The sequence below is a fragment of the Saccostrea echinata genome, unplaced genomic scaffold (assembly GCF_033153115.1).
Source record: "Saccostrea echinata isolate AGI-Se365-2 ecotype Australia unplaced genomic scaffold, CSIRO_AGI_Sech_v1 ptg000015l, whole genome shotgun sequence".
Taxonomy (NCBI): domain Eukaryota; kingdom Metazoa; phylum Mollusca; class Bivalvia; order Ostreida; family Ostreidae; genus Saccostrea; species Saccostrea echinata.
Window position 1 is genome coordinate 10,916,213 of NW_026889764.1, and position 121,284 is coordinate 11,037,496.

Sequence of the window (121,284 nt, forward strand, 5' to 3'; positions counted from 1 at the left end):
TTAAAGATGATTTGGCTACTGCGTAACTGTAAGAGGATAAATCAGGGAACATGCAGTTTATCTAAAAAAAAAAATAAATAAATCGTTATTTGACACCCACTTAATTGGCCCTCACAGTGAAAATGAAAATTCTGAAGTCGTATTGCACATCTACAGGGCACTGCCCATCATATTCGAGATGATGAATTTGGTTGACAGTTTAAAATGTAAAAATGTAAGAGGATCGAGTTTTTTTTTGTTGCAAAAATCCATAACCCCCCCCCCCCCACCCGCCCTTTCCACTGGTTTAACTTATGCAATCTCTCAATTTAACCTGCACTTAATATTCTGTATCATTGTTATACACCCCCCCCCCCCCGCCCCGCCCGCTTGAAAAGCGGGGAGGGGGTTTATAGTGATGGGAATGTCCGTCCGTCTGTCTAGCTATGCGTCCGTCCTTCCGTACCTTACGCTTTAGGGTACCCATCTCTTATCCGCAACACCTTCACAACTCCTCTTATACCAATCCATAAAAGAACTACGCACGGTAACTCCCGATTCCCGCCTACATTTTACAACCATTTAATTTAATATTGACGACAATTTGGCCATAAAATCTTTGTTTAATACAAAGAACAGTTCAACGGTAATTGATTAATTATTTTAATTCCAGTGCTAAATAGTAAAATATCCCTAATTCCAGCTCTTGAAATAAGGGGGGTAGACGATATTTTCCACTGAAATCGGGCTGTAAAACATCACCATATTCTGAAATAGTCTTAGATATGAATAAATGTTTCTTAAATCTTTTCTTATGTTTTATGCATATAAAATTAAGCATATATATTAGTAAAATATAATGTTTCAGTTGTAAAGCACTTGGAAATTACTGAAAAAATAAGCATTTTTGTCGTTTTTTGTATATAAACATATGTCCCCCCCCCCCCCCCCGTGAAACACAAAAAGCTTTGGTATGAATTTGTGAAATGACAGTCCATATTACCCGTAAAAAGGAATTTTTGTTTCACGGGGGGGGGGGGAGATGTTTTAAAAATATTTTCCGTTTTCCGTTGATTTCTAAAGTGAAAAACACGAGTTTTACCAAAATTTTAGAGTTATCTCTCGTTGTTTTCCCAAAGAAGTAATGTTTTAAGAAAATCCATATAAATATCAATATAAATATTAAAAATCATTCGAATATCTTAACTTTTGAAAATTGACTTGGAGGTAGGCGGGAGAACAATACTATCGTTCGCAGTTCTTTAGTTACATAGTGCCATTGTGCACCTCCTATTTTAACTTTTGCTTGGACATATATTTCGGGTTTCCCATAGCAAAACATAGACACTGCCATTCTTTCTATAAAACTGGAGGTACCCATATCTTATTCGCAACTCCTCCTTTGCCACTCAATATGAATATAATGATACTTTCATAGAATTTTTATTACATAGTGCCATTGTCCACCTCCTATATTACTTTATTTCGGGTTTCAGATTGCAAAACATGGACACTGCCATTCTTTTTTAAAATCGGGGGTACCCATCCCTTATCCGCAACTCCTCCTATACCACTGAATAAAATTTAATGAGACTTTCACAGAATTTTTATTACACAGTGCCATTGTGACCTCCTATTTTAATTTTGATTGGACATGTATTTCAGATTTCCCATAGGAAAACATGGGTACTGCCATTCTTTCTATAATGTCAGGGGTACCCATTTTTTATCCGCAACTCCTCCTTTACCTCTCAATAAAATTCAATAATACTTTCATAGAATCTTTATAACATAGTGCCATTGTCAGGGTTCGAAATTCACTATATACAACTCGCAAAACGCGAGTTAGAATTCCCAAATTGCGAGTTAAAAATTAGGTAACTCGCAAAAACTTGCGAGTTGATATTTTTTGCATTGAAACTGTAGCAAAATTATATAATATGACAGAGCACAATGCTTTTGATTTAAATCAGTAATTTAAATAAAAGTCACCCTTTAGTTTTATTTTGTGTATTGTACAGTAGTTACTTTTTCCTTAAGTTACATGTATTTAATTTATATAAATTTAACTTTGTATGAAAATTGCGAGTAGTCTTATAAAATTGCGAGTTCACTTTCTTGGTACTCGCAATTATTTGCGAGTTGTAATTTTAGGGAGTTTCTAACCCTGAAATTGTGCATTTCCTACTTTATGGTTTGTTCGGACCGATATTTGGGCTTTTCCAATGCAAAAAAATGGACTTTGCCATTATAACATCATGGGAGCGAGGGGGGGGGGGTGTTCATTTGTGAGCTCAGTGCTCACAGAACCTCTAGTTCTTTTTTTTTTGGTCAAAAAAAAAAAATCCTTAAACTGCCCCCCCCCCCCCCCTCTTTCTGAAATTTCTGAATCCGTCACTTTTGAGGATGAGGGTTGGGTAGAAAAACGTAATTTTGGTTCCCAGGGTTAAAATAAAAATCCTTTAAAACAAAAAACAAAAAACAAAAAACCTCATTGCACATCTACAGGATACCAACTATCACTATCATATCAGAAAGATAAATTAACTAATGCTTAAAATACAAAAGGAGTTTGAGGAAGGAATGTTTTTGACAGATAGACGAACGGACCAGCAATACAACAGTATTCCCGAATTTTAATTAGAAAGTGCTTGTATAGAATTACACACAAAAGCATCATGTTAAGTACTATAAAAGTGCAAGTTACACTATAATGTAATAAAGTTTGAAAAAGTGCGTTTGAGTTACAGAGGTAGGAAGTTGCTTACCAGTTTTTTTTTTGGGGGGGGGGGGGGTGGTATTGATGTGTCGATAAGACACCAACTCTTTCTCACATTTCAAATCTTCAGACTATATATATTATTATTACTACATATATATATATATATATAATAAGCACCTATTAGCAGAAGGTAAAATGCCCTTTTTATTACTATACAAATAATAATAATTATATAGCCCTTTTATGAGGTCTATTAGGTATATCAACTTTACAGAAAAGCATATCAACTCACTAAGCACGAAGTGCGAAGACGATATGCTTTTCTGTGCAGTCGATATATCTATGGATTGACCGAATCAAGGAGCTATTATAATATATATGTTAAATTTTTTGGAACAAGTAAGACACAAACTTTTGAAGTTTTAAAGAACTCCATTCTTTGAATTTTCCTTACGTTATTTTAAGTAACTCAATATAATTTTGCATGTGACAGCCAGTAAGCAAACAAATCAGATTTATTGAATTACACATTAAGATAGTAATCACTGGCGGATTTAAGGGGGGGGGGCGTGGGGGGCGCACGCCCCCCCCCCCCTAAAATTTTCAAAGTATGATATGACTAATATCAATAATGCCATACTTTGGTAATATATTATAACAAACCAATACCGCTATTTTTGTGCCTGGTTTTACTCTTAAACTACACGAAAACCCAGGAGCTTCCGAGGGCTTCGCCCCCTGGGCCCCCTCTATTCAAAGTATGATATGACTAGTATTAATAATGCCAAACTTTGGTACATATAAACTAACCAATACCCCTATTATTGTGCCTGGTTTTACTCTTAAAATACACGAAAACCCAGGAGCTTCCGAGGGCTTCGCCCCCTGGGCCCCCTCTATTCAAAGTATGATATGACTAGTATTAATAATGCCAAACTTTGGTACATATAAACTAACCAATACCCCTATTATTGTGCCTGGTTTTACTCTTAAAATACACGAAAACCCAGGAGCTTCCGGGGGCTTCGCCCCCTGGGCCCCCACCGGGGCTTCGCCCTAGACTCACTGGGGGCCTTAAGGCGGCCCCCAGACCTCCTGCCTGAACAAAGTTATCCACCCCCCCCCCCCCTAATCACAAATCCTGTATCCGCCCATGGTAATAGTTTACTATAAACCAAAGTAAAATCATTTCTTTACGAATTAAATCGTTAACGATCTCTCTCTCTCTATCTCTCCGTTTTTCCCGCTATTTCCATGCTCCATTGACCAAAATGTTGATCTATTGATCACGTGACGAAGGCCTGAATTAAATTTCGTCACACTGAGATTTGAGAGTTTACTGTCAAGTTCAGTGATTGCATTTGCCTCTGCAAAAGCACTTATTCTACGCAAATCAAAGCTTTCTATTACCAGATTGTATACAGAAGAAGAGATCTTTGGACTAAGGTATATTCATTGAGGTTTTAATATGCTCAATTTGCTACTCTACAACGTTTTTGTCAAAACGTGATACAATGAGTGAGTACTCGAACGTTCCCGCCGCCATTTCGGGTCATTGAACACTAACAGAATCGATTGGTTTATCAGATATTTGTTTGCATATATGCACGTATATGTATTATCATGAAAGTTAAACGTTTATTTATAAGTTTTGTGCAGTTTTGAATAAAGGAGGTGCATTTTAGTGGGTAACGACTTGCGCATGCTCATTGCTCATGAGGATAGCTAATGAACCATTCAACATAAGTTTTATAATATAAACAGGTTCAGTATAAGGGTGGAGCCAAAGGGGGGCATGTGCCCCCCCCCCCCCACCTATGCAGACAAAAGTTCATACATGAGAGACCAATAAAAAAAGTTAATAAAAGGGAAATCAGTCAGGGTACATCATCAAATGGCATGTCTTTTCAAGTATGGCACGTCAAATATCAAAATTGTAAAATAAAAGGTTGGAAAACATAAGATATTTCGAAACTACAGCCAGGGTATGTTCCTGTTTGCACACATTTAAAGAAAAAGTGTGTGAAACACTGGAATTTGTCCATGCAGGTAAAATTCACCAATTCTGAACAGGAGAATCTTCTTGTAAAAATTGTGTTGAATATGAATGAGATCCAGCAGAGACATGACTGAGGGAAAATACAGCATTAATATCATGTTGGTTTACCTCTCTTTCTCATTGTCCCTATTGATGTTGATTGTCTGAATATATACAAAGTGTCACACAGTTATTCAAATCTCTATTATTTTAATGGACTGTGTGAAAAATTGATAATTTTTATGCCCCGCCATGAATATGGCTGGGGCATATAGTGTTTGTCATGTCCGTCTTCCATCCTTCCATCTTCCATTGTGCTTTGAGTTTAGCTCTGTTCAAAGCTCAGTTTCAAAGAAACTATCTAAGATATTTTTATCAAACTTCATATGCTGATAAATATTGATGAGAGCTATGCAACTGCATAAACATATTTTGACTTGGCCTTTCCTTTGACCTTGACCACACTTTTCTTAAATTAGTGTTTAGCTCAGTTTTAAAGATACCATTCAAGATAGTGTAATCAAACTTCATATGTTGAAACATACTGATGTAAGCTATTCAATTGCATCAACATTTTTTTTACCTTTCACCTTGACCTCACTTTTCTTAAATTAGTGTTAAGCTCAGTTTTAAAGAAACCATTCAATAGAGTGTTATCAAACTTTATATGCTGATACATACTGATGAGAGCTATTCAACTACACCAACATTTTTTACCTTGACCTTTCCTTTGACCTTTGTCCTCACTTTTCTTAAATTAGTGTCAAACTACATATGTTGATACATACTGATGTAAACTATTCACTGATACGTATTTGTGAGAACTATTCAACTGCATCAGATATGTTTGACCTTGAACTTTCCTGTGACCTTGACCTCACTTTTCTTGAATTTTGCTTAATTTCAAAGAAACCATTTAAGATATATTTATGTAAGCTTATGCACTTAAACATAATTTGATGAGAATTTATCATCTATATCCAACTTTTTAAGATTTCAAATTCAATTTTAAAGAAACTATATTCATGATATTCTCATCAAATTTCATACACTAATACAAATTTTCATGTTGCATTAATATACCCTCGGTGGGGCATTCATGTCCTATGGACATATTTCTAGTTTAAAAATATTTGATATTTTTGTAATTAATATTATTGACTTGTGTAATTTACAGAAAAGACCTATCTTTATAAAAAGTAAAGATCTTTTGATTTTGGTTCTGAAAAATATGCCATGTATACTAGGGATGTGCTATTTTACTGGTATACCGGTATATCATGATTTTTAATCGCGTGATACGTATCGTGATACGGACACTGGGGTTGAAATTTTTCTGGAAAACCCACTAGCCCAAGGGCACCTAATCAGTAAAAATTTACTAGGCCAAATCTCATACTAACTAGCCCTACAATTTTCATGCAAAATGAAAACATAACAAATTAAAGTGTCAAACACTTTAGTGACAGGAACATATTAACTTAGTTCTCAGTCAAAAGAAACCAGTCTACATACTATCATTCCAATAACAGCGTGTCACTTCGCTTGATCGACTGTAGTAAAATTTCACAAATTGATTACCATATTACTCATTGATTGGATGTTTGATTTGAATGAAATCAATACTACTTTGCATATGAAACAAACCCAGCAATACCCTTGGCAATACTGACCAATCATATTGAATGATTGTTCACGAGTATGCAGTAAACAACAATTACATGTGGACAGGCAAAGCAAGTTTTACTTCCTATAATGATGACATTGATAGCTATATAGTATAATAGTAGCTATAGCAGAGTAGCCTTACTAATTCCATGCTTTAAATTTTCTTTTTCGTATTAACCCCATCCGGTCAAATAACAACAATTATGACGAATCATTTTCGGAGGACAGAAAACGCTTTGACTGACCACGTGTTGCTGCTGACTACAAATGCCGTACTGGCAAACGATCATTCGATGTGATTGGCCAGTATTATCAGAGTATTGTTGGATTCTGTGTTTCATATGCAAAGTAGTATTGCTTTCATTGAAATCAAACATCCAATTGATGAGTATAATATGGTAATCAATTTTTGAAATTTTACTACGGTCAATCAAGCAAAGTGACACGCTGTTATTGGAATGCTAGTAGAAAAGCTATGGTAAACTGATGATCGAGATTTTTTTTTTTTGGTTCTGCTAGTCTGATGGACTGTTGTTACATTTAAATTAGCTAGCTCCAGTCTTAAAATGACAAGCCCCGGGCATCGGGCTACTGTATATTTCAACCCCTGATGGAGACTAAAATACCAGTATTTAGGTACATAGTTATAAGTTCCAGAAATTATTCATTTATTTGTTCAATCTTTCAAATTACATTAATACAGGAAGTGTAAAAAATGTTGAATTGGTTAAAGAATGGCATCCTAGCATCTAAATTGCTTGATATTATGTAAATTAAAAAGTGAGAAAAAGTTATATTTTTCCAGCATATTTTTTGGAAAAATTATGAATATTCTTTTAAAATCACTGTAAAAATTGCTTGTAAAAATATCATGATTTTAATTACTGTGATATTTTGGGGAGAAAATTGTGAGGTCAAGATGAATAAATAGTGTGTTTCCTATTCCAACCCAAGAAAAAATAGGGTAGGTAGGGAAAACATTTCAATTTATTTTAACATTTTATTAGTTAAAATTCAACTTTGACAATACACAAAATGAGAAAAACAAAGAGTTCATTTCTTTTTCCCAAAAGGGCGGCTTACTAATGGCATTTCTGTTTAATGTGTATAGGATATGCATTTTCTCAAACACTGAAGTGATCGAGATTAGGATTCCTAATAGTGAAAATGGAATTGTTTACTTCCGGAAAGATATCGGCAGATAAATTTTTCAGGATCAACCCTAATATATACCTTTACTGTAAGGAAAAATATAGATTGAAACAAAGAAAAAAAAACAAGGGCACCTTAAAGCGCAGCATCCCTTGCAAAAGAGCATAATTATCAATCCTGATATAAATTATTATTTGCATAACTTTTGTTACATACCCGCTCACCCTCCTTTTTAGTGTCAAGATTGGGAATGGTACCATTTATCGGTACCAGTAAAGAAAAAAAAAAAATTGCTGCCAATGTAACAAGGAGGGAGAGCATATGCCATAGACCAGTAGCTCGAGCTGAAACGAATACCAGAAATGTATTCGAATATTCAGGGCTACTATTCTATTGGTATTTGAATATTCGTCGATGTTATACTTAATAAAGTATATCTTTCTAAAATGTTATGATACTTAACCATTTGCAGACCAAAGGAAATTTGTATACGTATATAATGATAAAATTGATAAACTAAAATAATAAACTATCTATAGGCCACACCAATTTGTAAAACTTTGTAAAATAGTTCTTTGGATTTTCAAAAATAAAAAGTGAGGCGAGAGGGCGAAATAATTTTACAAATATTTTTCATTTTGGGGTAAAAAATTATGAGGCGAGCGAATACAAGTAATATAAATTTTTTTAATGAATAAAGCGTGATATCAAAGAGCGAGCGCTTAAAAAATGAAGACTTAAAATTATTAGATATCATTTGTATATCACATGAACTTATGATTTATAACTTTTTTTTTATACTGTTTTCAATAAATAAAAATTTAGTTTCAGATTTAAAAAATAATTCATAACAAGTAATGTTTTGCTAGTCATTAAGGTCAGACGATACGTTTCTCAAATATCTGTTTGTATATATTCATATTGTGTAGAAAATATTCAAAATTTTAATTACCTTCTGATTTCTAAACTGGTTTCTGTCTTTAAAAAATTGAAACACTAAAAAATGTGTTATTGGCAAATTAAGTTTTTTCCAAAAGGATTATATAGGAAACATCTATATAATAACATCTGGTATCTTCCACAAATGCCTGGTAAGGTACCTCAATTTTTTATCGTCTGTCCTTAAATAAGGTCTTTTTGAAGAAGTTCCTCTCAAATTTGTTGTCCAATCCATCAAATCATTAAATAAATTCTGTGGTCTCGTTTGCCTGTAATTTTTCCAGGGAGAGAATATTTTTTTTGAAGCATTCATAAAACGTAAAAACGCGTCTACTTTCTGTTTATCATGTTTTGAATGAGGTACATGTTACGTGCATTGCAGTTTTAAGTTTCATTTCTACAAACGTTCTGTTCAGTTCTGTGCAAATTCCTAGGGACATGTCCAGTCTTGAAATCTCAAGTACATCACTCTTAGAATTTTTAGCTCACCTCGACGAAGTCGAGATGAGCTTATGCTATACCCCCGGCGTCGGCGTCGGTGTCGGCGTCGGCATTAGCGTCGGCGTCCCAGGTTAAAGTTTTAGGAGCAAGTCCCATTCCCATGTAACTATAAGCCCTACCTGGACCAAACTTGCATGGATGATGCATCTGGGGATGGACACTACCACACTTGCTTCGGATGCTGGATCTGACCTAGATTTTCCGGATGAGTGACCAGGTTAAAGTTTTAGGAGCAGGTCCATTCCCAAGTAACTATAAGCCCTACCTTGACCAAACTTGCATGGATGATGCATCTAGGGATGGACACAACCATACTTGCTTCGGATGCTGGATCTGACCTAGATTTTCCAGATGAGTGACCAGGTTAAAGTTTTAGGAGCAGGTCCATTCCAAAGTAACTCTAAGCCCTACCTTGACCAAACTTGCATGGATGATGCATCCAGGGATGGACACTACCACACTTGCTTCGGATGCTGGATCTGACCTAGATTTTCCACATGTGAGACCAAGTTTAGATTTAGGAGTAGTCTCGTTCCCAAGTAACTATAAGCCCTACCTGGACCAAACTTCCATGGATGATGCATCTAGGGATGTACACTAACCAACCTGCTTCGAATGCTGGAACTGACCTAGATTTTCCACATGAGTGAATTTTAGCCATATTTTAACCAAATTAGCATGGATGATGTATCTAGGGATGGATACATCCAGACTTGCCTTGGATTCTGAATCTGACGTACATTTTCCAGATGAGTGACCAGCTTAATTTTTTGGAGTAGCTATATAATATTATGGCCTGTTATGATAAAACTTGCATAGATGGTGCATCTAAGGATGAAAACTTCCAGACTTGCTTTGGATGTTGGAACTGACCAAAATTTTCTTGATTACTAAACAGGTCAAAAGTTTTTTGAGCAGATCTATAATTAAACCAAACTTGCATGGATATTGATCTTGGGATGTACCCTAACTAGAAAAAAAATTTAATGTGAAATTTGCCTTACATGTAGATAACATTCGTCGAGGTGAGCTTCGTAATCTTTGATTACCTATGTTTTTTATTTTGATAGAGCAAACATCATCAATATTCACCAAGCCTTTCGTGAACTTTTTGATGTTCTTTTTATAGTAACATCGAACACTGCGCTTCAAAAGTTTCCGCGGATTCTAGTTCGATTGCAGTATAAGGAAAAAATTCACATCCACTGTTTTTAACTATTGATGTATGTATATAAATAGTAGACAGGCATCGTGAAAAACTTTACACAATGACACATTGTTACACAGTATGAGTTACGAAGTATAATCCTGCGCTTCTGTCATTCCTCAACACGTGTTCCCAAGCGTTCTGTGCGTTTGGTGTAAAAAGTCGAGTAAAAAAAGTACTTGGATATTTTTGGATGTGCAGGTGGACATATTTTTTGATAATATTATAATTTGGAATTGTTACAAATAGAAGTGGCAAATCTGACATTACATTACATTACATTACATTACATTACAAATTGGTATGGCCTTACATGCTAAAATTTATAAAGTATACAAAAAAGTTACAGTTTGATAGTAAAGGCCCTGTCACACCAAGCTGCGTCCCCATGGAGTTATTACGGCGTTGTAAAATTTCTAAACTTGCCTGTGGCGTGCTACTGCGTTCCCATGGAAATCTTTTGGCGATTGACTGTGCTTCTGCAGAGTTTTTACTGCGTGCTAGAACTTGTCACCTCGCGTTCACAGTGTTCTCAATGCACTAGCTGCGTTCATAATACGTTCACAATGCGTTCTTCACCCATGGATATATATAAATAGAAGGAGTGTAACACATTTTTAAAAAATCTTTGATTTTATTATGAATGTAAAAAATAAACACACTGAAAAGTTGCTATAAAATTTAAGTAATTCCACCTCAACTTCACTGAAACAACAGAACAAGTTATGCTATAATTTTCACTTCACAATTCTACTTTAAAGACTTGCATGCCCTTGGTCAGGAGTGCAACAAATACGTTAGAACTATTGCTGATCAAATATGTGGCTTATTTTTATTTTGTGAGCTGACTGACAACACTCCAACAACACTTTGAAAGCACATTGTGATCACCAATGGATGCAGAAGAAATGCCAAGGGAGCACAATGAACAACTCCTTGTTGTCGCTGTGTAATCGCAGTCAAAAAAATAACAAGACAATCTAATTAGAAGCTTTGAAAACGCAGTCTACTATCACTGCGTTTATGCTGCGATCATGTGCGTCTTCATGGCTTGTCTAGGGAGCTCCCACTGCTTTGTTGGAGATCTCACTGCCCTGCAATGACGATCATACTACGTTTCTGCGCCTCGGTTGACAATGGTTTTCTTGGGGTGAAAATTTTCAGTGTTACACTCAACTACATGCAATATTTATAAAATATTGCCTCAATTGACCACTGCAATAATTAAACTCAAATATCAACTGCAATGAAGAAGACAAAAACACCTTTAACATAAATTATATATACAAATTTATTTTTCATGCTCATTACTTTGGCTTAATGAATGGCTGCTTAATTGGTCCTTTTGAAGAGTGATCTTTGTTGATATAGCCTGGAAGCAATAACTCTGTATGTTCATTCAGTTGTCAAATACAGCAATATTAACATTATTTAGCCTAATTCAGTTCTAAAACTAGTTCTATCTTTCATTAAAAAAATTTGGATTTCCCGCGGTCACCGAAAATGAAGGTAGAGACGCAAAAAAGTATTATAAATAAATGCTGATTCCCTTTTTAGCTCACCTCAACAAAGTTGGGGGAGCTTATGTGATTCCCTCGGCTTCAGTGCCCATGTTAAAGATTTTGGAGCAGTTTTCTTTTTAAGTACTTCTATGCACTACATTAATCATAGATGCATAGAAGATGCTTCTAGTGTGACCATTGTACATGTACCAGTCAAGGTTTCAGGTGCTGCAATTTCAGCTAAGGAATGACCAGGTCAATGTTTTAAAACAGGTTAGGGTTTTTGGAGCAGGTCTCATTTCCAATTAACTATAAGCCCTATGTTGACCAAACTTGCATGGATGATACATCTAAGGATGCACACTACCAGGCTTGCTTCAGATGCTGGATCTGACCTTCATTTTCCGAATGAGTGATCAAGTTAAAGTTTTTGGAGCAGGTTCATTCTAAAATAACTGTAAGCCCTATGTTGACCAAACTTGCATGGATGATACATCTAAGGATGCACACTACCAGGCTTGCTTTGGATGCTGGATCTGACCTTCATTTTCCGAATGAGTGACCAGGTTTAAGTTTTTGGAGCAGGTTCATTCTAATGTAACTGTAAGCCTTATGTTGACCAAACTTGCATGGATGATACACCTAAGGATGCACACTACCAGGCTTGCTTCAGATGCTGGTTCCAGATGAGTGACCAGTTTAAAGTTTTTTGAGCAGGTTTATTCTAATGTAAGTATGAGCCTTAATATGTTGACCATTATAACTTTCATGAATGATACACTTAAGACTGCACACTACCAGACTTGCTTGGAATGCTTGTTCCGACCTACATTTTCTGGATGAGTGACCAGGTTTAAGTTTTTGGAGCAGGTTCATTCTAAAATAACTGTAAGCCCTATATTGACCAAACTTGCATGGATGATGCATCTAAGGCTGTACACTACCAGACTTGCTTTGGATGCTGGATCTGACCAACATTTACCAGATGAGTGACCAGGTTAAAGTTTTTGAAGCAGGTTCATTCTAAAGTAACTATAAGCCCTATGTTGACCAAACTTGCATGGATGATGCATCTAAGGATGCACACTTCTGGACTTGCTTTGGATGCTGGATCCAACCTACATTTTCCAGATGAAGGACCAGGTTAAATTTTTTGAGCAGGTTCATTCTAAAGGAACTAATTTCTGTACCTTTCCCAAACTTGCATGGATGATACATCTAAGGATGCACACTACTTGACCTGTGCTTCGAATGCTGGATTATGTCAAGAATATAATTCACAAGCAGCAATGATTTGGTACTTGTACTTCTTGAGCACATATTTGCCTTTTAACCTCCAACATCTAAAAAGAGGGTTATGACCCTCTTTGGAAAGAGAAAGATCTGCTCATAACGCGTAATGAGATTCACGACATAAAATTTCCATGATTATATTATTTTTCATATTGCAAATGTACAATAAGCACCTGTATATTCGAATTATTTTATTGAAAAGAAGCAAGTACAAATTTGAATATTTTATGAATTACATTTATTGTCAGAGTTATTGACCTCAAGTTGAGCAGTTCACTATATATTTGTCAAGTTGCAAGTTAACATGTGTCCTGTGGGTACAACACAAAGTTTCTGTTTTATATGAATTCACTTTTATTTTCTGCACTGAAAATAGAAATCTCTCTGCATTAAATTCAAATATTGCAGACATGTTGGTAGAAAACTAAGGTTAATTAACAATTGTTTGAAGTCTGTAGGTCTGGTGTCATAATTTTCTGAACCTGACTCTCCTATGACCTTGACCATTTTCTTCCTCATTTTGCATTTATCTTCATTTCAAAGAAACTATTTAAGGTATTTTCACCAAACTTCATACAATTATAAAAATTGATGAAAGCTATTCAACTGTGTAAAAATTCTGAACTTGACCTTCTCTGTGACCTTATTGTCACTTCAAGATATTTTGACCCAACTTTTTACTAAGTTGTACATTTAAAACTGCCATAGCGACCCACTGTATTAAGCGATTCATTGTCATATGTGACTGTAAAAATCCCTCCCAAGGCTTTTCCCTTTGTAGTATACCTGTATTAAATGATCACCTTACCTATCTGACGCGACCAGCGATCATATTTTTTGATATCATCTTTGGTGATTTCAGGCAATTTTACCTTCTAAGTTGACTTAACGACTATAATTTCTGATTTCTACTTTCGATTTCTGTCAAACATGCAAAGTCTTTTGATTTAAACATATACAAACACGTGTTTATATCATTTAATAATTATTTAATGTGAGTTTTACAAGTAAACAGCAATTAAAAAAAGTACTTTGACTTACAGTAATGAACATTAAAATTGTATACATTAACATTCACGTTTTTTTTCTCTCCCATATCCGAGTGCCATTTTGAAAATAGACGTTCGAAGTTGATCCTGATGGGTACCGGTATCATTTCATGTTATAAGGACCCAATGGACATTCAGCTATAAAATTTGTATGTTTCCTGTTAAACTTATAATGTACAGTATAACTAATTAAATCCTAGATGTTTAATTAAGTGGATTGTTTCACGTCCGGTTATGTAAACACATGCTAGCTAGCACCCATAGGAGGAGTAAATTGAAGTGTTTGAAGTAACTGATATCACACAGGCACTTAGAGTAATAACTCGTCATGAAAAAAATTAGAAAGATTAAATAAGTTCTTAGTTGTAAATATAATTTTATTTTTTACCAGATGCAAGCAAAAATCATAATGGTTTTAATTCTTAGTAATGTGCAGAACATGCAAAGTTATATAGGTTATCATTTTAGGTTAAAAAATAATGATTAAAAAAAATCTTTTTAACTTTTTTATTATGTATAAAAAAACTTTAATACTTCAGATGATCAATATTTTCAAAAAATCAGAATAATACCTGTGCGGATCAAACAAATTTTATTACCGAACATGACAATCGACTGTACCCCAAAATATAAAAGCATTTACAGTTGGGCAATACTTAAAATATTGAAAAGAAGAAATATACAGTACATGGTATAAATAAATTCCACATTACATGTATAATATTTTCAGCATTGTATATTTAAACACTGCGGAAAATAAGCAACCTGCATTAAGAGACTTCTTGTTCCTTTCTCCATTGGAAGGTCTCTTAATACAGGTTTGACTGTATATTAGTTTGAGCAAAATACCTGTTAAAATTTTTTGACCCTGACCTTTGATCTTTATGACTTACCTTCCTATGACTTTGGACATCACATTTGAACATTTTAGCTTACCTAAGCCGAAGATTAAGGTGAGCTTTTCAGATTGAAATTTGTCTTTTGTCATTGCATGTCATTAACTTTTTGCAATTTCATCTTTTCTCCAGAACCACTGGCCAATTTCAAAAAACATGGCACAGCGTATCCTTGGGTAAAGATAATTTAAGTTTATTCAAATAATGGGCCACACCCTCTTCCAAGAGGAGATAATTAAGAAATAGTAAAAATTGGGTGGGGTCATTAGCTCACCTGAGGTGACCTAGCTATTGATATCTGTTTTCATTCATTGTTGTGTGAATTGCGTCATGCATTAACATTTAAACAATTTCAGCTTCTTTTCTGGAACCACTGAACCATATTTCAATAGCATATAGCATCTATGGGTGAAGGGAAACAAAAATTGTGCAATTCATGGCCACTGCCCCCCTTGGGCCTGAGGGGTGGGGCTTAAACCATCAAAGTTAATGCAATCTTTAAGATCTTTTTTACTCCCGGACATCAAGCAGTCAAACTGTTGGCATAATTGTAATAAGCATTAAGCCCGGCCTCTACCAAAATTGTGAAATTCAGGGCCCCAGGGTCTGTTACTAGGGTGGGACTTTGTTGAATATATATTGAAAATGCATTATTCTTTAAAAAATCTTGTCCTCTGCTCTTGGGAATTATACAGACAAACTAAATGCATATTTATGATGAGGAAGGATGCCTCTTCCAAAATTGTGAATTTCATGGCCCCTGGGTCAGGGGTTCTGGTGTTCGGGCAGGGCTTTAATGATTATATAGTGAAAATGCATTAATTTTTAAAAAATCTTCTCTGATGTCCTGTTTGACTACTGATGAGTTATTGTCAGGTAAATTCTTGAAGATCAGAGGTTAGTTGGCAAGAGATTGCAAAAAGTTATTTTATACTTTATCGAAGTGAACAAGTGACCAGAGAGCCAGGCCAAGGGTGACTAGGGGACACTGACAAGTGGCAAATAATCATGTTGTATAGCCAAGTGGTTAGTGCTGGTAACAAATATTAACCAAGTTTTTCGTATCAATCTATAGCCAAGAGGCAAGTGTTGGTACCAAGTGTTACCAAGTGGCAAGCAGCTAAGTTGTTTGTATAGCCAAGAGGCATCACCTCAGGTAAATGATTTCTCTTTGTGTACTTAATTGTAGCACTAGGCAAGTAACAAAAACACATCTGTATACAGTTGAACTTCGGTATCGAGAGCACCGATATCTTGAATACATTGGATATGTTGAAGTGATTGGAAAGTCCCAAGCCCTTTTTCTCTAAGTATTTTACCCTCAATATCTCAATCCATCGGATATCTCGAAGTTTTTTCTGGGTCTCATCAAGTTCGAGATAAGGAGGTTTGACTGTATATTGAGTACCTTACACACTAGGCAAGTGTCCATTGTATTTGTATATTTTGCATTCATTATTATCCCTGTAAGACTTGGGAAAACTAAGTACAATCCCAAGGAGATCACTCAGGTCTGGCAAGTTACATAAGCAGTGGTATTTTTATAAGATTTTAGGAATTTTTGGGCAACATAGCTTCATCTTTCAGTTAATTTTTATGCTTCTGTGGATCCTTTACAGTGCTGTATTAAACTCAGGTGACCATTTAGGCCCTTGTGCCTCTTGTTTAAAAATCTTCTCAAAAACCACTGGGATGGAAAAGATGGAACTTGTATGAAAGCTTACTGACATAGTGACGATAAAAGTTTGTTAAATCATGACTCATGAATCAAGAGGGTGGTGCATTTACAGGCAAATAAAGTTTTGCTTGGATATATATAAGAAAAAATCCAATCTAATTAAAGTTAGATGTTCAGAATCCACTACCGCTTCTCAAACATTAACAACATCCCATTTGGGGTCACGTCAGAGAGACTTTTCGATTATGAATAAACTTAAAAATTTTGGCCAATCGGATTCAAGCTTCTGTATACGATTCTAAAATTAGTTCCACGGCTACGTGATGATCAGTAGACTGTCTTAGGTTGAATAAAAGTAATTTTGGTATCAATTGAATGTATAGTCTGCCAATCTGGCATTCTTACCTGAATAACGCAAACGAAAATGCACAAACTATACGTCTATATATCCCACACGTCACATTCATATAGGTCTTTACCATGCGTATTTTGTTTACTATGAAACCCCTCGGGCATTTAGGTTTGGCAGTAAAAAAAAGAAACGCATCCGAACTATAAGCCAAGATTTCGGAGACGGCAATTTCATTGGGTAATCGAAAGGTCGCTCTGACGTGACCCCGAATGGGATGTTGTTAGATGTTTGAGAAGCCTCAGGTAGAGTAGATTCAAGTTTGCTAAATCATGACCCCAGAGATAGGATGGGGCCACAATGGGTGATCTAAGTTTTAAATAAGAATATAGAGAAAAAATTATTAAAATGTTCTTCTCAAGAACAGCAAGGCCATGTTTAGTCATATTTATATAGAAGCATCCTCAGGTAGTGTAGATACAATTTTGTTCAAATCATGACCCCAGGGTGTAGGATGGGGCCACAGTTGGCAATTAAAAGTTAACAAATGATTGTATGGCAGAAAACAGCAGGGCCATAGAGACTCAGGTGAGCATTGTAACACATGGGCCTTTTGTTTCATTGACTGGCTCATTTTTTTTTCTGAAAGTGTTAATATGCTGCTTTTAAAGTTTAAGCATTATACTCTGTTGCAGTATATACTTTGAAATTCAAGGAAAATAACTCTGTTGTGTAATAAAGTTTTTTGTTATTGTAGAATGGAGCTCAGACGATCCGAGAGGGTCAGACGTCGCCCCCAGTGGTTCAAGGATTATGTGGTGGACTTTCCGGTGAGGAAGTCGAGGGAGAAGCAGGCGGTGAGGGCTGGAGATTCACTTCAGCAACCTGAGGAGGTGGCACTGCCGCTTCCTGAGCCTGTACAGGCTCTACCTCAGGAAAAGCTTGAGCAAACTGTAGAGGTGGCTGAGCCATCTCCCCAGTCTGTGATAGCAGCTCCTGAGCTAGAGCTTGTTCAGCCTGAGGAAGTGAGTCTGCCGTCTTCTCAGCCTGTCATAGCCCTTCCTTGGCTGGAACATGAGCAGACCGTGGAGCTGGCATTGCCATCTCCTCAGCCTGCTCAGGTTCCAGTTGAGGAAGAGGCTGGACAGACTGAGGAGACAGAACTGTTGTCTCCTCAGATTGTTGAGGATCATCCTCAGCTCTCGACCAGCAGCGGGCCAACAATTCCTGCAGATCAGTCACCACCTGTGCGGGAACCAGAGAGGCGAGGCTTCACAGCACGAGGGTTGGTTGAGCAGTTGTTTAGGGTTGTAGATGTCACTTTGATTACTGGGGTCTTTTTCCCTATTTTCCCCACTTTCTAAGGGTTGGTTTAATTTCTTTTCCTTATCTTTCTTGTTTCTTTCATTTCATTTTGTTAAGATTTAAACTAGAGTTAGATTTTGATAAATTTAAATTTTCCTTTTTTTCATTAAAGGTAATTAAAAACTAGAGATTAAAGGTTAAAATCAGCATAACTTTTCCTCTTATTAGCATTTTCTCATGGATGCTGCATCTAAATATCCCAATGAAAGCACACACCGTTATTTAGATGTAGTAATTCATGAGAGTAACTAAAGTTTGTTTTCCTTGATAGATAAGGGTTAAAGTGATTTCTCTTTCCTTTCTTTAATTTCAATTTATCAGGTTTATTAAACTGAAGTTAAATTTGAATTATCAAGTAAACAGAAGTTGAATATAGTTAAAAAATTTCCTAAAATTAAACTTAGAAAGTAGGTTAAACTTTCCTAAAACTGAATTAAACGGTGGGGTTTGGGTAAATTTTTCTTTTGCATATATATCACATTTCAGTATTTCACCACAAGCATAATACCATAATGTAGGCATATTTAAGCATAACTATAAGTTTATTTTCGTTGATAATTCTTTTCCTTGATTTCATTTCAGAGGTTAAAACTAAAGTTACATGTAGGTTTAAATTTTCCTGTAAAAACTGAAGTTAGGTCTAAATACTTCTTTGAAACTAAAGTAAGGTTTAAATTTTCCAGACCTCTAGAAAGTAAAGTTAGGTTTAAATTTTCTCTAAAAACTAAAGTTAGGTTTAAATTTTCTCTAAAAACTGAAGTTAGGTTTAAATTTTCTCTGAAAACTAAAGTTAGGTTTAAATTTTCTCTAAAAACTGAAGTGTAGGTTTGAATTTTCCTTTAAAATTAAAGTTAAGTTTAAATTTTCCTTTAAGACTCTGTTATAAATTAGGTTTAAATTTCCCTTTAAAAACTTTAAGTTAGGTATTAATTTTCATGAAGAAAATGTTACATTTAAATCCTAGAATGCATTTCTCTGATTTCATTAAACTAGGTGTAATTGTAAATTTTTAGGTTTCGTAAGTTGATTTCTTTTTTTCCCCTATGATCACAAGCAGTGACACCTGATTCACTCAGGTGACCTATTGGGCGATCTGTTTTCATCCGTCGTTGTGCATCGGAAGTCTCCTCCCTTTTCTTTGGTCATTACTTCCTGTGTGTGCATGATGGATTGCTTATCTTATTGACAGTTTATATTTTGTATTCATTTTGTACCGTTTGTTGATTTTGTATGTTTGTTAAAGGCCCTGTGAACCGTTAACTTGGATATTTTTTGGTTACTAATAATTTTTGTGGGACTTTATTTATTATCTTTCCGAAATTTATTTCACTTTCCCTTAGGGTTGTTACAGTTAAAATTCCTTTTTTGCAACTGGGTTCAATTTATTTTGTGACATATTTCATTGTCATGGAATTCTTGTTAATATCATCAGTTTCCATTATAAAGATTTCTTTTCATTTCATTTAAATCCTTCAAAAGTTGATTTTCATTTATTTAAATTTATTAGTTTTGGTCTAATTTAATTTATATAATTTTAAGTTCCTTCAGTAATAATTTCATTTAGACAGGTTTTTTTTGTAAATTTCCAAATTTAGGGGTTCCATTTTGTAGTAAAACAAAAATCCTCCCTAGACCAAACTTGCATAAATGTTGCATTTATAGATGCATGTTTCCAGAAAATTTGTTTGGTGTGAGACTTTGCCTTACTTCAAGATAACATTCGTTGAGATGAGCTTATTTGTAATCTTTGATTATCTATGTTATAGTGTTATTGCTTTGTTTGATATATATATTGTATTGTTCTTGTACATCTCAAGGATTCCCTGTAAAGTTGAGTATATTTTGGTTAATTAGAACTTATCACATTAAAGCTCCTCTTTAGATCTTTTCTTATGGGTAAACATTGATTTTTGGTTTGTTAACTGGAATCGATTCATTTCGTCATTTTATATTCATGGGATTCGCAAATTTCATAGTTGTTAAATATGTGGGGTTTGTCCAGTTTTCTCTCCCTTTATTCTGTATTTCAGCATGATATATTTGTGTACATTTATTAGATAATTCTTATTAAAGTAAAAAACGGCTGCTTTTTTATTTTGCTTAAAATTTTCTCATGAGTGACGGTGCTTAAATATTTCAACTCATGCACACACCGTTATTTAGACACTGCCATTCATGAGAGTTACTATATAAAGTCAATTTACTCTAAATTCCATAGTGAGGGTTAATTTTTCTGATTTAATTTCATCTATTCATCTTAATTTTTTTTATAGTGAAATTTTTTGGGATGGGAATTTGATAAAAATTGTTAATTTACGGTTTACTACACATATTTTGAGGTGGGTTCTCTTTCCCCTTAATTTCATTATGTTAGGGTTCTGTCCTTGAGATGTCATGTATTGTATCTGAAAGTAATGTTTAATTATTATTTCATAATACAATATATAGATATATTGTACTGTGTTATGATTTTGTCTACATATAGTATGTATCATCGTGGTTTCCTTTTTATATACACTTAATAGCTATATTTTGGTAATTTGGGGGTTCTTCTCTAAATTTCCCTTTCTTTTCCTCTGAGTTGCTGGCTCATTTTTGATTTAATTGGGTTTCATTTAATTGGAATCCATAAATTTTGTCATTTTGTTTTCATGGGATTCAAGTAAATAACTTCAGGATGTTTGTTAAGTACATTCATTAAGTACATTTCATGTAAAAAAATAAATGGGGAATTATATTCTCTTTCGTGATAAAGGGTTAATTTATCATTTTTAAGATTTCGTCATCGGAATTTAATTTCCCTGATTTCTTTTGGTTGAGATTTAACTGTAAAGTTTAGGGGTTAATTGTTGAATGTATTTTTTTTGTCTTTTCTCCCTTAATAGTTTCATGTAAATCTATAAGGGTTTGCTATAATCTTTGAAATATCACTATTATTGGTCTATGATGTGTTGATGTACAGTCCTAGAAACATTCTACTGTCCCACTTTTCATTCGTTCATTGTACTTTCCACACGTGCTCACTGTTTCAAGTTTAACCTGATTGATCTTGAACTGCTTGCGCTCGATATTCATGTACAAAGCACTCACCATTAACTCAATGGAATTCATCGTACGCTCGTGTTCAATCGATATTCACAACTTGTTCAGTCTGTTCAATCTCGTTTCTTCATTCATTTGGAAGAACAAAATTTGGTCATTTACGCATCTCTTTTCTACCTGCTCATACAATGCGAGGAAACGCCCAAGGCATTCCAAATAATCATTCAACTTTCATTCACCGACTGCTCCCCTTTCACTTTTGCGCACCATTCCGTGTTTACTGAATGTTCCGTGTTCACCTGGGATTAATTCATTAACCGTTTACCGACTGTACTTGCGTTAATCGTTTACACATTGTTCAATCTCCGTTTACTCTGCATTACTTCACTCTTCGTTCGTTCGAGAAGGAAAGTAGAATGTTTCAGGGACTCGCTAATTTATGTATTGATGTATTTTAAGCTGTCATCACTTTGTCTATCGTCTGTCGAATGCTATGTCCAAATCAAACCTTTATTTGATGCATGCTCTTGCTGCTGTGCATTTGAAATATATTTTATTGGTAAAGTGTTTTAAATAATATATTACCATTGATATTTGTTCTCAGCTTATCAAAAGTATTATCAAAAACCAAATTTGTATACATGATGCTTCTGCGGATGCTTAATTATTCCACTAATGATGCATATAACTGACCTACATTTCATGCTTTGTTTAATTTCTGAATCATCATTTAAGTTTGTCCCAAACCAGACCTGCATATATATATAATTTGAATTCTGATGTCCACTTTGGGTGCTACATCTTTTTTTTTCACTTAACGTTGATTAAGAATGGGTTTATCGTGTATTTCTAGCATGTTAGATACATACCAAACCTGCTTACGTTGTGACGCCTTTCAGTGTAAGTGGATCTGCTGCATTCATTGAAAACTGCTCTCACTTACATTATGGATGTGAATATATTGACTTAGGAGAGAGATAGGATTTAGCTGGTTTCTATATTTTGTTTGTTAACTATATGCTTTTTTCGATACAGTATTTGAAATGTATTCTTCTTTGTGTAGAGTGTGCCCCAGTATTTGGTATAAGGCCCTTTAGGACTCAGGTCTATTTGTTTGTTCTTTGTATTTATGTTTTATATATTTATCATATATATTGTTTAAATGTCCCATCTGCACACACATCTGTAAGTCCTGCTGCCACAACCACCCTCGCCTCGCCTCACCTCAGCATCTCTGCCCAGCTGTAGCTCTACAGTAAGTGGTTTCATGTCCTTGGGTCATTGCCACTTTAATATTCATACCCCCGCTTCAAAGGAGAGGGGGGTATACTGTTTTACCTTTGTGTGTCTGACTGTCAAATTTTCGTCGCAGTTTTCTTGGCAAATACTCATCCCAGATGCTTGAAATTTTAACACACTCTTCATTTTGGCATGCGATATGGTGGGATGCCTTTTTGTATGAATCACGTCAAGTTCCTGTTTATCCATGCGTCTGTCTGTACTAAATTTTTGTCGCAGTTTTCTCAGCAATTACTCATCGCAGATGCTCGAAATTTAAGCACTCTCTTTGTTTTGCATGCCATAAAGTGTGATTCATTTTTGTTAAAATCCAATGTCAGCTTCCTGTTTATCTGTGCGCCTGTCCATACCAAATTTCCGTCACAGTTTTCTCAGCAACTACTCATCGCAGTCGCTCGAAATTTTAGCACGCTCTTTGTTTTTGCATGCCATATGGTGGGATTCATTTTGTACGATGTTAACTTCCTGTTTGTCCATGCATCTGTCCGTACCAAATTTTCGTGGCAACTGAACATTGTATATTGACATGAGAGCATTTATATTCACATTAGAGCTGGGGTATTTCTAGTGAGCATTCACTCACAGACTTCTTGTTGTACATAACTTATACCAAAAAAAAAAAAAAAAAAAAAAAAAAAAAAAAAAAAAAAAAAAAAACAAACCAAAAAAAAAAAAACAAAAAAACAAAAAGAAAAAAAAAAAACCCAAAAAAAAGATGGTATGTATGTGGTTTATGTGTATGTTGGTTGTGTGTGGTTTGTTTATATGTGGTTTATGTTGTGTATTTAAAGCATGCATTGGTTATGTGTGTACGTATGTGGGTTTATGTACATGTTATATATGCATTTGATTAATATACTTTTGATGTGCTGTATGCACTGTACAGTATAACTACAACAGATTTATTCTTAACATGATGCAATATAATAGGATAGTTCATACCTCCTGTAGACATGACATGATAGGATAAACTTAAAATCTGCAAATTTATTCAATGATATCTACACTAAATTACAATTAATAGATCATAATTGTCAGTTTCTTCATTGCTTGAACACAAAACATTTTGGCAATCCTTGGTTCATCAAAATTTATGCAGAGAATAGCTATGTCAAGTATATAAATTTCAAGGATGGGGTGAGGGGGGAGGGCATGTTTTTCAAACTTTTTGCTAGTATTTTGTCAGGTTATAAGTCACTTTCTAGTCCACCAGCAACTCCTTTATGATGGAATGTCATTTCACAGTGCATCATAATCAACTCTCACCTGATAAAAGATGGAGTATTGTCATCATAATCTGGGTAAGTATTTGCAATTTATTATTAAATTAATAATCTATTAGCAATGAAAACTTGTTCAACGATTGCCACGAATTATAAGTCTTTTTGGAAATTGTGAATTTATAATAATTACCATGCAGCTACTGTAAAACCACATTGTTGTCTGTTTTCATCTGATGTTTGCTAATATTTCACCATTTTCAACATCTCCTTTTGAGTGGTTGAACAGATTTAAACCAATCTCTGTATATAGATTTATGGGTAAAGAACGGTATTTTGAGTTTCATGGTCTTTACTTCCCATTGGCCCAAAAGGTGTGGCCAAAAACCGTCTAAATGTAATCTTTAAAAAAATCTTTTCTTTACTTATTGACATCTAGCAAACAAACGGCATGATTATACTGAATACTTGATCTTTTTACCAAAATCATGAAATTCATGGCGCCTGGGTTCATTTGTGGAAAATTACAAAAAGTATGTGCGGTGTTCTAAAGATACGAATGTCCTCTATGATCATCCAGATTGTTTTCAACATAGATTGTGCACAGAGGAGTTTACTTGTAAAATATACAAAGCATATGGACACTGGGATGCTGAACTGGGTTAACAAAATGAGGGACAAGGCTTTAGCTAAAGCTACCAAGCATGTTGAAACTCCTAAGTCGGGGTCAGAACAGAGTAATGTTCAAGATTTGTTGTCCTTGCTGTCTCCAAGCGGCATGGGGGACAGGACACGGCTTACACCGCCTCCGGTCAAGCAACAGCCTTGCAAGACCAGTTTTTGCCTCAGACTGGACAATGAAACCCAAGCACAGCCTTTATGCCCATAAATTCTGTGCAAATATCATCTCGGAGTGGTCAAAGGCATGCAGATATGCCTTTTGTGCTGGTTGAACGTCTCGAGTCAGGACAGGGAAATTTTATGAAAGGTCTGCGCAAGCGTTTAATGCATTCATTGAAGATAGAATCAGGCTCATGACTCAATAGAATAATTCAACAGGGTTGCCTCATCAGGCCCTAAAGCCCTAGGTGAATTTGTTAATGCAGATGCAGGTAGACAAACAAGAAACAGGCAAGTAACAGAGGTTTAAATAGATTTGAAAGAGAAACGAGGTCAGTCACGTCCTGATGTCCTAGACCTGGCAGATGACAGAGACGATGAGTTTGTTGAGGATGATGATCAGTCTTTAGATGATTCTAGATCACTTGGTAATGAGAGATGTGATGAGACAGAATCTACATCTAATGAGAGTACACAGGCATTTGGAAGAACTTCATAACTAAGTAAGCTTCAGAATTAAAAGTTCCCTTAGAGGCTGATAAACCAGGACAGGAGGATGCTTCTTATGTGTCAGTTATAGTGACTAACAAAGAATTCTCAAAGATCAGGCTTCCTTTGGAGGGATCAGCCATACAAGCCCTCATGAATGAGGACAAGGAATGGCAGGTACCAGGCAAAGTCCGTGCTTTCAAAGCAAAGGATGATGAAAGATACGCAGTGTCAGCAGATCATATAACAAAGTTCTGTAAAGTGTCAAGTCTTGATAGTAAAAGTTAGCGCAGCGATCTCAATAGACTAACGTGTAAGAACAGAGGAAATTTGAAATGACATATACATCAGGCAAATTTTGGTGTGAAACCTTCCCAGAATTCCCCAACTACCAGGATTCCAGGAAATACTGGCAAATATAAAAATAATATAAAATATAAAAGGCCTGCAGTTTGCAGAAAGCTTAAAAGAAACAAAAAATGATTGCAGATGTACGGCTGTCTCTGTAAATTCCGACGTCATGTGACGTCACAGTCTAGACTGTGGTTTGAAGTTTGAAGAGATGGATCAAAGTTACAAGTGTAAGCTGTGTAACGGTTTTTAATGGTACAACTGCACTCACCCTTACAGTCACACTGTAAAACATATTATTGAAGAGGGCATTACAAGTAGCAAAACTCAGTCTAGTAAAAGTTCTGCTATAAATGGGAAAGGTCATTTTAGATTTAGCTACAAGAACAGTACTTCATGTAATTCAGAGTTCCGTAGAGTAGACATGAGTGCCAGACTGTTATTCAGACAGATCTTTTATGGGTCTATAATCGTATCTTACTTAGACTCAGTACGATGTCATTCAGACGAAGATAAGACTGAGGCACTACAAGCTCTTGTGCAGTTGTTTAATTCGATGGCAGATGTAACATCTAGGGTTACTGCAACAGCTGCAGGACCAAAACGGAACTTGTATTTGCAGGACATGGCCTTCAAGAACAAGGCTGAGTCTAAGTTGCAAAATTTGTCTGCAATTGGGTCAGATCTGTTCCCTTGGAAGAATTTTGAGGTTACTGCAAACTAGTGTAGAGAACAAAAGGATTATTTTGAAGCTTCTAGGAAAGGAAGTTTGATGTGTCTTCACACAGTGATGCAAGACGTACAGTCAGGCAAGTGCATCCAAAGTTCCTAAGAGGGCAGCCATTAAGAATATTGATAACAGGAACTTCAAGCAGAGAAGTAGATATCAGGAAAAAAGTGTAGCTTCTTCCAAGAAGTTTGATGATGATCAGTTGGGGTTTCAAGCCCCCAAGTATTAAATGTGGAAATATTGGTAGAAGAACCTTGTAGGCAAAACATGCAGTTTGCCGAGACGTCAGTTTCTCCCAAGGTAGGGGCGGTGTTAGTGAATTTTGCAGAGAGTTGGAAAACTAACCAAGGACAAATGGGTGTTAAACATAATCCAGGAATTACATCTTCAGTTCAAAAGTTTGCCAGCAGACAGCCGAAAAAGAACTACAGTAATAGTAGATTTGAAGAAACAACAATTTATACCAGAAGAGGTTCAAAGCTTATTAGAAAAAAAATGCTATACAACCAGTCCCATCAGACCAGAAAAGTCAGGGATTTTACAGCACTTCCTTACTAATTCCCAAGAAGGATGGGGTATTTCAACCTATTCCAAACCTGTGTGATCTATGTGTGAGCCATAGATCTGGACCAAAGACTGGACATTGTCTCTAGATGTAAAGGATGCCTATTTTCATGTAGCTGTGTGTCCAGCACGCTGTAGATTTCTGAGGTTTTGTTTGCAAGGTCAGCATTACCAATTCAGGGCAATGCCATTTGGGTTGGCGATAGCCCAAAGCATTTTAACCAAACTGATGGCAATTATCAGAAGTTACTTCAGGAAGAGGCAAATTCAATTTATCATGTATTTATTAGACGATTTGCTGATCTACAGCCAGGACAGGACATTGCTGTTGAGTCAATTAGACAAGGTCCTTCAGATAATTCAGAATTTTATTTTAGTTCTAATTTTCAAACAAAGAATTCCGACATGAACCCATCACAAGCTATACACTGTCTGGGGGCAGTGTTCAACACAAGGAGGGGCCTTGTCTTTCCTTCAGAGGAGAGGTACCAGAAAATAGTAGAAGAAATTGCTATCAGACAAGGAGAGTGTTTTAGCTCAGAGAATTATTCAACTCTTGGGCCTAATGGCAATTTGACTCCTTTAACCAGATTAAACATACACCCAATACAGTTTCACCAGTTGTCTTATTGGTGCCCACACAGAGACTGTATACTGCAAACTCTTCCAGTGAAGGAAGCAGTAGTCCAACACCTGGGATGGTGGAAACAACTGGAAAACATTTTTTGGGGAGTCCTTAACAAAAGAAGCAGCCATACGATGTGTAAGGATGCTTCTTCACAAGGCTGGGGAGTTTATATGGAGGATCATCAGATTATCAGATTTCAGGCACCTGGAGTCCCTAGGAGAGGAATTTTCACATAGACTAGTTATAAATGAAGGCAGTTCAATTAGCTCAGATTCATTTCAAAGACATATTGTTGAAGAGCAGAGTTCTATTGAGATGTGACAACCCGACAGTGGTGTCATACTTCAACAGGGAAGGAGGAACCAGGTGTGTTTTCTTGTTTGGGAGAAAATTCAATGGAGTAAATCCAGGAATGTAGTGATTCAAGCTGCTCACATACCAGGGAAGAAGACTGTGTTAGCAGACGACTTGTCAAGAGGTCGTTTAGGGGTTCGGATGATCGAATGAAGCTTGAAGCAGGAGATCATGAATCAGATTTTCCTGAAGTTCTCAACTCCAAATATAGACCTGTTTGCAGTGAGGGAGCAGGAAGCTGTCAGTGTTCTGCTCTCACTTTCCAGATCTTTCCTAGCGTGGGCAGTAGATGCATCAGTGTGCCATGAAAAGGAATGTTTGCTTATGCATTTCCTCCACCAGTGTTTATCCCCCAGGTGCTGCAAAAAGTTTGGAAGGAACCATGTGTGCTGGTGTCGATTGCTCCTCACTCTCTAAGACAGTCTTGGTATTCAATTCTATTAGAACTTCTTGTGGATATCCCAAAAAGACTACTCCTCTTGGAAGACATGCTAACACAAAAGAGGGGCCAGATAAGACATGCCAATCCCAAGTCTCTAAATCTTGTAGCATGGAAAATTTCAAGTCTGGTTCCTGTAAGAGAAAGTTTTCTCCGAAAGCTCAAGAGTAAATCAAACAAGCAAGGAGAGCTTGACACAGAGAATGTATCAGGCAAGACTTGCAATTTGCAGAAGTTGGTGTGATAGATGGCATATTTCTCCATATTCAACTTGTAGAAGAGTTGACTAATTTTTTCATTTATTTACATGAGGAGAGAGGTTGTAAGGCTATTATACTGTAGCTGGTTACAGAGCAGCCATAGCAACCATTCATGGAGGATGGAGAGGAAGATCTGTTAGTTCTAACATGGACTTTTCAAGTTTGATAAAAGGTATATTTATGAGTAATCCATGTGTTAGACCTTTATTGCCTAATTGGGACTTGCCTTCAGTTTTGTTAGCTTTATGCAAATCTCCATTTGAGCCATTAGTAACATGCCATATAAAGTATTTGAGCTGAAAAACAGTGTTCCTTGTTGCAATAGCAGTGGCTACAAGAATCGGTGAACTGCAAGCTCTTTCTACTAATTCTAATAATTTGCAGTTTTTGGCAAAGACGCAAAGGGCAAATAAGGCTTGGAAGCAATATCAAGATTTGACCGCTTTGCTACAGACGACAAAGACTTATTGTTGTGTCCATGCAGATGTTTGGAAGAGTATGTAAAAAGAACAAAAGAATTATGCCAGATGACGGAGAATCTTCTGGGACAACTGCACTTTACCGGTACGTAGAATTAAAAATGAAGTAGCACATGCTTGTCCTCTATATGCGAAGCATGCCGAGTTCATTAAAAAGGCAATAAAATGGCAAAATAACATGCTTTTTGAATTCCTCGCATTTTTTTTTATGTTAATAAACTTTGTTTATATGACAAAGTATATTAATCCAAAGTATGAACAATTTCAAAACAAACCTCTGTATCTAAAGTTATCGTCCACATTCCAAAGTCGTGATGTTGCTAACCACATGACTTTTTCCAACCTTCTGATTGATTAAAAGTATAATGACGTAAATAAAACGAAATCAGGTGATTTTACTATGCCTTTCGTTTATGACAACATTTACGAATTATGTAGAAAAAGAAGGTTTGTAATTGATTGGCTGCAGTAATTGGATCTTCTAGGAAATTTCAAAGGAGATTGTGAAGTTTGCCATTCAGGTAAATTAAATTTAGTTGGAGACCGTGTTGTCTGGTGCTGTAGTAATCATAAATGCAATAAGAAAACATCCATTAGAAAAGGATCTAGGTTCTCTGGGACACATTTATCACTAGAATGGGCAGTGAAATTGACATATTATTGGGTGTACGAACTTTCAGGTAATTTCATATCCAGGGAACTTGAAATTGAGAGCGAACATATAATTGTTGATTGGAAAAATTTTGCAATGGAAGTATGTGTTTGTGTATTGGAACAAAACAGTGAAAAAATTGGTGGGCCTTGAAAACATGTCAAAATTGATGAAGGTAAATTTGGGAAGCAGAAATTTCACAGAGGAAAGCGAGTGGACGGAGTCTGGGTATTTGGAAGAATAGAGAGGGAGTCTAAGAAGTGTTTTTTTTTTTTCAAGTTGTGGCCGATAGAAGTGTGGATACTCTGATTCCAATCATAAAAAAAGTTTGTCTACCCAGGAACAACAATTTTATCGGATTGTTGGAAGGCGTATTCTAGTCTAAGAAGTTGAGGGTTATACACATTTAACTGTTAACCATTCCATTGAGTTCAAATTAAGAAACTGGACCATGCAAAAATTTGATTGAGTCAATGTGGAAAGTCTGGCTTCCACTGAAAACAAATTGGCGGCACCCATGGATAGTTGATACATTGCTAAGATTTAACACTGCGCACACTTCACGCGCGGATCTAAAATCAATATGGCGGTTGTACCAGTAAAGTGCATTCTATCCAATCTCTTTATAACATACCAATCAGGTGTGTCACAGAGCAAAGCCAAGTCGGCTCTTTCCAGATGGATTGTGTCACTTATACAGCTGGTATACAAAAGCTCACCAAATTTGAGGTTGGGTGATGTAAGGGCTCATGACACTCGGTGGCTTATGACTTCATGGGCCTTTTTTAGCGGCACCTCTCTTCAAGAGATTATTCAGGCAGCACACTGAGCTTCAGAAACAACCTTTTCCTCCTTTTATCTGAAGGATGTGGGTAGGAGAGCTTCCCAAGAGTCTCTGTTGGAAACAGCTCATTGGGTGAAGAAAAAGAGGAAGAAATAAGTAGTGGGTGAGTGGTTCATTGATTTCATTAATAACCTTTCCCTCCTCCCTTTTCTTGTATTCTCCAAATAGTTGATGCAGGTAAGTCTGGATATTGAAATAAACTGGTTTTTTAAACGTAAAACCCCTGTTTATAAGATATCTATACTTACCTGCATCCCCACCGTCTCCCCTTCTAAGGTTATTATATGTAGGTGGTTAATTTGAGGGCGTTGTCCCTCACATAAACTGAACGAAAGTTAATATGAATTTTTCTCTGTCAATTTTGTTCATTTGTTTTGAAACTTAACTAATCTTGTGTCAGTTTCTATCTTTAACAAGGGCACAGCTGAAGAGGGATGGATAGAAGGTGGCTGACCACACATTACGAAGAGGACACAGTACCCAGGATACGGCGCAGACAAGCAAACATTGGCCAAAATGGTAAGAAACAAGTGCATTTTTTGCACTTGTTTATATTTCTGCTTTGTACTTTGTTCTTAAGTAGAGCACTTGTGTGACCACTTGATGCTTTGTTAACAGACTATTGGTAAAGCAGTGATGAAGTTGAGTCTTCCAGGTTAATTGAAGCCAGTCTTAGAAAATGCTGTAAGAATTACACCTTTCTTCTTTCAAACTTCACATATTTTTGCTTTTCTTCTTTCACACTTTCCTTATTTCCTTATTTTTAACATCTATTCATTTGTTCTACACTGGGTCCCACTTTGACCTCTTGACTTTCAATTGACAGGATAGAGCAGCAGGTCTCACCAGAACCGCCCAATCATGGAGACTCTCGTTGACACATGGAAAATGGAGGAAGAATTCTAAGAATACTGATTAACCACAGCATAACATAGAATTGATGGTAGGTCTCAAGCTCTCACTCCTCTTATCAATAGAAATGTAGTCACTCTCTCAAATTTAATGAAGTCTGGTACCCTTCATTTTGTTGACCTCTACACATTCTGTGTTATTACAAGCTTCCCTGGATCCTGTTTTACGAGATGACAGAGTGTTATATGTAAAGATGGACCCGGGTCTAATCTAGAAGTGAGGGTAAGACACAAACTCATCTCTTTTCACTCTATGAGACTTAATTTCTTTGTCTTTTGATGAATACTTTGTACTCATTTTTATTTGTTGTTGTTGACCTCTGTTTGTCCCTTATTTACAGGCAAAGATTTCCCCAGTTTGAGAACACTAGCCTGTTAAACAGAAGAAGAGTCTAGAAAGGAGGGTTTAACTGTGGCCAACCCCTCACATGAGGGTAAGATACAGTATTACTCCTTGCTTACCACTCTCAAATTGTATTAAAATCTGTCCATTGGGAAATTCTTTGTTCTATGATCTCTTTTTTGTCTTGGTTGAAAGAGGGTAGGCTTGTCTGGGTCCAGCAGTGAAGAAAAGTCTCCCAGATCAACTGAAGCAAACCTCTGAAGATGTGGTAAGATGAACACATTTCTTTTTCATACTTTCCTTATTTTTAACTTGCCATGGATCCACATTTGACCTCTTTATTTTAAATTGATAGAATTTAGAGCTACAGGACCCATCAGAAGCACTCGGAGTCACCTTATAGTAAGGGAACCTGGAAAAGGTTTGGTTTTTGTGGTAAATACAGAAATGAGGTGAGCTGTATTGTTTCTTTGCATGTTTTCTTTCCTCTTATCCTCTTCCTACAACATAACTAAAACTAACCTAACTAACCCTTTAGCTCTTATCTTTTATTATTTCCCATTCTTTAAGATGTATTTGTTGCATTTTTTGTTGTGATTATTACATTGAAAGGATTTTTCTTGTGTCATTTCTTTTGAATTGAAATTGTACTAATCTTTTGTCAGTTTCTGTATTTGACAGGGGCACAGAGGAGGGATGGAAAGACAGTGGCTGGATACACAACAAAGAGGAGAGCATTTCCAGGATACAGGGTATCCACTCTGCCAACAAAAGCCAAATGGTAAGAAACAAGAAGCATTTGATACACTTTGTATTTCTGTTCTGTATTCCCACTTGATTTAAATGAGGCACTTGTTTGACTTTCTATGTTGACAGAATAATGATTAGACAAGCCTCAGTCCCACAGTTGAGCATTACTCCATCTCTTGACGTAAGGAGTTTAGAGAGCAGGGATCAACTGCAGCCAACGATGGAAGAAAAGGTCAGATACAAACTCTTTTGCTAACATTGATACACTGACCCTATTTCTTGTGCTCCTCTACACTTGATGCAGGTTGGGACCTCTTTTGATCTGCTATTTATATTTTACAGGAGTAAGGGCAGACAGTCCCCTATTGATGGTTTAACTGCGACCAACCCCTCACATGAGGGTAAGATACAGTGTTAACGCCTTGATCATTACTCTCAATTTGCATTGCAACCTGTCCATTGGAAAAGTCTCGTATCTTTGATTTTTTTTTCTGTCTTGGCAGTGAACTTTTTTCTGTCTTGGCAAAAGGAGGGGTAAGCTTGCCTTGACCCAGCAGTGAAGAGGTCTCGCAGATCAACAGAAACCATCTTTGGAAGATGTGGTAAGAATCGTACTTTTCCTTTTTCATACTTTTCTTCTTTGAACTTGTTTTCATGTGATATAATCTGGATCCACTTTGACCTTTAAACTTTCTATTAACAGTTTGTAGAGCACCAGGACCTATCAGAAGTAGCATGAACATGGAGCACTCTGCATTCAGGGAGTCTGGTAAAGGTTGGGTGTTTGTGTTTAATACCAGACATGAGGTGAGCTGTATCATTTCTTTTGCATGTATTTATTTCTCCTTTTTTATTTATAATTGTTTCCAATTCTTTAATATGTATTCATCACATTTTTGTTGTGATTAATACATTAATAGCATTTTTCTTGTGTTGTTTTGGAAATGTGCTTATCTTGTGTCAGTTTCTATCTTTGGCAGAGGCACAGAGGAGGAATGGACAGATGGTGGATGATCACACAACAGAGGAGAGCATTTCCAGAATACAGGGTATCTGCTATGACATCAGGCCAACATTGGCATAAATGGTAAGAAATAAGATGCATTGTATAAACTTTTGGACTTCTGTTTTGCATTAAGTAAGGCACTCTCTTGACCTTTTGACTCTCTGGTTTTACAGGGTAATGGATAGGCAAGTCTCATTTCCAGAGTGAAGCACAACTCTATCACTCATCCAAGGAGTCCAGAAATCAGGGATCAACTGCAGCAAACCATGGAAAAAAGGGTGAGATACAAACTCTTCCTTGTGCTGACCCCAATTTTTGTGCTCCTCAATCTTGATGTAGGTTGGAACCTCTTTTGATCTGTTATTTCTTTCTTACAGAAGCAGGGACAGGCAGTCCCCTTTCTTCAGGTTAAGAAGATTACATCCACTACCAGGAAGAGTACCGAGAGCAGGATTGAATGTGACCAACCCTGCAGATGATGGTAAGACAATATATTAACCCTTGCACTCTGTCAATTTACTTCTGTTCACTTTTTCTCTCTTGATGAAGTCTGTATACCTTTTCAAATGTTTGTAATCAAGTAGAATGTTAGGCAAATCTTGATTCCATGATCAAGAGCAGATCATCATGTTTTAAGAATACGTTATACAGGGAAATTTTTGCCCATTTTAATTTTTGTCCCTTTCACCCTCATCATGCTCATGGCAAGTGGGCAATTTTAAAATGGGGCAAATTCAGGAAAGACAGCATTATCTCTTAAACACAACTATGTCAGGGGATGGGAGGTGGTTGATTGACCTCTGTTCCTCTTACTATGAGAAGTTTAGTTACTCTTCCTTATGGTACTCTGGTACCCTTAGTTTTGTTTAACCTCTCTACATTCTGTGTTGACAGGCAGAGCGTTAGGCTGTCCTGGATCCAGGAGAGGATGGTAATGTTTTAACCAGAGTGCTGAGAGTGAGGATGGACTGTCGCCGAACCTAGAATAGAGGGTGAGACACAAACTCTTCTCATTTTACTCTGGGATACTTTAATTTATTTCTCTTTTGCCATTTGATGAAGTACTCTTTTTCTTTTTTTTTTTTTACCTCTGTTCAATCTTTGTAAACAGGAAGAAGAGTAGGCTGACCTGCCAAGTTTGAGAGCAGTTTTTTAGCCAGAAGAAAATTCCAGGTAAGAGGACAGGTTAAGCCTATATATAAGGGTAAGTGACAGTTTTTACTCATTGCACAAACTTTTTATTGGTGATTAACTGCACTAATTTCTGTCGTCAAGCAATGTATCCAAGACATATTTTTTGGGTGATTAATACATTTATTCAAAAGGATTCAGGGCTCGACATTAACTTTTTTTCTTACTTGTCCATTCGGACAAGTGACCAAGACATTTACTTGTCCGAACTTCAACTTCACTTGTCCGAAAATTTTTCAATAAAGATCTAATACTGTCAACTTGAAAACTAAAATAAAGTCCATTACACATGACATGTGCTTGATTGATTCGTGATGTCATTGATATTTACAACAAACACATAAAACGAAATTTCATCTAGGCTTTCTGTCCTGACAACATAAATGTCCACAAGTGAATCAAACTTCGTTAAGTTCGTAAGTTCCATGCCTTTTCAGTAGTGTGCAATTAGTGAACTTCGATCCCGAATCAATGTGAACTCAATTAGTAGCGATCCCTATCGGGATCGAAGTCCGGATTTTATGTACAGCTTCCGTCTTGAAACTACCGATTATCTTTCACAGTCGTTCTTATTATTAATTAGAGACTCCTTTACATTAAAATGCACTTGTCCAATCGGACAAGTGCCCAGCAATATTCACTTGTCCGTAATTTTTTTTCACTGGTACCGGGCAAGCGGACAAGCGTTAATGTCGAGCCCTGGGATTTTTCTTGTGTCATTTTTCTGAAGTAATTTTGGAACTGTACTAATCTTGTTTCAATTTCTATATCTTTGACAGGGGAACAAAGGAAGGATGGACAAAAAGTGGCAGGCCACAGAACGAAGAGACCATTTCCATGATACAGGGCATCCTCTATGCCAAAAGGCCAACATTGACCAAAATGGTAAGAAATAAGCTGCATTTAATGCACTTTTGGATCTCTGCTCTGTAGTTTCAATTGATTTAAGTAGGACACTTGTTCGCTTCTTGACTCTCTATGTTGACAGAATAATGGTTAGGCAAGCCTCAATTCTACTGAGAAACATTACTTCATCACTGGTCCAAGGAACCCAGAGAGCAGGGATCAACTGTTGCTAACCATGGAAGAAAGGGTGAGATACAAACTCTTTTTTTGTGCTCCTCCATGCTTGAAGTTGATAGGAACCTGTTTTGATTTGATATTTCTGTCTAACAGAAACATGGACAGGCAGTCCCCTATCCTAGGCTTAGGAAGAGTGCATCATCTGCCAGCAGGAGTACAGAGAGTAGGAATTGACTGCAGCCAATCCTAACAGTAGGTAACAGACAATAGTTCCTTACACTCTGTCAATTTACATCACACTTTCCTGCTTTACATTCTTTGTTCGGCAGGCAATAGGTTAGGCAAGCCTCCATCCCATTTACAAGAGCAGACCCTCAATTGAGGTGAAAAGTTTTAAAAGGACTGATCAACTACAGTGTAACCAAGAAGGAATAGTAAGTGATGAGCTCTATAGTCTTGTAATCTGAGAGATTTTGTATATCTTTCTTGTTTATTGAAGTCTGTTATATCATTTGTTTTGTTGACCACTTTACATTCTGTGTTTACAGGAAGAGGGTAAGGATGGCTTGGATCCTGTCTTCAAGAGATGATAGTAATGCTTCAACCAGAATGCCAAAAGTAAGGAAGGACTGCGGCCTAGCCTAAAATTGAGGGTAAAACTCGCCTCATTTTACTCTGTGAGACTATTTCTCTATGCCATCTGATGAAGACCTATTACACCAAAATATGAAATACATGACCCCTGGTTCAGGCTCCAGGGTAGAGCTAAGTTGATCACATATTTTAAAAACAGTGTACAGTGTATCTAAACAAATCTTCTTTATTCCTGACTATCATGCAGGCAAACAGCAGTTTGCATGATTAAGAATGCTCAACCCTTTACTGATATGAAATTACTTGCCAACTAGCTGATGGTTCATCCCTCAAGGGGCACTTTCTTGATTGTATGAGGGGAAAAAAAATCATCTCTGTTCAATGACATATAGCAGATTGATTTTTGTTTGTTTGTTTGTTGTTCAACGTCCATCTTGAGAAATTTTCACTCATGGAGACGCCACCACTTGCTGGTGGAGGGCTACAAATTTTGACCTATACTGGGCACTTAGGGCCATTGAGCAGTGAGGGATCTTTTTCATGCCAGCACCTACTGCAACACGGGACCTCGGTTTATACAGTCTCATCCGAAGGACCGGTCTCCACGTCCCGCAGTGGGATTCGAACCTGTGACGTAAGGATCAACTCCACGACTGTAGAGCAGACGCTCTAAGCACTGCGCCATGCTGGCAACTATAGCAGATTGTCAAACTGTTTCCATGAATATGATAAATAAGCTCACTACTAAAACTATAAAATTCATTGGCCTTGGGCCTCTGGGTTGGGCTGCGTTGTTCATATACTGAAAATACATTACACAATTGAAAATCAGAGATCTAGCTGACTAGTAAATGAGCAACTCACTGTCAACAAAAAGTAAAAAATATATCTGGGACCATAAAGGGATAAGGCCCCAGGATTGGGTTAAGTTGGTCATATATTGAATATATTTTTCTTCTTTATGTCTGAGCTCCAGGAGACAAGTTGCATAAATATCTTAATTATTATAATGTCCTCATCAAACTATAAAATTTGTGTCACATGAGTCTAAGAGTTAGTTGTTCCAGGTTGGACCATATGATCACTAAGCCTGGGAAACCTATGATTCTTGTGTGACTGTCAAAGCCCATGGGCCTTTTGTTTAGATCTAGGTTTAGATATTGAACAAGAAGTTTAGGTATTTCAACTGTAGGATAATAAATCATGTATTTGAAAGCAATTATTAACATAATTCTGCAAATTTTTTTGCATTTGTGAAGTAAACTAAGGTTACAGTAGAATGTGTTAATTATTTTTTCAGTTTACACATAAAGTCTATGATTTAGCAGAACAACCCTCATACATGTATGTTAGTTATAATAAATCAGCACTGACATGCAAAAAGCATGCACTTAGCAATTATCAACCATTTCTTACAGATTTGGCACCAGGGGAATTGGAAGCAATAGCATATATCAACCATTTCTTACAGATTTGGCACCAGTGGAATTGGATGCAATGATGATTGAGCATCAAGGTGAGAAAGTTTCACCAGGAACAGGTAAAAGGCTCTGTAATTCAGATAGCAGATAAAACCCATCTTGTGTTTGTGGTCTAAATTTATTATGAAACTACAAGTTTCGAAGTTGTAATGGTAAGGATTGATGTTTTGTAGTGGAGTAAAAAGAGATGAATGCGTGAATAGCCAGACTTATAAGAGGATATTAAAGCAAGGACATTGTTAAAGCTTTGCAAGATAGGACGTTACAGTGTATATCGAGACTTAGACTTAAGTTTATATATTTTATGTGTATGTAGAGAGAAAGAGAGGGAGAGAAAGAGTAAAATACAGTAAATGAATTTCCTGTAGTTTGAAACATACATTATACAAATGAGGATAAAATGATTTTCTAATTGATCTCAGTCTGTAGATGTATTATTGGCACACACTGGGAGGATATGTCATAAACCTCAATTATAAGTCCAAACTTAGAATCCCTTTGCAATCCTTAATGATCCTATTCATAATATATCTGGATAAAATACCCAGTAATTTTAAGTGAGGCCTAAGATTATGGACCTCTTCATTTGATGTAATTGTCACAACCTGTCTTAGGTCACAATGACTTCCAAACAAATTATGTATCTTTGAGATGTATTTAAAAGAGGGGTTTTATTCATTAACCCTTTCTGGTAATTTTGTTTACACTTCTCAATGTAAAGTTAACATAATAATTAAGGTGCTTTTCCTCTTTTAAGTTATGATTCTGATATGCTCCTATTGATTGCCAATATAATGGCAGAGCATTTTGCCCCCAACAATCCCCAATTCCACAATAAAACTTAAAATACCTTAAGGACCTAAGAGAATGTTAAATTATTAGCGAAATGTTCATGTTATGCAGTGGTTTACGCAGCATAAATGCCTCCCATATATGATATGGGCTCTTCCCAAATTCATACTGAGTTTGAGGGGTGTGACACGTACCCTTTGAATAGGTCACAATGACTTACCTCATTAAAAAAAAAAAACACCTATAATGCCAATATCTGTACCATTGAAAATTAAGTACACTGTATCCACTCAATGTTTGATATGCACATTTGTTGTTGTACTGCATTTATGTCAATACTTCACATGATTGGGGGATTATTCTAGAGGGGAGGGTGGGGGGGGGGAGGATGCTAAGGGTTTGATTTAAGTATCTCTTTGATTAAGTAGTAGGCATTTCTTAAGCAATAGTTTTGCATTATAGCCTCGACCTACACTTTATTTTCCAAAGTTATTTCATTGGAGAAAATTAGCGTTGATATATCTGTATGAGTATTAGCCAATCAGGTTTCAGGGCATCTTCATGCACATTTTCTACATTTCTGACATATTCTTATCTAAGTCTCTCAAAATATATATGTATGTATTAAATATTAAAGAATTTCATTGAAAAATAAGAGAATGAAATAAGAAAATAATACAGCCATTTAAGTATTATCCCATCAGAGTTCAGCATACATGCATGCATGTCCCTGGATTCACGTTTAATAGTAAAATAAAGTAGATACACATATTTAATCTATCTGATGTTCTAAATTTCATCATGTTGATGGAAAAGTTTAAAAGTAATAGCTATTCAAAGTTTCATGCTTATTATTTTGTATTCCTGATGTGTGTGTGTGTCTGGTATGGGTACTCTAATGTCCCATTTGAACACCTCTATTATTCATATTTGCTGTCCACATACATATTTGCTGCTGATTTGCACTCTATTTCGAATCTTTGTAAAAAGTATGCCCTGATTGCATGAGTATGACACTTGTTTAAAGACATCAGTAGTTTTTATTTGCTCCCAAGCTTTGAGCTGTACTTTTCTGGTGTCTATTGAGACCTTTTCCATCATGTATCTATATTGCAGTTTCCACCGTGGAAATTGCGAGTGTGCAAAAGCATTTATAACCTGTGTCAGTGAGGTGACTTGTCTATGCACTGAAATTTTCTTGGATGCTAAAACGGTGTGTGCTTATTTTTGGAATTTGACAGTGTTCTGGAAAATTTTGAGTAAGCATAAATGAGCTGCCTTTCTGACATAGGTTCTGGCTTCCAATTCATACTAAATTTAGTTAAATTGAGGAACTGATGTACAGCCGTTATGTAGGTCACACTTACCTAATTCTGGAATAAGCTTATCTTTGCTTTCTCTGTTTGGATCGTATCAATTTAAGACTTATGTTATAGACCCTTGTCAATTGGAGAATCTTTGGGAAAGTGTGTAACAACCTAATAATTTAATAGGTCACCATGACCTATATAATTTGTCATTAGGAATCAATATGATAGATGATAAGACTTGATATTTTGATAGTTGATGTATTAGTTGGAGGACATTGGGCTTAGTGTTGCAGCCTTTAAGTAGGTCAGAAAGACTTAACTCATTTTAGAATATACGCTAACCATCCATGTATGTTTACAAATCTTCTAGTGACTTACTCTGCTAGTTCCATGATTATTGACTGTGTCATTTGATGTAGAAGGACCATGTTTGTCACAGAGAGTCCTCCAGAATTTTATATGCAGAGCATATATCACTAGAAACGGATCTAGTTATTATAATGACTAATGTATTGTAGTCAGTTTACAATAGCTTTATAATATGTAGTATAATGGATAGCAGACTTCTAATCAATTCTACCCAATGTTAAGATTGAAAGGGGTAGTATGTTAGAGATTATGTGGTGATTGCTTGCTTATGCAGTGATTAAACTATCAATTTATTCTTTCTTCCACATTAAACACCACCTTATGGTAAAACAACTGTGCCATTAAAAGATTAAGTATTTGTGGAATAATTTGCACATTTGTATTGTTGCATTTAAGGTAATTTGCTTCTGTAGATTTGAGGGGGGGGGGGGGGGGTCTAATGTAAGGGGAAGGGTAATGGTTTTGTTCTGCATTTCAAACATTTCATTCACTTTTCCTGCTGGGACAGATACCATTTTGTTTTCCTGATGGGAGTTAGACTGATCTGGGTTTTGGTCCCATTTAAACATCCCTGTACTGTTCATATTTGCTGTCCACATGCACATTTGGTGCTTATGTACATCCTTGGGATTCTCTTTTGGTAGGACACCAATATACATTTTCTTGCTCCTAGGATTTGAGCTGTATTCTGGTGTTTGTTTAACAGATCATTTCCATCATACATTGCCAGTTTCGCTGTCATGGTAGCTCAGTCGGTAGAACGCTCGCTCTCTGATCGGAAGGCCACGAGTTCGAATCTTGGCTGCGACTGACCTGAGTGGATAAAAAATAGGTAGCAACTGTTCCTTCGCCAGGCGTTCAGCACTTTGAAGTGAAAGTTGCGGGTCCTTGTGATGAGACCTTTAAAACCGAGGCCCCGTGTCACGGCAGGCGTTGGCACGATAAAGATCCCTCACTGCTCAATGGCCCTGAGTGCCGAGAAAAGGTCAAAATTTGAAGCTCTTCACTGGTATATGGTGACGTCTCTATATGAGTGAAAAATTCTCGAATGGGACATAAAACAACATACAATCAATCAGTCATCATTGCCAGTTTCCACTTTAGAAATACAAAAGAATTTGAAACTTGTGTCAGTGAGGTGACTTGTTTATGCGCTGAAATTTTCTTGGATGCTAAAACGGTGTGTGCTTATTTATGGAATTTGAAGTGTTCTGGAAAATTTTTAGTAAGCATAATTGAGCTGCCTTTCTGACATGGGTTCTGACTCCCCATTCATATTGAATTAAAGATAAGGGATGTGATATACATCCCTATTGTAGGTCACTATGACCTACCTCATTCTGGAATAGACTATACCTTAATCTTTGCTGCTCCCTGTTTGGATCATATCAAGGTTGGACCTAGGTTGTTGGTTCTTGTCTTTAAGAGCATCTTTGGGAAAATTTGTATCAACCTAATTCTAGGTCATTACAAATTGATGAAAATCCTTGATAATTGATGCATTGGAGGATATTGACCCTTGTCATTTGGTGTATCTTTGAGAAAGTGTGTAACTATACCTAAATTATAGGTCACCATGACCTATATATTTTATCATTTGGAATTAATAAACATAACAGTAAGGCCTATATAAGGATATTTTGATTCTTGACAGTTGATGCATCAGATGACATTGGGCTTAGTGTTGCAGCCTTGAAGTTGGAGAGAAAGACTTACCTCCTTTTACAATATATGCTAACCATAAGTGTATATTTACAAATCTTGTAGTGATTTAAACTGTAAGTTCCATGGTTATACACTGCATCATTTGATGTGAAGGACAATTAATGTGTGTTGCTGAGAGATTATGTGGAGCATATCACTAGAAATGGATCTAGTTATTAAAATAAGGACTATTATACTGTAGTTACTGTAGTTTACAGAAGCTTTATTATATATACTTTAGTTGATAGCAGACTGCTAACCAATTCTACGCAATGTTATAATTAAGAGGGATAGTATATTAAAGTGGGATGATGGACTTGCTTCAGCAGTCTCTCAACTTATTCTTTCTCTTTCCCAAATTAAACACTGCTTAATGGTTAAACAGCTGTACCATTGAAAAAATATGTACTTCTGAATAATTTGCACATTTGTTGTGCTGCATTTAAGGTAATTTGATTTGCTTCTGTAGAAGGAGAGAAGGGGGGGGGGTCTTATACAGAGGAGGGTAAGAGTTTTGGTTACAGTAATTCTATGGAAATGCTTTGGAAATGCAAAATGATTTGAAACTTATGTCAGTGGGGTGATTTGTTTATGCACTGAAATTTTCTTGGATGCTAAAACGGTGTGTGCTTATTTATGGAATTTGACAGTGTTCTGGAAAATTTCTAGTTAGCATAAATGAGCTGCCTTTCTGACATGGCTTCTGACTTCCCATTCATACTGAATTCAAATTGAGGGATGTGATATACAGCCCTATGTAGGTCGCAATGACTTGCCTCATTCTGGAATACTCCAGGCTACGCCTTAATCTGCTTTTTCCTGTTTGGATCATATTAAGGTTATTGGCCCTTGTCATTCAGAGTTCTTTTTGAAGGTGCATAAAAACAATGAAAGGTCACCATGACCTATATTTTATGTCATTAGAAATTGATAAAAATCCTTGATAATTGATGCATTGGAGGATATTGGCCCTTGTCATTCAGAGCATCTTTGGGAAAGTGTGTAACAACCTAATTATAGGTCACTACGACCTATATATTTATCATTAGGAATTAATAAACATGACAGTAATTAGCCTAAGAATATTTTGATGCTTCAGAGGACACTGTGCCAAGTGTTGCAGGCTTCAAGTATATAAAAAAGTATTGCCATGTAAGAAAGTCTGGCCAGGTACTGTATAGTGGATAGCAGATTCACTCCTAACCAATTCTACCCTATGTCTGAATTTAAGGGGGGTTGTCTGTGTTATGTTTAAGAGTGTGGAGGAGGCTTGCTTGAGCAGTGAGTTATATCCAGTTCTTTCTATTTCCCAAATTAAACATGTCTTGTGATGAAGCAACTGTACCATGAAAACATTAAGACTACTGGGTGAATAGTTTGCACATTTGTTGTGTTGCATTTAAGGCAGTTTGATTCACTTCTGTTGAGGGAGGGGGTCTTGTTTGAGGAATGGTACGGATTTTGATATCAGTAATAATATTCTGTGATTAATGTAGAACCTATGTCGTATGACATCATATCGAGTAAATGAGACAGTTTAGTCCATCTTTTTGGTGCTAGATCCATTATGACGTCATAATTTAACGTAGGTCGCGGGTTTGCTGACGTCGTTAAAACTGGGTACGCAATTTATATGATTTAGGCGACTTTCTTTGCGCAAATTTGATTATGACGTCACAACGAAACAGAAATCTGCGATGATTTTTGTTTTAATAAATTCTTCAGTATATCATTATTTTAGGAATGACTCTAATTCTTGGCCAAATTATTCGAGTATAACCTGGTTTGGGTCAGTTTACGCTTTATAATCCGCAAAGCGGATTATAAAACAGCGTAAACTGACCCAAACCAGGTTATACTCGAATAATTTGGCCAAGAATTAGAGTCATTCCTTATAATTTAATTTTAAAATCATTAAATAACTATGGGTGTAAAATTTCGTTGCTTTTTATTAGTTCAAATTTGCCGCTCAATAATACAACCTTAGTAACGGAAGTAACAGAAGTGATGGGAAGCGAGGGGAGGTAAAAACTGATACAGAGGCCTAGCAGCCTTGCTGTTTGTTTACATGTGGTAAGATCGAATTATTGTTTGAAGTTAAAGGTACATTTATCAAATCTGGAATTTTCCATGAATCCCGAGGACTGGAAATGAGAGGATTGTATGGATACAGATGATTCAGCTCGTTGTCAGGGGGGTGTGTCCCCATACCAAACCAGGTTATACAGAAATAATTTGCGTAGCTTTTTTGGATATTAACCAATCAGAGGCTAGAATACAAACAAAATTAAATTATTTAGCTATAACTTTTCTAGGAATTGGTAGTTTAGTGTTATATTAGTTAAGCAACAACTTATCACAAATAATGAAGGCTTTTTACGATTTGTATAGTCGATACAATACTTAGATGAAACTTTTGTTGGAATTGGTAATTTAGTGAAGAAGGCTTATTACGATTCGAATGATCGACACTGGAATTATTAAAAAACGTTTAATTATTTGTTATCAATCACATCTTCTCAGGCCTTTCCTGCAAGCTTGTAAAAACAAGTGGTTGTTTTTCGGCTTGTCGGAGAGGCCTGAGAAATTGCGATTGATTTGTTTTCACTTTGTATAGCAAAACGATATGGCCACAAGGTTAAACTGACCTTTTTTCCTTTGATCTTATTTGAATTAACAGTTTGTTTTATTAAGAAAAAGGCCATTATTTAAAACAAAATCGCAAATACACCTGTTACTTCAAAAGACTAAACTTTAGTTTGAAAAAAAAGGATATTTTTAAAATATATAAATCTACAAGTTTATCATAAATTAAATACTGCTAAGGTACGATAAAGCATAAAGACAATTTTTAGCGTTACTGACTTCCTGTTAGGGTACAACTATTTGAATCTGAGGGAGAAGTGTGTGTGGGGGGGGTAGGTGGTGGTTGAAAATTTTACCGAGTCAGATTGTTTATTTTCTTGTCGGTGAAGGACAGATTATTAAATTTCCATAAAAAAGGACAGATTATTTATTTCTTCTTCACTGAAAAAGTCTGACAAGCAAAAAAAAAAAAAAAGTAAGAAAAGCATCAAAGTTGAAAAATCCCATTCGGGGGATGGGGGGTGGGGGGTGCTAGAACTAGTCATGGACAGATTATTTATTTTCTTGCCCAGTCGAGGACAGATTATTTATTTCCAAAATCTCTAAGCCCCCCTCCCCCCCCAACCCGAATGAATTGATCGTCCCCTAAGCAACAGCTTGCAATGCTGTTACCTACAGATTTTATTCGCTTCTTTGCTTTCCATGTCCAACAAGTAGAATTGATGTTCTACAAAAAACTGGCTGTCGATTACGTCTGATAAAATTAATTTTTAAATCCTCGTCCCGTTTACCCCTCTGAAAATGAGGTGAGTAAAAATAAATATTTTGTTTAAATATATACTGAAAATATATTGTATTTAGCCAGGACGATATTTGGCAGAAATTTGTAGATTTGAGCGCCTTGCTGAATAGTATGAATAAAAAAAATTCATATACTTGAATTACTTGAATTAAAGGATACCGTTTTTCGCCAGCACGCAGGAAAAGAAAAATACACAGACAAATGCAAGGATATATACGTCTAATCAACGAAAAAAAAAGCAAAACAAAACAAGCAGAAAAGAAACGGTAAGAAAACAACAAATAAAGAAAATAAATTGGAAGAAAGAAACTAAAGGATTGATTGTTGTTCTACGTCCCTTGCGAGAATTTTCACTAATATAAGGCGTACAAAAATCCTAATCTGAAGAGAAGCATGTCTAATAAATCATTTCATTGATATTGATTTATTATGATACGATTCACGGGTCACTTGAAAGCAGATAGATGTGATTTTTTTTTATATAAAAATTATTTTATATTATTTTATTTTTCTGCACTGAATATTGGATAGATATTCAAGACGTCAAGCAAGACGTTGCGGTATTTTATGACGTCGTTCTTAAAAATGTTACATTTTGTGATATAAAAGCAATTATCCATATTTAAATTACGCGAAAACTAACCCGAAGACATATTAATTTTTTCACATTGATTTATTTCAGATCAATTCTTTGTTAAAATACCAAAGGGGAAACAATTTCGTCTGCACCATTTAAAAGTTACTGATATTTTTTGAAACAAAATCTTGCCTCAAAACGAGCCGAGAACGACATTTTTCTTATATAATTCAATAGAATAACGTCGAAAATGTAACGACAACAATGGCAAGTTTGGGATTTATTTACACAAAAACTATGTAGACGAATTTCATAAAATTTTCAGAGAGTATAAAATGAAGGTAGAGGATTCATATAACTAAATTTCATGGCATGTTTTCGGACACTTTTAAATGGCCTGCAAACCCGCAACCTACGTTAATTTTTTCCCATACTTTACGGCTTTAATCCAAGACTCATGTCTCATGTAATGAAGTTAACAACTGTGATAATGTGAATGGCATGCAACTATTTTGAAGGAATGCAAAAATCCTATATGAAATCTAAGTAGTACAATATCTTGATGAAATGTGTCTGAATCAAAGATCTGTTAAAGATTGTGTGTATTTTGTTTATCATGAAATGACGTGCATTCCTTTTCATAATTATTTGTTAATTATTCATAATGGTTGGTATATAATGATAATGTTTCCATAAAATATTATCTTTTAAATAAAAAAAAAATTACATTTTTTGATAAATATTCACATTGTTAATCTGAATGTAATCCCAAAACAGTCATTTAATAATTAAATCCTGTGTAAGTGCAAAAAGGTCAACAAAAGTAGTATTGATAAGTAGAGTGTTTCTATTACTTTGCGGGGAAAGGTATATATTTTAATAACATTTTGTAATTATTTGGGTATGTTCGTCATCATATTAAAGATTGAAAACATTCTGACAAAGACTTTTGAAAAATATTTACAAATTTAGGTGGTAAATTGACTAAAAAAATATTGAGCACATTTGCCTATATTCGTTGAAATGTGGACTTAATCTTTTATGTCAATTGAATAAAAAAGAATTTATTCTTGAATAATATATTGCTTAATATGGTTCAGTTAATAAAGTCTATAAACGACGATGTTTAAAGAAGTATTTGTGTGATTTTCTATATTCATTTCATGATCAGTACTCATAGAAATGGCTGAAAATATGTAGTTGCAGTGTAAAATTATCATTCCAAGTTGCACAGGCTGCACTACATTTAATAACAAGGAAACAGATCATATATTTTTAACCGATTGATAAGCGAGTACTAATTTAGCATTTTGAAAAGTTTGAAAATCTTGTGACAAAGACTTTTCCGACATATTTCTACCTTAAGTGATGGGCATTTCAACCTTAATGCACTTAATTTTCCTGATTAAGCCTATACCCGTGGTCTGGGAACTGGTCCTATTTGAACAACCCTGTAGTGTTCATATTTACTGTCTACATTGCACATCTAGTGCAATTTTGCACACATATTCAAACTGGTATATGTATAATAATTAAAGCATTTTTATATTTTGTTTGTTTTCAGTCAGGCTACATTGGACGCAATCTTTGATTGACGTCATGGTTATATTTGGCTTCTTTCAAACGCACAACTGACGTTTTGAGAGTTTAGTACCTGCATAATATACCCGTTGTCAAGTGTGTTGCTAATGCTGAGGGTAACGTTACAAATAGTTAAATGCATCTAAACCAATCAGATTTTAATATTTTACATGAAAATTAGTATAATATAAAGTGGTGTTCCACTTTATCTTGAGCTTGATTTGTCAAGTCGCTGATTTCGGATCCTTGTCTGACTCGGCTGATGCATGTAGGAGATTTAGGGAGTGTGCATTGCACCCTTTACTTAGGTCACAATGACCTATCTCCTTTGAGTATATTGGCTAAGGTTATTTTTGCTCTCCCACTTTTGTTCACATTTCCAATGTAAGACCAAGGATAATGGATTCTGTCATTTAAAGTACTTGGGGGGGGGGGGGGGTAATATATTGTAATTGACCTGTGTATCATGTCAACAAAAATTAAAAAATATAACAGCATTTGATCTTGAGATTTTTCTATCCTTGAGAGTTAATGTATTTGACTTCATTATTAAAAGCTTATTAATGTGATGCATCTGTTAAATAAGTCACAACGACCTATCCTAAATGTTTTCTAGGATCTACAAAAGTTCATGGATAATTAACCTTGACTCTTGATAATGAGGACAATGTGTGCCCCAGGCTGAAGCTATTGTAGGTCACAATGACTTACATTATTAAGGCCAATCTGTTCATTGTCATATCTTCTCTTAATTGATAAGACCTAGAATATTGGACCCCGGAATTAAAGCAATATCAGGCGAGTGTATGGGTCATGATAACCTCCAGAAGTGTGTGCACATCTGTAAGCATTGAATTACAATGATGACATTATACTAATTTCGGTTTACAAGAATCATCATACCGTTTACAATATCCTTTTTGAGTAGGTGTACAGGAAGTGCTAGTGTACATGTAGATTTGATCTCAGGATGTTAAAAGTGCATGAGTTTAGAGGGTATATGTGTGTGTATTGAATAATTGTATATTACTTTTGAAATATTTCAGATTTATTTAACATTTTATTACTTTATGTATTATGATTGTTTAACTTCGTTACTTATCCCAGATATGTAGAATATTAAAACATGTACAGTTGATCTTCGGTATCTCGAACACGGATATCTCGAATACCATAGATATGTCAAAGTCATTTTTAAGTCCCAACTACTTATTCCTTTAAGTATTTCACCCTGGATATCTCAAATCCTCGGTTATCTGGAAGTATTTTCTCGGTCCCTTCAAGTTCGAGATAACGAGGTTTGACTGTATTACATTGTATTTATTTTTGTATATTGGCTATATAGAGAATATTTTTTCAATTTGTGTACATTTATGTGATCAGTATATATAACTTTGGTTTTGTCTTTTAATGCAACTTTTAATTGTAGATGAAAGAAATTGGTTGTATTTTGTTAGTAATATATAACGTTCAAATGTACGTGTACTCTAAAAGTGGTTATTTACTCATTGGGGAAAACACTATTTACACAATACACTTAAAACCATGTATAATAGCCCCCCTCCCCCCCCCCCCCCCCCCCCCACACACACACACACGCACACACACACAAATGGTCACAATTAAAATAAATCAAAGTTCAAGAGTCTTAATTTAAGACTATAGTGATAATGTTATTAGCTAGATTGGTGACCAGACCAATTGTATTCCTGAACAAACAATAGTGATGAAAATGTAATTGAGATTCTTTTTCTGCAATATTGTGAAATTAAATATTTGAAAATTAATTAGTTAAGTAGCTTCAAAACATTAATCTATTGAACTTTATCTACTTACTAAGTCCCTCTTAATTCCAATTAATTCAATTAACAAAAATATTATACATGTAGGTGTAACGAACTCACAGTAACTGCAAAGATATCTAATTTAAACCCTGTTAATTGTGAACATGCCAGATACAATATGCACAATCCACATTGGGCTTGTTTAAACAATAGAGTTTACGTTAAATTATCCTGCAGATCGGCATTATACATATTTGCCACTCCATTGGACACATGGCTGCTAGAATTTTTTTTTTTTGGCCAGCATCATTTGGCCATCCTTGCTCAAATGCAATTGATTATTCCGCTTAAATGTTTTCTTATTTAAAGAAGACAGTATATATTCATGTGTTTAAACTAGTAAAAGTACATGTATGCATTCTATTCAAAGGGAAATAACTTGCACACTGTCAGTAATGAAATCGCAGGTAATCACAACTGCATATTTTACACTCATGCAAAATGTTTGACTTTCACAAACACATACTTAACCAGTGAAAATAACCACTTTTACAGTGTACTGTATGTAGCATTCTGATGAATTTCTTTCTTTATGCATTATGTCTGTAAACATTATGAATTGTGGTTTATTTTTATGTATCTTGATTTTTTTCTCTTGGGTAACTTTTTAGTTGTTAAAATTGACAGTTTAAGCATCAATTTTCATGCTCAAATATTTTTCCAATGTGCCAGGTTTTTAAATTTAAAATTTTGGTTCCACTTTTGCAAAAGCAGGGGGACATTAAACATTAAATCTCATTTGTCTTTCCATCCATCTGCCAGCCACAAAAACTTTAACCTTAGTCATCACTTTTGAATGAGAGAAAAGAGGGTTTTCATATTTCACATGTGCATTGCCTGTGACCTTTCAAATTGTACAATGATTTCTGACCTCTGGACCTTGGAGTTTGACCACTTTTCAAAATTTAAATTTTGCTAACACAATATAATAACTTTTGAATAAGAAGATAAGGTTTTCATACTTCACATGTGCATTACCTATGACAAAACCTTTTCAGATATACTTAGATTTTTGACCTCATGACCTTGAGGTTTGACTTTTCAAACATTTAACTTCTGAAAGAGAGAAGATAGGGATTTGATATTTCACAAGTGCATTACCTATTAGAAGACTTTTTCAAATACTTTGATTGTTGACCAGATGACCAGAACCTTATGTTTTAACTTTTGATCCTTTCAAAAACTTTAATTTAATTAATACATGTAACTTTAAATGCCAGAAGATACAGCTTTCATTTTGGAGGGAATAGTAGTTTGAGATGTGCTTTGGATGCAGCATTTTGACTTACTGATAACTTTTTTATGCTTTAGAAATTGTAATTAAGGAGAGACTCTTTTCACATTATAAAATGCAGAAGCAATGGGTATTGTCTCTCTAGAGCTTGCAAATTAGTCAAATTTCTTTCACAATACATTTAAATTTAGGTTTGTAAGGGGATGAGGGTCCATTATTCAAGTTGTTTCTCTTGCATCTGCTGCAGACTTGCAGGCTTCCAAAATTTTTGTACCAAAGATGTAATTGCATCCATGATTTCTCCACGCGGGGGGTGGGGGGGGGGGGGGGGGTAGGGTCCTGGAGAGTATAGTGATAATTTTGTGAATTTGTACAGTATGTGTTTGTTCCTTTTTGATTTGCTTTATGTACATGTAGAATTATTTTTTATGGCATACAATTTGTATTAATTAAATCTTAATGTGTAGCTACTGCATTTAAAATGAACCTTGTTTTTAGTGTGCTTTAAGGAAAGTGTTTGAACTATTTGTCTTAGGTGTGCAAAATAATGAGGCCTGTATCCAGTTATGTATGAAATCTAAACTAAACTTGCAAATGTTTTGCATTTATAAATGCAGTGTCTAATATCTGTTGATGAGGGTGCATCTGACTTATAGGGCACAGACTGTGGATGATTTAAATGTGTAACGGGAAAGGAGAAAAAATGTGATGGACCAGGATTTGAACCTGGGGCCCCTGAATCACTAGACAGGTGCTCTACTATCCGAGCTACAGTATATGACCACCGGCAATCAAACCTGTCATCACAAATGTATTACAGCAAATCACACAAAGAGGTTTGCATTTACATTAAATTCTGGTTCTTGATGTGGATGCTTCATATGACCACCATTTTATACTTTATTTACTGTTTAAGGACATGCAGTGTTTATGGATTGTTTTCATCTTAATTCAAGTTGTTTGTAAACCAAACCTGCATATACCATGTATTATTGCTTAGACTAGTGCAGTCTTTGGATGTTTGTCCATTTTATCCCTCCGTGAGGTAAAAGACTGTACTTGCATGAAGCTGTTCTTTATTACAGGTGGTATCTAAACCAAATTTTATATTTATACATCTGTTGATGCTTAGTCTAATGCTTGGATCCTTACATCTTACCTGAATTTGATTGATATCCTAGCTAGTTTATACCAACCAAACTTGCACATCTCTGGTACATACAAGGAAGATTTCTTTTGTGCAGCAGTTTAAATATGCTGTGTTTTAAAGGTGTACCTCAAGAACAATTGATATAGAATGTTAATCTGATGAGCAAAGTTTAAAATTAATGATGTGTTAATTTGTGAATCCTGTATAAATATATTCGGAATGTTCAGTGTAATAAAATTTTTGTGCATTTTAAATCATTGTTGTGTTTATTTTTGGCATTATGAAGCCTTGACAAGTCTTGGGAGCTAGTTTCTGCTATAACCTAGGGTCAGTTTTGTCCCAAGTTGGTTATATTCAAGTAACTCTATGCCATACATGTAAGTTGATCGGATCGAGTTGCATGGATGCTGCATCTGGTATATTAAACTGAATCAGTCACTTTTCAGACACGGCATTTTAAGCCTTTATTTTCCAGTGTAGTGACTGGGTTACTGTTAAGGAGCAGATCTCATTCTCAAATTACTATAAGGGCTATGGTGACTAAAATTGCATGGATGATGCATTGCAACTAGGGATGCACACTAAAAGATGAACCTTCGTTGCTGGTTTGACTTGCATTTTCTATTTGATTAAATAGATTACGCTTTTGGAGCAAGTACATTGCAAAGTAATGTGGACCAAACTTTCATAGGTGATGCATTGAAGGATGCACACTATACTAGCTATAAACTCTCTTTGGATGCTGAAGTTTATGGAGCAAGTTAACTCCCTTGTATATAGAAGCCATATGATGACAACTTGCATGAGCAATGCATCTGGAGATGCATACTACTGGACAAACATCGGATGCTGAATTTGACTTTCATTGAACTGAAGGTTTTTGGAGATGTTCTATTCTTTTATAAGTAACTATTTGCCATACTTGGACCAAACGTGCATGAATGGTGCATCTAGGGATGTACACTACCAGCCTTACTTTGGATGCTGAATTCAAGATAAATGACCAGGTTCAAGATTTTGGAGCAGATTCATTACCAAGTAACTAAGCTCTACCCGTACGTAACTTAAATGCATAATGCATCTAGATATGCACACTACTTACTTGCATCAGACGCTGGATTTGACTTACATGTACATTTTCCGGGAAATTAGCCGGGTTATAGATTTTAAAGCAATATGAGCTGCATTTTTGAGAATTTTATTTTGCTGTTAAAAAGTGCTGTTATGAATCTGTCATTTACACCTTTATGATCAAGTAGAATAAAATAAAGTATCAATTTTTTTCAGAAGAAAAAATTCTGTACAATGGAATTAATAGTATTATATATAAAGAAATCAATAATGTACAGGATGACAATAATGTAACATTTTGCTTCAATCAAAGCTTATAAATAGTTCTTTCATCACAAATATGAACAACAGAAGTTTATAAACGTTCTTTTTCTGTCATTGAATAAGTTAATTACAATATTGCACAAAAAATTTCCGACATCAGAGTTGCAGCTCGTGTTGCTTTAAAGAATGTTCATGCACAGCTAATTATAAGCCTATGATGGCAAAAAATTGCAAGGATGATTCGTCTAGGGATGCGCACTACTAGACGTGGATCCGACATATTTTCCGGGTGCTTGAACCAGGGGCATAGTATCGTTTTTGAAAGGGGACAACCAGGAAAATTTTTTTCAACTTACCTGAAAAAAAAAACAAGCAAATTAAACAAAATGAAAGGAAAACTGTCACCAAACTCAAAAATCCCATTTCGGGGAGGGGGATATTTTTCAATTTTTTTCAACATATTAATATTTTTCATACATTACAAAATTTCCATGACTTAACTATGCTAAAAGAAAATAACATTTTCAATTAATAATAAAATATTATGTTTGGAAAAAAAGTGTCGAGGCGCAGCCGAGGTTGACAATGGTTTTCGAGAGTGGGAAAATTTTCAATGTTACACTCAACTACATGCAATATTTACCCATATTGCAAAGTAGCTATGTATACTTTAACGAATTTGTTATACGGATATAACGAATTACGGATATAGCGAAATAAATTCTCTGGTCCCCAGAACTTCGCTATAACCGAGTTTTACTGTATATATATCGGGAGAAACGGATTCAAATAAGAAAGACGTCATTAATTAATTTATCAAAACTATAGCCGTTTTACTCTTTCTGCCGTGGTGAATTATTTCATGTTTTAGCCTAAAATATATCTACACTGTCTCACATTACATTTTCTGTCTTTTCTATGCGATTCAATGCATCAAGATTAAGGTACGTGAGGACATCTTTAAATATTGAAACCTGTGTGAATTATATAATTTAAGTACAATTTAAAATATAATTTTTTAGATTATACTTTCACGTAAATTAGTTGAATCTGATTCGTCCAGAAACATTTGTTAAAAAACACTATTACCCACTGAATAATGAAGCCACGCCCCCCCCCCCCCCCCCCGCCCAGCGTAGCAACAGTCAACATTGCTTGACGACGGGTGATATTCCAAAAAATATTAACTGCGCAGATTCTTTGCGCACAAGGTCACTGTTATAGGTATTTGTATAAAACATTCAATATATTAATATAATAAATATTGCATGTATTTGAGTGTAACATTGAAAATTTTCACCCCTCGGCTGCGCCTCGGTTGACAATGGTTTTCTTGGGGTTAAAATTTTCAATGTTACACTCAACTAAATGTAATATTTATAATAGAAAATTTCAAATTAGACATTTTTAAACTAAGACGCGATGGGGCTTCCAATTTTGGTGTTTATCCCTCTTTTAATTAGCTGTATTATGTGACGTACGTTGTCGCCAGCAATTTTTACGGGTTTTGTGTCCATCCTATTTTTACAGTGAGTTTGTTTGTGGATATAGAACCAACGCCAAATCTGTGGCAATGGTTATTATTATGAGGAAAAAGTCGGCATATTTTATAAAGGTGATCGTTGCTAAAAGCGCAGTGACTTTATTATAAGTTTTATCAGTTTTCTTGAACCACCCATCATGCAGTTAATAAACGAGACGTTGCTGTATAAGAAATTATTTCAATTACCATGTACCCTAACATACATAAACCATTTCTTTTTACATGTTTAAGAAGCTTTCCGACCTTGGCATAGATGTGAACTACTTTTTGGACATGTAGCGCAGCAAATATATGGTGAAATGCATACGACGAAGTATTTTGTTTACTTCGTAGCACACAAAACATAATGAAGTACAATATATCTGAAACACTGGTGACTTAATTCGCTGCAATTGTTTACGCTAAATACAATGTTCAGTATCGCTGATGCTGTAGACTTATGTGAAAAAAAACATAACAAATGTGTTTGACGTAGTTGTACATGTGGAATTTAAGATAAATCGGAAGTTGATTTAAACAATGTTGAATCTTAAAGATTTCCTGTTTTATGTGATTTTGGTCCCTGTAGCATCAGAAGATGTGTGCGATATATGTGTGTGCCACATAAGACCAGAGATAGATTGCAGCTACAAAGGCTTCACCAGCATTCCAGATGTCCCTATCAACACAACATCTTTGTAAGTACTAAACAGCTTTTAATTTTTATTTCCAGAGACCGAGTTTGAAATTGTGGGGTTTTTTTTCCATTGAAACGTATTATTTCAATCTTTCTTTTAATTAAGATCCTCAGTAGTATGACTATTACTGACAGACGTAAAATGAAACAATGACCAGAGACAGGCTCCTGCAGTCCTCTAACGCAGCAAAAACAAGGAGCATTTTTATATCATAAGTGGTTAATGTAAATATTTCAACACCTAATTAAAACTCTATTGACAATTACATACATTTTAACAGAAAATCCAAAATCATGGCTTGAGACATAAATAGCCGATGTGAATTAGCTACTTCATCTGTTCATAAATTTGCTCAAAATTTTACCTGAACTGGAAAAACATTTTTTGTACAAACTTTGATTGATCATCAATTTTAGTAGTGGACAGGTGAAGCAACCACGATATCGTGCTTTTGTTACAGAATGTGAAAATAAGATAATTTCATTTTTGTTACTGAATGTGAAAATAAGATAATTTCATATACTGTTAGTGCCAAGATAATTTCATTCACTTTTTTTCAAAACAATGAAAGGACATTGATTTTCATATTTCAGAACATCGGAGCACAGGCACTTGTTTCTGTAATAAATTTTAGACCCATAGTATAATAATAATTATATAATAATTATTATTATTATACTATGGGTCAAGAATTTATTACAGAAATAAGTGCCTGTGCATCGGAGGCAAAGTAAACGTAATTTTAAAAAGCTCTGCATGTCTATCTAACTATGCGGCACTGTAAAATAATGATAAACTTGGTCCTGGAACATTCTATATGAAGTTGTATATAAATATATTCGTTTATCTGAAAGTCTCTCTCTTTATATCCGTGCTGTAGGAACTAAGATCAAAATGTATTGCACGCCCGTAGCAACGGTTTCAAAATGATGGGGGGGGGGGGGGGGGGCGGGGGGGAACTTCCCGAAAATGAAAGAAAGAAAAAATAGGGAAAAAACTAATTAACTGACCAAATCCTGGAATTTGTTTGTGCTCGACCTTAGAGCAACAAAAAGTGGGGCTGGGGGAAACAGCATCTAAAGGAAAATTTAACATAGCAAAATACTATACTCAGAAAAAGCTAGTCCCCCTCCCCCCGCGTTCTACGGGCCTGTAATAATGAGGACTTGCTATTACGCATTTTAGAGAGTGAAATAGGTGATGATAACAGTGATCGATCTAAAAAACAAACTACAAACAATACAAATTTGTGAACAGGGAAGAAAAACATTGACCCCTTTGAAATACCAGAGGGATCAGGTGCCTATGGGGAGTAAACATCCGCCCTGTATTGATCAAGATGACCGAATAATCCGTAGTCAAATATAGTATAAAAACAAAGGCCTAATGTATGAAACACGCCAGCCAAACTACGACCCAAGGTAGGTTGTATTTCCTAACAAGTTCATTATAAAGAATTTACGAAATGCTGATTTTAACGTCAACTTAAACATCAACTTATTTGTCAGTAGCCTGCATCAGTTATTGAGAATTGATCTTACTCAGAGCATGCACTTGAGTTTTGAATAAACTGGGGGACATAAACACCATATGCAGGTGATAGTGGAATATTACTACATAAATAAGAAAATTTGAGGATGGAAAAATTGTGGTCATCTCGTTTGCTATACAGTCAAAAAGCTTCTTAAAATTTATCAATTTATTTTAGTGTAATAAAGTCATATGGTCTTCTCAAATTATCGTCTTTTTATTCTGGTGTGCTTTCTCTGCTCATTGCATCCATTTGACACGAATTCGAACCTGTGAAGGTCCTACGTGTAATAATTGATCCAACATAAATGTCATTTTAAAAGGTCAAGATCATCGTTGCCCTTGAAATAAAACTCTGACTGTTTTCATTAGAGATGAAAAGTGTGGTTACTACCTCTCAGCTAGATCTCAATAGCTGTTCTCGCAAATGCGATGCGCAGATTCCTATTTGTCTTGATTCATGGTCATGAGTCCTTGGTGTTTCCAGTTTGGATGACCCGTACTTTTTAGTTTAAAAAAAATATACAGTCATATTTCTTACAGATGTTAATTGTTCTCACGTCACATGTGTATTGTGTCGCAAAGAAAATGTTGGGTTTTTTAAACATTTTGATGCATTTTGATACAAGATCAATTAGAATTGATGAAATGTATTCTTCATTTATAAGTCTTTATTTAAGAAATAAGGTATCATTTTTAAACATCTTATCGGGATATAAATACGGGTTGGTCACGAGATCAAATTCCATAAAGCCCGAAGTATGATCTCGTACCAACCCCTATTTATATCTCGATAGATGTTTACAAATGATACCTTATTACTTATATTTACATTTGTGAATTATTTTATATTTTATATTTGCCTGATTATAATTTTTAACGTGTGAAGTGTTTTATTTTTCAAACTCAAAGGCACGTGTTTAATCCATTGATTGCGCGTCGATTCTTTATGACGTCACTGAGAAATTACGTCGAACGTTTATGACATTAGGGACCCGTGTTTATACGGATATAGATACACATGTCTTTCAATAGTGTTATATATTTACATTTGCAAATTTTTTCTTTTATTTAAGGAATGAATTTAATAGCTACCCAATTTATACGGTATAAAGTGGGTTGGGGCAGTTTACGCTTTATAAACCGCGAGGCGGTTTATAAAAAAGCGTAAACTGTTCCAACCCACTTTATACCGTATAAATTGGGTAGCTAATATTTCATTCCTTATAATTTAATTTTCATTCATTTGGTGTAAGAAAAAAGATTATTGCGATTAAAAAATTACTTCAAATCGTACAAAATTTAAATCTAACGTCGAACGTTTAAAAGTAATGCGTATCTATATCCGTATATTTACATTTGCCAATATCTTTCCTTATATAACAATACTAACTAAACTGAAATTCAATTTTTAATGTCATGCAGTTGGTCACTCACATAATCAGACTTTCTTGCGTTTGGAAACATTTGGAAAGTTCCGATTGTGACGTCACATGATGCATTTCCATAGCTAAGTCTAAATAGTGCCTATATTTCTTTGTAAAGCGAATTAAAAAAGTAAAATATAAATATAGGAAATAAAATATCATTTTTTAGAGTTTCATTGGGTTATGACATGAAGTCGGTACGTGATCAAATCTACTATTACGCCCTTCGGGCGTTAGAGGATTTGATCACGTGACCGACTTCATGTCATACTCAAATGAAACTCTAAAAATGATATCTTATTTCTGAAATAAACACGGGTTCCTCACGTCATAAACGTTCGACGTAATTTCTCAGTGACGTCATAAAGGGTCGACGCGCAATCAATGGATCAAACAAGTACCGTTGAGTTTGAAAAATAAAACATTTCACGCGTTAAAGATTATAATCAGGCAAGTATAAAATATAAATAAGTCACGGTTGTAAATATAAGTAATAAGGTATCATTTTAAAACACCTTATTTCTGAAATAAAGGAAAGCATTTGCAAATGTAAATATTAAACTTTGACCTTAAATGTATATGTATAAGGATGAATTCAAATAAAATATATTACATGTATGACGTTTTTTAGTGGTTTGGAGCATAATAACATCTCGTGGATACCAGCGATGGCCTTCTCTACCCTGGAAAATCTAGTGTGGTTGTAAGTACAAACAATGGGGTTTTAGGAGCACAATCTTGAGAGAAAATGACCTTTCAAAGGCTTGAAATGGGAGGTTTTCTTTATTTTAAATCAGTAAACGATCATTTCGTATTAAATGTTTCGTAAGATTAGATGCGTGTATAGTTTCATTCAGGCCATATGCTAAATTGGGGGAGAAATTGTCTATTATTTGAGTTTGGCCAACTCAGTGTACATATATATTCCTTATCCTATTGGTATATTATTAGTACTATTTCAAAGAAAGAATAATGTTTCTTAAACAGGGAATTGGATTACAATAAGATCACAGAGATATCACCGACAACATTTTACGGCTTGACTAATCTAAAATACTTGTAAGTATTTTTAGTCCCCTACCGGTGAAACCGGAGGAGACTATATGTTTCCTCTGAGTCTGTCCGTCGGTCTGTCTGTCCGTCTGGCTGGCTGTCTGTCCCTCTGTCTGTCTGTCAGTCTGTCCCACTTGGTTTTCCGCACATTTTTTTCTAAACGGTTGCAGATATTGAGCTGATTTTTGGTATGTGAGTGTATCTTGATGATTTACAGATCAAGTTTGATTTTCGTTCCGCTTCAATGATTTTTGACGGAATTAAGACCTTCCTCCTCCATGGCACCTGATCCCACCTCTGATGTTTTCAGAGGTCCGTGTTTGCGCTGCTTTCAATTTTATGGTTTATTTGGACTTCTGAGCGTGATTACTGTTCATTATCTCCACATTTCATTAAAGTTAAGTAACAGAAGAATGCAATCAGCTTTCCATTGCTGTGATCATTTTGTTTGTGTATGTAAAATTATCATATATATAGAATACTTTGTTCATATGTAATTCATTTATGCAGTAATGAAAATTTAAATATAAAAGTTTTTTGTTACGGTTTCAAATAAAAGAGCGGTAAAAATGTCTAAAGTTTAAAAACAATATCTTAATTAGGAATTTTATATCTGAGTTTTTCTGATGAACAGAATTAAGCAAAGAATTAAAATAAGAAAGTGTTGTCATAATGTAATTCTGGTATTTACCACCCCTGGTTTTGAAGATAAGAACATATCATATTTCTAAGTACATATTTTTTATTTGCCTTATTTGCTGAAAAAAAATTAAATGACAAAGGTAAAATAGCGAATAGTGACGTATCTCATAAATCTAGAAACTATACAAATCTGTGAACAGGGCATAAAACACGGACGGACCCCTGGAAATTCCAGAAGTGGGAACAGGTGCCTTTGAGGAGTAAGCATCCCTTGTGGACCGGTCACACCCGCATTGAACCTTATGTATTTATCAGTGACGGAATAATCCGTAGTTAAACTTGATATATAATTATATATATATATATATATATATATATAAAATAATGGCTTAATAATTGGAATGAAACACATGTGACCCAAGGATACGTTGTATTTGCAAGCAAGGTCATTTCAACGGTCATAAAACTTTTGAGATGCTGGGGCCCGTTTTACAAAAGAACTTACGACTAGGACCAAAATTTAATTCTGCTTATTACTTCCTATTTTACATTTATTTGAAAACAGTTATAATCTTTTTAAAAAGAACCTAACAGTATATTTTTATGCTAGCAATTTCAAACAGAATCATCACTTTTACAAAATTTTACATTCAACTAAATTTTTTGGTCTTAGTCATAATTTCTTTTGTAAAATGGGCCCCTGATCTTAAACGAGGCTGATGGCATCCATGTAACATCAAATCATTTGTCAGTAACCTGCTTCTGTTTAAAAATTGAAAATCCAACGGATTTATTACAGTGATTCACTTTTGAAAATGTAAAATATAATGATGGGTTGAAGTTGAAGTATTTCATTGATCTCTTCAGAGATATTTCGTGGAATGTGTTAACACAGATAGCTCCATCAGGTTCTCTGACCTAGTAAATCTGAAGATGCTGTAAGTATTGAAGGACACGGCATTATATATTTGAGCAATTATATTTGAAATTTAATTTTTAGATTTCTTTTTTGCTTTTGTATTTCTAAACTTTATAAAATGACTTAAGTTCATTTGCTTCAATTCTACATGATATATTTATTATAATCTGATTATTTCATCCAATTTAAAATACTGTCGTAAATTTAATATTATTTACATTTTCAATCATATTTTGCTGTAGTAGAGTGATGTTTTGCTTTCTTTATCACACTAAGGAGTTTGTCGAATAACAAGATAAATCAGATATCACACTCAGCATTTGCTGGTCTCATCAATCTTAAAATGCTGTAAGTATGTTTTATTTACACAAACAACTTCCAACATTTTCAAGAAAATGAAGATAATATGTTATGTTTTTTAAAGAATGGTTTTGTATTATATATATGTATACCTTTTCTAATAAAGAATGTTGGTAGATGGTCACAGAAGAAATTAGTTTATATTTTATATAACAGTTCATTGACCTTGTGTCATAAGTGTGTCGCACAGCAATTAATTTGCTCCTACATGTAGCATCTAATTATATGCAGCAAAGCGGGTAACAACATTGTCATTGTTTGTAAGGCCCATTATTTAAATTGTATTTTAGAGGAAATGGGATTTAATTCAACAAGTGGTAATCCGACTTATACCCATAGCTCCCTTTCTATGGAGGAAATTCTTCAAAATCATATGTCAGTTTTGAATATTTTTAATATTCCCAACAACCAACATGAATTTGAATTACCATATCTATATTGGATTCCGAAACTTCATAAAAACCCTTACAAACAAAGATACATAGCGGGTTCCAGTAAATGTTCTACCAAGCCTCTTCTAAACTCCTCACCAAAATTATTAGCAGTAGTAAAGGGGAAACTTCTGGAGTACTGTGCAACAATATATTCGAGAAGTGGTGTAAATCAGATGTGGATACTTAAAAATTCCAAGAAACTTTTGGAAAATTTGGAATCACAAAATTTTACCAAAATCAACAACATAAAAACTTACGACTTTTCAACTTTATATACAACCATTCCCACGATAAATTAAAGTCCAGGCTTTTTAATATCATTGACAAATACTTTTTCAGTAAAAATGGAACTCGTAAATTTACTTACCTTGTCATTCGTCAGTTGCAAAATTGTTTTGTTGAAAAACGTTCTCATTGTACACAGAAGTACTCTGAAATTGATATTAAAAAGATGCTTGAGTTTCTGATTGACAATCTCTGTGTGGTTTTTGGAGACCGGGTCTTCCAACAATCTATTGGAATTACCATGGGTACCAATTGCACCCCGTTATTAGCAGACCTATTTTTGTATTCATATGAAGCAGATTTTTTTTCAAAATCTTATACATGAAAAGAAGAAATCACTTGCTGTGGCCTTCAACTCGACATTTAGATATATCGACGACGTTTTGTCAATTAACAATGGTTATTTCCATTCTTATATCGATACGATATATCTCAGTGAGCTTGAAATAAAAGGTACCGCAGAGTTTGACACATCTAGTTGTTTCATATTTGGATATTTTACTACAAAAGGACGTTAATGGTAATCTAACAACCAAGCTTTATGATAAACGTGATGACTTCAACTTTTCAATCGTCCACTTCCCTTACTTATGCAGCAATAAACCTTCATCATCTGCATACGGGGTTTATATCTCTCAGTTGATTCGATACGCAAGAACATGCTCTACGTATGAACAATTTCTAAAACGAGGTTAGTTATTGACAAACAAATTGATGAAACAAGAGTATCAGTTCGTTTAAAGTCGTCATTTCGTAAGTTATATGGTCGCTACAATGACCTTGTCAGCAAATACAATTTATCATTAAGTCAAATGCTGACTGACGTTTTTCATACTAATTGTTAGGCCATTATTTACACACTGAATTGTCGACGGATTTTTCCGTTATTTACCGATCATGACAAGGAGCACACGGCGGCTGTGGCCGGTCGGCAGGGGATGCTCACTCCTCCATGGCACCTGATCCCACCTCTGATGTTTTAGAGGTCCGTGTTTGCTCTGCTCCAAAATTTGTATTGTTTAATGGACTTCTGAGCTTGAATGCTGTTCGTTATCCATACATTTCATCTACATTTATGTCATTTGCAAAATTCTATTTCTCTTAGAAAGCATACGGATGACAAAAATCTAATACCTTTTGCCCTTTAATTTTAATCTTGTTTTCATCTGAATTATTCATAGTTCATATTTGGCAGTTGTAGAGTAATATTTTTCAATAAGCGTACTTGAAATAGTTGTGCTTTCTTTACCATACAAAGGGTTTTGACGAATAACAAGAAGACAATTAAGCCATATACAAAATTGCTTAACTCTAGTTAAAAATGTCGAATGGCGAAGAAGTTTACGTTGCAGAGTTTCAGAAATTCCGTAACTGGGTGTTTTAAGATACATTATCAATATACAATGTAATATAAAAACAAACATTAGTTACCTCAGAGAAGCGGGATCATACGTATAAATATTATATAAAAGTTTGGTTGAAATACCCTCACTTGTCTATCATATCTATAACAACAGAAATCAGAGAACGAAGAACACGTCCTTCTCTCAGGACTGTTGTGCCTAGGTCTGAGTACAGTTTTAAAGGTCAAGGAAAGGGTTTTAATGTACCGATACCCGGTGAAAAACGGAGGCTCACCACAGATGAATACAACTTGCTTACGTGTTCGATTAGGAACATTTAGAAATATTATGATTTAATTAACTATTTGCCTGAGAAAAGCTCAGAAATAATGGAAATTAATTTGGAAAAGTGAATTTTATAGATAGCGAGACCCTGTATTCCAAAAAGGAGACCCTGAATTAACAACTATGCTTGAATATTCATGAATAAAGTTCGATCGATGTGAAGCGCACATTTTAAAAAAGAAGATCATTTTAATTATTTGATTAGATACCTACAGAAATATAAACTTCTTTTGCTGATCTCCATTAATCTACGTTTTCATAGTTTTTAAATGTATCATCATTATTTCAAACATATATTAAATATATATATTGTAATATTTGTTGCTCTCCATAACTCTATCTTTTCATCTTTTCATAGTTTTTAAATGTATCATCATTATTTCATACATATATTAAATATATATACCTTAATATTTGCTTAGGAGTTTGCATAACAATAAGATCTCACTGCTACCAGAGAGAGCCTTCTCCACCCTGGAAAATTTAACGTACCTGTAAGTGAAGGAAAGGGAGTTTTTTAAGGTGTAGAGAATTTTACTGTTGTAAATGTTTGAAAGGCGATATTTTTAAAGGGTCTTGGACACAGATTTGAAGATAATATTTTCTAAAATATTCAGTATAATATAATGACTCCTATTTTAATAGAGCATTTCACGCTGAAATGAAATAAAAGCGCGTTTATAAACTTATTTTATCTGGAGATTATCCAAATTACGAATTTCGGGAAGCGTTTGATTGACACATATCCTGGAACTTTCACAAAGTAAACCTTTTCTTTAATACTTAAAAAGTAGACATTTTGTTGATATTAATGAATATTAAAACTATAATCCAGAACAGAGTAGAAATCTGGGAAAGCAAAATCAACTCACCAGTATTGTCAGTCCGTGCTAAGTGAAGTTTGCTGAGTGAATGAATTGGTAAAACGTAAACATATACAAAAACAGAGCTCGTGCCCTGTTTACAAACATAGACAAAGAAGAATGTCGTTGTCATTGAAATCTAAGAATGTTCATGTAATTTCAATTCATTAAAATGAATATTTTTTTAATAAACGTAGAAATTTAAAATGTAAACAATGCAACTGTGTCCAGGTCCCTTTAACATTAGTAACTTTCCATTTTACGATATATTTCTGCATATAACTATCATGTTATATGTATAACATTAAACTTGTGCAAACTCTCATTTTTATGTGTGTCTTACTAAATTGTCTGAATAAATAAAAAAATAATTATCTCCCTTTAGAAAAAAATAATATAGTGAGTAAATGAAATTAAAATTAGTTCAGATTTTGAATTGAATTATGCCTATAAGGAACTTTCAATAGAATCTGTTTACATTCTGCATCATAGCAAGATCATCTACATGTAGGATCCAGAAGCACGAAAAATACTTAACTGTTACTGACAACTATCTAAAATACTGTGTTAAGATTCTACTTTCTTGTCCGTTTCTGTTTTTAAATAGATAACCTATCTCAGTCCAGGTGCATTTGTATATGTGTTTTTTTTTTAATTATATGTATTGACTCTCTATACAGGAGTTTGGTCATCAATGACATCTCAGAGATATCGCCCACAGCTTTTTCCTCCATGAAAAATCTAGAAGATCTGTATGTATAGCATAATGAAATATTTTATGGTCACAAACATGAATAATAATAATAATTTTTAAAAAATCTGGAAACAAAATTGTGTTCATAACAATTATTTCTCAATTTTAGTTATTGCATATTATGCCCTTTTGAGGCAAAGCCAGTTTGGTTGATTTATAGTTGGTATTTGTATTTTTATAGCAATAATCGTAATGATAAGCTTTATATTGCTACACAAACCTTATTATGTGTAAGGATGATTTCATGAAAAAATGCTAACATTGTTTTTATTTTTTGTTTTGGTTTTAGCATTTGAATACAATGATTTTAAACACAAAGGTGCCTCTTTGTATAACTATAGGCACAGTGTGTTTTCTACAAATTACACAGTGTGTTTTCTACAAATGCTACCTCTTTGTATAGCTATAGGCAATATATATATATATATATATATATATATATATATATATATATATATATATATATATATATATATATATATATAATATATATATATATATATATATATATATATATATATATATATATATATATATATATAGTGTGTCATTGATCTTTTAGGTATATTTCAAAAAATAGATTGACAGAGATAGCTCCGGGAAGGTTTTCGGACCTGGTTAATCTCAAAAATCTGTAAGTAGCACAATTTATATTGTTTAATGGAACATTTTCTGATATATTATAAAAGCATATCGGCACTAAAGGTAAACTTTCTCTTAAAAAATCCGAAACGAAAGGGTGTACATGTATATGCAATTAGAAAAAAAATGGCATTGCTGTCTTGATGTTTCTTTGAATTGCTTTTGACACGCTTAAATGGCCATAACTCTTATCACTTTTCATTCATTTGGCTGTAATCACATCAAGGTGTCACCATATTTAATTTAATCCACTTTCAATTTTAAACAAAAGTTCTTTGTAAGAATCGAAAAAAATATCAAAAAGGCAAGCTAAGGATTGAACTAATGTCGTTGAATGCGACGTGATTTTGAAGAGTGTAAAACTAAAAGTAAGAATTTTTGTATGATTATTGAAGAGTGTGATAGGTAATAAAAATATTATGATATATACTGAATTTGACTACTGAATGTTCCATCTACCTAATCAATACATAGGACTCACGGGGGTGTCAACAGAGGATGCTTACTCCTCCTAGGCACGTGATCCCACCTCTGGATTTTCCAGGGGTCTGTTATTTATGCCCTCTTCACAGAGTTGTGCTGTTTATAGAATTTTTGAGATCTATCACTGTTCACTGTTCATTATCTTCACCCTTTTCACAATAAAAAATATTTATTGTTATATGATTTTTGAAAAAGTGTAATTTTTAAGATTATAAAAGTATTAATTGTGGTATAATTTTTGAAGATTGTAAAAGATAATGAATTTATTAATTATAGAATGTTTTTTGAAGAGTGTAAAAGATAATAAAAGTATTAAAGGTAATACGATTTTTGAAGAGTGTAAGAAATACGTGTAACAAGCAAATTCAAAGAATTGTAATCCCCTCGCTTTCGGTGTCTTAGTGGATGGGATGCCATTATTTATGGCATATTGTAACTGTCTTGTTTGTGTGTCTTGTCGTCATACAAAAAGACATAAATTATTGAATTAATAACAGTTATGACAAAGATTATAGCTTCTTAAAACTACAGTGTACTTCAAACTTCAAGATCAAAGTCATGAAGTCAAATATCGTAATGCATCTGAAATGTCTTGTCACAAGTAATTCACATGTGAAAAAATATGAAAGCTCTGTCTCTTATGGAGCGTAAAGGTTATGGTCAATTTTTGAAGTAGTTCAAACTTCTAGGTCTAGGTCATGAAGTCAAAAATGATATACTTTTCTGAAAGGTGCTGACATAGGCAATGTACATGTAGAAATATGAAAACCCTATCTTCTCTTATTCAAATGTTATTACAAATGTAAAATTAATTTGAAAAAAGAGCATATGTTAAACATTAAGGTCAGGATCACGAGGAAAAAAACAGAGTATACAATTGGAAAGGTCTTGAAACAAGTAATGCACATGTCAAATGTAATTGCTATATCTACTCTCAATCAAAATTTATCAGCAATATTAACAATTGGTATGACCAAGGTTAAAGTTTTTGTTACAGACGGACAGACTGACAGACAGACTGACAGACGAATGAGATATAATGTTCCCTCGCTTTTGCGAAAGCGGGGGACAATAAAAGTATTAATTCGCAGATCGAATTACTAGTATTTCTGACCATATCTCCGTCCTTGCATTTCATGGGACAACTGTTTAAAAATACCCACACAAAAATTATTCTGTGAAAAGAACAAAGGGGCAATAACCTAACAAGAATGCAATTTTCCCCTTATATACATATACTTTTTGTGGTTAGAATCGGTACCTTAATTAGAATGACTTGTACGTAATACTATAAACCAGTGTAAACCAACGGTTTTTTTTCTTCATAAATTTCATGAATCCTGTCCGTTTTTTTTAAAGACAATTAAGACGCATTTACAAATAAAATACTGAAGGCAAAGGTTAAAAACATTTTATGTAAGTTTACAAATTTTCGTCCAAATTATTTATTTTAGTGTCCAGCTTCATTTCTGATGTTTAATGATAAAACATGAAATTTTCTAAACGGTATAGAAATAACTTACTTACATAAGCTTCAATATTGATTTGGCATACACTGATATATGGTACATATAGTATATATAATTACCAAATCAGCTATTCCCATTATCAACTATATATCTTTAATCAGTGTTAATTTTTGAAATTACCTCGCTTAGGATAAATAAGCAAACAAAAAATCGATGTATGGGTTGGTATATAATTATATATATATATATATCCCATGTTTACCCCTTTATCCCGTGGATATGACTCATTGGATAATTTTTTCATAATCCACAGTTGTGACGTCACAATGGTTTTTGCGTTAGCGCGATGAAGTAAAATAAAGTGGAGTCCTATATAAAACAATGTAAAACATTGGTTGTGAAGTATTAAACATGGGAAAAAAAGAATCTCCCATGATTTGTAGTTGGATATGACTTTTATCCAACTCGTTGTGTGTTTTTATCATCTCGCCATAAAAAACACACAACTCGTTGGATAAAAATCATATCCAACTACAAATCATGGGAGATCCTATATATATATATATATATATATATATATATATATATATATATATATATATATATATATATATATATATATATATGATTGATTTTGAATAGAAATGACACAAATACCAAATTCCCAAAGTATTAAAAATTGTTTACTAAGTATTCTTTGGTGTTTGGATTTGAGAATATGTGCCATTTTCTATATAAATCTATACATGTACAAATTTTTGCACATATGACATTATTATAAAATCTTACATAATATATGCATTCAAATAATATAATTGTTTGAATTATCAACAAAGCTTAAAGTTTGCATCATCTGTCCTTAAAATGTCTTTATTGTTATTTGTATAGAGATTTGTCAAACAATAAGATAACACACATAGCGACAGGAGCATTCTCTGGTCTCAAAAATCTTGAAAAACTGTAAGTATTTTTAAGAATATTTCATTATTTTGTTTTTTACTCGCTAAATTGTTTCAAATTAAAAGATGTTTTTTCTCAATAAGAATTCATATCTTATTACAAATAATTATCTGATAGCAATCATTTCTTATCAAGTTAACCAATGCAATCTATGTGCTTTAGATTTGTTCAAGTGACATCTATGGATTTTTGATAATAATCTGTGCTTGCTGATTGCAAAATGAAATATGGAGACAACGAACAGTATTTAATCTCTGAGTTCATTAAGACAATACAAATCGGGAGCAGAGCAAACATGAACCCCAGAGGTGGGATCAGGAGCCGTGAAGGAGTGAGAATCCTCTGCCGACCGGTCACACCCGACGTGTGCTCCTTGTCATGGTCGGGAAAACGGAAAAATCCGTAGACAATTCAGTTTGTAAATAATGGCCTAACAATTACTAAGAAAAACGCCAGTCAACATTTGACTTAATGATAGGTTGTATTTGCTGACAAGTTCATTATATCGACCATTAAACTAGCAAAATGATGACTTCTAACGAGACTGTTGATATCCTTGTTTCATCAAATTATTTGTCAGTAGTTGCCTCGTTTTAGAAATTGTTCATACGTAGAGCATGCTCTTGCGTATCGAATCAACTGGGAGACAAAAACCCCATATGCAGGTGATAAGGGTATATTGCTACATAAGTTAAGGAAGTTGACGATTGAAAAATTGAAATCACCATATTCATTATAAAGCTTTGTTGTTAGGTTACCATTTAAGTCTTTTCCTAGTAAAATATCCAAATATGAAACAGATGTATCAGACTCTGTGATATTCTTTATTTCAAAACAGAGATATGGACATGTTTACTTAAATCAAAAGTTGAAACCCTAAGGCTTTAAATAGGTAGTAACTGTTCAATAACTTAAATCTCGTAAGATTTTAGAAAAGACCTTGAAACCCGTAGAACCCTTAGGTAGTAAAATAAGGATCCCCTGTTTTGGTCTTTCTCCAAATTATCAACAGTTTTAAAGTATCCTCAGAAAGACCCCCATTTTTTTTAAAATCAACTTTTGCCTAGCAAATCTCGATGTATAAAATGATCTATTGATCGAACCTAGTTTGAGGGCCTTCTGAGATCTGATGCGAAAGTGAGGTCCTTGGTACCATGGGGCAGACTATAGCAGATAAAACCTTCTGTAATGTCCGGGATCCGACCGAGAGTTGATTTTAGAGTCTTGAAATAATTAAAAGTTTTACCTGTTGAGAGTTTTGTTTGTTTGTTGTGCATCCCTTCAAGAATTTGTTCAATCATGGTTGGATGCCGCCACTTGCTGCTGAAAGGCTGCAAGTTAGACCTGTATTAGACGCTTTTTGTCGATGAGCAGTGATGAATTTTTTTTTTGGCCAGAACAGTTGAGTAACTAGGTAGAAATAGAGTCTGGACTAATTTCTCAGAGTGTCAGAGTCACTGATAATGAATGCTGGTTTTACTTAAATATTTGTGCTTCATACGTTTTTAGTCAATACCTCTCAGCTAAATTACATTGTCCGTATTGAATTTTTTAATTGTTTTTTGTAGTTATCTGACAAGAAACAAGATAATGCAGACATCCTCGTTTTCTGACATGGTTCGTTTAAAGAAATTGTAAGTACATAATACATAAAATATTAAATTACCTTCACAGTATATAAGTAACAGTAAATCTGCTGTATTTCAATTTATCCCATGTTTACCCCTTTATCCCGTGGATATGACTCATTGGATATTTTTTTCATATCCCACAGTTAAGTGCAGTTGTGATGTCACAATGGTTTATGCGTTAGCGTGAAGAAGTAAAATAAAGTGGAGTCCTATATAAAACAGTGTAAAACATTGGTTGAGAAGTATTAAACATGGGATAAAAAGAATCTCCCATGATTTGTGGTTGGATATGTCTTTAATCCAACTCGTTGTGTGTTTTTGTCCCCTCGCCAAGGCTCGGGGATAAAAAAAACACACAACTCGTTGGATAAAAATCATATCCAACCACAAATCATGGGAGATCCTAATATATGTATGTTATATTAAACTTGGAATTTAAGCAGATAATCTAACATGTCAACAAGAAAACCAGTGTTAAGGTATGTACACTTGTAAGCTATAAACTACGTTTGCTGTCATTTAAAGTAACTGAATTGACGTGTTTCAGCCTGGATTGGTTTTTATAGATGTAACTTAATTTCTGGTAATATTTTCAATGGATCTTAAATGTTTGTCAGGTTCGAAGATCAGGTGGTTAATATACCTTCTTCCTGGATGTGTTTGGGATAGTTCAAACTTACATCTAAAATACCACTCTTTTACTTTTCTGGTGGCATTTATGAAATGTGATAAATATTCATAAATTTATGGATATGTAAAACGAGATATTGTAGCACATGACTATAGACATTATATAGTGTTTTGTTAGTGACTTACTCAATTTTGACCGTGCTCCGTGACCCAATTTTCGCAGATTTGAATTTCAAATAACTTTGATTATCGTGGTATATTTGAATTTTTTTTATTCATTACGTTAAGTAAAAACGTTATGGCAAAAGTCTACGTATTTTTGAATGAAGGTCGTATATGAAATTTACTAACCCGAAATTACAAATTACATACATTACAGTGGAATCAGCAAAATTTGTGGGAGTCAATTCTCGTGGATTGCTAAATTTTTTCTTGAGAACGTAATTTCGTGTATTTACTCATATCTACAAAAAGAAACCTGACTTTGAAATCCCGGTATATTAATTCGTGGAGGATGTTAATTCGAGTATGAGAGGTACCCACGAATTCCACAAATATTGAGCCACCACGAAATCTAATGATTCTACAGTATTACTGTTAATAGCTATACATGTACATGTATTATCTTGAGATTCTTTGAAACTGCATTTGGAGGTTTGGTTTAATTTAAAACAACGGTTGCAGGTATATCTAAGAAGCCTCATTACGAGACAGATATGGACATTAAAAAGCGTGGATCATTGCTATACTGATCTTTGTTTTCCACTAAAAACGAAATAAAAATGTAGTGTTCTATATAGCACATTATCAGTAAGGTCATCTGTAAAAAAAATGTTTGGTTGCCCTCTCCCGACCGACTGGCTAGAAATAGCCCGACTGAAAACTTTTTTAACTCCTAAAAGCAATTATTTTTATATGTATTCTGGACAACAGATTTGAAAAATTTAGTATTGAAATTGAAATTTTCTGAGAAAAAAATTCTTAACTTCCTACTTACCGACCCAATTTTTTCATTCCGAGTCGGGAGAGGGCAAACAAACATTATTTTAAGGTTGGCCTAACCATTTCGTTCTTTTATTTTGTTTATTGTTAATTACTTCTTTTTTCAGTTTATCAGAGAATTTCAATTAGTAATTCAGTAAAGGTAAAACTTTAAGGATTTTTACCTTTACAATTCAAAAATAAATTTTGTTAATTATCAAGGTTTCTTACCAACAACAAGATAACACAAATAGAACAAACAACGTTTGCCAACCTCAAGCGTCTAAGGGAATTGTAAGTTGTATATATGCACAAATATAATATAATAAAATACGCCATTTTATATATATATATATATATATATATATATATATATATATATATATATATATATATATATATATATATATATATATATATATATATATATATATATATATATATTTCTTTTACAAATATTATATTTATGATACAAAAAGAAATTGATCTATTTTAAATTTTCTACAGGTAAGCATATGGATTTGTCTTCCTTTATCTCTTTCTTTCTTACATGTGAATTCTTACAAGATGAATTTGTCATTTTTAAAATTTGTTGTTGTATAAAACCCAAAATATCTTCAAATGTATGTCTTTGGCGCATGCTTAAGTCTGTGTAATTTTCCTTCTTCAATGAGTTTCTTACAATTCAAGGCGTCTCTCCAAAAACAAGATAACAAAGATAGTGCCGCAGGCATTCTCTGACTTGGTTAAACTTGAAAAGCTGTAAGTATTATATAGTGCAGTATCAATGAAGTTCAGTAAAACTCGTTTTAGGAACTTATTGAGATAAGGAAATAACGGTTATAAGAAAGTTAGAACTTTTTCCAATTCTTGACCCCATAACACTTTCTTTAATGGATATAAAGAAATTCAGTAACTGAAAACTAAAAATTCCCCAGCACTTCCTTATAAGCAAGCTGTTGAATACACCAGTATGAGTTATGCAAACGTAACAAAAGTAAAAATCGAGTGTTTTACTGCACTTCTGATTATCTCTCACACTGTGACAGCATATCACTGTGATATTATTTTACACTGTGACAGAATACCACTTTTTATAAAATAAATAAATAAATAACAGTATTTCACTGTTGAAAGTGTAATAAAATACCAGTATGGCAAATTCAGAAAGAGTCCACACAAGGAAATATATATATATATATATATATATATATATATATATATATATATATATATATGTGTGTGTGTGTGTGTGTGTGTGTGTGTGTGTGTGTGTGTGTGTGCTATTGAATCTCGATGATGTTCTTGCATTTCAGGTTAGCATAATGGTATAACACAAGCTAAAAAATAGGGACTTTAAAAAAAGGTTCTCCATATAAAAAGCTGGAAGTTTTTGTTGTTATAAAATTGAAATTTTGAGGGTCTTTCCAAGCATACACTGTTTGTGATTATGTGTTTAATTGAAAGTTGTTTATTTGTTTTTATAGGTATCTGTACGAGAACAAAATAAAAGATATATTATCGACAACATTCTCGGCACTGGTCAAGTTAAAAGAGTTGTAAGTGTCACGCAGATATCAGAAACAGAAAAAAAATTTATTTACATGTCAACGAGTGATAAATACATTTTATTTCATAAGTTATAAATCTAGACACTTCTGGACGATTTCCTCTCTCTCTCTCTCTGTTATTGCAATGAAAGGAATTATACTGCTTAAAAACATTTTAACCGAATTTGCTTTTGTGAACTATTAGCACTGAATAGGAAAGAAAAAAAAGCTTTTGAGCGAAGGGTCAAACAGAAGATAAGATGAATGATATTTTGATTTATCCCATGTTTACCCCTTTATCCCGTGGATATGACTCATTGGATAATTTTTTCATAATCCACAGTTAAGTGCAGTTGTGACGTCACAATGGTTTTAGCGTTAGCGTGAAGAAGTAAAATAAAGTGGAGTCCTATATAAAACAGTGTAAAACATTGGTTGTGAAATATTAAACATGGGATAAAAAGAATCTCCCATGATTTGTAGTTGGATATGACTTTTATCCAACTCGTTGTGTGTTTTTATCCCCTCGCCAAGGCTCGGGGATAAAAAAAACACGCAACTCGTTGGATAAAAATCATATCCAACTACAAATCATGGGAGATCCTATATTTATAGAACGTAATTGTTCCTCTTTGGCACGAATAGCATCCTTAATACAAGTATGTATGCTATGAACAGAACTTTTTGGGAATTGAGAACCATTCTTGCTAAAGAGTGCTTTCACATTTCTTTTAGATTATAAGTTGTTGGCAGGATTTGAGTAAGGACCGGTCTTCTTTATTGACCTCAATGTTTTTTATTTGGGGTTGAATCAGGATTGTTTAAGGACAACAAAATCTTACAGCTAGAAACTACATTTCGTTTGAGAAACTCTCTTGTGATTTCTGAGTTATGGCTTGTTGCTACATAACACATGCATATTGTTTTGTATGCTGCATAAGCATATATATATATATATATATATATATATATATATATATATATATATATATATATATATAAGTAATTTAGGGAATTTTAGGATAGAAAATGAGGAAATCGGTAAAAAAGAAACATGTCAATGGCTAAAAACGACATAATCATCAGTCACGAATAAAAAAACCCCATAAATTTACCCTATCTTGTTACGCCTTCGCTTAGTTATAATATATTTATTTCCAAAATGTGGATTTAATTAGTTCACAAAGCATGTTAGGATAGGAAGTTTTCTGAGCTGTATGTATTAAAATTACATATTTCCTCACTATTAATATCGTCAATTGAAAAAAAAAAGAAATAACTTAAAATTTTGAGTTTTCCATATATGCTTGAAATCTGTAAAATAACCTCCACCGGTCCCCTCATTCATTCAGCATTGCTTCATAGCTGATAAAAGGTTCTGCAAATTATTGTATTATGTTTTGTTGAATCGGATGATTTCTACTCATGACTTTTTTTTTTTATTCAAGATCACTTTCTGACAACAATATTGTGGAGATAGCAACAACAGCATTTTCAAATCTCAAAAATCTTGAATCCCTGTAAGTATTTTATATATATATATATATATATATATATATATATATATATATATATATATATATATATATATATATATATATATATATATACAATCTAATTAAAATTAGATGTTCCGAATCCGCTACCGCTTCTCAAACAATCTATTTAAAATTAGATGTTCCGAATCCGCTACCGCTTCTCAAACATCTAACAACATCCCATTCGGGGTCACGTCAGAGCGACCTTTCGATTATGAATAAACATAAAAATTTTGGCCAATCAGATTCAACCTTCTGTATTCAATTCTAAAATTAGTTCCACGGCTACATGATGCTCAGTAGACTGTCTTGAATTAAAGTAATTTTGGTATAAATTGAACGTATAGTCCGCCAATCTGGCATTCTTACCTGAATAACGCAAACGAAAATGCACAAACTACTATTAATATATCCCGCACGTCACATTTATATAGCACGGTCTTTACCATGCATATTTGTTTACTACGAAACCTCTCGGGCGTTTAGGTTTGGCAGTAAAAAAAAGAAACGCATCCGAACTATAAGCCAAGATTTCGACGACGGCGATTTCATTGGGTAATCGAAAGGTCGCTCTGACGTGACCCCAAATGGTTTGAGAAGCGACAGCGGATTCTGAACATCTAATTTTAATTAGATTGATATATATATATATATATATATATATATATATATATATATATATATATATATATATATATATATATATATATATATATATATATATATATATATATATATAACCGCGAAGCGGTTTATAAAAAAGCGTAAAGTGTTCCAACCCAGTTTATACCGTATAAATTGGGTTGCTATTAAATTCATTCCTGATAATTTAATTTTCATTCATTCGGTGTAAGAAAAAAAAACAATTGTCCTTAAAAATGACTTCAATTTGTACAAAATTTGAATGTAACGTCAGGCGGATCGATACGTTTTTGACGCAAGTCATTGTGACGTATGCAACCCATTTTATACGACATAAAGTAAATTTTTTATCCAATCAAATACAGCGTTACAACCAGAATTAAATTATTTCATATATATATATACAGAACAGTTGCATTCACTCAGAATTCGAGAGATAACTTTATATAAATCATTTTTATACCATATTTGAAGGGATCTTTCCATCAACAATATTACAAAGACAGAATGGCTGGCGTCTTCTGGTATGAAGAAGCTTGAAAAAATGTAAGTATGGTATATTTTAATTGACAGCGGGTAATTTTGATTCAGTAAATATTTTCAATAAATAAAATTTCGAAAACCATTCAAAATAGTATCAATGCATCTCTTGTAACGTTAGATAAATTCTCGAATATATTCAATTTAGGTTAAGATCCAAAATAAAAGTTAAATATTCTTATTCCGCTCTTAATTGTTTGCAATTGATTTGTAGACCTTTAGGCATATACAGCGAAAGTTCTAAGAACCAGTAAAATCTTTCCCCCTCCCCGGAAAACTGGCTCTAGAGTAGGATCCCTCCCCCCCCGGAAAATAGGCTCTAGAGTAGGATTTCCCCTACGAAAATCCCAATTATATTCAATTTTCCGGGGGAAATCCTACTCTGTGCAATAATTATAGAGTGCGATTTCCCCAAGAGCCAATCCCCCCAATAAAATATCATGGCTGTACTTATGCATGAGGAGGAAGGGAAAGACATATTGTTACAAGTGTCCCTTCTTCAAAATGGCGACCAGTTCCATTGAAACATACGAAGTTTGTTTGTTTGTTTGTTTATTGTTTAACATCCCTCTCTAGAACTTTTCACTCATATGGAGAGGCCACCACTTGCCGATGGAGAGCTACAAATTTTGACCAATACTCCGCACTTAGGGCCATTGAGCAGTGAGGGATCTTTTTCGTGGCAGCACCTACTGCGACACGGGACTTCGGTTTATACGATCTCATCCGAAGGACCGGTCTCCAGGTCCCACAGTGGGATTCGAACCCGCGACGTACGGATCAACTCCTTATTCCGCGACTCTAGAGCGAACGCTCTAACAACTGCGCCACGCGGCGACGAACCATATACGAAGTAAGAAAAATGAAATCTTGTTTCTAAAAAAAAATAGTACAATGTAATCGATTGGAAAAAATTTAACTGTTTCATAGAAACAAAAAGTAATTTTATATTAGATGAATTTTTTCGCCAGTTGTATTTCAAACGGCATGTACGTACATAATGTTGATGTGCAATTCTGGTGTTAAGAATTCATGGATCTAAAAATGGGTCATCTATTTCTAAAAATTTGAAAAACTTATGGAGATTATTTGCTCTCTGCTTTCAAATCCAATATATATATATATATATATATATATATATATATATATATATATATATATATATATATATATATATATATATATATATATATATATATATATATATATATAAAACCAATATTACATTGCTGGGATCACATACTTATGCTTAGTCTTGCAAAATCTGTGTTTCTTGTATTGTTGTGTTTATTGTTTTGGCTTTTTCCCCTTTGAAGAACTACTCGATCTAAATACTCACTAAATGGCACGTTTGTTTGTTGTTTAACATCCCTCTCAGAATATTTCACTCATATGGAGACTCCACCATTTGCCGGTGGAGGGCTGCAAATTAAATTTATACCTAAACTGGGCACTTAGAGCCATTGAGCAGTGAAAGATCTTTTTCGTGCCAACACCTACTGCCACAGGGACCTCGGTTTATACGATCATCCGAAGGACCGGTCTCCACGTCCCGCAGTAATTTCGAATCCGCGATGTATGGATCAGCTCCTTACTCCGCGACTTTAGAGCAGACGCTCTAATACTGCTCCACGCGGGCGACCAAAGTGGCACGTTGAACCCATCAATAACATAAATTTTAGAATTTTCCCACACAGTCTTTGTAAAACGGATGGATCCATAGATGAAATAATGTGCCTTTAGGGGGCAAGCAAATTATCAAATCACTATAATTTTAACATTAGTGGGCAAACACGTACTGCTGCACCGAAAGAGGTGTTGAGACATCGAGTCTTAAGATTTTTTTGAGTGATTAATTTTACAATTTCCCAAGAAGCAAAATTTTGTATTGAGACTCAATAATTTAAACAATATATTTTTTTGAATTCATACTAAATTCGACAATCCTTGAGTCGAAAACACTCATATTTTCATAAAAGAATCAGTTGACTTTCATGTAAACTTTTAGCCAAATTTTAAGCATTGATAAAAGAGGGGAAATCCTATTCTGATAAAGAAAGAGGGGGAAATTTTGGGTCTAGTGTGAGATCTCCCCTCGGGGGAAAATCCAACTCCAGAGTACATATTCCCGGGGGGGGGGGGGGCTGGCTATGGGGGAAATCCTACTTTACAATTCTCTAGATCTGAAAACCAACACCCTCTCAAAGTCGGCCGATATAATTGTTAATGCCCCTGCAAGCACTCTCATTTCTTTTAGACCTCGAAAAAACCAGCAACTCATCTAATCCGGCCAAGTGATCTGGTCCGAAAGAATGAATGAATGCTGAAATCTTCACATTCGAAATGTTTGATGACTACTCGATAATTACATGTACTCTTAATCAGCGGGTAGTACATTTAAAGTTTCTTAACATTCTAATAATAAAAAAACGCATCACAATTAAAAAAAAATTGTAACCTTAGAAACAAAATTTGTAACCTTAGAAACAAAATTTGCTGAGATGTTCTATCAGTTCTCTTATATTGACATTTATTGGCTTATGATTGCAAGTGTTTTACGAAAGTTGGCTTTTTTTTCCAGGTCACTTTCCAAAAACAATATAAACAAAATAGCAACAGGAACATTTTCTGTTGGCCTGAATAATCTTAAAAGCTTGTAAGTATTGTTTTTATCATATAGAACTTTAGTAGCAAAATTGAAAGGCCATTTGCCCTTTGTCAAGATCGGATAAATCCGTATAGTCAGTTACACTTCATGCTCCTTGTTTATTTAATAAGTAATATTTCGTTAATTTATTGATTAACCGGTGTATATTTTATTTAAATCATGATCAACTTTGTTGTTTTTAAGGGTCCTGAATGACAACGGATTAACAGAGTTAGGCTCAGAATCTTTCTCCGGCCTCGTCAACTTAAAACAATTGTAAGTGCAGTGTTTTCAACAGTGTGTCATAATTTTCAGCAGATGAGTAAAAGCGTCTTTCTTTGCACAAATGTCAATTAATTTCAATAATTGTACATATTTTTCTTAAAGAAAAATTGAATTATTAACTGATTCAATTCCCGAAGTTTAATTTTAAGACTGATTTGTATTGTATAAGTATTCTTAAGGATTAAATGAGCAAATATTGTATGAACAACAAAGTGTTTCAAAGTAAATTACATAAAATATTGATAAATACTGGGAGAGAATCTGTAGCTTGCATTGAAATTTAGTATTTAATATTAATACAATAAGTATTTTGATAGCCTAGTAACCCATTTAATTGCTTATTTCTTTCCCTAATCCTCTCATCACTAAAAACGATTTGTCTTATCCTCCTTCAGTTAAGCATTAACCCTTATTTCCAATGATTAAAATATAGCCTTAACAGAAAAATCACGAAAATGGGTTGGAAAAAAATGATATCCAGTGTTATAATTATATTGCCAGCAGTATAAATTCGGTAATAAATACCATTTCAATTCTCTGATGCCATACATATATCCCATTTGAAGGTTGAAAGTTGACACACTTTAAACTCTAGTCTTTAAATTCCTGTATTTTATTTACATATCTGAATTTGAATTTCCTTTGCTTTTATGTTTAGATACCTCGGGAACAACAAGATATCTCATATAGAATCAGAGGCTTTTTCTGGCCTGGTTAATCTTGAATGGCTGTAAGTACTGTGCATATAAATACATACAACCATCTTTCGAAGAAAACAATTTTACAATGTAATTTGCATGCAAGACTTTTTTACCTTTCTTAAAGTACTTTGTAGGTTAATAACATTGTACATGTATCTCCAATGTGATTGAATGCTACACTGTACTTGGAAATAAGTAAATCCTTTATACATGTATTCATTTCTTTTTGGAGCATGAATGAATTGGTAGTTGATATAATTAACTGCAATTATTTGTTGAGTTTTGCTTTATAAAGGTAATTGAAAAAAAAACATGTTTTTATACATTAGTGTAATTAACATTACTGTTTAAAATATTATTTTATTGTGATGTGTAGGTATCTGGCTGCAAATGAAATAACCCATGTACCATCCACAGTGTTTTCTGAACTAAGGAATCTTACAATTCTGTAAGTATTGCTAGTGCTAGGTTTTATGAAAATACTTCAAACAAAATACAAAGTTAACGAATAGTAACCATACTCAAAAGTCCATTGAAATAATACAAATTTGTAGCAAGACAAACACGGATCTCTAAAAATATCAGAGGCGGGTTCAGGTGCTTTGGCGGAGTAAGCATCCCCTGTCGATCGGTCACATCCGCCGTGTGCTCATTGTCCTGATGGGCCAACGGAAAAATCCGTAGACGATTCAGTGAAAATAATGGCCTAACAATTTGTATGAAAAACGTCAGTCAACAATCGACAATGATAAAAATACATTTGCTGACAAGGTTATTCTATCAAACATAGAATTTGTGAAGTGTTGGCTTTAAACGAGACTGCTGGTATTCTTGATTCATCAACTTATTTGTTAATAGCTTGCCTCATTTTAGAAATTGTTGGTACGTTTAGCGTGCTATTGCGTATCGAAACAACTGGGAGACACAAACTCCATATGCATGTGATAATGGTATACTGCTACATAAATAAGGAGGTTGACAGTAAAAAAGCTAGTCAACATGTTTATCATAAACTTTTGTTGTTAGGTTACCATAACATCTTTTTCTAGTAAAAATCCCAGAGTATCTATAATATTGTTGACATCAGTTCAATAATAGATATCTTTTGACTTCGCTACTGATTCAAGTTATAAATCTGATAAATACTACATTATTATTACAACTTAATGAAAATCTGGAAAACAATTTGTTATATCCTCTTTTTTGCTATTGAAGTAAGGCAGATTTGTATACATGATATTTGCACTTCAGTGAAATTGCTTTCAATATTTAAATTAGGGAAATTCACCTCAACAATCTTACAAAGATACCCCCCGAAGGCGTTTTCTAACCTGAATAAAATAAGAATAGTGTAAGTATTGTCAATATCCACAGTATATGCATCTTTGATTTGTCTAGTTTTTATTCAACATCAAATTATTTCCCTTTTCTTTAAAAGTTAGGACATAAATCTGTTTATATATATAAAAGGTTGTGAACTATTGAATATACATGATACGCAGAACAATTATCTTTTTATACCGAAATATAGGTTAAGAGGGCGAATTTCTTTCGTTTTGACATGTGAAAAAACGCATATAAAGATACCCAAAGTGTAAAGTTGATGCATTTAAATTGATTAAAGCATGAATAAATTTGGCTTGCATTCGTTTCTCGGACACATTAATAAATCTCAATTCTTTTGTTTCAAACTTACCATAATAATTTTGTTATTGATGTGATCATAATTATATTGTCGTAATATTTCCATGGATGTAAGTGCTATTTTGACTCCTAAACACTGCGATTTTAATCCAGAGAGTCATTTTGATAGATCTAGATTTGATAGATCGATCATAACAAGGAGCACACGGCGGGTGTGACCGGTCGGCAGGGGATGTTCACTCCTCCGTGGCACCTGATCCCACCTCTGATGTTTTCGGAGGTCCGTGTTTACTCTTCCTAATTGATATTGTTTTAATGGACTTAAAGCTTAAATTCTGTTTGTTATTTCCATATTTCATCTGGCACAGATTGAAGGAGAACTAAGATATACTGACTTGTAGCCCAATCTGACAATATTCGGGGGTTCATATCCGAGTTTCAGTCTTTTTTTTTCTTGGGACTTTTTAAGTTGTCACAAGTCAAGTCTATTCAACTTTTAGCTTAGGGTAAACTGATCAGCACTAAGTCCTGCTCAAAGACGTAGTAATATTTCTGAATATCTTTTTTAGGATCCCACATCATATATGTCTTTTTGGGCTACTGTTTTCTTTGGGCTTCTTGATATGAAATGTAATTTAGGTAAATGTTCCTTCAAGTTCTCATAATTCAGGAAATTTTTTTAATATATTTTTCCATCTTTCGTTGAGGAATTTGAGCAGGAACAAGATAAAACATAAAACACCAACAACGTTCTCCGCCCTAGGAAATCTCCGTGAATTGTAAGTACAGTGCTTATAATTTACAGTTGACAGTGCCTATTGACAGTTCTTACATTGTTGGTTTTATAAAGATTGACTTGAGCATGAATTTAAGAATAAGTATTTAGCAATACGTATTATAAAGTGAGTTAGTATCTCTTCTTAGACAATGAAGAATCGTACAGTGTATTTGTTTCAGCAACTTACTACGATATATTTAAATTAAATAAAATTTTATAAACTTAAATTGTGATAGACAGTTAAAAGTGATGTATATTATGATTAAATTAATAAAATTTACAACAGTAAAATAAAATTATTTATTCATAGAATAAAATTGATATTCCAAAGTGATGTTTTTACTCAAAAAAATTACTGTGAAATAAAACAAAACAAAACAAATCAGAAGTGTGGCAAAACTTGAGATTTTCTTCCCCTTCACGATGAGTATTATAAAAAAAATACTCCCTATTATAGGATAGCGAAAGTAGATAAACCATCCTGACACAGACTTCAACTGCTAAAATCCCTCCAGAATGTTGTTAAAATCCATTCATGTTTACAATTTTCAATCTCACAATCGCTCAAGTATTTCTCACTGACTACTGACTCTGGGATAACTTATTTTCCTTAGGGACCTCTCCTACAATGTAATAAGGCTGATTTTGCCACAAACGTTTTCTGGTCTCGTGACGTTGCCAGTCTTGTAAGTACTGTGTGGTAGTTTTTCAAAATGTAATCAGCATACCTGGTGTCCATTATTTTGAAATGTAATGCATTGAATTACAATTACATTAGAATTTATCCATTGCAGTTATCACTGCCATTACTTTCATTCAGAAAAGAAATTAATTCAAGTACAATTGCTTTGCATAAGTAATGAATAACATACACATTATATTTTAACTTATCATTTACCCATGCCTGGTGCCAAGATATGTTACATGAAACGTACTAACATATTAAATCATTTCAATTATAACGAATTTAATTATTGAGGATAGGGACCTAAAAAAACCACTTAATCATATTTCATCTTGTCTCAGAAAATATACTGACAGAATTTTAGATTAGAGAAATGATCATTTTTAGCATTATGATTCCAAACAGTTTTCCCTTCTTCAATTAAAAACACGACTTTCCTCGTCTTTAACTTTTGGAGTAGCCAAACTAGTTCAAAATTTGTTTAATGGACATTTGAGCTCGAATACTGTTGTTATCTCCACATATTTCAATTAATTTTAAATATTTTTTCGTATATATCAGTGTATTTACATATATTTTGATTTGTGAAGGGATCTCTCCTTCAACAAAATAACACGTCTTGTATCATCTGCATTCTCCGGATTGGATAATCTTGAAACCCTGTAAGTATATATAATGTACAAAACACAAAAAGAAAAATTAATACATGTGCCTATGTTTTAGAAAACTCATAATATTTGAATAACTTTTCTTCCCTGTTTTTATACCCCCTGCGAACGAAGTTTAAGGGGGGTATATTGGAATCAGCATGTCCGTCTGTCTATCTGTAGACGTATATTTGTCCGGAACTCTTCTCGGAGACTATTGCATGGATTTATCTGAACAATTGTACACATTATTCATCATATGAAGGTGTGCACCTGGTATTTTCATCATGATTGGATAATTTTTCTGCATTTTACAGATGTTCATTTTTTTCATTTTTATTGACAGTCATTTTGGGTTCATGTACGTTTGAGAAATAGAATCTGGAACTGCCAGTTGTTTCATCTATACAAAAATGTGAACTGCAGTTTAAAACCACTCACTGTTTTTAAAAAAATCACCAAGTATTAAAAGAAGTTTTTCGGTTGATATTCCCTACAAATCTAAGAGTCATGCAGTAACCTTATTAAAAAATGTTACATCAAGATTACACAGTTTTTTTCTCATTATATAAAACTTTGTAACAAATTTAAGCAAAAAATCTTTGTCTTTAACAGAATGACGAATGACATAAATATGCATTTTCTATTGTACTACAGACTCACAGTGCATTACACAGCAAATAGTGTAAACCCATCCTGTCCCTTAGGAGTAATGAGTGGGCATACATCCTATTAAAGATTATAATGTGTACAGTATGGGAAACTGTTAGAACATCACTAATCAAGCATGTGTAATCTAAATCTGGAAATTGGGCAGAAGAATTAAAGATCTCTGTTCTTTAACTCTCGTAATTGTAATTTATAGTCTGTCAAATTAAAATACATAGTAACAGGATGACCAGTCTTTTGTTTTTTAAAGTGAATTTGGTTATCGAGATTAATTAGATATTGTATGATATGATTTTTTTTTCAACAAACAATTTTCAAAGTATCATGTCTCACAAAGATGACAGATAGTTGCAATTTATTTTTTCAGTCTAATATAAAACAATATAACTATTAGTATTGATGTTTTATTAGGCTGTGCTTTAGTTTATCATTCATTAAAATAAATAACGAGCAATTATTTTCACTATAAATGTTTAAACAAATTGTGAGCACCTGTTAGATCCACAAAATATGTTAAGTGACTTGGCTCCTTTTCTGAAAAACTCAGCGGGGATATTTGTCCATTTTGGACAGGTCAAGTAGTTTTTAGCTCTACTGGTCAGAGACCAGAATAACTTATGCGATAGTAAGGTGTCCGTCGTCCGTCTAGCCGTTCGTCCGTCTGTAAACAATTTCTCAAAACGCCACTCCTCCTACAGTTTTGGTTTGATTTCAATATAACTTGGCACAAAAGTAGACTACACTAAGATACATAATTCTGTATATCGGTTTTGGATTTCGATGAACTGTGTTGCCATGGTTACTAACAATAGAGATTTCTGGGAAATACATTCAAAACGCTACTCCTCCTATAGTTATGGTCTGATATTAATATAACTTGGCACACAAGTAGACTACACTAAGATACATAATTCTGTATATCGGTTTTGGATTTCGATGAACTGTGTTGCCATGGTTACTAAAAAATAGAAATTTCCTTGAAATACTTTCAAAACGCTACTCCTCCTACACTTTTGGTCTGATTTCAGTATAACATGGCATCCAAGTAGACTTCTGAGAAACATAATTGTCGTTATTGTTTTTTGATTTAGTTGAATGAGGTTGCCATGGTTACTTAAATCGAAATTTCTGTAAAATTGTTTTAAAAGGCTACTCCTCCTACAGTTTTAGTCTGATTGCAATAAATCTTGCCACAAAAGAGACTAAACCAAGGATCATTATTCTATTTATTGCTGTTGCAAAGTTTCAAGTTCAAGTGCTGCTTTTATCTTCCTTTATAAGTACAACCAGTAGAGCTACAGTCTTGTCAGAGACTTCTGGTTTTCCTATTCTATGCAAAGAATTGCTTTCTGTGTTTTGTCTAGAACTTTATCCAGTAATATGATAAAAGAGATGGAACCAGGGACCTTCACTGGCTTAAAAAATATTAAAAAGCTGTAAGTATTTACATATTGAGCTGAAACTTTAGAACCATTAGTGTCTGAGTACTTAGGTTTTATCAAGTATAGATTTAAATGAAAAATAAAATAGAAAACTTTTCTAGTATATGTTCGATATTCTTGGAAATTTAATTGTTTATCAAAATTCTTTTAGTGCTATATATCTTGCTTATGTACATGTACATAAATGTAATTTACTAGTTTCAATTAACATTGTTTTTAGGTCACCTAAGTCACTCAGGTGACCTATTGCTATCTCTTTTCGTCCGTCGTCGTGCGTTGTCCGTCGTTTGTAAACTTTTGAACATTTTCAGCTTCTTCTCTGGAACCAGTGAACCAGTTTCAACCAATTTTGGCATATAGCATGGGTTAAGGGGAACAAAAATTGTGAAATTCTTGGCCCCTGCCCCCCTGGGGCCTGAGAGGTGGGGCCAAAACCATCAGAATAAATGCAATCTTTAAAAATCTTCTTCTTTACTCCTGGACATCAAGCAGTCAAACTGTTGGCATAATTGTAATAAGCATTGAGCCCTCTATGTAAATTTTGAAATTCATGGCCCCAGAGTTAGGGGTTCTGGTGCTAGGGCGGGGCTCTGTTGACTATATAGTGAAAATGCACTATTCCTGAAAAAATTCTCCTCTGCTCCTGGGTATTCAGGAAACAAACTAAATGCATTATTATGATGAGCAAGGATGCGTCTTCCAAAATTGTGAATTTCATGGCCCCTGGGTCAGGGGTTCAGGTGTTAGGGTGGGGTTCTAATGATTATACAGTGAAAATGCATTAATACTTTGAAAATCTTCTTCTCTACTCCTGGGTATTAAACAAAATAACTGAGTTCATAGTTATGATAAGCAAGGATGCCTCTTCCAAAATAATGAATTTTATGGCCCCTGGGTTAGGGGTTCTGGTATTAGGGTGGGGCTCTATTGATTATATGGTGAAAATGCATTAATACTCTGAAAATCTTCTTCTCTGCTCCTGGGTATTAAACAAACTGAGTACATAGTTATGATGAGTAAGGATGCCTCTTCCAAAATTATGAATTTCATGGCTTCTGTGTTAGGGGTTCTGGTGTTAGGATGGAGCTCTATTGATAATATAGTGAAAATCATTAATACCTTGAAAATCTTCTTCTATGCTCCTGGGTAATAAACAAACTAACTGAGTACATAGTAATGATGAGCAAGGATGCCTCTTCCAAAATTGTGAATTTCATGGCCTCTGGGTCAGGGGTTCTAGTGTTAGGGCGGGGCTCTATTGATTATGTAGTGAAAATGCATTAATACTTTGAAAATCTTCTTATCTGCCCCTGGAGATTATTTTAACAAACTAATTGCATGATTATGGTAGGCAATGATGCCTCTTCCAAAATTGTGACATATATTCCCCAAGGGTCAGGGGTTCTGGTGGAAGGGGGGTTCTATTGATTATATAGTGAAAAGGCATAATATCTTCGAAAATGTTCTCTTCTGCTTCTGGTTATAAAGCAAAGGAACTAAGTGTATAGCTATGATGAGCAGGAGTGCTTCATTCAGAACTTTGAGTTTCATTGCTCCTGTGTCATATGTTCTGGTGTAAGCATGGTAAGGATGGGGCTCTATTGATAATATAATGATAATGCATTAATTCTATTAATTAATCATGTCTGCTCCTTAGTGTTGAGCAGATAAACAAAATGCATAGTTATAATGAATAAGGGTGCTTCTAACAGAAATTTAAAATCTTATGGTCCCATTCCAGGGTCAGGGGTTCTGGCATTATCGGGGGGGGGGGGGTATTGATAATAGTGGAAATGTGTTAATTCTTTAAGTGCATAGTTATGATGCTGGGGGTAACTCTTCCAAATTTGTAAATTTCTTGACCCTGGGTCATGGGTTCTGGTAGGGCTTTGTTGAATCTGTAGTGAAAATGTATTATACATGTGAAATTCTTCTCTGCTTCTGGGCATATCAAAGGCAAACTGAGTAAAAGTTTTAATAAGCAAGGGTATTTTTACCAGATTTTGATTTGATCAAGCAATCAGGTCCTGGGCAGGACTCTATTAATATTTATTGTACTGAGAGAAGTTATTACCCTTTTCCATTCACCTTTGATAATTAATCACTGTAAATAATGTATTTGAAAGGTTTAAAATAGAATAAGAGAATTATGCTAGAATTTTTATTTTATGATACAAAAAGTACTTTCTTAGTTTTTATGATCAGGTAGACCTGTAAATAATAGATAAATAAAGATGAAACAAAAATATCTTATTAAATGTTCTTCAAAGACCAAGAGAGGTCAATGCGAGAGGTTATATTATGGCGTTAAAGATAGTACAGAAGCACTAATAGTTTGTTAACTGTCTGCATGGTGATAGTGATGAGAGGGGGACAGATTAGAACTTAATTTATGAGTTGTTACTGAATATTAGAACAATTATTTTGTTGATCCTGATCTTCCTACTTCTCTTGCTTTTGGGCAACAAAGCTTCGTCTTTCAGTTGATTTTATACTCTATGATCCTCTCAATTGTTGTATTATACTCAGGTGACCGTTAAGGCCCTTGGGCCTCTTGTTCTATCATATTTAGAGATCTTTACAACAACAGTATAATAGAGATAACTCCATCAATGTTTTCTTCTGGCTTAACAAAACTGGAAATTCTGTAAGTATTTTATACACGCAAAAGTATTAGCTAATATTTTAATGAAGCGATGATATGTCGCCCTATTGACATTAAACTCCTATCTTTTATAATAGCTTCAAAATTGCAATTATTTGATGTCTATTTCTTGTCCTACACGATTTTTTCTTTGAGGTGTCCTCACTGATAATGTGATAAATTGCGTTTATTCATTAGAGATTATACTCGCCTCGCCTTCTTTACGTCATTGGTCCACTAGAAATAGATACACATTTACCCAATATCTTAAATATGCCAAACTCAGGTTAAAGGTGAACCCCCTCCCCATTTACAAAGACAACTGTGCTCTCGATGGCATTATGCTATTGCGCAGCCTCCTCCATGGTTTAAGTCCTGAACCTGGAATCGAACCCGTGAATGCTGCACCACTAGTCAGGCTCTACCGACTGAGCTACCCAGACCGATGTCTACGAACTAACTTATTACATACCTCCCTCCATATATTATCTTCACCCTCAAAGACACAACCCATTCTTATTTTTCCCCTGGTAGGACTTTCACCTGCAAGTCTAGGGGTGCTGAACGGCACCAAATTCGTAACAGGGGAGAAGAAATTATATGGCTGGACCTTGAATCGAACTTGGAACCCCAGCATCACTAGTCAGACGCTCTACCAACTGATCTTTACAGCCGATATCTACGATGCAAATTAAACCATTACATCTGGTTTGCAAGCAAGAAGGCAATTTGAGGGTCTCGTTTTGACACCAAGACATCCACAAAGTCAACTGATTTGGCAAGATTGCATACTAGATTGACTCTTTACGGATTAGGCAATTGTTCTTTTTACATAGGGGGATATTGAGTAGTATGTTAGCAATTTTATCAAGTTCAAATACTCTACCCGTTTAGCTTGCTTCAATGATTTTTTTTACTAAACAAGAAGGTGTTCTACTTGTGGTCTAGAACTTGAGATATTCTTAATCAGACGTATTGCTTCTATTAATCTCCCAGAAAGTATAAATACAGCCAAACATGTATTAAGCGACCTATTAAGGGAAATCCTAAATGGTCACATAGGACAGATAGTCTCATAATTCAGGGATTCATATTCTTGCAATTTTCAAACTACATTCATGAATTCTAAATGGTAAAGCATGTACTTGATAATCTGTATTCCTGTCCCCTGTCTTCATCATAAGTTTTGAATCAATTTCATTCTTCTTGGTAAAATATGTTCAATAAACTTTCGTTTTGTAAAAATTGTTTTTATTCTTATTTGTCTTAATTGTAAACTTATTTATTATCTTTTTATTTTTTTGAAAGAAAATCCAAAAAATCTTTTTTTTTTCATGGTTCACACTTTACGAGAGTGTGAAGGATACAACTACTCAGGACAAGGTCATGCAAGAAAGGGGAAAAACACTATGATTATCACAAAGAAAACACAGAACCTTTTTGGCATAAACGTATATAGATTTTTTTTTTAATTCTTGTCGAAACTTTTTCAGAGTTAATCTACAGTAACTTTTAAATGTTTCTTATTTTAATAAACTTCTATTTGATACCAAGTCACTACTTTGAAATATTTATTTAATCAGTATGTTTTGCAAAGTGGGGGCAAAAAGTAAGCATTTTATTACTTTGTTATCAAATGCAAGGATGAAAGTCAATGAATTCCGTGCTGGGACGAAAAAGATGATCGCGTGTTGTATAAACAGGTAGTCGCTGAATTCAGTTAAAATATATTGAAAATTTCACTGGGAAAATTTAGTGGTCATTAAATACAGGCGGGCGCTTTGACAGGTTTGACTGGATTTAAATATGTTCACTTACCTCATACGCAGCACATCAGTGAACTCTTATCCTGCATTCTTTGCATAGAGATCTTTACCTTAACAACATAACCAAGATATCACCTACTGCATTCTCCCCACTGGTGAATCTAAAGTCATTGTAAGTACAGTGTGGTTTTGATTACATATAAGTAAATATAATTCAAAATTTCATTCCAGCTATGTTGCTTTCTGTCACATTGACCTGCTTGAATTAGCGAAAGATAATTTAAATCAGTATGCTTAACATTAAAGAAACAAGATGTGTTTGTGAAACACTGATGCCCCCGCATGGCAGCTTATGGCGAAAGTTAAAGTTTCTCAAATGCAAGTCAAAATCCAGGCCAAAAGATAAAAAATGTTTAATTTGAAAGCCCTAGCTACAACTGTTCAAAATTTATGGCGAAGGTTAAAGTTTTTTAAAAGTAAGTAAAACATCAAGGTCAAGGTCAAAGTTGTTGGTATTCAAAGGAAGGTCTTGTCATAAGGATTACATATGTAAAGTATGAAAGCCCTAGCACTAACCATTCAAAAGGTTACAGTTTTTCGAAAGTAGGTCAAACTCCTATGTCAAGGCCAAAGGGTCAAAGTGGTTGGTATCCAAAGGAAGGTCTTGTCACAAGGATTACATATGTGAAGTATGAAAGCCCTAGCACCAACCATTCAAAAATTATGGTCAAGGTTAAAGTTTTTCAAAAGTAGGTCAAACTCCAAGGTCAAGGTCAAAAGGTCAAATATGATGGTACCAAAAGAAAGGTCTTGTCACAAGGAATAGACATGTGAAATATGAAAGTCATAGCTCCAACCAATCAAAAGTTATGGGCAAGGTTAAAGTTGACAACAGACAGACAGACAAACAGATAAACAGACAAATTGACAAACAGACAGACAGGACAAAAACAATATACTCCCGGGATCTTTCGATCCAGGGGCATAAAAAATACAACAGAAAAGGGTTCCTGCGCTGTTATCATTGTGAATTTTGCCTCTTTGAAAGGACTATGTATAATGCACTTTTTCGATGCCTATCGTTTACATTTGCTGGTTATTAGCTTGTTCTCCTTATATTTAACTGTTTACATAGAAATCTCTTCAGGAACAATATAACAGAGATAGCACCATCAACGTTCTCTGTTAATGTTAATGTTTAACAAGCGCAATAATGTACCCTGAATGGTGATTAAAATAGAAATTTTAGATTTGAGAAAACATTAATTTCTATAATTAAATTCCAGAATATTTAATGTTGAAACTTATTTTTCTACATTGAGGAAACATTTTATTTTCAATGTCAATTCCATGTGTAAAATAACATTAGTAAACAATTCAAGTCTGCTTGTCAACCTGACATAACAAATGTACATATCCCAACTTTAATGGGCTTCTAGTATGTCTTTAAAACATGTTTGAAAAGTTGCAGATGCTAATATTTTATGTAAACATAATTGTACTTCAAGTAAAATGTTATAATGTTATATTTAAAACAAAAATTATGTGCATAACACATTAATAGTACTTGTGTTTTACACCATTTATATATATATATATATATATATATATATATATATATATATATATATATATATATATATATATATATATATATATATATATATATAATGTTACGATTTGTTTAGGGATTTAAGCTACAACAAGATTACACAGGTTTCATCGGCAGCTTTTTGCGGCTTGGTTAATCTGACATACTTGTAAGTATTGTAATTACAGCCAAGATACACCATGCTTTTCTTAACAAACCGACTGACCTTATGCAATGTATTGTTGCAGGAGTCAATTTCTATAAATTAATGTAACGTGTAAACATGAGTTCTCTCTATATATTTTTCCTCTTACTCTGTCTGCGTTGTAATTGATTAGATCTATGTACAAATAATTTGAAATGGTAGGCCAGGGTTCCAGAGCAAGGTAACCTGCACTGTGTTCCTGGAACAGCCAGAGTTCCTATTGTTCTGTGAAGTACCAGGTTCTTTCACCCTTATTCAGAATTACTTCGCCCCGGTACCTCACCACAATTCCTCTAGACTGCTCTCTTTCCGCTTTTAATTCCAATCTTTGCTCTCTTATGTTTATTTCTTTAAGGAGGGATTCTTCTCTTATTCTACTCATATTTCTTTTATTTAAAAATTAATGAAATTTTCTTAGATTCAAGAAGACAATATCACTAAGTGATGGTATCAATTAGATTAAATTTGACCGTTTTATTTTAGACACAAGGTCAGGTCAAGGTCATTATCTTTTTTTCTTGACATTTAGAGTAAAAAATTACTGTTGCTAATCATGTGATGCCTACTTCTATTTTAAAAGATAAAATGTTTTTCTTTTTGCACAAAAAGATGTTACCATATCGGGTCTATCAGATGATTCTACCAAATTAATTGACATTATTTAACTTAAATAGATATTGGCTAATCCGGATTTCCTCTGTTTTTCTTAATTTTTAAGGATATATTAGTTACTTCTTATATTTAAATATTTCTTATTTTTACATATGGTAAAGTAGTCATATAAATATTCAAAATGATACAAAAACAAAAAGCTTTGACCGTTTAATAAGAGAGAAAACACACTTTTTACTGATTTTTTGCTCAAATCTGTTTTAAGGTTGGAGGCTTTCAAAAGCTAACAAGATTGAAGTTTGTTTAGAAAATCATTTTTATTTGCTATGTTTTAAAACTTTAGGGCATTATTTATAATTTAAGTTACATATCAAAATTTCTTCAAGTCTTTGATTGTTTAAAAAAATTAACAACATGTAATGTTCTGTAAGTGATTTTGATAGGCAGAAAAGGAGATATTTTCATACGCCGTAGTTACGCCAAAAATATAGTCCCTTATGGATTTCAAACTCAGTTTACCATTTCTATTTAAAATTGTAATATCATGATGAGTAAAGAAAAATATGATCTTTTAAACACATTACAGCTAATTTTATAAGACATACAAGCAAATGTACTTGGAATATTTCGTCTAGTCAGAAACCAGACAAGAATCCCTCCTTAAGAGGGCTCTTTGATTTACCTCTCGTCTTCAGCAGCTTCTTTCTTCTCTCAGTCGACACTTCAACTAATTCAGTTCGAAAAAGGCCTGGCAGCTGCCAGCGTCTTTTCTTTATACACTTGGCTTATTCTACCTACCATAGGGGTGATCAGCTTATTGGAAGAGTCCATTTTCCAAAATCCCCTCAGATTCAGTGATGATAGGCCTGGCCAAATACGCTACCCATTACAATAATTTCAAACTTAATGTACTTTTGAAGATGTTTATTGATTGATATTTACGATTTTCTTAAACACATATTTACTAAGCTTCAATTCAAGGTTAACCCCCTGGCGGCCGAAAATCTGATCAAACTCTTGATAAAGCGGAAATTTTTTTTGGTTGCACGCTGATTTTGTTTCATTCATTATACATGAATGATTTTTTAATCAATAAACTTTATCATTATCATGTTATTTATTATGTTTTTATGTATCAGCCTAACTACTTTTTTTACTTGATATTAACCATTGCCTTTTTGGGAATATTTAGATCTTTGAACAACAACAAGATAACAAAAATAGCGGAAACAGCTTTCAACGATTTGGTTAAGCTTCAGAAAGTGTAAGTTACTTGAATACAATGAAGACAATAAAGTGCATGACTTAAGTAGAGCCGCTAAGTTCTTCAAATTCATATCGGTTACAAAATACTGCAAACGTATTATATTTTGTTGGGTTTTCTATTGAGCACACTTCGCGGGAAGCAGCCTCCGTTCAATCAAGTACATCGCTAAATAATCAGTCCTTCACGCCAATTATGATGCATTTACAGTGAATGCATTTCTTACGTACATTTGTTAAAAACCATAGCTTATAAGGTATACAGTAAAGAAATCAACAAGTTAAAGTTGAGAATAGCAAAAATATTTCACTTATTCAGACAAACTAGTTTCATAAGAACAAAATCAGAATTGGAGGCGTCCTTTGAAGCTATTTTTTTTTTCTTCAAACAAATTATTGAGATAAAAAGACAAGAGAATGTATATAGCAATCTTTAATAAAGAAATAAACTCAAGTAATTACGTTTCTTTGTCAGTACATACACATGTCTACATAAACAACAACCAAATGAAAAATTAAAGCTGTAGACATACTAGTAATTCCTGATTTACACGAACTCAAATAAACATCCAGCAATCTTTATATGTTTTCGTCAGCAGATCGAGGTTATTATTCCTTGTTAAAAGGAATATTTTCCCCAATAGAAAGTACTTAAAATCAATATCAGCAATATGTTATAGATAGTACAGGGAGGGGAGAAAACTGCAATCAATTCGAAACCCATAAAGTTCGATAATCCCTGCTCTGTTTGTTTAACGTCCCTTCGAGATTTTTTTCACTCATATTGAGCCTAGCTTTGAGACACAACTTATTTCATTAAAGTATGTTAAATCCCTTAAGAGATGTTTTGTGGGCAGACTTACAGACAGGTGTTCATAGACAAAAACACATTTTGTTCTGTTATATGTTAAAAGTAATTTCAAAATCAATTTTACTATAAAAACCGACAGTATTTATTTACATAAACCTTCTATTATATTCTTGTACCCTATCATATTCTCTTTGTAAAATAAATTGCACTAATATGATTATTTGCCTTAAGGTTTCTTTCATCGAACCCTTTTGTGTGTGATTGTCACGTGAAATGGATTTTATACCTGCGAAATGACACGAAAATTCAAATTGATCCCTGGCATGATTTTGCTGTATGCAATGCTCCAGAACGCTTGAAAGGAAAACAACTTAAGATTCTTAATGAATCAGATATGCTATGCGGTAAGATTGCTTTGTCTGTCATATTTATGGTGGCATATTTCAGCCCCCTACATGCAAGATAAATTATGTTAACATGCAAGAAAAGTATGTCAACATGCAAGATAATTATGTCAACATGCAAAATAATTATTTTGACATGCGACTTATTTATGTTAAAATGCATGTTAATATACATAACTCGCATGTTGACATAATTATATACTTATGTCAACATGCGACTTATTTATGTTAACATGCAACATAATTATGTAGACATGCGACTTATTTATGACAACATGCAAGATGATTATGTTAATATGCAAATTATTTATGTTAACATGCGACTTATTTATGGCACATGCAACTTATTAATGTCAACATGCAACTTATTTATGTCAACATGCATGTTAATATACATAACTCGCATGTTGACATAAAACTCGCATGTTAACATTATTATCTTGCATGTTGCATAAATAAGTCGCATGTTTACATAATTCTATCAGATGTTAACATAAATTAGTCGCTTGTCTTCATAGTTATCTAACATGTTAACATAAGTCCCATGTCAACATAATCCTGTTGTATCTTGCTTATATGATGTCATATAATGGCGTTGGTAAGTAAGTTTACCAATACTAAAATTAGATTCTCTAAAGAGATTGGTTACTTGCATGTAAACATAATTATTTTGCATGTTGACATAAATAAGTTGCATGTCTACATAATTATATTGCATGTTAACATAATTTATCTTGCATGTAGGGGGCAGAAATATGTCACCATACATATTGTATTTATTGAACAAGAATCCACACTCGATTAGCATGCTGTTGAATTTTAAACCTATTTTGCTTTTCGTAAATTTAATTGCATCCAAAGATATTGACAAAATTAATCTTTCATGTGTCTATGATCTCCTTAAAAAATGAAATGAATTCATTTCATTTACAGCTATGGTTTTTTTCATAGATCATGTTCACGGCTTTAATCGATAAGATTTCGAGGTAAATTTGGCTTAAAGAAGAAAATACTGTAGCTTTCTATTAATCTAGCACAAGAACAGGACATACTAATTCTTTTTTAGTGTTTACAAATAATTTATTGAAATTCCCATGGGTACTAATAGTACTCCTTTTTTGGCCGACCTGTTTTGTATTCCAATAAAGCAGGGTTTACTGAAAACTTCTACATGAAAAAAGTCAAAATTTAGATACATGTATTGGACGATATTTTGTCAGTTAACAATATCTATTCCCATTCATTCATTCATTCATTCGATATATCCTACTGAACTCGAAATAAAAGACACCACGGAGTCTGACACATCTGTTTCATATATGGATGGTTTTGTTTTATTTGCAAATAAAATGCCTAGCGTTAAAAATTTGCCATTAATTAATGCACAATATAAATATTTGATAAAACCTCGGAAGAGATGTTTTAAAGATCCATTAAATTAATAAAATTTTTGTGTAGTATTCCTCCCTAATTATAGCGGGCTGTCGCAATTTTTTTTTATTTGAGATTGCATAGTAGAATAACGACTGAAAAAGATTTTATTGGGTCTTTGTTCAAATCTTAAGTTTTGTTCCATTTTGAAACCGATTATTTAATGAGGGTTTTTTTTCGTTCAAATCCTAAAACGGACTTTGTATAGAAAAAAGGGAGTTTACCTGACAACTATCAAACAATTAGCTTCATTTCTATTTTATTCTTAAAATTGAAATTGAAATTTTCATAATTAAACCAGGACGTTTCTTTTTTCTTCTTACACTTCTAATACACAAATGTTTTCCCTTCTTTTTGAAGAAAATAAAATAATAGATATAAACCATCATGTATGTTTGATTACATGCGCAAAATCATTTCTCAATACCAATCATAGCTATTTTTAACACATTTTAAGTGTGTTTTAAGTTTTAAGTGAATGGTATACATGAACGTACGGGTTATTTACGAAAAAGTAAACGTATTTACGCAAATGGCCATGGTATTAAGTCATACGATTTGATCAGTGCATGCTGGACGGATTTACTTTCAGGTGTTGCACAGAAATTCTTCAGTACAGCTGATATAACATTTTAATAGGTATTTGAGTTAAGATATATAAACATGTAGTTTAATAAATACCTTGTTTGCAAAAATATTCTGTTGAATATTGACTGACGTCTTTTATATGAATTTTAGGCAATTATTTTCACACTGAGTTGTTACTTTTAATTCATTTGCAGAAGACTTTTCCTCGTCTGCTTCGACGTATGTCAGTGAAAGTACAATTACCCTTGCCATTACCGTTCTTTCTTCTATCACAGTTTTACTGGAAATATCATGAAATTACGTCTGGAGGACAAAATTACAAGGTTAAAAGTCCTTTAATGCTTGAATCTTAGAATATTCAAAATTAAACATGTATGAGCAGAATAATTTTCTGGTTAGTTATCCATGTAAGAATGTTAATAATTGATACCTGTTTTGCATGAAAATTATGCATTTGCGCTTTTATGTGGAATTGTTCTAATGTGCAAAACTTCAACATTTTGATTTGATATGACCTAATGTTTACTTATAAAGAATTCTTGGTAGCTAGAAAAAAAAAATAAACCAATGAATGGTTTCCATGGAGTGTTAAACATTTTTTGCTGTTGATCAAACTTAAATAGTACTAGTATATAATCATATATGTTTTTAAAGCTTATAATTGTGCGATCAATGTACAAGAATCAAATCACAGGCTACCTTAAAGCTTTAAGCTTATTTTATGTGACGTAAATGTAAATACATGTATTAGAACATATGTCTATCTCAGTGTTTATAATCTAAAAATTGTTAATAAAATATGACATGAAAAAGACTCTTAGATTGTTCTTTGTATATTTTCATGCAGACCATAATTCACCGCCTTGGCTTCATCCTAGCCTCAGGGAAAATGCATTGGACAAACTTGATTCCATATATTAAGACTGCAAACTCTAAGACTGTAAATAAAAGATTTTTTAGGTCACCTGAGTCACTCAGGTGACCTATTGCTATCTGTTTTCGTCCGTCGTCGTCCGTCGTGCGTCGTGTGTTAACATTTGAACATTTTCAGCTTCTTCTCTGAAACCGCTGAACCAATTACAGCCAATTTTTGCATATGGCATCTATGTGTGAAGGGGAACAAAATTTGTGAATTTCATGGTCCCTGCCCCCCTGGGGCCTGAGGGGTGGGGCTAAAACCATCAAAATTAATGCAATCTTTAAAAATCTTCTTCTTTACTCCTGGGCATCAAGCAGTCAAACTGTTGACATGATTGTAATAAGCATTGAGCCCTCTACCAAAATTGTGAAATTCATGGCCCCAGGGTCAGGGGTTCTGGTGCTAGGGCGGGGCTATATAGATCATATATTGAAAGTGCATTATTTCTTTGAAAATCTTCTTCTCTACTCCTTGGTATTATTGAAACAAATTGAATACATAGTTATGATAAGCAAGGGTGACTCTACCAAAATTGTGAAATTCATGGCCCCAGGGTCAGGGGTTCTGGTGCTGGGGGGGGGGGGTATATAGATCATATAGTGAAAGTGCATTATTTCTTTGAAAATCTTCTTCTCTACTCCTTGGTATTATTGAAACAAATTAAATACATAGTTATGATAAGCTAGAGTGACTCTACCAAAATTGTGAAATTCATAGCCCCAGGGTAAGGGGTTCTGGTGCTGGGGGGGGGGCTATATAGATCATATAGTGAAAGTGCATTATTTCTTTCAAAATCTTCTTCTCTACTCCTGGGTATTATTTAAACAAATTAAATACATAGTTATGATAAGCAAGAGTAAATCTACCAAAATTGTGAATTTCATGGCCCCTGGGTCAGGGGTTCTGATGTTAGGGCGGGGCTCTATTTATTATATAGTGAAAATGCATTAATGCTTTAAAAATCTTTTTCTCTGCTTCTGGGTATTATTTAAACAAACTAAGTAAATTGTTATGATAAGCAAGGACACCTCTTCCAAAATTGTGAAATTCATGGCCCCAGGTACAGGGGTTCTTGTGCTAGGGTGGGGCTATATAGCTCCTACAGTGAAGGTGAATTATTTCTTTGAAAATCTTCTTCTCTGCCCCTGAGTACTATTTAAACAAACTAAGTATATTGTTATGATATGCAAGGATGCCTCTTCTAAAATTGTGAATTTCATGGCCCCAGGGTCAAGGGTTCTGGTCAAAAGGTGGGGGGGGGGGCTCTATTGATTATATAGTGAAAAATCAAAATTTCTTTGAAAATATTCTTTTCTGCTTCTGGTTAAAAAGCAAAGAAGCTAAGTATATCGTTATGATGAGCAAGAGTGCTTCTTCCAGAGTAGTGAATTGCATGACCCCTGGGTCAGATGTGCTGGTATAAGGGTGGGGCTGTTGATAATGTAGTAAAAATGCATTAATTCTATTAAATAATCCTGTCTGCTCCTTTATGTTAAGCAGTTAAACAAAGTGATTACTTATGATGAGCAAACTTGAAACTTCTGGTCCCAGGGTGAGAGGCTCTGGTGTTTCTCGGTGGTGAAGGGGGGGGGGGCTCTATTGATAATATAGTGAATCTGTCGTGAAAATGCATTATTTCTTTAAAAATCTTCTCTGCACTTGGGCATATCAGAGGCAAAAAGTGTAAAAGTTGTAATAAGGAAGGGTATTTTTACCAGATTTTTGAACATCTGGACCATTTGGTCAAGTGTTCTAGTCCTAGCCAGGGCTCAGTTAATTTGCATTCTACTGAGAGGAGTTATTCCCCTTTGCCATTTACTTTTGATAATTAATCATTGTAAATAATGTACTTGAAAAATTAATAGAATAAGAGAATTATGCAAGAATTTTTATTGTATAATACAAAAAGTATTTTCATAGTTTTAATGATAATGTGGACTTGTAAGTAATAGATAAATAAAAATGAGACAAAAATAACTTGTCTTATTAAATGTTCATCAAAGACCAAGAGAGGCCAATCTAAGAGATTACAACAAGGAATTAAAATAGTACAAAAGCACTGATAGTTTGTTAATATACTATATGGTGATAGTGATAGATGGGGAACAGATTAGAACCTAATTTATGAACTGTTAATGAATAGTAGACTAATTATTTTGTTGATCCTGATCACCCTATTTTTCTTGCTTTTGGGCATCAAAGCTTCACCTTTCATTTCATTTTAATACTCTATGGATCCTCTAAATTGTTGTATTGTACTCAGGTGACCGTTAAGGTCCTTGGGCCTCTTGTTCTCTACATACTAGCATAGCTTTATCAAACTTTGACTTCCTGGTCTCGCTCACCATATTCCCTATGGCCACAATTTCAGCAAATTGGAATCCACAGTGAATTGTCTTTCGGCACTTTCTGAGACGATTTCAAAAGATTTTTTTTCATTTATTCCTATGTGAAATTTTGAGCTCCCTTTTTCCCCCACCCCAGTTCAGCTCAAGTGGTCGTTATTTGGACTTAAATCTATACTTCACGAGGATGATTGCAATATTATATGACTGATTGTGGTGCTGTTGTTCTTGAGAAAAAATATTTAATTTACAGGTTTCCTATTGTATATTCTTATGTTAAACTTTGATCTCTTACAGCAAAGGGGATTTGATAAGTCAACATAGAAACTATCATGTAATGCTCTTTTTCTGGCCCAGTGGTTCTTAAAAAGGTTTTGATCTCATGTCAACCTAATTAAAATAAGATGTTCTGAATTCGCTACTGCTTCTCAAACATGTCTGAGAGGCGGTAGCAGATTCGGATCATCTAATTTTAATGATGTATTCTGTTGATTGTGCTGAAGTGTCGGCCATTTTCATGGAGCTCCTCTGGTTTTATCCATGACAAATAAAAAAGTTTAATTCCAGATCACGCGTTTTCAGAGAAAGAATTTTTTTGATTCAATGTCTATGAAAAATCCCAAGAAGTCTGGTTTCCCGACATATTTTTAATACCTTATATCTCAAAAATATGCCCATTAGCGTTAACTTTGCTGTGGACTTTAACTTGACATTTAGATATCGCCGACGATTTATCAATGAACAGTATTTACTTCCAATCATATGTCGATTCGATATACTGAGTCCCAGCGAACTTGAAATTAAAGACACCAGAGTCTGACACATCTATTTCATGTTTAAATGTTTTACTAGAAAAGACGTTAATTGTAACCTAACAACAAAATTTTATGATAAACGTGATGATTGCAAATATTCTATCGTCAACTTCCCTTACTTATGTAGCAATATACCCTTATCACCTGCATATGGAGTTTATGTCTCCCAGTTGATTCAATACACAAGAGCATGCTCTACGTACGATCAATTTTTTCAACGAGGCAAGCTATTTACGAACAAGTTAATGAAACAAGGATATCAACAGTCTCGTTTGAAGGCATCATTTCTCAAGTTCCATGGTCGATACAATGACCTTATTAGCGAAATCAATATGTCATGTTTAAGGTCAAATGCTGACTGACGATTTTCATACTAATTGTTAGACCGTTATTTACACACTGAAATTTCTGCAGATTTTTCCGTTTACCCGATCATAATAAAGAGAACACGGCAGGTGTGACCGGTCGACAGGGGATGCTTACTCCTCCGTGGCACCTGATCCCGCTTCTGATCTTTCTGGACGTCCGTGTTTGCTCTACTCCCGATTTGTATAATTGTTTAAATGGACAATGAGCTTGAATACTGTTCGATATCTCCATATTTCATTTTTCTCTTTCTTATTTTGTTTCAAATAATGGATACATCGAAAATTGAAAAGTTAAATACAAGTCATCTCAGCAGAATATATCTTTAATTAGATTGGATCTCATGTCATATAATATTTCCTAATCATCATCTCCCCTTGAAAAGGAATATGGCCCTTCATGTGAACAAAACTGAACTACCGTTACCCAAAGTTTATTTCCACCAAGTTTAGTTGAAATTTACCACGTGATACTGAAGACGTTGAAATGTGAAAGTTTACAGATGCCGCACGGCAGACGGATGAAAGATAAACGTTAACTCCAGCTGATGGCTCGGTTGAGCTGAATTTCTATAATAACGTTCCGTGGTAATGCGATGATTTAATCTGTATTATAGTTTAAAATACATATAGTCTAGATTAGGAGCTATAAATGTTGTTTTACCTGTTGGTATTTTTACCATACTTTCTAATACTACCTAATATATTCGATAAACATACTTAAAAAACATCACTGAATACTTGTTACCTTGTGTTTAGAAAAAGTATATGTGATATCCTAATTTTCAAATCGATGTCCCATACATACTTAAATTTTGGGAAAACACATCATATATAATGCATCTCATAATTATAATTATTTAAATTGATAGATATATGTACCTGCACGTCCACCTCACTCGGCATTTCAGTTGCGATTGCTAAAAATGGAATACTAAATCAACTTTCTGCAAAATCATCTGATTGGTTGAGAGATATATACCCAAATACACATGTGAATTAGCGAGGTCATAAGAAAGATCATGTCACAAGTCATTTAGAATACTCTTTCCTACTGTATCGGAGATAAAGGGCGGGGCCCGGCTCGAGCTATCGCTCTCACCTTAAGCCCCGCCCTGTATCTCCGATACAGTAGGAAACTCGTATTCTAAATATAACATAATCTTTCCCAATAATTACACTGATAGCATCAGCCGTCTAAAGGCCAGTATAAGCGATAGGATTTGTATTGTATTATATGCTACTTTTGCATTGAAGTTCTCTTCTGTACACCCTTTAATATATAAGATAATAGGTAAACTATATCATGTCAATCGTTGCAATATTCGATCTTATCCATTTGTATTGTATAATTTTCCATTTCTTTTTGTTTTTGTTTTATTTTCCATTTGTATTGTATATTTTTTTTTCATTTGTATTGCAATATTTTTATTTGTATTGTATAATTTTCCATTTGTATTGTATAATTTTCCATTTATATTGTATATTTTGTAATTTGTATTGTATAATTTTTCATTTGTATTGTATAATTTCTCATTTGTATTGTATAATTTTCCTTATGTATTGTATAATTTCTCATTTGTATTGTATAATTTTATTTTGATATTGTTTACTTTTCAATTTGTATTGTATAATTATACAATACAAATGGAAAATTATACAATACAAATGGAAAATTATACAGTACAAATGGAAAATTATAGAATACAAATTCGAAATTATAGAATAAAAATAAAAGTAGACAATGCAACTGCAAAAGTATAGAATACAAATGGAAAATTATAGAATACAAATAAAAATTATACAATACAAATAGAAAATTATACAATGCTGATGGAAAATTGTAGAATATATTAAATGGAAAATTATACAACACAAATAGAAAAGATAGAATATTGCAATGTTTGACATGCCATAGTAAACGTAGAAATTTGAACTTGCCTTTTAAGGTCAGACGACACGTACCTCCAAAATTGTATACATTGATACTATATCAAAATTCATTCATAATTGTCATTCTCTTGTGATTTCTAAATTGTTTTCAATATATTAAAAAAAAAAATAATTACACATTGACATTGACAATTCAAAAGATTACCCATAAGGATTATATGAGAAATATCACCCTCTGCTATCTTGCCAAAATGCCTGGTAAGGTACCTCAATTTTTGGTGCGGAAACTTGTTTAAGTGGCGCTAGCTATACTTCAATGACAAATTTTTGGGAAAATATATATATATTTTCGAGAAACGTGTCGTCTGTCCTTAACAGTGTTGTTGTTCAAAATAATATCAGCAATGCCTGGACACAATATTAATAGTTCTTTTATTTTTTTCAGTCCTATACAATGCTATACAATAATAGCAGCGAAGACTTTGCATGTCTGCTCAAGCTTCTGATACAAAAAAAAATGAGTTAATAATTGTGATATATGAAATACTTTGCGATTCTGAAAATCTATTAACTTTTAAAATGAATTTAGTATCATCTACACGGTTTTTAAAACTGGTAATTTAATGAAAAATAGAGTTGTAATACATAAACCTGCTGTAGATTGGTTGAAAATAAAAGTTCAATTATAAGACTTCTTTTTTAAAAGGTCATATATGGCGTTTTTTTTTTTATAAGTTCAGACTAACTAAAATTAAAAAGATCTTTCTATCTGCTTTATTACTTTATATAAAGATAGGACTTTCCTGTAAATTATACAATCTAAATCAATCATGTTTCAAAGATGTTAGAAATTTAAAACAATAATTATATAACCGATTTATTTACCGACTCCGCAATTAAATACAGACACAGTTTAAAGTCAACTTGACTATGGAAACATGAGATTATTCAAGTTCAAAATCGGTGAAAATTTTAATTTGAACGTAAATAAAATATATCATGTTTATCTACACTCAATCTCGTGTTTTTATTTTTTGGCTCAGATACGTCATATATAGCTTTAAGAAACACAGCATTGCTGCAATCTTAATACAGTTTTATAAGATTGAAAAATCTTGTGATACACTGTATAAAGAGTACAGAAAGATTCTGTATTATTATAATATTTTTGTAATATAATACAAATTAATAAAAAAAAAATAATAAGGCTGAATTGTCTACTATTTTTTCCGTTTAGCCGATTATGACAAGGAGCACACAGTGGGTGTGACCGATCAACAGGGGATGCTCACTCCTCCATGGCACCTGATCCCACCTCTGATGTTTTAGAGGTCCATGTTTTCTCCATTTGCTCACAATTCTACTCACACGGGTTTACTTTGTGTAGTTTATCCTTACAACAACGTACTAACAACAATGTAACTTGTAAATCATTAACATATATTTTTTCTTGAGGATATGCATAATTATCTAATTTCTAATTGATTATTCACATCGGTTATATGTAGTAGCATAAACATTAGACAACACCGAGTTCACGACCATCTTCCCTAGTATATAAATACATGTATAATATTTATCTTACTCAAGAGACGATCCAAAATGGGAAACAGGTAAACAAGTTGTTTCTATTTCATTGTAAAATAATAAGAACTTTCTTCATTTCCTCACCTACAATGGAAAAATGTGTAGATATTTGAACTCTCTTTTCTTGCTTTTTGTCTTACTCTCGCGTGTTTGTGGAATCGGTTTATAATTTCTCTGCGTGGATTACCATCATATTCTACATGTGACTGCATTGCATAGGGTTTAATACGTACTCCACAATTTACAGTTTGCATTGTGTTTCAATAGGCATGCATTTAAGACATGATACACCTACATATTTGTATCTGGACCATTTGCGCACAAGTTTCGGAGAATCATTGACAAAGGTTCGCTTCAATTTTCAGCCTATTCTTACATAAGGATTTTTCGTTCTTTCAGATGTCGACAATCTTGTTTGATATATCTTCCCCTTATTATAACATTTCTTGTCTTCGTCTATTATCATTGGGATCAAAACAAACATGCCTCTAAACGGGATTCACACACTGCAGGAAAATATAGAAGTCTGCTTAAAAATACCGGAAACATCAAGAAAAATGAACGTTTGAAGTTGGATGATTTTGATGGAAGAGAGCAAATAGAGAGACATGAGCAAGGAAAAGACATTAACTATGATGTAAATGGAGATAATTCATCGATAGGGACGAAAATCCTCACCATGTTTAAATATTACATTGGACAAGCAAAAGATATGCTGATGAAAAAAGAAGAGGACCAACTCAGCAAAAGCGAGGTCAAAACGGAAGTGGAGAGATTCAGAAAAAGGAATTCTCTCAAGGAAGCCAATGAGTAATAAATTTGACAATTAAAAACTTGACAATTTTGCTAAATATATTTACTTAGAGTCTTATAAAGCATATTATTACATTCAGTATCAATGTGCATAAAACAATATTTGTACATAAATGTATAACTTTACTTAAATTAAACATTGAAAAGCTATCTGTGGCTAAGAAATAGCAAATTTATGTTTCAATAATGACAGGTATAATATTGCTATACAAAGCTAAAAATGCACTGAACTGTAAATACAAAACATCACAGTCTATTGATAATAATTGTCATTAGGGATAATAAATTATCACATTGTTGGAGGCAAATAAATAAGCAAAAAATGAACCTATTTCACAAATTAAGGGTAAAGTATGCTGCAATTTTATGCATCATCAACTAACTGCTAAGAGAGAAATAGTTCTTTGCATTCAATAAAAAATAAAACATTTTTTTTTTAAAGTTAGCATTTGCTAATTTCCGAAAACTATACATTACATGCAGCAATACCTCACAACCAGAATAAACGTACATGTACATGTATTATTTACTTTAATTCATAACACAACAAAATATTTAATTAAAGTGTATATTAATACTTACAAGTATGTATACATATAAGAAAAATAAACATTGAAAATTGTATCAAATATGTCTGGAATGTATTTTATGGAGTTATTTGTCCATCTGAGATTTTTTCTCAGAGATAACTCCATATTTATAAATATTCTACAACTCCATATTTAAAAATATTGTGATTTATATTAAATATTGCACAACATAATTTTAAGTACTGAAATGTCCACACATGTATATATAACAATAAGAAGGCATTTGAATGTATTGGATATTAAGATATGTATTAATACATTTACATATATGTATAAATTCATAACAGAAAAATACAGTTACCAAAGGAAAGGTACATTTAGACCCTCAGGCTATAACACCTCATCAAACAGAAAATACTTTTTTTTTACTCAAATATATTATAAAGATAGGAAAACATCAAAACAAATGTATCATACTTAGGTAAATAATAGTGTTATCACATATACAAGGATTTCTTTATAAATAGAATATTTAATCCTAGATATTAGTGGATTTCTAATTCTGAACCCCCAGCATTCTGAAAGCCCAGGCATACTTGCAGGGCATTTTCCCATCAGCAAACACAGGAAGTTGAATGGTTATCCCTCCTTGGGCCTCTGGCTTGAATTTAACCTGCTGTTGATAACCCAGCAGGTAAATGACCCCTGTGTTGTCTAACTTTGGTGCCCCGAGCCGGAGTGTGCCATTGGTTGGCCAGTCAAGAACAATGGCATAGATAGCAGTAGTGGTGCTTATCGTAAGTTTGGTGTACCTGTCATGTACCAGAAAATGTAAATATGTAAATATGGACGATCATGAAAAAAAAGTTAGTATGTCATGACAAATTTGATAATTTCTCTAACAATATTCATTTGTTTTTTTACTCAGTATGGTATATTATAAATATGACCAAACATAGAAACTTTTTGCCATTGCATTAACAAAGATAACAAGTTAATTGACGAGCACTTAAACACAAGTTAATATTGATTATAAATTATTAAAATTAATTGATAAAACAATGCATGAAAGAAAATGGATAATGTAAGATGCAAAGAAAAATCAATACAATACTTTAGTATACAGAAAAGAGTATTCAGGTATACAATAGTAAAATAATATGTAATAAACATGAAGAAAGCACCAAGCACTCTGAGATATTCTGAACAAAACAAGACATTTCCATGAAAAGAAACTGCCATCATTTTTTTTTTTTTGGTCACAGGATCATTGTAGCACTCCCTGAAACACAAATGTCCATGCCCACTGACAGGGTAATTCCTCAGTAGGAATTTGAGGGATCTCTAGAAGGACCCCCTGTGGGTGTAAGGTTGTAAAGTTCACAGGCTTGTCTTCATGACCCACTAGATATACAGTGGTCCACTCTGCTGTTTTAGGAATTCCAAGATGAACTGTTTTATTGGTGGGCCAGTCTAGAAATATTGCGTACAACATTTGCTCCATGCTGATTTTTACAGCTGTATACCTGTTTGAGGAAAAAGATCTCCCATCACCAGCTTAAGAATGAAAAAAAATTGTTTTCAGTAGTGGATACAAAATCTGGTTTAGAATTTTGAATTTGTTGTGTAATTTTTAGAACTTAAATGATTGAGAACAAAAAGAAAAAAAAACATCAAGAGAATACATATTTTCTAACAAAATTTTTGCCAAAACTAAGAATTTTCATTAAAATCTGCAGCTGGTTCAAAATGTATTTAATCCATTTTAGAACACAGTGAAACCTGTCTAATCTGACATGTACAAGGAAACGAATTTTGTGTTGGAATAGACAGGATGTCAGATTACACAGTGTAAAAAAAACCCATTGAAAATAGTAAAATGGGAATGAAGGTGAATGTTGGAATTCACAGTGAAATGGATTACAAAGGTATCAGATTAGACAGTTTTCATTATTACCTAACCTACTATATAAATTGTAATTAGGCATTTTGAACTGTTTCCTGATTCTTTTTAATGTTTTTGCAAGTCATGAAACAGTCAAAACTGTTTACCTGGTCACAGAATGAACTGTTGCATGGCTGAACTGTTCCATTATGACGTCATAATTAATTCCCCATACTTTACAGCTTTAATATTGAATTATGTATTAATTAAAGCATTTTCATTCAATTTGAAATTATCATCTGAAAAGTAATCCTGATATTTAATCAATTTAATATCATTTCGAAGAAGAGGCCATGAACACCTTTTCTGAGGGTAATTTGGGAAAAATGTAGGCCCCTTTCACTCAGTATAGTTCTTTGCCATACACGTGTAATATTCAAATCTTCAAGACATCATTATGTTGTTTACTACATGTTTTTTTTTCAATTTATTAGTGCATGATAATATCACATCCATTAATTTTTCTGAACACCAATCGGTGTGAGAATTTGATTAATAGTTTGTTTTTAAAAAATAATACATGTACAAACATTTGTCGATGTATTTTAAAGGCCATTGATTATTATGTCGATATCATTACTTTAAGAAATTATATAGTAGGTTAGGTAATAAAACACTTATTTCATGACTACGAGGGGAACAGTCAAACTGTTGTCCCTCGATAATGGGGAAGACCTGGGAAACTGTTGCCCTCGGCCTTCGGCCTCGGGCAACAGTTTCCCAGGTCTTCCCCATTACCTCGGGACAACAGTTTGACTGTTCCCCTCGTAGTCATGAAATAAGTGTATACTGTACCACACATACAAAAGTTAATAAATCAAAAAAAACAAAAAAAACAAAAAAAAAAAACATGTTTAATTTCAAATGAAGCAAAATGCACATGCACACAGATTTTACATGCAATAATGTTAGTATCTACTTATATACAAGTACATAATCTAGCATACATATGTATAAAGAAAGTCTGTTTAATGAAATTGTGCATGCAATTATCAAGCAATGATAATAACTGTACCAGACATTAGGGGTGATGGTATCATTCTGATAGGTCCAGGGGTGAGATCCATAAATAGCCTCAGAGTTGATCTTCAACCACTGTCCCATTTCCCTCAGCCTCTCCTCGAACACAGGGATAATCTTACCGTCACTGGTGGGACCCACATTAACCAGAATGTTTCCCCCACAGCTGAAAATCAAATATAAACTGCTTAACATGGCAAAGTTGATTTCATTGAAATTGTGACCATCTTTTAGTAAAGAACATTAGGATAAAAGGGGCTTGTACTTGGAGAGGAACAAAGTTTCGTGTCAGTGTTCACCATTTTACACAGATGTTTGCTTAACCTTCATCTTCAAGACTAACCTCAAGGTTAATGAAAACAACTTATTCACATAGCAAACACTTTTTGTTAATTTAAGTATGATCTAGATCGGTAAAATGGAAAAGAAAATAAGGTGCCAATAAGGATATCACACAGAATTCTGCTAAAGAAATCTGCCTATGAGTGATTTACCTGACTGTTTCCACAAGTGTTCCGATGAGCTCATCAGTGGTCAGAAATTCAGACAGCTTTGTATTTCTACGGTAACCCCAGGACTGCTTGTCAATTGTCATGGCATTTTCCCACTTTCTCTTTTGCAACTTCCCTGTATGTATGAAAATAAGGTTCTAAGCAACAAGAAAACTAATCAAAATACTAGTACTGTAAGTACTGATAGACAGTGGCATGAATGATTTTGTTTGTTTAAAGGCCCTCTCGAGAATTTCTCACTCATATTGAGACATCATTATTGCCGTTGGTGGGCTGCAAATTTAGATCTATCTCCAGGCCATTGAGTAGTGAGGGATCTTTTTCTGATCACCACTTACTGCGACACGGGACCTCGGTTTAACTGTCTCCACGTCCCGCATTGGGATTCGAACCCGCTACGTAAGGATCGACTCCTTCATGTTCCTGACTCTAGAGCAAACGCTAACCACTGCGCCACACGGTGACTGGCATTGAATGAGATAAAATATTATAAGAATCTGTAAAATGATATGATGGAAATTATGAAAGTTTATTGCAATTTTTCACGATAAGTTTTTTAATAAGTAAATTTATATTTCCGTAGTATAATGAGGACATGTATTAATTGGATTTGTTAATGTATTGCATGAAATTTTCTACATTAGGTATTATAAAATAAGGATTGAATAAAAAAAAAAACTATCCTGAAATGCCAGAAACGAAACTTCGACCATTTCAGGTTTTTTTCCTATATGTACTATTGTGGTGTGCAGTCATAATTGCAAATTTAAAAATGAAAACATATTTAAGGATGATGGACAGATTGAAATTATATATTCAAATAATGGATTTTGGGATGCTTTAGTATTAACCCCCCCCCCCCCAAATTAATGCTTGAAAGGTGTCAAAGGCAGTTTACCCTAAATGTTAAATCATAAGGGAATCAAGGTTCCTAATATGCTCATGTAGTGACTGAACATTTTCATTCTAAGATGCATGTTTTAAAAAAATGTGTAATGAAATCGTGGTGTTTTGAAGTTAGAAATCTTGACTTTATAATTTCAAATCTTTACTCAGTGATCAATAATCAAATTTTGCAACACCCGCCCCTCAAAAAAAATATATGAACAATTTTTTGTAACTTATAGGTAAAGTTTTTGAAATTTTAAGTAGAATTGAACCCACAATATTTTTTAACAAAAACTTACTTTTCATAAAGTATATTGTAAAAAGGGAAATGATGAATCACTTTTGGCCATGTACTGTAGACTGTGCGACATAAATCATATGCTGAAAGATAATGAAATAGACTTTATCCTTGGATTCCCATCTTTGCCAAATTCCCTGGCTGTAATTAACTTATTTCTAAAAGCTTGAGAGACTTCAGGAATTGTACAGAAGTCTTACTTCTTTGTTTGATATATACTGTTCAAAAAGAAAAAAAAAGAAGAACAGAAAAACAAAATATTTGTCAGCCCCTATTTCTCCATCGTCTCAAGCCAAAGTTCGGAGTCCACATATAGCTCTCTTCAGAATGGGAGAAGATCTTATATTTTGGCCGTGGTTTGTGACGATGCTATTTCTCATATGTAATCTTAATATGCACTGACCCTGCTTATTGCTGCTAGTCATTGCGCAATATGAAACTTAATTTGTGAACAAACGCAGAAGACTGACCTAAATTAAGCCCACTGAATTCGCAAGAAAATCCTAATATTTCATGCAAGAGTATTTTAGTCCCTTTTTTCTTACACTTTTTAAAGGGTAAATTTTATTCGAGGCACGATAGAATTTTCAAATACAAATGAACTATATTGTTAACTTTTGTCCGTCACAGTCTTTTTAATTATAACTTTGATAAATTAGCATTTGTTCAGTAGTTTTTGTGTCCGAGATAATTAGGCAATGGCTTATTATTATTTTATTTTAGATAGAATCGTAATAAACTTTGCAAATTTTATGGCATCGTATCTGCTCCAACAACTCTTTTATCAACTGACTATCGATAAGATGTCGTGATCTTTGTTTTTCTTTCCAAAATATATATAATATTTCTAATATATTATCGTCAACAGATATTAGAAATTCACACAATCAAAAGACATTGTAAAATTACAGTTAACTCTTAAAGTTTTATTGTATAAAAAAAACACAAAATGTCTCAAATAAAACATTTATAAAACACGCAATTCCGAAACAAGGATGTGCAGTCCTCGAATCATATTGTACTTTTGGAATTGGAGAAATCTGGAGATCGACGCTTTCCTAGCATGGAGTATCTCATAATTAGGGAGTATCGAATTGGGAACGTCTCGTAATTACCGTTTGTCGCATACATGTAACTAAGAAACCACCGTGCATGTGTTTAGCAATTTTAATTATTTGATTTCAAAGTTAAAATGTGAAACCATTATTCTCATTAGACAAATATTTTTCCCTTAAATATTCTGACTATTAATAAATATTATTTAAATTTTACATTAACACAAGGTTAAAAAAAGCCGTGTGATTTCTGTAGTTTGCATACGAATATACGAGTCAGTCTGTGTACGAATTAGTTGTAGGTCAGCGTAATTTAATGAATATTCATGTTGCGAGAAATATCGATAACGGCAAATATCAGGAATTAAGCTTTGTGCCCATCAACAAAATGTCTTTGAAATAACTTGAGAGTATTTGTTAACTATGTGCATTTTATTTTCAAACATTGAATCAACCCTATTTTCATTATTCTGACTCTGCAAAAATCGCCACTAGGGTCCCCTTGATTTTACACAGTTGTTATTTATATATATAGCCCAAAAGCAGCAGCAATAGCCTGTGGCTATAAATAGCCACCGTCTAAAAATGTTATTAATTTTCTTGAATAGGAAGTATATGTGAAGCTGGAACTAAGTCAGCTAAATCTCACACACATTATATTTATCAAATATTTCTCACCTGGGTTATACCTGTCAGAACAGGTAAGAAATCCTCCATGCTTGCACATAACCCCTTGGCCCCATCGATCATTGGTCACAACGTTCTCTTTGACAGGACTGCAAAAAAAGTTCTAAAGTGATTTTATTGTATACATGTACATGATTAACATTAATAACTCGGAGGTTCAGTACTGAACTTTTATTACAAAACCACAGTAATTTAAGCTTCATAACATTTCTATTTTAAGTAAGTTAAAATTTTGATCATTTCGTCTTTGAATCCAGCCTTAAAATAATCAACCAATATAATAAGTTTATTTCTTTTCCTGTGCACAAAATTTGTAATATATTTAAAATATATATATTTTTTTTCTTCAATTTATTAATAAAATTGTGTATCTGAAACCATAAAATTTCTATTTGATATAAGTTTTCCTTGCAAAACAAAAAAAATCTTAATCTTTCCACCTTTGAATAAAATGGTGAAAAAAGAGCAAACTTTCACAGGAAAAAAGCTAACTTCATGAGCGACAGAATTTTGACCTAGGATTATTCTAACCTATCATTGTACAGCCAGGCTATGAAGTTTGTCGAGTTCCAGTAAGTGTCTGGTGCTTCCCAATCCCCGTCAGACCAGATCACATCTGGTTTGTACCGGTTCACAATCTCATACAGCTCCAGCATTGTTTTACTCTAAAAAAAATCATTCAAAATGTTCGATAAAAAGTGAGTTTTAAAGCTTTTGCACAAAACTTACAAATTTGTATTTACAGTTTAACTCTGATATCTTGAACAGTGATATATTGAAAGTCCCAACCCTTCATTCTTAAAGTATTCTACCCTGGATATCTCTAATCCTCTGATATCTTGAAGTTTAATTTTGATATCTTGAACAGTGATATCTTGAAAGTCCCAACCTTTCATTCTTTAAGTATTCTACCCTGGATATCTCTAATCCTCTTATATCTTGAAGTTTAATTTTGATATCTTGAACAGTGATATCTTGAAAGTCCCAACCCTTCATTCTTTAAGTATTCTACCCTGGATATCTCAAATCCTCTGATATCTTGAAGTTTAATTTTGATATCTTCAACGGTGATATCTTGAAAGTCCCAACCCTTCATTCTTTAAATATTCTACCCTGGATATCTCTAATCCTCAAATATCTCAAAGTTTCTTCTTGGTCCCATTGAGTTTGAGATAACAAGGTTTGTCTGTATATATTTTACATTTCAAATCCTTAAAAGTACTGGGTGTTAAGTTTACAACAGAATCAATGATAACATAAAGCAGGACATATATACTTCAATATCTTTTTCATGCCTATTGAATCGTACCTCCACAAATTTCTGAGTCTGCCATTTGTTGGCTTTGTCCTGTAGATACTGAGGATGGAACCATTCAAACAGAGAATGATACAGTCCAAAAAACATATCAGTTTGATTTCTGATGGCTGTAGCTAGCTCTCCTTTAAAAGCCATAAATACGCAAATGTATACTTTTTTTTCATTTTTATTTTTTTTTTTTTGAATTATTTGTTTGCTAAAGATAAGCACATGGACATTCAAGGTTTCTCAGATTTTTTATGTATTTCAATAAGTTAAACACTGTAAAACTACTTAATTTGGTGAAATCCATGTTCAACTTCAAACATATTCTTAAAATTTACATATACATGTTATTAGTAGGAAAAAACATGCAAGCATATTATTCATTTAGTGTACTATAAAATAGTCAAAACCAAAACAGTTTTCTGTCATTGAATTTTTTGATACATGTAACTTCCATTACCCACAAGATCTCTGGCTGGTCCCACGTCTTTGGAGTTCCAGTTAAATGAGAACACAGATGGCCAATTAGTGTATCCTTCATGGTGTTTGCTCGTTAAAACAACATATCTGAAATGTTTTAAAATATATGTATGTCAATCATTATGCACTGAACTTGTTGTCTGAAGGGCAAATAATATTGACTACAATAGACAATGGACTACTAGTAGATGTGCACTTTATTGCAAGTTTGCAACTCTGTGTTAGCAAATTACAATGGACTATGCCTTTATGGAAAAATTCATGTGCATTGCTCAAACTACAATGCAGCAAATATATTTTCTGCCAACTTTGCAAAATCAAACTCAGTCTGATTCACCTTGTCTGAAGCCTATCACTTTTGTATTTATTAAATAATTGTTATCTTTTGTTTTTTGTTGTTGTTGTTGCTTAAATGAAATAAGCCACATACAGCTTAAAATGTTTCTCTCTCTGTCAAGCACCTTTAATACAAAGTTAATAAAGCTTACAACTTTCTACATATTTCTATTGATAAAATTGTTATATATCATTGATTTAGTGGCATGTGTCATTGCAATGCTTACAAACATTGAATTTGATCTTTGGATAGCATTGTTTTTGAGAGATTATTCTCCTTTCACTGCTAAGCAAATTGATCATAAAATCAATTCATGTCTGTATTTAAATACGTAGATATTTCCATGCCTTTTGTCATGATTAGAAAAATACATACATTTCCAAGTAAATAAGTTTATATATATATATATATATGTATATATATATATATATATATATATATATATATATATATATATATATATATATATATATATATATATATATATATATAGATATATACAGTACAGGCCACGAGTTTTCCCCGAAAAACACGGGGCCCCGTAAACCGAAAGTCCACGCTTTAGCGTGGACCTCGATCAATGTCGGCGTCTTTGAAGTTAGGGTGTCTGCGCACCGTGTAACACGGTGTGTACGCGCGGTGTATCACAGTGCCCCATTACGATATCACGCAGAACTTATAATAAAAACTTTTCATTTCTTTATTTAATCAGTTATATCAATTTCCTTTAAAATCAGATTTTTTTTCACTTTTTTCTTAAATATTACTACTTCTTTACCGATATACAGATGTTTGAACAAATAGGATGCCACAAAATCTAAGATACACGTGCTCTTGTCCAGCAAAATACAAACTCTTCAAAATGTGTACGTACATCCATGTAAGTCACGTTTCAAAAACCTAACTATACGAGAGAAAAAATATGACTGTTCAATAGTCAGACTATTATTATACTACGAAGGAATACACTTTCGTAAATTAATTACCTGGTTGTCTTTTCTCTCGATTATAACTGCGTTCATTTAAATTAGTCATTTCCGTAACAAGATCTCTTTTACCGTATGTATGCATTCATATGTGGTATTTATCATTTCATTTCATTTTATTCACTCACACCAACATCAGTGGTACATGAGGTACAATAAATTAGTCGTCATAATTGTGACAAAAATAATAAATATAATTATGATACAATAGCATAAATGAGGGGCATATACATATGTACATAGTATAGCAATAAACATACAATGAAAGAAGAAAAGAAGAAAAAAAAATGGTATGATAACATTTAAATTATGGAGGACAGACGGTGTCGTTTATTTTAGATATAAATATACAAAGGTTTTTTTAAAGTTTTTAAGTTTGTCGTTGACATAATTTCAGAAAACTTAAGTGTATTCGGCGTTTTACAAAATCTGGGATGTAAAAGATTCTTTCTGATGCTGTTCAATGTTTTACATTCTAGGATGAAATGATATTCGTCTGCTATTTGCCCTGTATTACACAATTTACAAATTCTTTCATCCAGTGGAATATTTAACCATCTACCAGTTTCAATTGGGAAGTGGTGGTTTGAAGTTCTAAATTTTATTAGTATTTTTTGGAGTTTACTAGGTAAAATACTTAGATATTTTTCAAATCCAAAATCACTCTTAAAAATTTTGTAAATTTGACCTTTTGATGAATTATTTATATCACTATGCCATTTTTGAATAAATTGGTCGCTTAATCTTTGCTTCACTGCTGCAAGTACCCAATTCCTGTCAATGGGACTTTGTTCATACCAAATGTTGGAGAACCCACAAGAGGTTAAAATTTTATAAATGAAATCTACCCATAGGTTTTTTGGACCTCCTTGAAAATATTGAGAACATAGATATTTATACAAAACACAAACTATTTTGTTTTCTAAAGAATTCGGGGTAAGTAATTTTAACCAGTAGGAGATCATTCTTGTATAAATATTAATATACAATGGGAATCGCCCAGTCTCCCCATACACCATATACGAGGGCGTACTACTCTTTAAATGGAAAATATGTTTTAAAAATTTTAAATGTACACGTTCAATGATGTCGAGATTTTCATAACCCCAAATTTCACAGCCATAAGTCAAAATTGGAACAACAACTTTATCAAAAAGATCTAACTGACATTCAATTGGTAAGTTAAATTGTCTTATCTTCCTTATAACACCATACATTGCTTTCTGTGCTTGTTCACATAAATGTTTTTTGGCCTTACAAAATGAACCTGAGCGTGAATATATTATCCCAAGATACTTGAATTCTTTTACATTTTCAATTGCATTATTATTATAATAAAATACCTTTTTTGACATTGGTCCTTTAGAAAACACTAGAATTTCTGTCTTACTAACATTAACATTAAGTTTCCATTGTGAACAATACAAATAAAAATCATCCAAAGCCTTTTGCAGATCTACATCTGTTTCAGCCAAGATAACAGTATCGTCTGCATATAACAAAATGAAAAGCTTAAGATACACATATAATTCTTCTTCAATAGCGTCAGTTATGCTTTGTAAACCAATAATATTTCTGTCCGAGAGAAACTCTTCCAGGTCATTAATATATAAGGAAAATAAAAAAGGCGATAGATTTTCACCTTGGCGAACACCAACATTACAGTTAAAATAATCTGTGATTGTGCCATTCAGATTTATCATAGATTTAATTCCTATATACATATTTTTGATGTAGTTAAAACATTTTCCACTAACCCCACTCTTAAATAGCTTATACCACAATCCAGATCTCCAAACCGTATGCATGGTTTATTTTATAAATCATTTTCTACGTAAAAAGAATTCAAGAAAAAAATATGCATCTAAATAAATAAAATCAAAAAACGTGTCAGATACACACACATGAACTCTGCTCTCTGATTATTACTCGCGAATTATACTTTCGATTAAGGATTATTACAATCTGTAATCATGTAAAATATGGAGATAAATATCACAAACACACAAAAAGCCGACTTTTGGTAACTCAAATCTGCTTTTCAACTACTGTACAAATATTACCTTATTCTGAGATTATTTTATGAAAAATGTGTCGTACGGTTTAAGAAAAAACAAAACAGTTAGCGAATGTAGAGCGGGGATGTATAGAACAAAGCTTCTCCTGGTCAAAGTATTATCATGTTAAGGAAGAGAAAAAACCAACTAGCCTCTTTCAAGCTACATGCATTATGTTTGCTACTCCCCCCCAATCTCGCTTCTCGAAAGTGATATGATTCAGCTAATTAAAAATTAATCGAAAGTCTATGGATTTATATGTTACATTACTGTGAAACAAAACAGTCATAATCTATTTATATGTGTCTGAAAAAGGACAATTTACAAGTAAGATTAAAATCTTGACAAGTCAAAGTACACGTGTGGTGGACTGGTGGTGTAACCTGGTAGATGAATTCGACTGGAAGTCACTTGAGTGTGTTATACACATGATATGGTCAGGACGAAAGAATTTGAAAGGTGTGATAAACACACAGCGCCCCGGCCCTCCGGCTGTGCCCCAATATATTTTAAAGAAAGGTGTAAACTCGGAACTGACCATAAGAATGTTTCAAATCACAAGAGAATTACTTTCCGCGTAAACAAACTTTCAGGGCCACCTAGCGTTGTACCTGTGAGATTTTGATTGACAGGTAGAGCACGAGGATTTCGTGTGTTACGGAGAACAAAATGATTGAACACATGTTGTACATGTAATTGAGTTGAATATGAAACGAAGTTATGGAATTTAAATAGTATAATTTATAGAATGGTTAATTGTGACTTTGGTAATGTAAATAAAACGATGAATTAAATTTAAAAGAATCTCAGTCTCTCTCTCTCTGACATTGTTTCTTTGCACACTTTTCATTCAAATAAAAACTTATTAAATACTTACACTGAAAGGATTCTAAAAGCATAAATACTAGTTTATGAAAAGATAAAGACAATCGTCTGTTACGAGAAATACTCTTGGACATTATAAAACGAAATTTATTTATTATTTTTTTACAGATTTATGCGAAAGGGTCTCTCTCTCTCTCTCTCTCTGACATTATTTCTTTCAACACTTTTCAATTAAAGACAAATTTATTACATACTCACACTGAAAGGATTTTCAAAATACTAGTTTATGAAAATCTGTTACAAGAAATACGCATATTATTGTACACAGGGATTTCGTATTTTTGCTGTCGATTCTCGCTTATAAATTCAGAATGATATAAGATTAACAACATAAATGTGCTCTACTCAGGAGTATAAAATTAATTAATGCTTTGATTGTGTACTAAAACAACTGCAGCTCGGATCGTATACTACATGTAATGCAGATCGATGGATCATGCTATTTAGTCTTTCTTCGTTGCATGAGCACATGGAATTAAATTCTTCGGACATTAAAAATTTCAATCCAAATTATAATTTTAAAAGTAACTAAATAACTTTACTAAAATTAAATACCATTTAAATTTTCTGCTACCGATATTTAATTAATCCTACTACATGTGTCATTAGTACGATTCATAGCACAGTCAATGTCTTCTAGATTTTAAAACGATAATTATACATATAAATCAAAGTGATTAATTGTTTTTAAATTTTAAAGTTTTTATCAGAACCAAAAGATTATCTCTATAATGTTATGGACACGGTGCGACACGGAGGGAATTTTCTGGGCACGATGCGGCACGGAGCATTAGCTGGGATTTTTCTAGACACGGTGCGGCACAGTGTGCCTACCTGTGTATTTCAAATCCACACACACCGTGCTACACCGTGTACACGGTGTAACACAGACCATTTCACACGGTGTGTTTTCCACCGTGCGACGGGGAAAACTCGTGGCCTGTACTGTACATGTATATATATATATATATATATATATATATATATATATATATATATATATATATATATATATATATATATATATATATATATATATATCCTATCATAATTTCCTGCAAGTTAAAATCATAAACACATCCATATTACAAGTAAAAGGATTATATATCCTTTACATTCTTACGTCATGTAAGTTGAGGTAGTTGTTTGTTTTGTGTAGATATAAAGGATACTATTCAATGTTTTGTAGGAGCACTAGTGAAAACATCAAAAAATCCTCTCTCACATGTGAAATAAATTCCATATTCAACTACAAAATATGGAATTTTCTGTTTATTACATTTTCTGTGATTTTCCATTTGCCTCTGTCTTTTTATAACACACTGTCATAGGCTGTGACGTCATAGTTAAGTGTTTGAGACGTCATAGCTAAGAGATAGCAAGATTGAAAACATTGTAAACATGGATTTCTTAGTCTTACAACATATTTGGGGAAACTTTGGCAATTTTAATCTGTCAGGATAGTTTATTTACTCTCTCTATTTTATAACAGGCCAGGGAGTAGTTTTCACAACATTCTTCCTGAAGGGAAAAAAAATCAAGTGTTTTGTTGCACTTCTGATATTCTGTCACACTGGGACAGAATATCACTATGATATTATTTTTCACTGTGACAACATATCACTTTTATTGAATAAATAAATTACAGTATTTCACTGTTAAAAATTGGATAAACTATTTTAACAAAAAATGTTTTTAACATGCTTACAAATACAAAGGATTAAGTCTGTGTGCATCTTTATAAGTAAGTTAGTTGTATCTATAAATTTAAACTAATACATTAAGCAAATTCCTTACTGTGCCCCAGAAGCTTGGAAAATCTCTGCCCATTCTGAGGCATTAAAGAATTCAGCTCTAAAATCTTTAGCAAAATCTGCATAAGTGAAATCGGGAGGGTAGTTCGCTTTCATAAATTCTACTGCACTGTTGGTTTTCACCCCTTCCCAGTCCCACCAGAACCACTCCGACTCAAAACTCGGCACAGAAAACACTCCCCAGTGAATAAATATCCCAACTTTTGCTGCATCGTACCAGGGAGGTAATGGACGGGAATCTAGAGAGTCCCAGTTCGGCTCATATCTCACTGACAATGCTGAAAATAATATCAAACACAAAATGAAAGTTACTGTTACGATGTTGCGCGCCATGTTTAATTCATGTGACTTGATCAATATCACGTGATGTTATAGGATATAGAATCTAACCTGTTCATCTCATTTCCGGATTCTTAAAATATCTATTTGTAGAAAAGGTGAGTGGTTTCATTTCAATTGACTCTTTAGAAAAAGGTGTAACTAGGAGATTTAGAAACGAAAACTTTCAATTTCTGCTCTCTGTCCACAATATACATGAGTCAAATGATGTGATGTTCGCAATGAAACCACTGATTGATTAGATG

At 33.7% G+C, this 121,284-nt stretch overlaps 2 protein-coding genes across 2 annotated transcripts; one reads left to right on the top strand and one right to left on the bottom strand.

The window, feature by feature from the left end:
* Nucleotides 1–55,062: 55,062 nt before the first annotated feature.
* LOC133187604 (leucine-rich repeat-containing protein 15-like) lies at nt 55,063–91,463 on the top strand. Its single transcript, XM_061323024.1, has 23 exons — nt 55,063–55,332; nt 58,921–58,992; nt 59,277–59,348; nt 64,093–64,164; nt 65,214–65,285; nt 65,850–65,921; nt 68,770–68,841; nt 70,410–70,475; nt 72,306–72,377; nt 72,774–72,845; nt 75,082–75,153; nt 76,288–76,359; nt 78,935–79,009; nt 79,205–79,276; nt 79,944–80,015; nt 80,363–80,434; nt 82,338–82,409; nt 83,023–83,094; nt 83,684–83,755; nt 85,774–85,845; nt 88,424–88,498; nt 90,362–90,433; nt 91,397–91,463. The coding sequence occupies exons 1-23, from the start codon at nt 55,175–55,177 to the stop codon at nt 91,461–91,463; spliced, it is 1,737 nt and encodes a 578-aa protein (XP_061179008.1). The 5' UTR covers nt 55,063–55,174.
* Nucleotides 91,464–105,968: 14,505 nt separating this feature from the next.
* Nucleotides 105,969–121,033, bottom strand: LOC133187605 (alpha-L-fucosidase-like). Its single transcript, XM_061323025.1, has 9 exons — nt 120,684–121,033; nt 114,602–114,708; nt 114,148–114,278; nt 113,370–113,503; nt 112,830–112,927; nt 109,893–110,025; nt 109,394–109,564; nt 107,705–107,959; nt 105,969–107,245 (listed from the first exon to the last, which is right to left on the bottom strand). The coding sequence occupies exons 1-9, from the start codon at nt 121,031–121,033 to the stop codon at nt 106,990–106,992; spliced, it is 1,635 nt and encodes a 544-aa protein (XP_061179009.1). The 3' UTR covers nt 105,969–106,989.
* Between the last annotated feature and the right edge of the window lie 251 nt (nt 121,034–121,284).

Bases quoted from the DNA above. Each gene is read 5' to 3' on its own strand.
- LOC133187604 (XM_061323024.1), top strand. From the start codon at position 55,175: ATGTTGAATCTTAAAGATTTCCTGTTTTATGTGATTTTGGTCCCTGTA. The intron at 75,154-76,287 runs GTAAGTATTTTA...CCATATTTGAAG, and splicing joins CTCAAAAATCTTGAATCCCT to GGATCTTTCCATCAACAATA. The intron at 85,846-88,423 runs GTAAGTATTTAC...TATCATATTTAG, and splicing joins TTAAAAAATATTAAAAAGCT to AGATCTTTACAACAACAGTA.
- LOC133187605 (XM_061323025.1), bottom strand. From the start codon at position 121,033: ATGGCGCGCAACATCGTAACAGTAACTTTCATTTTGTGTTTGATATTA. The intron at 110,026-112,829 runs GTGAGAAATATT...TCATACATACAG, and splicing joins TTCTGACAGGTATAACCCAG to GGAAGTTGCAAAAGAGAAAG. The intron at 107,246-107,704 runs ATGATCCTGTGA...GGTACATGACAG, and splicing joins GTGTTTCAGGGAGTGCTACA to GTACACCAAACTTACGATAA.